The 144,179-nt window shown below is 40.8% G+C and overlaps 1 protein-coding gene across 7 annotated transcripts; it reads right to left on the bottom strand.

The window, feature by feature from the left end:
* Positions 1-38,444: 38,444 nt before the first annotated feature.
* Positions 38,445-133,070, bottom strand: Satb1 (SATB homeobox 1). 7 transcript variants are annotated; one of them, XM_028890190.2, is made up of 12 exons: positions 132,967-133,070; positions 109,477-109,721; positions 105,674-105,850; positions 104,792-104,918; positions 103,908-104,031; positions 86,549-86,660; positions 83,706-84,160; positions 76,269-76,481; positions 68,546-68,701; positions 43,478-43,681; positions 42,860-42,955; positions 40,700-41,206 (listed from the first exon to the last, which is right to left on the bottom strand). In XM_028890190.2, exons 2-12 carry the CDS (start codon positions 109,685-109,687, stop codon positions 40,700-40,702), a joined length of 2,382 nt encoding a protein of 793 aa, XP_028746023.1. In that variant the 5' UTR covers positions 109,688-109,721; positions 132,967-133,070. The 7 variants fall into 7 exon arrangements, with proteins under 7 accessions (XP_028746024.1, XP_028746025.1, XP_028746023.1 ...); XM_028890189.2 differs by lacking the exon at positions 132,967-133,070 and adding an exon at positions 132,273-132,441; XM_028890187.2 differs by lacking the exon at positions 132,967-133,070 and adding an exon at positions 126,342-126,670.
* Positions 133,071-144,179: the final 11,109 nt, after the last annotated feature.

Here is a 144,179-nt window from a genome sequence, read left to right as displayed (position 1 = left end):
GGAGAGGTAAAGGCCATGAGCCACGTGGCAGCACGTAGATTAATGGAAATGGGTTAATTTAAGTTGTGAGAACTAGTTAGAAACAAGCCTAAGCTAAGGCTGAGCTTTCACAATTAATAAGAAATCTCCTTGTCATTTTTTTGTGAGCTGGTGGCCCAAAGAAAAATCTGTCTATGTTTTTTATATCTGTTTCTAAACTTATTCCCTTATGTCTGTGCCTAACACAAGAGAAAAAAGCCCCATGCATCTCGGAGGCTGTCCTGAAATTACCTTGCAACTTTTATTGGGAAAAGTTATTGAATATTCCTAGGTACTCTATGTTTTATCACATACGGTCTCTTAGTATTGCTATGTAGTTTATATGCACTTACATAATTAATTCTCACAATAACTTCCCTGCATTCTCAAGAAAGAAAATGAAAACCGACATCAAGTAGACAGCCACCAGAGAGCTGAGATCCACAGTGGGAGCATCTCACTCTAGACATGCCACCTCAGTGCCTGGCTTCCTCCCTCCACTGTTTACCAAAACTGGTTTTCTAGAGCTCCACCTACACCTTGAACTGTTTGGATGGAAGGCCTGGGATCAAGTACATGGAAGAACTGAGGAAAGCTTTCTCAGGCTATGTTATAGACTTCAGCAGAAGGCTAGTATAGTGGTGGTGTGACAGGAAATATTTCTGGTCAGCGCAGCTATTGCTTGGGCAGGTTTAGAGGAGGAAACAGGGTGTTGGTTTCCATGAGTGTATGAAGTCTGAGACTTCTACTTCTTACTGTGCTTTTATACATGTCCAATCTGTAGAAAATGCACACCATTTCATTTTGCCACAGGGCTGTGAATGGTTCCCTGGAACTATTCATTTACCCAGGTAGGGCTGGTGAGTTTCTACTGTGCTCAAGGCAGGGTGATGTCCACACCCTCAAAACCAAGCATAAAGGAGATTGGAAGTGCACACACATAACCTCATGCAACAGGTGAAGTCACGTGTCACCAAACCTAGTGACTTGAGTTCTATCCCTGGGACCACATGGTGAAGGGAAAGAAATGACTCCTGAAAGTTGTTCTTTGACTTTCATGAACTCCCCCCCCCACACACACACCTCTCAAAGGAAAGAAAGAGATTTATAACAGAATTCAACCAATTTCAAAGATAATTTTATATATCTAAATAATAATAATCTAGAGTTTCACATTTAAGCCACAATTAGCTTGCAAAACATCTTGACTGTTGTGCCCAGAGGAGAGGAAAATGAAAGCTCTGGAAAGGAGGGCAGGATCGGCAGCACAGGGGGACGCTGGTGTACACTCGGAGCCACAGACGCCACACTCTGTGGTAGCTCTGCATAAATATCTCAAAACCTCATTTTGACTTTTGTTTCCAATAACAAGCTTTAAGCCAGATCCATTATAGTCAGATGGCACACCATCCAAGCCGTGGCCCAGAACAGTAACTATATAAATACACAATATTTTCTCCTCTCACATGAATCCAACTACAACTGACAGAGCGTTGAGGTCATCATTGTCTCGCCAATCGGGGAGACTTTTCTATTCCTGGTCCTCAGTGTCATTTCTGCAGGCAATTTAACAGCACTCCATCAAAATGCATTCTTAATTCATAAGCAGATAGCACTCTGAGCCGGCAAGTCTCACCACTATGTACAGTGCTGGCATCCATTCCTTACCCTGCACACCAGTAACTGCCGCAGAGCCAAATGCCCATCAAATGCCCACCACACTGCTCCTGTCTCCTGGGGTGTCTATAGGACATATTTTGTGTATCTAGTTTTTTCCAGTTAGGAACTAGAACACAACAATAACAGTCACCATGAGTTGGTCAGTGAGTTATTTATTCTATACATACAACCAGAAGTGTACAATATTTGGTGAGTTAATCTTCTATTGTCATTTCTGTAGCTACAGTTAGAGATCACTAGCTAGAATTTATACCTCTGTTCTCTTTAAAAGGGAATTTAGAGGTAGAAAATTGTATCATGAAGGTTATCTCTTGGTTGAAATCTTGGGTTTATATTAAAGAGAGCCATGTGATGGTAGGTCCATGGAGCTAGAAGCTTGTCGTGCTTCATGGCGTCTTATGTATCACAGCTTCCACAGTAAGTGCTCAGCACTCTGCAACTAAATAAAACACTGTGGGCCATGGGGACTGGAGAGATGGCTCAGTGATGGAAGTTCTTCTGCTCTTGTAGGAACTGGGTTTCAGTCCCTAGCAGCCACAACGGGCAGATCAAACTCCCTGTAACTCTAGCTCCAGAGGGTCTAATGCCCTCTTTATAGACACCAACACTCTCATGCACATAGCACACACATATACATATACATATACTCATAGTTAAGAATAAAATTATTTTTAATTAGGTATCATTTTGTATGCATTACAAAGTCTAATGATGCCACTGGCCTTTAGGGAACATCTCTGGCTTTTTACACAACTCAGTTAGCGAGACAAGACCAACAGTCTAAGTAGTCAACTGGAAAGAATTTTGCCTTGAATTCCCAAATCTATGGGAAAACACTTAGTCAACATATTAATCATTTGTGCTCCTCTTTGGGCCTAAAGAGTCTCTCCTAAAGCAACACATATCAAGATGGATAAAGGTTAAGTAGAAGTCGTGGGATGTAGAAGAGAACTATAAGAACTTCTTGCCGGGCGTTGGTGGCGCACGCCTTTAATCCCAGCACTCCGGAGGCAGAGCCAGGCGGATCTCTGTGAGTTCGAGGCTACCAAGTGAGCTCCAGGAAAGGTGCAAAGCTACACAGAGAAATCCTGTCTTGAAAAACCAAAAAAAAAAAAAAAAAAAAAAAAAAAAAAAAAAAAAAAAAGAACTTCTTTATAGAGAAGCCTTTGGCCTCTGTGTATGCCTGATTCTCATAGGCTGTGATCTAAGTGTGTACATTATCTGTGTACACTGATTCCCATAGGCTGTGCTCTAAGTGTGTACATTAAAGTTGACCTGGTTTATCGTGCATGCATTTGATAACCTCAAGAGGCTATGTTTGTGTGGAACAGAGACGGGCAAGGTCCTGCTGTTCCTTCCTAAAAATTTGTTTATCAGGCAGAGGAACAAGTTTTCCCCTATGGCTTCCTTCATATTGGTTATCATTTTTTAGCAGTGAAAACCTCATCAACAGCTAGCAGTCTCTCCAACAAACAAAAGAAGAACTGCCACTTTAAATTTTCAGTAGGCAACTGGCATTTTATTATTTACGTATTTCATGTCATTATGCTGGATAATATAACAAATGATGCAATCAGATCCACAGGAAATTTAAAGTGGTGTACACCTGTTCTCACCTGGGAGTGGAGCGATAGCTCATCCACAGCCGCCCCAGCTGAACGCCTGCGCCACACAAAGCCTCTGCGCAGAGCTTCGCTTCCAGACTGACAAGCAGGCTGGGAACGTAAAACCAATTCCATTAGCCTGCTTTGATGACCTTTGGGCTTGCTATTTTGTAAAATGGCAGTTTTCTTTCTTTGAAAATCCTCTTTTTCTTTTGCTTTGTTTGGGTAGAGAAGGTGGCTTCCTAAACTATCACTGAGACAGGAGCATGAAAATTGGTTATAAATTACAACTGCTTTTCTAAGGTTCTGCCTGTGTGGGGCCTGCAGATAGACCCTTTAGTCAATGAGGCAGTTACTTCACTGTAGAAAATGGGTAGTGGAAGCATTGTTGCATTTTCTGTACCCAGTGAACCAAGACAATGGATTTATCTAAATAAATTAATCATAACCCATGCCCAATATCAAGTCCCACCCTTGCCCACACCTCTTTTGAGAAATTAGCAAGTTATTCCAAGACAAGAATAACTTAAACATATAGCTGGTCAGTTCTATTTCTGCTGTCTGGGATTCATTCTCAGATACTGTTGGAGGAATGGCAGGCAGGCCAGATGCTCTTGTCTTCAATTATTCACTGATTACCAGGCCAGACTCTCAAAGGAGGAAGACATACAAGTGAAATTTTTATTTTCTTTTGTAAGACTTTTGACATTGAACTTTGAGAAATCTCCCAGTTAACTGAGTTTACCTAATAGAGTGACCAGATAAAATATAAGACACTCTTTGATTTGAGTTTCAGATAAGCAATAAGTATATGGTATAGGAATGCCCCAAACATCACATGATACAGTGTAACCTACAAACCATACCTCTCAAAACAGCGAATCTGGTGAAGCAAGATGTGTAGACTCAGCATTAAATTTTAATAGTGCAAACTAAATTATATTAAATATCTACATATGAAATATTATATATTATATATATCTTATATTAAATAAATTATACTGCATGATAAATGCAAAATATTAAACAAGGCATGTGATGCTAAAGATTGTGTTGTTTATTTGCAATTCAATTTTAATTTTTTATTATTTTATGTATATGGATATTTTGCCTGAATGTGTCTGCACACCAGATCCACAGAGGCCAGAAGAGAGCGTCAGACTCACTCGAATTCGAGTTACAGATAGATGGTTGTGAGCTGACATGTAGGTGCCAGGAAGAGAACCTAGGTCCTCTGCAAGATTGCCCAGTGTTCCTGCTGAGCCATCCATCTCTCCAGCCCCTGTCATTCAAATTCAACTGGGTACTGGTTTGTTTGTTTTTTAAATACTGTTTTCTATCTAGCCAACCTGCTAAGAAGAAAAAGCTTTCCTGCCCCTGAGCTCTCTAGAAGCCTAAGGCAAGCACCCCTTAGACCCATCTTCTGGGCCCAGGTACACTTCCCACTCGTACACATCATCACAGGACCACTCATTAGCAGCAGAGTACATAATAAGTAAGGAAGTGGAGGAGAGAGGTCTGCTCCCGGAAGTCTACAGCCTATGTGTGTAGGCTTCCCATTGAAGATGTTTCCTCCCAAATGCACGTGGCCGAAGGGTACTCTACCATATCCACCAGACGCAAGGTGAAAAGGCCAGGTGGCTTCAGGGTTTCTGAGCTTTGTACCTTCCATCTTTCCACACAAACCTCCACCACTAGGAACTGAACTGCTGTCCATAAAATGCCCTTGGACGTGACTTCTCAACCTTAGCTTTCTGCTTCCATGGGGGAAATTCACTTCCACTAACAGACAGACTGATGGAATTCTGTAGCAATTATTATCACTTTATGATGATAGGATCTCTTGAATTTCATCATACACAGTGACACACTGTATTTTTTTTCTTTCCACAACAAAGATGTGCAACATATCAGAACCTCAAAGGAAATAAGAACATATCTTCACCTTCCTGTTGTTCATCCGGCACCTGCAGATTGTATCTTCTGAACACAGCTGAGCAGCAGAGAGGCTTTAACCGCCCTCTCCCAGAGCCTTTGTTTCTTTGTGATCACACTCTGCTCTTCTGGCAGTGTCCACAGCAACATGGCCACGCTCTCACGAACACGCACACAAAATAAGTCAGTAAATAAATAAATTTCATTTTATTTTAACTAAATTGAAATTTTCATAATTGAGTCAGACTTGGTGGTGCACAGGTATAATGCAGCACTCAAAAGGGGAAGGGGGGGATAAGTTCAAGGTCATCTTCAGCTACCTAACAAGTTGAAGTCCTACATATGCCACATTATCTCCTGCCTCAAAAAAACATGAAGTCAGCAAGGTCAAGAAGAAATACGTGGGATACTTACAACTATCCATGTTTATTATAATGAAATCATCATTAAAAAAATAATAATGACAACAATCAACAGTAGCACATACTATCTAGGGAGCATGCTAATATGCTAATTACTTCACATATTTACATGCTCTAATCAACTTATCAACTGATGGTGCAAACAGGACTATAACTTTAGATGAAGAAACAGCAAGACGTGGGCAGACCTGGAAAAGGGCTGGAGAGACAGCTCAGTGACTGAGAGCACTTGCTGCCCTGTAGAGGGTGAGGGTCTGATTCCCAGCACCCACAATTCACAACTGCCTATAATTCCAGCTCCAGAGGATCCAACCCCCTCTTCTGGCCTCCATGGGTACTCAGACACATACACATATACACACAGACACAAATAAACAAAAATAAAATAAACCTTAAAAAAAACTAAAGAAAAATTTTCTCCAAACAATATGCCATCAAATCACTGAAGCAGGATTTTCACCAGTCCCCAGACTAGTGATTTTAGGGTGATGACCATCTACAATGTGTACATCCCATGGCTTTACTGTGTGTGTGTGTGTGTGTGTGTGTGTGTGTGTACTCTCTTGCAATTAATTGAAGTTGTATATAAGTCTCTAGAATAGAAATATTAAGCATTATAATTCATCTTTATGTAAAGTGAGTGTTTCATAAGAATTACAAACTTTTGTGAATTAGGGTAAATGATCTCCTAAACATAAAACTTAAACATTCTTGCCTGAATTCTTCATTCACCACCTGGTAGAACAGCTAGATTCTGAGTGAAAAATCCTCATTTTCATGTGTGCAGGAATCCACTCAAATGTTTGTGCACCATCCTTGACCTTCATCCCCTACACACACTTTTCTTCCAAAAACAAATCTGAATAAAAGAGATACTTATTTTTCCTTTATTTTCTGGTAAGCTGGTTTAGTACTAAGGTCTCTGTTGAGCACATTGCCTAAAATAGATTTTCTTCCAGCTTCCTCATCCACTAAATTGTCACATTATGTGTGTGTGTCTCCATCAACTTGGCCGTGCAAACAGGATACAGTACATGACATGCTTCTTGGACTTTGAGCTCAAATTTCAGTGTGAGTCATTTCTACTCAACATTTCAAGTGGAAAGAATCCAAGGAGAAAGGGAAACAAAGTTGGGACAGATGTGTTGGACATAACTGCTTTAGCCTTTGTAACACAAACATCCAAATTCACAGTGGCTTAAAGGTACAGGGTTGGAGTGGTAGCCATTTAGCATGTCCTGCTCCAAGCCACTAGGGCAGCTCTGCTTCATAAGGCTGTGCATCAGCCTTGATCTGCTTTCACTCTTAGACATTCTGACTTCAATTATGTAGTCCGTAGCTCACTTTCAAGTGCACAGTCAGCCTGGAGGTGGGAGAAGTTGTGTCTTCTCATCTGTTCTGCATGGACTTAGCTACAAGGAAAGCCAAAGAGCAGAATCATCCTGTGTGGCCTTTGCTGCAATAGTAATTATAGAAGTTGAAAGGATCTTTTTACCATAAAGAAAGAGGGAGCCTAAACATCGGGTGATGTAATGAAAACCTTCTCAGCCCTCTGACTGCATGCACAGCAGAGCCAATGAAATTAACACTGAAAAACAACCCTGTACACAGCCCAGAAGCTAAAAGACAGAAGTTCTATTCCCATCTATTCAAAAACTGTGTGACCCTCAGTGATGTGCTGCTGAATAGTGATTGTCTACTTGGATTGAATTAAGGTACACCTGGAAGTTTAGTAAAGCTCCCCTCTGAGTGTGTCAGTGAGGGGTGCTAACTTATTGTAGACTATTAAAAAATATAAGTTAATAGTCATCTTATAAGTGATCAAGTTCTTTAACTGTAGTCATACTAAGCATTAATATAATTAATTACAGGGAAAAACCTTATTTAGTCCCCTGTATATGTTTTCAAAGTTAAGCTTAAGACAAGTAATTAAAAACAAAGTTTGTCTATTCAGATATACTTAGTAGATAGATGGTCCTCAAATGCTTCATAGATCTGTAGAATATGGCATCTGAATGTTTAATAAAAAAGCTTTTCATCATAGAGAAACAATGTCAGCTCCTGGCAGCACCCCTATCTCCTTCAAAGAAGATGGATGGGCACAGAAGAGACTCTACCTGGAAGTTTCTTTTAAATGAGGCAACGCTAGTCACTGAGCAAAGAAAAACCTGACTTTCACCTCAACTGCTGCCAAGACCTATGGTGATATTTTATTTGTACTGAAATGTGATTTTATTTGTATGTTAATAAATAAAGTTGCTTGGGGTCAGAGCTAAAGCAAGCCATAGCAGAAGCTGGGTGGTGGTGGTGGCGGCGGCGGCGGCGGCGGCGGCGGCGGCGGCGGCGGCGGCAGCAGCAGCGCACGCCTTTAATCCTAGCACTTGGGAGACAGAGCTAGGCAGATCTCTGTGTGCTCAAGGATACAGCCAGCATGGAGACACACACCTTTAATCTCAATACCAACCATAGAAGACCTGGAGGTCTGTATAGATGGGCAGTGACGAGGAGATCATGTGGTTGGGTTTACAACCAATGAGAAGGCAGAATAGAAAGTCTTTATAAAGACAAACACACAGGAAGTAGGTCTCTTGGCTGAAGAGCATAGCTGCAGAGTGAAGGGTAAGGTTTTTAGCTCTTAGCTCTGACCTCTTGGGCTTTCATTTCTGCATTGGCTCTGTGTTTCTTATTTAATAAGACGGTTACATCTACAAAGACCCTGTTCAGACTGTGGACAACAGGCCACTGGGAAATCGATGGCCTCATTTTTCTTAGAAAAGGTAGGCTGGTCTCCCAACAAGTTCCTACTCCACAGGGAAGTCAGTCAGCTCTTCTGGTCCTGGCAGCCAAAAATTGATGCTGCCTGAAGACCTCTGCCCCACAGGACCACGGGGGACCCTGGGGTGACTAGTAAGTGAGTCTCTGTCATTTTAAATCACTAATTCAGGTAAAATTTCCTTCTCAGAACTCGGATGCTGTTTGACCACTAGGCTAGTAATGGCCTTGTCAGTTTAACAGCAGCAAGTAAGGCTTCAGCTGCCTCCTCAGTTCTCTTTATATGTAAAACTCAGGCCACAGTCCTCTCTCTCCTAGGTCTACTACTAGGTCTAGACACAATTTACCTTGTTACCAGATTAGAAAAGAGACAAACTCACAGAACACATTTCAATGTAACTTTTTACTATTGACTGTCGTCAGTAATCTTTTTACTTTTTACTATTGATTGTCCTCAGTAATCAACCACCTGTGTCTCCTGGTACATGGGATAGAAAGAGGGTCAAGGCGAAGCTGTGCTGATAGGAAAGGAAGAGGTGTTTCAAGGTTTGTTTATGTGATGATAGGAAAGCGTAAGTGCTGATAAGGAGAAAGTGATTTGAGATGTATAAAAGAATGAAACATGTTCCAGATTTCTCTCGCTATATTACTGTTTTCAACCTTGACATTAATTGATGGAATTCTGATAAGCAATTAGTCTAGCTCTGGCAGAGTACTATACACTATATTCTAAAACTATGGTATCATAGCCACAAGCTCAAGACTTTAAATTCCCTTTGGTTGCTTTCTAAAGAGTCTAAAACTTATCTCTTTTTGTAAACTCAAAGTTCTTGTGAATTTCCAGAGACAAGGAAGTTATTATTAGCATTCAGGCATCTGTACTGGCCTGTCCTTAGGGTCCTAAGAGCACCCCATGTGGGCATTCGCTGCCTTCCCTTACAAAAGGTGGGCATTGCCCACCTCCCATCTCTTTTTCTTCTGCTGCTCTTGTCCCCAGGGACCGGTCTCTGCCCCTTTTCTTTCCTTTTCCAATCAACTTCCCATGTGAGCCCTGTTGTATGGCCTGACTCCTTCCTACCATTTATAATTATAACAGTCATGACCACTGTGACCTAATTGATGGATTAATCCCTTGATGAACTCTTAAGACAATAGCATTATTGGGAGGTGGTAAAAGGTAGGAGTTGTGGCCTCATTGGATGAACTCAGTCACTGGGGAAATATGCTTGGGTCTGCTTTTTCAAGGAGGGGTACTTTTAATCTCCTCTTTCTCTCTGTTTCATGTCTTCCAATAAATGAAGGCCAGCTCCCAACACATATCCCTACTGCCATGATGCTGTGCCCAAGCTCATAGGACCAAGTGGCCCCAGGCTGAACCCTCTGCAACCATGAACAGTATTTGACACAGTCATGGGTACAGGTGGAGTTAACTTTACTGAAGCCATGTTTTCTCATCTAGCTATATGTTTAAACTATGGTAATTATCTTTTCAGGTATAACTCCTATACTTAAACTATTGTAATTCTCTTTTTAGGTATAATTCCTCCAGTGATATTGTGGTGGATTGGTTGGGGAAATGGTTAGGAACTGGAAGAGCAGGAAGAGCGAGGCAGCTTAGGTGAGCTGTGGTGCCAGATCCAGCCTTGTCTACATCACCACTTAGGGGCCTTCACTGTGACCTCATTGCTGTTCTTTCAACACTGAACCTGGCTGAGAATATTCCTGCATCCATCTGCACTGCCTGGAGACGGAGAATTCCCCCACAGTGGGGACCAGCTTCTGTCATATCACCAGCCTCTTGTTTCTCTGCTGTTTCTAGAAAATTCTTTATCCTCCAGGCTTTCCTTTCATGTTCTGAAGTATCCCGGTTCTCTGAAGCTATTTTACTTGGAGTTGTTTCTCATAGTATTAATAATTTAACTCTAGGGGGCTCCTAAATCTCTATCTAGCATGACTTCTCTTGTAATCCACACACATGTATTTTTAACTGCCTACAAAATCTATGGAGGATGTCTTCAATGTGTTGGGAGAAGGGCAGAGGAAGAGCAGTAGGTTATTGAGCAAAGAATAATCCTCTATCTTGTTTATTTATTTTAAACTTTATTTTACACACACACTCTGAAAAATTTTAAAAACTACATACCAAAATTAACCAGGCCCAAAGACCATACAACTCAATAAACTTCTGTATAGTTAGACACTCAAAATGGAAGCTGTGGAGCTTCATACAGGATTTTATACTTTCACTATCAGGTCTATTTTATGCATTCATCTACTACTAAAATCTAAAAGTCCATGACAGAGTTAGAACTAGAAAAGCAATTAGCTTTATACCCTTTTTCATAACTCACGTCATTGCCTACAGTATCCCCTCATATTTAGCCCTCTCTATTCTCTTTCTTATATGCTGTCCTGCACACATACATATATTTGTTGACATATGTACAAATATTATCGGCTAGATTCCACATGTGAAGGAGAACATGTGGTGATTGTTGGTTTTCCTTCCTGAGATAGTCTGACCTCACTTAATATTATACTATCTTGTTTTTCGAGACAGAGTCTCTTCCTGGCTTAATGCTTATCAGCAATAGAATTATAAATACATTCCACTATGCCCAGCTTTTTTTTTTTTTTTTAATGTCTGTTGCTTTCCCAACTCCAGAAAAAAAAAAAAAAAAAAAAAAAAAAAAAAAAAAAAAGCAGGGGTTATCTTTAGCCTTGGTCACCAGTGTGGCTTTATCTATCTGGTAGCTGTCGTGCGGACTGGATCTCAGGTCCCGGCTGATCTCTCAGTGGCTCTTCATTCATAAGGATCGGGAAAGACAGTCCCTCTCCTTGGCTCTCCATTCTGAGCCTCCAGCCCCTCTCTAGACTGATGGACATCTAAACGGTGAGAACAGGAGGTAGAAATTGACTGCAGTTTGGGGTAAAAAGAAAACAAAACAAAACAAAAAACCCACCCCAAAGAAAAGTGACCAGTTTCTTTCTTGCCTAAAAGCTAGAAATGTCCTGAAGATAGAACTGCCTGAAGTTTTATTCTTTCTGGAGGCCAGAAATGCCAGAAGAGTTTAAGACACTTCTGTCTTAAATGTCTTTGCTTCCTCCATGGCCAGAGACACAGTTGCCAGGAAGGTTTTCTCCTTATCTCTTCCCAGGAAGGAGGACTCCTGTCCTGAGCTCACACTGAGGCCAAGGCACCTTGACAGCAGGGATCGGCTCACCAGGTCCTCCCAGTCACCGGAAGACTCACTCGGAGCCGCCCCACTCCTGGCTTTTTACTGTAGAGCAGTTCTCTTTCTTTCTTTCTTTCTCTTAAAATTTCTATAATTACTTCTTTCTAATATTCACCCTTTTCCATTCATTTCTTTCTTTGAATTAAAGAGACAAAACCCCCAAAGCCACTGGCTTGGGGTAGCCTTCATGGCCGTTGCGTTTCCTAGACCCTTGCCTCTAAAGCTGACTCACCCAAGAATGAAGAAAGGCTCCATGGCTCCCAAAGACATCCCAATATTCCCGCATCATACTCTCCAGACCCTTCCACCAGCTTCATAGTTGTTCGTGATAGCCTGACAAACCTCTCTCATGACCCAGACATTACCCCTCTTGGCAAGCGCTATGGCCTAAGCTCTCCCCCCCACCACCCCCACGCACACACTTTTGATCACCATGATTTTACTCCACACTAGTGAATTATCCACTCACCCCCTACCCATCCCACTTCGTGGGTCCCCTTTCCCCCTTTACTTTCAGGTGGGATTGGCTCCTCCCAAATCTACTCCTTTGTCAACTCAAACATCAGCTTCTCTGCAAAGCTTTTTCTGGTGCTTGGTCTGTCCAAATTGGAGACCCTAGCCTTTGCTTTTGCAGCTAGCACAACTATTATGTTATCTAATTGTGTTATAACTTTATTTCTAAGTGTTCGATGTCTACTAGACTATGGGATCTTCTCATTGGCTACGTTGTGTCTACAGAAAAAAAGGGGAGAATATGAAAAAGAAATAGCCAATTCTTAAAAAGCCCTGGCCAAGCACAGCTTGGATCACTTTACATTCCCTTCACCACTGGTTGGAACTTGCTCACATACTAAACTTTAGGCAAGCATGAGTAGTACAACATCACTGCATGCCCACAAAAAAAAGCATCTAGATTTTGACCAGTGAGTCATAGAGGCTACTCAGAAAGCAGAAGCAGGAGGATTTCAAGTTCAAGGCCTGCCTGAGCTACAAAGCAAGCACAAGGCCAGTCTAGGCAACTTAGTGAGACCCTGTCTCAAAAATGAAAATCTTTTAATGGGATCTATGAATATCTATCTCAGTGATAGAGCATTTGCCCAGTGTGTGAGGTCCAGTACCCAATTCCCCTTTCTGCAAAATAAATAAGAGTTTTTAGCAAAAGCCAAGGAGCTACCACTGATTCCTGAGCAGAAAGTGTGAGGGCTGATGTTATGTTTTAAGTTTAAATAACTGTGCTTAAGAGAGCTATAAAACAAAAAACTGTTCTAACCTGTGAGCCTCACTTACCCAAAGACAGGTAACTTTCTGGAATGCTGGGGGCTGTTGTTCATGTAATATAACAAACCTCCCGTTTTCATTTCTATAAATGAGCTTGGTTGCCCCAACTGCACAGGATGTGCTTGATCACATGTAGGCAGGAAGTATGTCAGGATATAAGCTTGCCCCTGATTGGACGAAGGCTGGACAAACTTAGCCTTGTGGGTTTTGCATTTATAAGCCCCAGGCTAATGTAATTTAGGGCTATACTCTGGGAATCCCAGGTATAGACCTGGCCAGTGTCCATTATCCTGGACAGTATTTAATAAAGCTTGTTTCAAATTTGGATCAAAAATTGTGGTAGTGGTCTTATTTTTGCCTGGTGGATTAACAAAAGCTATTTGTAACCTTCACAAACTTTATATTTAAAAGTTAAAACCATACCAAAGTTTTCTCTTGGGGCTTGTTCTTTAACCTTTTAATTACTGAAGTGACCACATTCAGCACTGTACCCAGGTCTGGTCTCCTCAAAAATGGAAAGTAAGAAAACATGACACAGAAATAGTTATTCTAAGCTTAATTCCATATCTATCTATCTATCTCTCTCTCTATCTCTCTCTCTCTATCTCTCTCTCTCTCTCTCTCTCTCTCTCTCTCTCTTTTTAAATTTATGTGTGTAGGTGTCAGTGGAGGCCAGAAGAGGGTGTTTGAATCCCCTGGAGCTGGAGTTATAGGTGGTTATGTGCCACCCTATATCCCTATGTAGTTCTATGTCTTTAAATCCTTGGTTATTTTCCAACTCTTTCTGTTCTAATATCATTTCTGTTGCTGTGATAAAATATCCTAATTCCCTCCCCAACAACAAAAAAAAAAAAATTAGGAAAGAAAGAATTTGTTTATCTTACAATTTCAGGTCACAGTCCTTCCTGGGGGGAAGTCAAGACAGTCACACCACAGCCACAGTCAAGGGCAGAGAGGAGTGAACTCATTCAGGCCTGCCTGCTCTCAGCTGGCTTTCTCCTCTGTTACACTATTTGGGAAGCCCTGCCTCGGGAATGGTGTTGCCCACAGGATAGGGATTTTCCTACATTTCCACAGACAAGCGCATAGCCAGCTTGATCTGGATAGTTTCTCAGAAAGACTCTTTCCAGGTGGTTCTGGGTTGTGTCAAATTGACAATTAAAACTGAGCAGCTTATTTGTCTGCATGTTGGAGGAGGGTTGGGAAAGGCACACGAACCAGGAAGCGTGTGCAGGTCAGATGATAGCTTCTGGGGGTTGGTTCCCTCCTTCCACCATGAGGGTCCTGGGGATGGAACTCAGGTTGCTGAGCTTGGCAGCAGGAGTCTTTACCCACTTCCTCACCAGCCCCTCTTTCCTTTTTAATCTGTAAAGTAATTACAGACACCCTACAAAACTGTGCAGAGTCTCAGTAAACAGTTGATAATGAGACTCAAGGGATCCATGCAACTGCCCATCTTAATCCAAAAAGAGTTAGAAGTTCTGAGGATGTAAGCCTTTAGTGCAGTTCAGTTTAACACACAACTAGTGGAATTAGTGTCTTTAAATCACACAAGAGACACTGACCATTATTGCTTCTTATTAAAAAAAAACATATTTGGGAGCTACGATCACAATATAAGTTTATATTAAAGGAAATTCCCAATAAAGGATAAAATTTCTATATTGCATGCCCTCATTTTTAACTTTTTGGGTATTGGAGCATGGCAACTTCAAAAAAAAAATGGAACAAAAGTCTTATTATACATGATAGTTACACTGATACATTGATTCAATATGTGACTAGCTTTGGACTATAACCATTGTTAATCTTGGAAATACCCCAGCTCTGCTGACCTGGACTTCGAACTTGTTTGAAGTCTGTGTCACGTTTGGTTGTTTCTAAGGACTGCTGGGGATAGAATTCCATGGCCATTGAGGTTTTCTGTGGGCCACACTTACTGAGGCTTCAGACTTCTCTTTCTTCATAGAATCTGTTTCTACATGGAGCCTCCACTCCACACATCCATAGTTGGGTGTTTAAATACAAAAGGGTAGATCTGTACTTAAATTTCTGTCATTTAAAATGATAATAAGTGATATCAATGCATTTTATTCAATGTGGAATTAAGAAGAAAGCCTTCACTCACTAGGGGTCCACTCCATGCTACTGGTAGGAAATACTTTCAATAACCACCCAAACAAATGCTCCAGATAAGCTCCTCCCCAGCTCCCCACTTTCTCCAAGTTTTACGAGAGGCTTTACATATTGACTGATATTATGCTCCTTAGGACTGGGCTTTAAAAAAAAAAAGTATAAAGGGACATCTTCTGTCTTGAGATCTAGTAGCATCTCGTGGAGAGAACGCTCACCCTTAAGCCCCTAGTGCCCTAATGCCCTCCCATTAGTATTCACTGCCGCTTTCATAACTAGCTGAGGAAGGAGGGAAGATTTTGCTGAGAGTGAAATCACAAGATGCAGAGAGGTGTGAACTCCCAGGAAGAGTGAGTGTACACCATGAACTTGCCCATCTCCGAGTGCCTGTCTGGTGATGTGCTAAGGGCTGTGTGGCTCCCGTGGAGCTCTGGGCAGACATCTCCAGGGGCCTAAGTGACAAGTGTGGCATGGGTAGACAGCAAGAGTCCTTCTCTCTTTCTACACAGTCCAGTACAAAGCCTGGGGCTTCCCAAATGTTAATAGCAAACTTCTGAGGTGAGCAATAACACCTGCAGCAAAATTTTAGGTGCACTTTTTGAGACAGGATCTTATTCTGTAAACTGGTTGGCCTTGAACTTATTCTTCAGTCCAGGGTGGCAATTCTACTACCTCAGCCTTCCAAAAGCTGGGACTAAGGTCTGACATCACCACACCTAGCAAATGTGACTTCTAGACAGAGAGACAGCTCTGAGCAAAGCATGTGTGTAGAAGGAACCAAGGGTGATGGCTGCCCATCATGCCCCACCCAGCATGTACTAGAATATCCACACACGATGTATTTTTACGTTTTTAAAATTTGTTTTAACTTTGCTGTGTACTTGCCTACATGTACGTGTGTGTGCCACATGCATCCCTGGGGCCCACAGAAAACAGAAAAGGATGGCAGACCCCCTGGAACTGGAGTGAAAAACAATTGTGAGCTGTGCTGGGAACCAAGCCTGGGTTCTCTATAAGAGCAGCCAGTGCTTTTAAACACTCAGGCATCTCTCCAGCTGCTCTCATCTCCAGAATGCATATACTCATGTATAAGGTTTTATGGATCTGTAAAACAACTAGAATTCTGCCAGCTAGCCTGGTCTACAGAGTGAGTTCCAGGACAGCCAGGGCTACACAGAGAAACCCTGTCTCGAAAAACAAAACAAAACAAACAAACAAAACCAACCAACCAACCAAACAAACAAACAAACAAAAATTCTAGAAATGCAAATGAAAAGAAAAGGTAATATCTATTTTTCTAAGTCTGGTTTATTTTATGTAATATGATGGTCTCCATTTACACCCATTTCCTAGCAAATGATACCATAGTATTCTTCTTTATGTCTGAATAAAAACCCATTGCATACATATGCCATATTTTTCCCCATTTCCCTCTTGACAGACACCTAGGCTGACTCACAGCCTCACCATTGGGAACATTGCTGCAACAGACATAGATGCCTGATGTCTCTAGGCCAACAGGAAGGGAACACACGAGATAGAAAGTAATTCTGTTATTATGATGATGATAGACTTTACTTTTCAAAATAACTCTGTCAATGTACTGTGAATCCAGCAGATTAAATGCCATTCTCATCCTCTCAAATGCCATGTTAACTTGGGGGTTGTTCTTTGGCTGTGTGGGGAGGTGTAGCTAGTACAAGTCAAGCCATTTCAAGCTGGCAGTGAGTGCTGTTTCAAAATGTAACTGTCACTTGTTGGCAACAGGACACTCTAACCACTTGAACACACACACACTTGTGTGTGTGCTCTCATAAAAATTAATTTTTTTATTTAATCTTAAGTAAACAAATTAATTTTAAATTTATGTAAACAGAAATTAAAAGAGAAAAGTAAATACTGTCTTCCTTTGTCTTTTCTATCAGGATGGCTCAAGTGACACACGCAGCACCAGTGACCATCCCTAGCATCCCTGAAGAGCAAGAAGCACATTCTTAACTGCCGAGCCTTCCCTGGGGCCCGGTGTTGCTTTGTTTTCAGGTAGGGCTTCCTGTAGCCCAGTTTGGCCTTGAACTTCTAGTCTACCTTCCAAATGCCTGAATTACAAGCATATACCACCATATCTAGACTTACCTGGAAGGGTATTAAATTTTAAATAATAAGGAAGAGAAGGGAGGAAGGAAAGAAGGAAGGGAGAAGGAAGACAAAAAAGATAGCTCTGGGCTGGTAGAAGAGAGGAGAGAAACATGGTTGCCATTTTTCTTTTAAATCAACAGTAATGAGATATAATTTACATAAATTAAATGCACTCATTTTAAATGCAACAATTTTTATGAGTGCTGACAAGTTTTTCCATCATTGTGTCTATGGTCATGATTAGTAGAACACTTCCATCACCCAAAAGACTCCTGCATGTCCCATTGTAGCTAAGAGCCCATGCCTTGCCCTAGACAATCATTTTTCTACCATAGACTGATTTTTCCAGTTGTAGAATTGCATATAACTGGAATAATACAGCATGAATTCTTATGTTCTTGGCTTTTATTTAGGAACATATTGTGCAACTCATCTACATTTGTGAAACATATCAATAATTCATTCCTTTCTGTTGCTGAGTACTAGTTCACACTATGGATATACCACAAGATTTACTGATTTCCAAGTTGATAGCCACTTAGGTTAGCACTGCTACAAGAGAAGCTGTTTGATCATCTGTGTTCAAGGCTTTGTGAGGATGGTACTTCCATTTCTTACAGATGTGTTTCTAGGAGTGAAGTGGCTGGATCACATGGTCTTGGATTTTGAGAAGTTAGTTAGTAACCATATCTTTCTATTTTATGTTATCCCTAAGTTTCAAGTTCCCCTGAAAAGGCATCTTTCTTCAAAGATAATGAACAGAACTGTCTGAAACAGGAGAAAGGAAGCAGAATGGAAATTCATCTTCTGTGTCTTCTGATCAAATTATCCCTGCCCAGCCATACTAAACTTCCCTAAACTTCCCAGAGTGGCTCCTGGTCTCAGCGACTCTCTTATCAGTGCTGTCATCTACTTCCTTTCCATATTTTACATGACCTTACTTCCCAAACTTTGTCCTTGAACACTGGTAAGATTTTGTTGTTGTTGTTGTTGTTGTATAGTCATCTAACAGTCCTAAAAGTTATTTGTTGTTGTTTTGAGGCAGGATGAGCCCAGGCTAACTCAATTCACTCTGTAGCTGAGAATGAACTTGAACTTTTAACCTCTTGCCTCCACCTCCTGAAGGTCTGAGATTACAGACCCTTCTACGTTTAAAGGTTTCAGTGAGATAATTAGCTATTATTCTAATGGGCCTGATTTTATAAGGGAATTGACCCTCTAACAGTTTTAAATAACCTTCCTTTATTCTGTGTTTTTAATGTATTTCAAGTCCTAAGAGACCACAGCTGTCAATCTAGACTATTATATCCATCAAGGCTATCTACTAAAATTGAAGGAGATACAAAAAGTTTTCATGATTAAAAACACTAAAGGATTTTGTAACTACTAAGCCAGTTGTACAGAAAATACTAGAAGGAATATTTCAATCTGAAGAGAAAAATAAGCACCCCAAGAGGTCATAGGGAATAAATAATGCCAGGATAGGTAATCAAGAGAAATTTGAGAAACACCACAAAAGCAACAAAATGACAGGAAATAATATGTATGTTTCAATAATAACTCTGAACATTAATGGTCTCAACTCCCCAATAAAAAGACACAATCTAAAAGATTCGGTTAGGAAACATTTCTCCAAGAAATATACCTTACCACCAGCAACAATAGAGATCATCTTAGGGTAAAAGTGCTGTGGGATGTCTTTCTGTATGCTGTGAATATGTTTTGCTCCCATTGGTTAATAAACAAAGCTGAATTGGTCTATGGCAGGGCAGGATGGAGCCAGGTGGGAAATTCAAGAGAGAGAGAGAGAGAGAGAGAGAGAGAGAGAGAGAAGAAAGGCAGAGTCAGGGGGAGATGCTCCAAGTCTGCCAGGAGAAGCAAGATTTGAGAGAACAAGCAATGCGACAGGGCCATGTCGCAAAACATAGATTAGTAGGAACGGTTGAGTTAAGTTGTAAGAGCCAGCTAACAAGAAGCCTGAGCCATAGACCAAACAGTTGATAATTAATATTAAACCTCTGAGTGGTTATTTTACAAACTGCTGCAGGCTGGGCAGAACACAGGAAAACTTCTATCTATATAAAAGGGTTGCAAAGGCTGTTGTTCCAAGCAAATGAAACCAAGAAACAAGCAGGTATCACTATTCTAATATCTGACAAAATAGACTTCAAACTAAATTAGTCAGAAATCACACTAAGGGATACTTACTTTTCCTTAAAGCAAAAAATATCTGGCAACAGAATATCACAATCTTAAACTTACATGACCAAACACATGGGTACCCAATGTTATAAAAGAAACAATATTAGATCTAAAACTATTAATAAGTAATTTCAATACTCCATACTCACCAATATAAGGTTCATCAGCAAAAAAAAAAAAACTAAATAAACTCTAAAGTTAAATAACATCATAAATCAAATTAACCTAACAGATACTATCCCTTCCAAACATCAAGTAATACATGTTCTTTTTAGTGTCCATTAACTTTCTCCAAAATGGACTACATGCAGGACACAAAGAATGTCTCAATAAACACAGAAAATTGAATAACATCCTACATGGTATCTGACTACAATGGAATAAAGCTGGATATCAATGGCAATAGGTGTAGCATGAATCTTAAAAGTTCTTATTAATAAAAACAAACCGAAGGCCAGGTATTGGGGTGAACACTTAATGATCAGAGAAGCAGAACAAGCCACAGCTACCTCACCTTGCCAGTTCCTCAGCTGACCATGTTTCCTCAGAGTGGAAGCCTCTGTGTCCTCATCCCAATGGCTCTTAGCTGAACTGCTGCTCAAAAGCCTAAAAGATTAACTAACTCTAGTTCCTGGTCCTCATGCCTTATATACCTTTCTGCTTTCTGCCATCACTTCCTGGGATTAAAGGTATGAGTCACCATGCCTGGCTGTTTCTAGTGTAGCTTTAAACTCACAGAGATCCAGATGGATCTCTGCCTCCCAAGTGATAGGATTAAAGGCATGTGTGCCACCATTTTCTGGCCTCTGTATCTAGTGGCTGTTCTGTTCTCTGACCCCAGATAAGTTTATTAGGGTACACAATATTTTGGGAAACACAATATCACCACAAATAGAAACCATAGAAAGCACACAAACTCAGAGGAACTAAATCACACACTTCTGAAAGAAACTTTGTTAAGGAAGAAAAAGGAAAAATTTTAAATTCTTGGTATTGAATTAAAAATACAATGTATCAAAATCTATGGACTAAGTGAAGGCAGGCCCAAGAAAGAAGTTTACAGCATTAGGTGCCTACATAAAATCATTTGAGTTATCAAATTAATAACTTAATGAGGCACCTGAAGACCTTAGAAAAATAATAACAAACAACCGAACTCAGGTCCTTGAGAAAGAACAGCAAGCATTCTTAATCCTGAAAACTGCCCCCATCCACCCAACTGATTTTTTGAAAAATGGGCCAGCAATACACACTGAAGGAAAAAAAGAATCCTCATCAAATCATGTGGGTCAAACTGGATAGCTACATGTAAAAGAATGAAACTAAATCCTTGTGTCTAACCTTGCAAAAAACTCAGCTCCAATTGGATTAAGAACCTCAACATAAAATCTGGTCCCTTAATCTGACAGAGGAGGAAGTAGGGAACACATTTGAACTCATTGGTACAGAAAAGGGCTCTATAAACAGAAGTCAGGTAGCATAGACATTAAGACCACCAATTAACAAATGGGCCTCATGGAACAAAAGCTACTGTAAAACAAAGGACATCATCACTAAAGTGAAGATGCAGCCTGCTGAATGGAAAAAATCGTTACCAGCTATGCATCTGACAGAGGTTAGCGACTAGAATGTACAAAGAACTTAAAATGAACAAACCAATAAACAAAACCTAAACACCAAGAAAACAAACAACCCTATTGAAAAATGGGGCAAGGAACTAAAGAGAGAGTTCTCAAAAGACAAAGTATAAATGGCTGAGAAACATGTTTTTAATATTCAACATCTTTAGTTTTCAGGGAAATGAAATTAAAATTATTTTGAAATTTTATATTACTCTATATTAAAACAAACAAACAAATGAAAAGACAAATGCTGGCATGGATGAAAGGAAAGGGGAGCACCCATTCACTGTTGGTAGCAGTATGAATTGATTCAACATATTTAATTGAAAAGAAAATGTAAGGAGTTTCCTCAAAAGGTTAGAAATAGATCTGCCACATGATCCAGCTAAATCATTCTTAGCTATATACTCAACAGACTCTACATCTACTATAGAGATGCCTGCTCATCCATGTTCACTGCTGTTTTACTCATAATAGCCAGGAGATGAAAAAAAAAAAAATCAATATCCCTCAGCTGACAAATGGGTAATGTAGTAAATTTACACAATGGAGTATCATTCAGTGGTAAGAAAAATGAAGTTATAAAATTTCCAGGTAAATTGACGGAGTTGGAGACAATCACTCCGAGTGAGGTAACCCAGGCCCAGTGAGAGAAATGTCATGTTTTGATCACGTGGGATGTTAGCTTTGAATCTTCAGATATGTGTTTTATTTATTATGCCCACCAAAGTTACACTTACTAAAAGGCTATGGAGGGGCATGTCGAGGGACGGGAGACAGATTGCAGAAGTATAACAAGGCGAGGGGAATAATGGAAATGAAAGGTTAAACTGGCTTAGGAGATGGAAGGGCAGACTAGAGAAGGGAATGTGGTGAGGAATAAGTAACACTAGAGAGCATTCCAAGAAATCATAAGAAAACCTGCTACTGCAAACGCTTCCTAAAAGACACACATGCATGTGCATTAGAAGAACATAAATGGAGTCACACTGTACTATGGAAATGATCCCCTTAGTAGATGCCACAGACTGCCACAAATGCCAGGATGGGAACCCAAACATTATAAGACATTGCCTTTGCTCTTGATTACCCTACAGAACTTGATGGCAAGACTATTACTGAAGACACCACATACCAAAAACCATAGAGAAATCAGTCTGATTCGCTTCTGGAGCTTCATCCATCCTACCTAGTTTTTATGGTGTTGGGAGGTACTAGGTACACTGCTGGAAGAGAAAGGTAACTGTCTAGCTTACAAACCCTGCAAACTACAATAATGATAAACGTGGCAAGATACCCCTACTGTTGCAGTGATAGCATGAATGTCAAGGAGTAGACAACACTTTCTGATTGGATTTAAGGCCTGCTTTACAAGATGAAACCCATACCTGGCACCATTACTAGGGCAAAAAAAAGCCCTTGTTAGATATTTTGTAGGCCCCAGTGGCAAGCATACTGTTATTACCCTGCTAAATTGGCATAGTATAAACTGCACAAATCTATGAGTGTAGTAATAAGTCATTGGGAGTCTGTTTAATATACCATGACATTAATGTAGACCCCACAATCAGTACATCTTTCAACCTACAGAAGAGAAAGTTTTGTTTGTTTGTTTGTTTGTTTGTTTTGCAGTAGTTGGTGACTAACATAGACACCTACAATTGAAAAAGGTGCAGAGAATAAGAGTCTGCTGACTGCTCAGCCCTAGATGGATCTCTTCCCAAGTCTCAGGGATCATTGCAGAAAAAGGAGAAAGAAGTTGTGTAAGCCAAAGATGGCAGGTTTTATAGTCTTCCAGACACAGTAGGGTAGTTGGACATATGAACCCCTAGCAGTTGTGATAGATATATAAGACTCATGCACACTCAAACCAGAGAAGATCCTGGCAGGAAGAGGGAAAGGTGGGCACAAATCCCACCCTTAGCTGAGGAGCTACTGGCAATTCATAGCCGGTGGAAGAGGAAGAGGGAGGAGAGGGAGAGGGAGAGGGAGAGGGAGAGGGAGAGGGAGAGGGAGAGGGAGAGGGAGAGGGAGAGGGAGAGAGTAGGTTTTCTTTAAGGCTAGTAGATTGATCACATTCCAGTGGAAGGTCATATATTCAAGATTATAAGGGCAGCACAAATTGTGCTTGGTGCTCTTTTATTAAAGGAAGAGGGGACAAAGTCAGGTGAGTAGAGAAGGATGTTTTCTTGGGGAGAGTTGGGGGAGGGATCACTATGATTAAAATACATTATATGAAATTCTCAAAGAACACACACACACAGAGACAGAGAGATCAGTGGGGAAGATTGAGTTTGGTGGCATACACCTCTAATTATAATACTCAGGAGGCACAGGCAGGTGGATCTCTGTGAGTTCAAAGCCACACTGGTCTACATAGTGAGTGCCAGGCCAGCCAGGATTACACAGTGACACCATATTTTGAAAAGAAAAAAAAAAAAAGGAATATTTACACACACCTCTTTCTGGCTTCTTTATTGTGTTTCATTGAACTGTCTTTCTTTTTGTCAATATGGTACAGGTTTGATTGTCATAACTATTATAAATGAAAATGTGGCTTGAAATCATAATTTAAATATATAGAAATCCCCCTGGGGATATTGATTGCTATTTGGTTCAATGTACAGACCAATTGGGAGAATTTTTTAGTCCATTTATGAATTTATTTATGAATTTTGGAACTAGAAAGAGTGCATTACTTTTCCAGAAGATTCAAGTTCAGATCCCAGCACCTATGTCAAGGGGCTCACACTAATTTTAACTCTAGCTCCAGGAAGGTCTGACATCTCTGGCCTCTAGGGTACCTGCACTTATATTATGCGCGCACGCGCACACATACACACACACACAATTTAAAATGGTAAAAATTTAAAAATTATTTATGACTTTTTCTTCATTAGCACTTTGTAGTTTTCAGTATACAGGTCCTGTGTGTATTTTGATACATACCTAAATGTTTACCTTTTTTGAAGCTACTGTCAGCATAAGGTTTTTGAAAATTATGTTAACTTTCTTTAATAATTACAGGCATCCATTTTTACCTTAGTTGAGTTTTAGTGGCATACAGATTTTGAAGGACTTGCCTACTTCATCTTGCTTACTGAATTTATGTGTGTACAAATGATCATAGTAATCCTTTACCATCTGCATGGTCTGTAGTGATGTCTCCTTTTTTCTTTCTCATATGTGCAATGGTTCTTTCTTTCCTTTTTTGTTTCCTGTTTTTGTCATTCTTCTTAGAGGCTTGTTATTTTTACTGCTGTTTTTAAGAATCAACTTTCAGTTTTGTTTTGTTTTTATTTTCATTGCTTTTTAATTGATTTCTGCTCATTATTTTCTTCCTTCACTTCAGTACTGTTCAGTCTGCTCTTCTTTTTTATAGTTTTAAGGATGGAACATTCCCTTGAGATCTCCCTTCTTTTCAAACACAAGGACTCGTTTAATTGTAGTGTATTTCGTTTTTGTACACTTCAAAAATATTTTCTACAGTCCTTGAGATTTCCTTACTTATTCATGGATTATTACAAGTCCTAGTTTACCTTGCACTTGGAGATTTTCCTATTACCTTTTTTATAGTTAATCCTATTATGCCTCAAGATGCACTTTGTAAAATTTCAATTATCTTACTTAATTGGCATCTCCACTGCACAGAAACAAGTGTTCTAAATGTAGAAATATGAACTGAAGTAGATGAAAATCAGGCCTATATGGTGCCCATGTCCTAGTGATAAGAATGCATTCCAGCATGTTGGCAAAGAAAGTTATTTTATTTGTTATATTTATCTTGAATCAAAATGTTTCAAAGTAAAGTTTCAAATATGAGAGGCCTGGTGTTTAGAGTCATATATATGATAGATTGTTTTGTGAATAGAATTCTCAGGAAACCCTGCCTTTATTGTTCTTATTTCTGACAGTACTAGAAGGAACTTGATTAAAACAAACAAAACAACAACAACAACAACAAAATTCTTAACCTTGAAATGTTCTCACGAAGAAAGATTTGGAATGCCCTAAAAACAGAATTTCACTGGATACCCTCCTTGTAGGCCTTTAAGTGCATAAATTGACCTCAGTTTCAAATCCTGGTATATTTTTCTTATTATTCCCAAACCCTTGACATTGTGGGGGTAATAAATTAAGCTCCATTAATATATATGTGCAGGATGATAATCCACAAATTAATAAACTCTGGTTGGCATTCCTCTAGACCAGCGGCTCTTAACCTGTGTGTCATGACCCCTTTGGGGTCACACATCAGATATCCTGTGTGTCAGGTATTTAAATTATGATTCATAACAGTAGCAAAATTACAGTTATGATGTAGTTTTGTGGTTGGGGGGGTCACCACAACATGAGGAACTGTATTAAAGGATCACAGCATTAGGAAGGTTGAGAGCAACTTTCTAGTTTCTACCAATAGTTTCTCTAGTGTTCTGTACTTTTCCTATCAGCGGAATCTCAATAGAGGGATGGAAGCATCCATTCCAATCCATTACCCTTGAATTTTAGTATGAAGGAGGGTCCTGGCATTTTGTTGATATGAATATGAGTCACCCCCAGAGGTTTGGGACTCTTCTGTTTTAAAAGCACCAAGACCATTCCTCTCTGGATCATACTATGAAAGATGTATTTTTTTTATGAAAGATGTATCTTAATCATTGCATGAGTTATCAAGATGCCCCAGTACGGTGGTTATCTAAATGTGTTTGCAGCCTCTTCCAGCCAATCACATTTCTAGTATCACTTGCTATAGTAGACAACTCTTTGTCAGTAGAATTATCTTAAGAATTACTATAATAAGATAGGTACTTAACAATATAAGATAGAAATCAATGGGTACATAAAACACACAGTACCCTCTCCCATGCTACCACACACTACCCCTTAAAGGGCATTTTGAGTCCCATCCTCCAATGTTATTCAGTGAGATTCATCCATGGTTGTTTCCCATGCAAGGAGTGAGGGTTTCTTACATCCCGAGAAATCTTTACTTATACTGTGCTGTGGTTGTGTCTTGGCTTATTTTTTTTCTTTTATTCTGACCCCATTCAAGACAATATTTATGATTTCAAGTCTTTTAATAAAAGACTATCATATTGCCTATTAGTTTTCTATTCCTCCTGTCTGATTAACGCTGCTTCTTTGTAATTCCTTCTATTCAACTGATAGAGTGGTTCTAGTCGTTCATCCTCACAGTAAAACAAAGCAACCTAGAATGTAATGTCATCCAAGAACAAATTCTTTATATCCCTGTCCTGAGTGTTCTCAGATAGTCTCTGCACCATTCTGGGTGTCCAGCTCATCCAGGCTTCTCAGTGAGGTTTACTTGAGGCTGCTCCCTGTTTGTTTATTATGGAGCTCCAGTTGAAAGGAAGAGGATGTGTCAGCCTCTGCTGCCTCATAGTTACTTTACATGTTGCTGAGACAAAACATCTGAGGAAAGCAACTTAAGGGAGGAAGGGTTCATTTTGGCTCACAGTTTGAGGGGACTGTGGCAGGGATGACACCGTGGAAAGAGCTTGAGGCAGCTCATCACATTGCATTGATAGTCAAGAAGAAGAGAGGGATGAATACTGATACTCAGCTCATTTTCCATTTTATGCCATCTCAGACCCCTGCCTGTAAAATGGTGCTCCCTACGTTTAGGGGGGGTCCTCCTACCTCAATTAACCTAATCAAGGAAATCTCTCACACACATGCCCCAAGGTTTGTGTCCTAGATGGTTCTAGATTATCAAATTGACAATCAATATTAGCTATCATATGCCTCAAGTCTGCTAATGATCCATTAGCCCAACAAATCCGTGACAAAATCCCAGATGGGGAAGTGGGGGATGACCACAGCCCCAGCAATAGAAAGCTCACAGATGTAAAAATGATCACCTAGGAGTCAAGTGTTTTGACCAATAATCTGCTGCAAGCCTCTGAGGGTTGTTTTGGTTTTACTTTTAGGAGGACTGGGCATTGAACCCAGAACCTAGGACATGTTAGGTATATGTTTTATACTACTCTGCATCTCCAGCCCCATATTGGCATGATAAATGGTTTTACTTAATAGTTTTCTGAGTGTTATTTGAGGCCTGCAATAATCTTCAATATCTTTTGATGGGTCTGCAAAGTCAAAGCTATGTTCATAGAATCAAGATTTATTTGAGCCCTTCTGTCTGTCTATCTATGCATCTCCATCCATTCATCCTAGTTAGCTTTAACTTGACACAGTGTAAAGCAGTGGTTCTCAACGCTGCAACCCTTTAACACAGTTCGTAATGAGTCTTGCTCTGCCTTCCCTTTCACTTCCTGTGAGGTTAGTACTAATTGTCAGCTGGAAAGAGTTCAGCATCACACTTGGGGGATGGGCCTCTGGGCATGCTTGTGGGGAATTATCATGATTGCTAACTGAATTAGGAAGACCTGCCCACATCAGGTGGCACCATTCCCTAGATGGGATGCTTAATTGTGCAAGTGGAGTGAGGGAGCTGAGCAGCAGCAGGCATTTATCCCTCTCTATTTCCTGACTGAGAATGCTCTATGACCAGCTGCTTCAAGCTCCTGTTGCCTTAACTTTCTCACTAATGATGGACTACACTCTTAAACTTGACCCAGAATAAACTGATTCTCTCCGAAGTTGCTTTTGTGAGAATATTTTATCATATCAACTGGAAATGAAACTAAGATATACTTCCTTCAGTCTCTTCTAGTATAATTTTTTGAAGTCATTCTTTCAATTTTTTATTTCAGTTTTGTATTTTCAACTCTAAAGTTTCTCTTTGCTTCTCATTTATATTGTCCATTCTTTGTTATGTTCAAAAATTTCTTCCAACCAAGATTGTAATTTATTTTATTTATTTTTTATTTATTTATTTATTTATTTATTTATTTATTTATTTATTTATTTATTTGAAACAGGATTTCTCCATTTTGTAGCTCTGGCTGTCCTGGAACTCACTATGTAGACCAAGCTAGCCTCGAATTCACAGAGATCCATTTGTCTCTGCCTCCTGAGTGCTGGGATTAAAGGTATGTGCCACCATGCCTGGTCAAGATTGAATTTCTTAATGAAGTATTATCCCACAGCTTTAAATCATTGTTGGGGCAACAAATGCAGTTTAGTGATGGACTAGCATCCACTTAGTAATGGATCCCAGCATGCCTTGAGTTGGGTAATCAGCACCATGAAAATAAGCATTTTATTAGAGAATTCTAATATCTCTGTAATTAAATTGTTTCTATATATCATTGTCTTTTTAGTGCTTAATTAATATATTTATTTTATTAAAAATGTTCTTTCAATAGTTACATTTAAATTCTTTCAATTTCAATCCTGTTTATAAAAATAGATAAAATGAATATATCCTGTACTTTACATTTTTTATTTGAAGACACAGTGATCACAACAGATCTATCTTTTTAAGTGAGAGATTGTTCATTGTTCATGAAAGTCATGGAAAACATTAAAATCTTGTCTATTGACAACTTTGATTTAATTCAAATTTCTTTTGATTTAAAAAGTTTAATACAATTTCATCTTAGAGCAGCTTTAGGCTCAGAGCAAAAGTTTGAGGCACAGATAAGTCCTCCTTCATCCTTCCCATTTCCTCCACAGAGTAGTCTACTGTCCAAATCAGAACCCGTGTTTATACATGGCATCAGTTACCTCTCTCCTCATCTTGATTCAAAGCATGATGGAGACAATTTAAGGCTAGAAAGGCTTATTTTGGCCAAGAGTGTAAGATGGGAAGTAATCTATCATGACAGGAAGTGTGAGGCAGCTGGCCACGTTGCTGCAGAGAGCAAGCAGAAAGAGACAAACAGTGGTATTCATCCTGCCTTCTCCTTTTCTTGTTCTTATTCAGTCTGTGCGATGGTACCACCCACTCATAATCTCTTTTTAAAAACTATTACGTTTCTGTATTATTTGTTGTGGATGTGAGGTCAGAGGAAAACCTGCTGCGCTCAGTTTTCTCCTTTTGTCATGGGGGTTGGGTGTCCCACTCAGGTTGTCAAGCTTGGTGGTAGATTACTTTTATTGGCTGAGCCATCTTTCTGGGCCTTGAACATTTATAAAAATATAAAGAAATCCTAAAATCAATAGATTAGAGAATTCAAGAATTCTTAGGTTTGGGATTTTATAAATAGAACAAAACAACACAAAAAGATGTTTAGATGTGATCTCAATAAAGTTGCTTTCACTAATAGAGCCACTTGAACACAACAGAAAAAATGGCCATCTCTTAATCTTTTCACCAAAGAGCATTCACACACACACACACACACACACACACACACACGCACGCGCGACAAAAATCTCAAAAGAAAGTGCAATCCGTTCAAATGTACAAATGTGGCATGATCACAAAACGATACTTTTCTCCCCTTGTGGTACCCAGTGGCAATCCAGATAATGATGAGGAAGCAGACAAGGGATGCAGCTCTCACAGCCTGCCTACGGTGGTGATGGAACCGTTCCTGGAGCTGGTCCCCACTCACCCTGTGCGACTTGATCTCCCAAGCACAGGTTATTTGTCTGCAGGATTCTAACCTACACACACCCAGGTTCTAGAATAATTGTCCAATAGGGTGAATGTTGTTTCAAAAAAATGTAGCTAGCAGTGCTGTTACTGGGCAAAAGGTCATGAGAAACAACAAAACCCAGTATCAGAGCTTTATTAGGACAGGGTTGGGGGTTGGGAGGTGGGGGGATGACAAAAGGACCAGGTCTGGGGAAGAAGCACGTGTGGGGTGGGGGTGGGGCAGAAAGGAGGAGTCTGTGTCCGGCTTTTTAAGGATTCCTGCGCACATGCGCAGGTGGGCTTACAGAGCGCGTTTGAGTAATCATGAAGCACATGGTTGACGTAAGACGTAAGACACAAGACCCCTTGCTAAGCTCATGAACTGTGCATGTGTGGTCAAGGCAGAATCCTAAGAGTGGACCTCAGGTTACAGTGATGAGGAAGACTGTAATAGCAGAACTGTTTTTAATTTTTATTTTTATGTCTAATTTTAATTGTTTTTAATTTTTATTTAATTTTAATTGTATTTAATTTTTATGTCTGAGTGTCAGATTCCCTGGAATAGTCTATGCTCTTAACTGCTGAGTCATTTCTCTCCAGTCCGTTTGTTGCTATTTTTGTGTAGATTTTATTTTGTCTTTCTTTCTTGTGCTGGCATCATCCCACCCCATCCCACTCATCCCACCTCATCCACCCACCCCACCCCACCCCATCCCACTCATCCCACCTCATCCACCCACCCCACCCCACCCCATCCCACTCATCCCACCTCATCCACCCACCCCACCCCTTTTTAAACCTAGGGTTTATTGTGCTAATTGTATTTTTAAGCAAATAATATACAAGTATTAAATAAAATAAATAAAACATTAAATAAATATTGAGTGCAATCTCAATGAAATTAGGCTCTGAACTGCTTTCTGTCAGACATACTGACAACATGAGTCACTCTGTCTCTTCAGGTTTCTGAAGCCAGAGCTGAGATAGACAGAGAGGCCTTAGCTTTGCCTCCTGACTCCTGCAGTCTGGAGCACATTCTCCAGCACGTGGCACCCCACCACTGGGGCATGGCCTTTGTGATAGAGAAGAGTTCTCTGTACAGGGAAGAAATCCAAATCCGCCCGGTCTCTGCTTACGTCAGTGGAACTCCCTAGACTGGCTTGTTCCCCAGAGGGCCACCACACAAGGTGTCATCTCATCTGAGATCCTCCAAGGAAAAGCTCGTGGTTGTCCATGGTGCTGGCGGCTGGGGATGGGAAGGAACTGACTCCAGCTTCCGTGGGGCCAGGAAGCATGACTGCAGGAGTGAGCGAATGCTCTCACAGCCTCATCAATCTCACAGAGCAGATGGATACCGCAATTAGTGCAAAAATAATTTTGCCAAGAATATTAACACTTCTAGACTTTTATCAAGAAGGGGTGAAATTTCAACTCAATAATTTTCTAAATTTGTAGAATATTTATTTACTGATGAGCAACAGGGTATGGGGCTCTGGTCTTATCCTCACGTGGACACCAAGGTAATTAATAGAAATAAACAAATTGTTTTTATGCACATCAAGTGAAATGTAGAATTGAGAGCAGAAGGATTTTCTGGTTAATATGTGCTCCAGCTCTTCAGAAAAAAAAAGAGGGAGACCGAAGTGATTGTTTTATTCTTTTTTTTCCACGTTATCCAGAACAGCTTAGCTTAATGACTCACATAAAGGCTAACAAGCATTGTCTATAAAGGACCAGAGAGAAAGTGTCACTGGCTTGGAGGGCCACACAGTCTCTTCTGCAATCGGCTGGACTCCTCTGTAGGACAAGAGCAGTTACAGAGAAGGGGATGGTATAGAGGCGTGATAACAAGACTGTTGGTAACACAGGCGGCAGGGAGATGGCAAACCCGAGCTACAGCCTTGACCTGACCTTCAGCTCCCCTGTTACATACAGAAACATTCTGTCTTCCCTTAAGTTAAGGTGTTTATTGGATGCACCAAACTTCTAAATAGTCTGCATCTCTAAGGGCATTAAAAGAAGTCATCTTGGCATGTAGTTTCCAGAAGTTTCTTGCACAATAATGGACTTTGTAGAAGGTATACCTCTCCTTTGAGTGATGTTACTTACCGCCCATGCCTCCCTGTCTTCTGATGCATCCTCATGATTTTCTGCTCATGCTTCTAGCTTTCTCTTCTCCTTTCATTGATTATATATTAACTGATTAATTCATCACAAACCTCTTCCTTCTCTTTCCATTGGTCAGGTAGGATTTTATAGGCTAGCGCGCCATCCTAGTCAGGAGCAGAGGGTAAAGTGATTTCCCTTACCATAAGGAAGAAATGATCAGACAGAAACCTCAGTTTACCATCAAGAACTCAGTGCTTGCCAGGCGTGGTGGCACTTGGGAGGCTGAAGCAGGGAGATCTCTGAATTCGAGGCCACCATGATCAATACAGCAAATTCCAGGACAGCCAGGACTACACAGAGAAACCCTATCTTGAAAAACCAAAAATAGATTAATTAATTAATTAATTATTAAATTGTCTTTATTTGTAAGCTGGTGTGAATGTGTAGAAAATTTAATGGAATCTACAAAAATAAAACTATTAAATGATCTCATAGTGGATCCTAGAATAAATATAAGTTCAACACACACACGCATGCTGTGTTTTCCTATATTTAGATCAAACCACTGAAAATAATTTTTTTAAAGTACCACTTGTATTGAAATAAAAAATATAGAACAAATTAAGAATGAACCTGAGCAAGAGAAGTAGGACTTCTCACTGGAAAATATAAAACATTCTGGAAGAAATCAAAGATCTGAATAAGTAAGATTGATTTTATAGTTTCTGAGATTCGTTAACAATGTTTCTCTAAAATGATCTCTGAAGTTTATTAAAATCTGGCAGACCCTACCCGCCTTGAGTAGAAACTGACAAGCGAAACCTAAAGTGACCCAAACTAAAAATCCCAACCCTAGAAATGATGCTGAAGAAACTGTGAAGGAGCAGACATGCTAGCTTCAGTACTGATTCTGGAATGCGGCAGCCTAGGCAGGTCCAGGTACAGAAACAAAGGGTGAGGAACCAAGATAGAGAGGGCAGAAGACACACGTGTATACAGTTGACCAACTGTCAGAGAAAAGGCTACTTAATTCTACAAAGAAGACTCTGTAGCGTGAATTCTAATTGGTCTTAATAATAACAACTCAGACTCAGATATTGGGATAAATGCTCAAAGATCAGAGAAGGAAAGGAGCAGCCAAAGTCACCTCTTACCTCCATGACTCCTCAGCCTGAAAAGGACCGAACTCTGTTTCTACACACTTTATATTCCTCTCTCCGCCCAGCCATGTCACCTCCTGTTTCCTGTCTGTACCGACCTCCAGGCCTCTATGGATAATTAGTGGCGAGCTCCACCCCCTGATCTTTAGGCAAGCTTTATTTGTTAAAGCACAAACAAAATATCACCACAAGAATCTTTTAAACAAAACATACAGGAACCATTGGAGTGAGTGTGCATGTGTGTGTGTGTGTGTGTGAGAGAGAGAGAGAGTGTGTGTGTGTGGTGCATGTATGTGTGTGTAAATGGTATGTGAGTGTGTGGTGTGTGTGTGCATGTGCATGCATGTGTGTGTGTATGTGTGTGTAGAAGGAAAATTGGAAAGAGACTCCAGAGAGATGTGATATAGATGTTAAGCATGTATAGCAACTAGCTCAGAATAGATCAGAGACCTAGATGTAAATCTTAAAACTATAAAACTTTTAAAAGAGAAGGTAGGGAAGAAATCTCTGTGGCCCTAATCTAGGCAACTCTCATGACATCAAAAGCAAAACCTTTTAAAAATATTCAGTTGGGCTGGGCAGTGGTGGTTCACACCTTTAATCCCAGCACTTGGAAGGCAAAGGCAGGTGGATCTCTGTAAGTTTGAGGCCAGCCTGGTCTACAGAGTCAGTTCCAAGACAGCTAGGGCTACACTGAGAAACCCTCTCTCTACACACACACACACACACACACATACACACACACACACACACACACACACACACACACACACACATAACCCTCTCTCGCTATATATACATATATATGTATATATACATACATACATATATATGTATATGTGTATATGTGTGTATGTATGTATGTGTGTGTATATATATATTATATATATATATATATATATATATATATATATAATTGGTTTTTACCACAATGAAGGATACACATCCTTCAAAGGATAGTTAGGAGAATGAAATGATATGCCATAGTCTGACAGGAAATACTAGCAAACCACATAAAATATAAAAGGATCATCAAATTTCAATAATAAAAAAACAAATGACCTAATAATGGGATGGGGCACAGGTCAATTTTATGAGGATGGTGGCACTTGAGAATAGAAAGGGTAGGCAGACAGGATTATTGCAAAGGACACCAGGGAGCTGCTTGATGGTGGACATGTCACTCACACCACTAGTTGTATTTTATGTATGTTGAGTTTTAACACAGACAACATACAATGTACCAAACTGTACATCAAATTGGTACATTTATTGTATGTCAATCATACCTTTGTAAATTTGAGAGTTCCCATTAATAAATTGTATAGGACCTCATGTATTTCTCTGTATCAAGGCATCTTTCTGACTTTATCCTTTTTATGTGCGTTTTTATTTGTCTTTTACCTTTTGGTGTTTTCTATCCAAATTCTGTATTAATTTTAAAATACCCTACTTTATGCTGATATACTTGACAGTCTTAGCAAATTCTTTTTATAGTAAGAGGCAGTACGTTACTATTTTCTCAAGAGAATCATGAGATATATCGTTTAAAGACTTTAGGAAGCCTCTTTATATTTGTCTGTTTAAAATACATGTGAGAAGCTGGTGAGGTGGCTTGGCCAAAAAAGGTACTTGCTTCCAACCCACAACCTGAGAACCCAAAGGACAGAGGGAGAGAATGGACTACTTCAAGTCATTCCTTGACCTCGACACATGTGCTGTGGGGTGTGTGTGTGTGTGTGTGTGTGTGTGTGTGTGTGTGTGTGTGTGTGTGTGTGCATGCATAGACACAAAAATAAGTAAGTAAATAATTTTTACTTACTTATTTTTGTAATTTCAAAAGAAAACAAAATGCATCATGAAGGGGGTTGTCCATAGAACGTGACTCTTATCTATTTTGTGTGATCAAAATTTTTGCTACGTTGTCTAATCTCCTACATTCACTAATTCATTCATTTATTCCTCCACCAAATGTATTTCTGTGGCAGGATTTGAAAATACAAGACTTTAATAGTAAATTTACTCGAATGAACAACTGTGTATAGCTGCAGTTTATGTACTACATGAACCCCTACTAATGTTAAATGCAGAATTCTGACATCTGAGTGGTTTGATTTCATTTGACATATTATTCTTTAAAAGTAAGAAAAATGCCAAATGCCTCCACGAACCTCTGTATCTGGAGCACAGAATTATTAATGAAATCGAGTTCTTGTTTCAAAACTAAGTTTTCTGAATTGTACCATTTGGTGTGTGAATTCATGAGTGCAGTGGGGATGGAGGGGCTGCCCAGCCGATTTCTACTTCTCAATACACAACCCCTGCTTGAAGATTTATTTATTTTTTCTCCTCAGGCAAGGAAGATTCCTGTCCTCTTTAATTTCCTTTTCTTGGGCATGTTACAAATATCCTCCCTGTGTTTCTTCAGGTCTATTGTAGTGGAGCCAATTCTTCATTTTCTCTGCCTCTCACCTGCTTCTGTCTACTTATTTGTGTGTAAGATGTCAAAGGGAAGCCAAAGGCAACACCTCAAAATGCCACCTTGAAAAACAAAAATGCCAACACATTCTTTTCTGCACCTGAAGCTTTTAATTCTTTAATCCACCGTGGAATGTTGCTTAATTACATATTTTATTATGCAGAACTGAAAATTATGTACTTTAGTTTCCAAAATGATAGGAAAGCATGGACTGTTTATAAATAAAAGAGAGGCTGGTTTGCCTCTGGTTTTTCTCTTACACATATTTGTGGGGTTCTCCTGGGTTTGCCTCTTAAAATTTGGCTTTTTGAAAATGCTCAGAAAGTTCTGGGGAAAAAACAAAATTTTAAGTTTCCTCTAGAAATAAGAAGACTCACTATTTGGCAAAAATGTAACATACTGTTGTAGTATTTTAATAGGCAAATCCACAGGACAGCTGGGTTCCTTTTGTTGATACTTTTTGTCTTAATTCACTGAATTTCATAAAGTATTAATAGAAAAATGTTAGAATTGTTAGCTGAAGGATGTTGTTACAGCTCATTTATTTTTCATTTCCATGTTTTCTTTTTTGTTTTTTTTCCTCACAATTTTCCTAATAGTTTATGAAAAAAATGGATGTGTATAGCTTTTATTCATATGAAGACAGCAGAATTTTGGGTTATTATTCCAGGGTGAAACATCTCATAGACTTGATTTAAATCAGTGTTCAGCTTTTTCTTTTAACAAAATACATGTTGCTTTGTGTCTGTGGAAGAATTGAATTGCACTGTATTTGAGAAATTATTGAGAAAATGAGAGAGCTGGATTTGAGGCTAATGTGGCCACTTTGCAGCTAAGCAAGTCAGTTAACCTATTTGAGCTTTCACTGTCCGCTGGTCTTTGAAGTGAGGGTGTTAGTGTCTGCTCTAAGTGCCTCCTAGTGGGATGGAGAGCTTTAAATAAGACACGGTGAGTCTGATAAAATGAAGCACTCTTCAGATGTTGCTGTTGGTTTAAACATATTGGAGGGCAATGGCAGCAGAGAGGCCTCAGCAGGAAGGCTGCCTTTGTATCAGACAGAGTTAAAACTGCAAACAAGTGGGGTGACACCTGTCCCCACATGGAGATGCTGTTCAGCAGGTCTGTGTCCTGAACAAAATGCTCCTTTGCATTGTGTTGCTACAGAGGAAATACATTAATGCACACCTTTAAATATGTGTGCCTGAACATTCTGATCTAGCGGGCACTGTCAGATGTTTCAGGAGAGGAAAACCAGATAGAGACAGACATCACTTCTTTCTTGGAAGATGTTAAGGCATGAATTGCAGACTGTCACTAGAATGAAGATTTATTTGAATGTATTTCTGACTGAGCTCACAGTGAAGAAATAATGTTCAGCATTTAACTTGGCGTAAAAGAGATCATTTTTCAGTTTCTCTGCTCTTACCTTGCTCACACTCCACTGCATCCACTCACAAACCACAATTAAAGACAAGTCCAAGTCAAGTGCTTTGGCTACAGTTAGGTGTATTAGCAGCTGGAAGTAGCCAATAGGAAAAGATGACTTCATATCCATCTTTGGCACAAGGGAAATAACCGTGATTGAATTTTAGTAGTGTTCTTTTCATAAAATTAAATGTGTGTGTGTATGTGTATATAAATATACATCTGTATAGAAGAATATAAGAAAGGCTTAAAAATGTTGCTCATATTTTAAACATTAATTCCAAACTATTTTTATTTAACATATGGTATTGTCAAACAGGTATAATATTCTTGACATACACCTTCCACCACATTTTGTTAGAGGGCACTTTATATTTATCAAAAATTGTGCGTATTAATAGGTTGTAGCTCGATTTTTGTCTAAAGACATGCAAGTATCCACTGTTTACATGTAAAGGATTGCTTCAGAGGAAAGACTGAATCCAAGAATAGGCTCCTTTGAGAATTCCTTCTATGAACATTTTCGATGGCTCCTGCTCTGGAGCTGAGGGTTCCCATGCTGCCATCCACATTTCTGGCTGCCATCAGCACAATAGACTCATCCCCATTGCTCTAACACAGGCCATACACATTTTAATTGCTCTTGTTGAAAATATCACCAGGCAGTTCATAATATCTCATTTATTGAAAATATTGTGACAATCAAGGACCTTGTTATCAGCCAAATGTGAACAATTGGGACTAGGGAAGAATTTGATAGTAGCATGGGTGGGACACTCATTTTTAATCACTCCTGAACCATTTGAGTTTTTCTATCCAAGCTATGTAGTTTAAATAAGCATAGTTAACTATAGATACTACTAGGGGTGAACACTTAAGCTCAGAATTTCTTAGTACTAAATGCCAGTCAATAAACATTTTATACATATGTACAGACTTTGTTATCAAGTGCCACACAAGTAGGGCACACATATTAGTTACCTTCATTTTCAAAGGTTGTATGTCAACTCTGTGTGGCAGGAAGATACTATCAACATCATTTTTTGCATAATGTGCAAGTATTATATGGCCACACAGTGTAATACAAATTAGTGGCAAAGTGCTGAGTGAAGGAATCCATGACAGATTCAGGTGCACACGGTCGAATATTACCCGTGAACTACCTGACTCTGCTAAGGTCTGAATAGCACGAAGCACTATGTCATGCCCAGTGTTTAAACATTTTCAAAATATGGGGACACAATGAAGCTCGTTAAAGGAATTTCACCAATAGCCATAGGCAGCAGCAGGAGAGACATGGGTGACATGACATTGGGGAGTAATATGGATCACATGAGAAATCTTCCAAAATACGCTGTCCTCAACAGTTCTCCACCCCATCGTGATCATCGCCATTTGCTGGCATGTGCTTTATCCTAAAGTAACCAAACCATGCTGACCTTGAAGCTCAAACATCTGCATTCTGATGGCACAACGGTGCTGCTTTCCATCATACTCACTTCCTAGGAAAAAGCTTTCAAAAGAATTTAGACTGTTAGGAATGGGAAAAATTTTACATGCAACCTGATTTCTCCTTCCAAAATACTATCAAATTTTATACCTATTTGATGTTGTAAGTGTTGGGGTGTTTAAAATGAAAAAGGATATCAGTTTCTACTTGATTTTCTGTCGGATCTTAAGCCTGGGGAAAAGGAGAACGTGGGTGATGATCTTTAGTTGGTGACATGATAGTTTCTTTTTTTTTTTCTTTAACATTTGAAATTCAGCTTATATGAATTCAAATGCCTTTGGCTCAAATGATTACTTTTCTGAACTCCAGCAAACAAGATAGTTTGCATTGTTTTCTCATTTAATAAAAAGAATTGAAATTAGTTTGTAATAAGGCAGCAGCCTTCTAACTTGCTCAGCTGTGTTTCAGAGTAAAGCATTAGAGGAATTTTCAAGGAGCTCGTTTTGGCCTAACACAAAGGCCATGTAGTCCCCTCCATGAGCTCATCACACCTGAGGAAATGCTCCTCAGGAAAAGGGTAACTCAGAGCTCTGGCTCCATGAGCCCAAATACCCTCATTAACACTTAGGGGACCTAACAAAGGGATACAAAAAGACAAACAGAAAAAAAAATGAAAAAAAAAAATTCCCCTAGAAGCACAACATGCCCTGCTTACCCCGACTGCTCCTGGGGCAAGGTGCAGCAGTTTAGAAGGTGATGTTTGAATTCTAGGGGTGTTACTCTTCCTGCCTTCACGGAGTTCTCAGTTTTGACAAAGGAAGCCAAATAAACTCAGGGTTATTGTACCTTCCCTCCTTATCACTTGTAAAACAGATCAAAACCAAACCAAACAACCCCCTCCCCTAAAAAACTTAATATGAAGGGCTCTCGCACAGAAGGTCCATTTGTTCCCTTATTTATGTGATTAATGGCTTTGAAAAATACACCCTAGCTTAAAGAAAAGTATTGCCATAACTGGAGGATTGTGAGAAAAAAGCCAGATATAGCCATCCCAAGTACTTAACTGCTAGAGTAACTCATGTTTCTGTTGGAGTCTTTGACTGTCCTGTGTAGTAAGCAAAACCAGATTATCTTCTGCATTGTGAAATTTCATGCCTGCTTAAAAGTGAGCATGTGTGTGACTTTAGCATTTCAGGCAAGTGTTCAGGTGCTCTCTTCAGAGCTCTCTTCAGTGTTCAAGAGAGCACCATGCACCTACACGACCACCGTCCTTGCGCTTGGTCACATAAGCAGACAAACCCTGCCATGGCATACCATACAAACAATTTTAATCGTGTAGTTACAGTCAATAACCACTTCTAATCAGCACATCTCTGCATAAAGAAAATTGTGATACACTTATAAAAACAGCAGCTGTAACAAAATAGCTGGTGTTTTCATAGTCATAAACTCATAAAAAAAGAAATACACCTTTATACAGAAATTTCATACAGATGTCGCTTTAAAGTTGAGTGTAAACCAAAGGAAGACACATTGCAAACATCAATTATTTTCACATTAATTGCATAATTTTCTAAGGTGATCTATTAGTTTTATTTACCTAGGTTTATTTGCATGATAGTAAAAATTGCATACAACAACAGGAGTGAAGCTTCTAGAGTGAATTGCTTGGATAACATAGACTTTTATAGGCAACTGTGTAAAGCACATTTTCTCTATTTAAAACTTTTAAGACACTTTGTTTTACTGCCCATCAAAATACAGTTATAAATAGAAAGGAAATCAGTATGGTAACAAGAGAAGCAACATTACATTTAACAGAAACTTTCAAAAACTTAATTACAACATGATGCTGCAGGATCTACAAATAAATAAGGAGGACTAAATTGTGTTTCACATTTTCTTTTCCTTAAAAAAAAATCATGTAACAATGAGAATGAAAAAAAAATTACAGTGAACTTTTATTTCCAAAATAAAAAACAAATTTTAATTACGGCAGTGCCATATAATACAAGGCATTTGTTGGCATATGTCATCTTTAAACTGCATTCCACAGTCTATAGTTCTTTTTTTAACATACAATCGAGTAACAAACTCATTTTTTTTTCCTTTTTCTCTTTAAAATAAGGGGCCAGTTTCCAAAGACCAGTGTGAAGTGTCACAGAAATAATGAAAGGAAAGGCAATCATAATCACAGAAGTTATAATGCTTATTTGAGGCTCCAGAACAGTAATAATTAAAAGGAAACCAATCTCTGGTATCATGCTGACAGGGCGCACACCGTGGTGCAGCCCTCGAACACAAATTCTACCACCAGACAACACCACGCTTCACTGGGGCTGCCGAGCAGTCCGGGGAACAGTAAAACCTTTAGTGCTGTCTGTCATGTCCTTCCAACTTCCTGTTTGTGCAAGTTTCTGAAGATTTATTGGCCAAACAATAAACAATGAACGTTTTCTGCGCGAACACAAGATGGACTTTTCATTTTGTTAGTAAATACCAGTGGTATGGATGAAAATAACACTTTTCTCAGTCTTTCAAGTCGGCGTTAATGTCCGTGCTCCCTTCCACCGACAGCTCCTCCTCCAGTTTCACAGAAAACAGGGTGTTGGCGTTTTTATCCTGGACACTCTCTTCCAAATCCTTCAGCAACTCCTCCTCTTTGTATTCCGCCACATCCACTTCCAAGCCGGAGTTGTCCTTCAGTTTACCGTGGTGCTTGAGATAGTACCGCTGGTTCTGAAAGAACTTGATGATGGTGTACTTGGGGAGGTCGAGTTGTGCAGACAGAGTCTGGATGGCCTCTTCATCCGGGTACAGGCCCACATCTTGGATGAAGCTCTGAAGGATCCCCAGGGCTTCCACAGAAATTTTGGTTCGTGGCCTTGTCTTCTGCCGGTTTTCCTCATCGGACTCTGCAGAGGAGGCCACCGTGGGCTGCCGTGGGGGCAGCCTGGGACCTGCCTGGGGCTGGGGCTGCGGCTGCGGAGGAGGAGGTGGCGGCTGCTGCTGCTGCTGCTGTTGCGGCTGCTGCTGCTGCAAAAGACAAACAAACAAGAGTCAGATCCGCTGGGAGCCGCTGCAGTGAGAGGTAGGTGCTTGCCAAGCCCGCGTCTGAGGAAGAGGGCCGGTTAAACAGCCCACAGCCTTTATTAAATAAATAAACACACTTCTGAGCTCAGAGCTGGGCAGCTAGGGAGCAGTGCGGCTGGCAGGGCTACTGTGCTCACTTATCAGCGATCTGTGGAGGAGAAAGACAGCTGGGAAAAACGTGAGCCTCGCTTGCACTCTCCTAGAAGGGTTCTCACCCTCACCGAAGGCGGCCAGCAAAGCACATCATGATGTCATTAATTAACAAAGACTTAAAAGAAGAATCCTTCTTAGATTCCAGGGACAATGTCAGAAGGCTGAGTACCCAGCTCCGGGGAAAGCAGTGTGCCTGGCCACGCTGCATCTGTGGCTGCACCCTGGAGCACAGCACAGCAACCACGTCCTTTATTCTGCACACCTCTTGGAGGTGCAAGGATGTTGTCTCAGACAGTTCCAATTCTCTCTCTCTCTCTCTCTCTCTCTCTCTCTCTCTCTCTCTCTCTCTCTCTCTCTCTCTCTCTCTCACACACACACACACACACACACACACACACACACACACACGCACACACACACACACACACTTTCCTACCAAACTGCACTAAGCTAACACTACGTTTTTTTCCTTACCCCCACCAAATAAAGGTTCACTCCATTCTACACCAGCTGGCGAATTGTTTTGTCTATAGTAAACTACGATGTGATTAGGCTTTAAATTTAATGTATACAGACACTTTTTCATAATTAGTATCTGCATATGTGCTGTAATTCCTGTACACAATTATACGTAACAAACGTGTGGCATGTGTCTACTGCGCACTCGACATCCATAATTCTTATCAGCCAAGCCAATCAACCCTGGGTGCTCAAAGCCGCAATGTATTAGAACATTTGTCCTGTGCTTAAGCATTTCCTCTTATCCCCCTAAGAAGCAATTTTATTAAAAACAATTTACATTTTCAAACAAGTACTATTTTTATTACTTAACATATATCTTTCTTGTCTTTGTTTTAGCTGAAACAGTCGGTTTTTCAGGCTTTCACAATTATTTTAGTGCTTAATATCCTGAGGGATTCTCTTTTTCAATTTGTTTTATCTTTAATAAATACTCAAGGATTTTTTTTTCCTGGTGGATGAATAACTCTATTATTTTAGCTACAGATATCCGTATTTTTCACAGACAGCAATACCAGGAAGGAGTGTGGGTGATTCAACAAAGATGTCAGGCAGGTTTCTGGGGCCCTAGAGGTAATGGCATTTCCCTTCAAGGAAAAAGCTAAAAACAACCTTCAGATTTAGCAGAAATAAGTTACACAGCTTAAATTCAACTAGAGCATGCTGTTTACGTTCCTGACGCCACAGGAACTCCACTGTGGTCTGGTCCACAGCCCTTTAATCAAGTTCCTCATGGGCTTCCACAGAGGCTGTGCCCCACACAGGCGACATCAAGCACAGCTGAGTGCTGGCACTATGGGCGTTGGCCAGAGCCATGGCCATTCCATTACTGTCCTTTGTACATCTGAAAACCCTAGCTGAGGGAGCTGGCCTTCACGACACCTTTTCCCCTTTCTCCTGGCACAGGAACTGGTGCCCGCTCACCTGAGGAGCAGCATTGGGCCATGGTGCAGGGCTCGGCAGGCCTGGTAAGAAAGCGGCTCTAGACTCTCCTTTGCCAAGGGTGCTGGGAGAGGGGCTCTAAGGAAAGACAAACAGACATGACTCACCCTGTCCTGCCCTGGGGTGGGTGGGGAGGCTGTGTGAGGTGAAGGTGGGATGAGGAGCATTCAGCAAGATGGGTTTCCCTCCCCTTCACTATGGAATGAAATGTGTGACTGTCCTCTACGGCTCACTGGTGGTCCCTTTCCTCCAGGGCAGTATGGTTTTAATTAGGAAGCAGTTTTAAGTTCAATTTTAAAAAACACACTAAAAGGTATGTTCTAAGCTTTCATAATCAAAACCCAGTGCTAACCAAGGCACCCTTACTATTCTAGCAGTCCAAAATGGGGTTCCTGCCTCGTTAGGGTGAGGAGACTACAACCCAGCAGCCAGAAACAGCGTGTTTATCCTCCTTTTATCCTGAGCAAGATGGCAGTGTGCTGCTGTCTGCAGTAGAAGCCTGTATGTCAGACTGTGGGAAGAGAAGAACCACTGATTTCCCTGCTAAGTTGAAGGCTTTGTTTATTTAGTGCTGCGCGGAACTGGCCAAGGTAAACGAACCTGAATCTGTTCTGCTGGAACATGGATGATGTGGGGTGGCCTGTCGCCATGGTGATGCACAGCATTGCTCTCCTGCTCATAGATGGCATCACGCTCAGGCTGAGGAAGACTGAGGAACCTGCGGATCATGGACAGGTTCTCCCACAGGGTCCTGTTTTCTGGAGAAGGATCTTCTTTCCAGCGCAACAGCTCACACAGCCATCCCTTAGGAGGAAAGGGCGACAGGTCAGTTTGTGCTGGGGCTGGAATCTTCCACAGATGCTAAAAAGGAGGCTCCAATAGTTAACTTTTTCATCACACACCACTCCAATCTGCTTTAATATTTTTTCCTTTGAATCCATAAGAGAGGATAGTTGTACCTATGGGGAAGTAGGCTGTTTCTGATCAACGTTCAGATCGATATCTTCATGGGCAGACACATGGGCTGGGGAGATGGCTTAGGCAGTCAGTGCTCACTCCTCAACTACCAAGAGCTGAGTTTGGTCCCCAGAACCCATATAAAAACCTGTTACCTGTCACCCCAGTGACAGGTGCAGAGACAGACACCAGGGGCTTGCTTACCAGCCAGTGTAGCGAAAATGGAGAGTTTCAGGTTCAATAAGAGACCCTGACTCAAAAAATAAGGTGGAGAGCCATAAAGGAAGACAACCGGACACCAACCTTTTGCCTGGACACACACACACACACACACACACACACACAAAGAAAGTAAGGACAGACATTTTCACACTCATTCATCAGACTCTGCCGTAAGAGTGATAGAGTGATGGGTTAAAAACAAAGGCGAGGGAGGTGCAGCCCCGCCCAACCTTCTTGTTCACCAGTGGCCACGGAAGGCATGGAGGTGGCAAGTCAGAGCTCTAGAAATAAACTGTCCTCAAAGGCTTTCCTAAGCGCGCGCGCACACACACACACACACACACACAGAGACAGACAGACAGACAGACAGAGACACACACAGGCGAGAGGAGGGAGGGGGAAGGGAGGAGGGAGAGAGAGAGAGAGAGAACGCACCTGCCTGCATGCTTGGGCATGAATATATTGTCTTTATTACCATGGGCATTAGCAGAGTTCTTCAACAAGGCCCTTTCTTAAAGGGAACCTCAGAGTCCTGCTTTTTTGTCAGCTCTGGCACATGCGTATGACTTGTCAGGCAAGAACTTTAGTCAGTTTTTAGGGTAAAGAGTGAAGGGTAAACTCTGTCGAGGACCCAGTCTGACCCAGTGTGATTCTCAAGTCTTCACTGTCTGGATGGTTCAACAGATGACTCCTACCGCCATCTCCACCTTTTATCCCACCCGCCCCCCGGGACCGGAAACAATGGGGTAGGAGGGAGGGAGGGACAGTGTCCAATGGAGCCCACACTGCCACCTCTCACTGGACTGTCCGGAGACGCCTCACCCGGACACACTGGGGGCAACGCCACTCCCTCACCGCCGCCCCCCATGACCTGTGATTGGCGCACAGACTGGTACACTGTCCTGTGCCATGGACAGCACTCCCAACCTGTGCACTCTCCAGAGATGCTCTTCCTCGTTCTTCTCCCCCACAGACCTCTACCTGAGGTCACTCTATGTCCTTCCTTCCCGCCATTCTCCCTCATTCCCTGAGCAGGAAACCCGCTGGGGCTCTGCCTTTGGGAACTGCTCTAAAATGAAGGCACAGGACACTGTGTCTATTATGTGAATTTTAAATCTATGCACGGAGGGTTCTGCTTTTTATGTTACTGCGAGATGAAACCAGACGACTGTATGTCTTTCTTTCTGTCTTCAAACTGGATGAACCTTTCAAAAGGAGCTTCTATTTGTGATAATGGTGAAAGAGAACAAAGCATTCTTCTCCTACAGTTGGTCTGAAAGATTGTCTGAGAGACTGCAAAAGAAAAGACGGGGCTGACATATCAGCTTCCTACCAGCCGGCCAGAATACCCACGATTCTTGGTGAGGTGTACAGGCTTTACTGTTGCTCTGTTTTTTGGGGGGGTTCAGTATAGAACCCAGGGCTGTACACACACCAGCCAAGTGCCTCTAAGGAAGATTGGATCCTTTAACAGTTGTTTTTAATTAAGCAAATACACACACACACAAATAAATGTTCATGTGTGTATATGTGTGTATATATAGATATACATATATATATGTGAATGCTCACATATCTGTGTGTATACACATGCACACACACATATATGAATGGTCATGTGATAATGCTTTCATTCAATACTACTGAACATACAATTCAAGATGAGAAGGGGCAGTACCCTGAAGATTTAACCTGAAAGAATAGCCACTAAAAAGGAAAAACAAATCTGCCCTGATGACAGAGCCCTGGAGCTGCTTCTCACTTGACCACAGATCCCTGCGCTTATGTCCAGACTGCTGTGGGATGTCAGTCAGAGCTGGGCTCTACTTGAGAGAATAGAACATCAACTACAAAGCTGACCTTGAGTATTTACAGTGGAGACATGCCTACCCTGAAGATATTATTTAGTTCTTATGGGTAAACTCTTGCTATCTGGAGCACGTCATAAAAATATCACCTATTTCCCTAGATCCAAGCTATTTCCTTACACCACATCTCTAAATTTTGGGGCAGGACAGATCTTAGATCTGTCTCCATCTCCCTGGAGGCTTGTCTGCATCCTGTAGCTGTGACCTCTGACAACCTGGATGCCTCGAAGCATGGTCTATTTACTTCCAGAGAAGTGAGAAGGCTGGAGGAGAGGGGAAGAGGCGTTCTGACTTGGCTGGTCCCACTGGGTACTGAACACTGAGCTGTTATCATTTTTATCTTTTTTAGAAATAATTTTTTTAGATATAAATGCACGTAGCTGAAAATTGCCAAGAGTTAAATTAAGAATGATTCGTGTCAGAAAAGCTTCTTGGAGAGTGCTGAAAACATTGATGGCCTCACATCCTTCAGAAACTTCTGTAAGGAAGGCAGAGATCACTTGGCACTTGGATGTAAGTGAAAAACATGTGGATCACAGATGTTCTTTGGAAAAGAAAATCATTAGTTCTTTTAAACCAGCTAATAATGACAGCTAATTCCTAAATAATCACATTCATGTGGGTTTAACAAATATTTCAGAACGAGAACTCTGACTCATTCAACAAACATTTTGTCTATATTGTCACTTCAGTGTCTCTGCACTTCCCAGACAGACCCTTGTTTTTATTAATTGCCCATGACTAACATAACACTTCCAGTACTTTGCTATTAACCTCTGCCCTTAAATAATACTTCTAATTCCTTATCTAAAAATAATGAGATGAATCTGCAGTTGAAACGTGTTTCTGCCTTTTAGAGACAGGACCAGGCTGAAATGACTACAGCAGACGCGTCATGCAAAAATATCTGACGGTGCATCTGGGAACTGTTAGAACTCCACAAGGGGGTTCAAAAAATGAGGAAGAAAACAAAAAGGGGTGTGTTTGTGTGTGTGATCTCTTAAATAACGGGAAACGCACGCTTCTGACACCTTTTTGTTCTTTTGTCACGATAGAAACAGACTGATAAATTCTCAACCAGGATTGGCAAAAATATGATTAACCTGTTTCTATACTAAATACATTGGAGTACTGTGGCTACCTCAAATTCTATTGCTTTCCACTCCATTGGTCATGACGGTGATCTGTGATTTGAAGGAAGGAACTGAAGAGGACATAAATGCCTTCTCCTTCACCAATCCCGTGTCTGAGACGTCCCCTAAACATTAGAATGGATGCATTTGGAAAGGTGATGGAGAGGCCTGAGTGCTGCTGACATCAAAGTAAACCAAGAACCCCCTAGGAGTGCCACGCTGATTAGGAGGAGAGATAAGAGTGAGACATGGAGCTTTGTTGTGAAATGTGAGCCTTTTCCTTTTAGAAGAGGTCTCTGGGACCTGATGTGCTGTGTACAACCAGAGGCAGGAGGCTCAGGAGACTACTCTCAAATTCAATTAGATCACGACTCTTTGAATGGCAGAAAAGACGGGGCAAAAGAAGCCCTCAACAAATGACGGGACCAATTGGCTCTCAGAAAACTAAAGTGGTACAAGGAACAACCTCAACTGTAAATGTAGTAAATGTGCCAAGCAACATCACACTGCATCTAATGAGGGCAAAATATAAACAGTAGCCACATGTAAATCAATTAGTACAACTTTCAGGATGTTACTACTTTTCAAACTGACAAAGTTTAATTTGACACCTTCTGTTCCAAACCCTTTGTTTCTATTCAAAATCACGCCTTGAGCTGTTGCAATCAATCACAGCACTCCCTATTACTTAAAAAAAAAAAAAGAAAGAAAGAAAGGAAGGAAGAAAAAAAAACTGGCATGGACCCCAAATAAGCTGAAAATGCCATGCAGATAAATTCTGAGATAATATGTTCAAACCTGTTATATACAACACAAATCCTGTAAAGTTATGTATTGTAAACCTACATTTATTGAGAACTAAAAGTCTTAAATCCATCTGCCACAAAGGAAATACTGTTATGTACTTTATAGTAACCAACAGCCATCTGCAAATGTCTTGCTACTGTAAGCAAGAAAGCGGAGCAGAGGAGGTAAAGTGAAGGCGGGAATGAGGAGCATCCTTCTGACTGGTTTTGGTTCAGGATCTAATAAGGAAATGTAAGATTGGGGGAGAAACGGGAAAGAGAAAAAAGCAGAGTGACTGCCAAACCCGTGTTACAAAAATCAAAACAAACTCAGAGACAACACAATGGCAATTTATTATGGTCCATGAAACACACGACTGTATGCTCATTTTAAAGGAAAAATTAGCAGTTCCAAACTCAATATTCTAATGATGTGCTTGCTGACAGAATCTTGTTGTGCCACATTCAAATAAAAATCCTGGCACCTCCATCTCTCAGCTGCTAATTTCCAACCAAACTCAATCTCTGATTCCCATGCCATTCTTTAGAGCAGTGAGTTCGAGGCGATTCAGTGCTTCCATTTTAACACAGAAGGGGTACCCAGTGACTCTGAGGTAGGAAACCAACGTCCCCTGAGAAACACACGCGGGACCTGCAAATCCTCACATACACAGATGTGCTTACAGGCTGGGTCTGAGGCAAAGCTGGGAGTTCCTAACACAGCTAGTTATCAAAGGGAAAATAAACTTTGATACCACGGGGGGAGGGGGGCACTTAGTGCAATATGCATATGTATATAATGCCATTATGTATATATACATTTTAAAACTAAGAGCTATGAAGAGAGAAAGAAAAATGACATGATTTCCTGCTATACCTAAGAAGGAAAAATACATTAAAAAAATCAAATGGTAATTTGAGTTCTAAAAGGCAAAACATTTTAAAGTCTGTATCCATCCCCCTCATCCTCATCTTTTATGTGTTATTTGCGGGAGTATTTTCTTCCAATCTCTGGGGCATATCTTGTAATATATGATATTAAAAGAAATCAATCTAAATAGGAAAGTATTTGATACAAACATTTTAGTGCAAAGCGTGAATTACAGTTTTGCAAGTAGCGGGAACAAGAACGGAGTACATAATCCATTAAACAGCACTTCCAACAAAGAATTCAGCACCGGAGACTAAACTACACTAGGCATTTTGAATGAGTACATTTTCAACAACAACTAACTATAAAGCTTGCAATTTATCATTCAGGAAATAATTTCCTACTTTTAAAAGAATCTGTAAGTGTTACTTATGCAAATGAAGACAGTTTTTAATCTGCCCACAAACATGCTAATAGAGGGCAATTTTTTTTATTTACAAAGCTGCTGGCACTCAAGTGTAATTTCGCATCAGTGTTCTCCTATAAGCCGGGGAAGAAATGGGTTCTGATTGTCAGAACTACCGAATCTGTCACCTTTAGCATAAAGGCTTAAGATGTAACAAAAGATGTCACGTGACTGCTGTTTTAAAGCCCTCCTTTCACATTACAGAAAGGCCCACTTTAACATCTTTTATTTTTTATATGCACTGTACCCAAAATGCAGTATTTAAATATATTATTTTGGGGGGTCTCACTTCAAAGATACTCAACATCTAAGAGTGAGGCCTGGATGCCTCTCAAGCCAACTCCAACTCCAACTCCAACCCTCCCAACACTGGACACTGAGAATAAAACCCACGGCAGCCAACACTGAAAGCATTTTAAATTATTTACTAGGTTAAAAGGGTGAAATGATACTTTAAATACATCAGATTTCATCATCTAGGCCATTTTTTGGTGGCAAAGTGGTATTGATCTTTCCAAATGCTTAAAATTAGCTAGTTTGCAGAAGGTCATTATTTGATTAAAGGCATTAAAGTTGAGGGCACAAGGCGATGTGCTTTTTCTTCCTTCCCAATTCAAATCATGATATAATTTAATAAAAAGGATCCCATCATGTCCTGTAATAAAAACACTTGTCTTAGGATAGTGTTCTTTATTTAACATGTTAACCTTAAATGCCACGAAATTCTTTAGAAGGGAAACCTCCACTAAAGCCGATTATGTTATGGCCTAATGAGAGAATCTGCCACTAACACTAACGAAGGCCAGGTTCTCCTGCATAGATTAGTGGGAAGCACACCATCGTCCTCTTCCATTTAATGCCACTGACGGCAGCACAGGGGTCCAAGAAGAGACTGGAGCTTCTTCTCTGCCAAATTAACACGTGTCTTATTACAGAAAACATGAAGAATAAACTTCAACAGAGATGTAGCAGTAGAAGCATTTTTACACTGGAAGGTATATGTTATGTTCACATTCTTCCAAGCTGGGTTTTGAAAGGAAATACAGCTTAAATATTCATGTGTGCCCTCTTGATATATTAATTTTCAAGGTGTGGTTTCTGATGCATTCGTTTAAAAAAGAAAAAGTAATAATGAAAATATTTTAAACTACTGCTATTTTAAACCCTTGAGATGACTGTTTTTGGACTCCTGAGCTCGTTCCAGACTCTCCAGTTTATTTAAGGGATGTAATATCTTAGCCAAAAATCTGTGGGTTTCTATATTGGGGTAATAATAGGCCATAAACTGAGTGTCTAGAAGTTTCTCATTCTGCCCCTTTGTTATTAAGAGGTTAAGCAACTCTAGCATAGCTTCAGGAGATTTATAATTAGCATAAAAAATAACATTTGCACACGCCTAGAAGAACCTCTTGAAATTTAGTAAAGTTAGAAGGGCGCTCAGAGTCATTTAAAAAAAGTATCATTTGCATTCTACTGTTTTTATTTCCTCCTCTTCCCTATCTTCCCTAGGTCACTGATGTGGGGGCATAAATGTGGTGGTTTTTCTTTGGCTACACACAGATTATTCAGTTCATAGCAAAAGTATCAAATAACGACTTGGCCAGAGGAGATACAAATGACTCTTACTTTCAAAAATGCCAGGAGAGAGAATCTCCAAAATTAAAGGTATTTGCAGAAGAGAGAAGTTGAGAAGTGAGAAAGGGTGATGAAAACAAGTGTGGAATTCTAAGCAGTCTACTAAAATATCTAGAACAGTGGTTCTCAACCTATGAGTTGTGAGCCCTTAAGCCTAAGACCATTGGGAAACACAGGTATTTACATTATGATTCATAACAGTAGCAAAATAGCAGTCATGAAGTAGCAATGAAACAATTTTATGGTTGGGGGTCACCACATCATGAGGAACTGTATTAAAGGTCACAGCATTAGGAAGTTGAGAAGCACTGGTTTGAAAAAGACAATCTCACTTGACAGAAATATAAGATTTCAAAAGAAGGCCTGGATTTTATTTTTAAAACATTAGATTTGGAAAGTGCCTACCATAAAAGTTTGATTTCTATACATACTCCAAATCTAAGCCAAGACAAAAATCTGACTTATATGCATGATAGGTGAACATGAATTCTGAAAAACAATCTTACCTGCCTCCACACAGACCAGAGCCAATGACATTTTTGACATTTTGTAACTTTCAGCAGAATGGCTTAGCCTCTCCCTACTATTTTGACATCTGACCTTCAACTCTTTAAGTTTTCATTTTCATAAAAGGCACCTCAAAATGGAGAGCACCCCGAAGTGCATGCTGTAACTTCTCAATTTTAGCCTCTACTTCCAACATTAAGAACTATCTACCTACCACTGGCTTCTTCAAGTTGGGGCACCTCTTCCTTAACTTATTCTTGGAGGCACCAAATTCTTTCAATTACTTGCCGTGGAAAAAATTTCCCCTTTTGACTTTCAGGAGAAGCAGACCAGTGATGACCACAGCTGTTATGGACAAGGAACCACCATCTACAGCTGAAGAAGTCCAACACAGAGCTAATTAATGGGATTCTCAATTCAGTCTGCAGACCTGCAGGTGCACCCTCCCGTTAAGACACTGTGACACAATGATGTCATCTACAAAGTTCACACCTAAAAACCCCCAGCTGAACTGCAAAAAAGAAAGAGAGAGAGAGAGAGAGAGAGAGAGAGAGAGAGAGAGAGAGAGAGAGAGAGAGAGAGAGAGAAAGAAAAGCCAAAAAATCCTCTAAGTGTTCTAAGTGAATTTGTGATTTTTGTGCTGGGCTCCATCTACAGCTATCCTTGGTCATTTGGGGCCTGTGGGTTCCAGGATGAGCATGCCTCTGAGCTCTGAAAGCTTCCAGACAGGCAAACAGACCAGGCCTTTTGGCTTTCTTGAATCCCCTTGACCATCTTTGAGAGGCTGCTGGGAATGGGACTGGAGGGTGAAAACCTCCTGACTGTTCGTACAGTGTGACCTCTAGAGGTCCCCAACACAGCAGCAAAGCTTATGCCCTCATAGGTCGCATTTAGTCCTATGCCTGGTAACATTCCTCATATTCAATTGGACTAATTATTAGCGACTGCCTAACGCAGCCTCGTGTTCTGTTTTCTATTTCTCTACTCTAAGAGGAAGGCTTTTTTTTCCCCTTCCCTTCAAATGTTACTTCTCCCTCAGGCCATAATCAAGTGCCTCAGTAGACGGATGAAGAGAACACAATGGGTAGGAGAGTATCTATGCCAATATGAGCCAGTTACTTTTCTGAGCCTTTGGGAAGAAACCTCCTCTATAAAATATGGGTAATAATGGTATTAATCTCACAGTGGCTGCTACAAGTAAGACAGAGTACATTCAATCTGATGCCTAGTCTGAGATAACTTCAGAATGTTGCAAAATAAAAGTACTTAACTCACAGTCCACTTGGAATGACATGACATTCAAAACGATTAAATAAAGCGGCCGTGATAAAGGTCACAGAGGGACAGATACCAAGAGTGGCAAAACTAGAGAGGAAGAAGCAATGGTTGAGGGAGGCAGGGAAGGAGGGCGTCTCCCTGACATGGCAGTACTGGCTCGGCTTCCTTGGCTTTAGAGAATGGGCCATATTGATGGGGTTACGTGCCTGGGAGAAAGCAGCAATCTAGTTGCTTTTGAATGGATGATGCCTCCCACAGCCCTTACCACACTGGATTGAGAAAACGACTCAGTTTCTGTAACCTCTTACATTCTACACACTATGCTTCTAAGGTCTAAGAGGCCTGACAGAAACCTTAGGCAGGTTCCTCAGCTTCTTCAGACCTCAAATATCTCCTTTGTAAAAGGAAGTCTAATTTTATCACCTAATTCATAGTATATTGAGAATTAAAAGAGAACATCTATGGAAAAGGACTTAGTACTCAATAACAATCTCAATTATTGCTGCCATATATTATTGTTGACATTATCAAACTTTCTTAAACCCATAGAGACTGAAGACACTAAGGAGGCTAAAGAGAATAGCTGTTACCATATTCCTTCCACATGCTGCACCCTAAACAACAAAGTTCAGTGAGCAGCTCGACTACCAACTCCACACCGAGGCTGGGATATTGGAGTATATTTGATATCTGAAGTATAAACAGACACTTTCTGAAACATGAAAACGCAGATGGTAAAAATGTCTGACAATGACCCTTAAAAGACAAATTCCTTTCCTAAGCCAGTAACCTCACTTTTCAATGCTTATTCAAAAGAAAAGATAATAAAAACTACATATACATACTTTACAAAACTGTTTACATTTACATTATCCGTGACAGCAAAAGTTGGAAATAAGCTAAATGCACTGTAGGAAACTGATGGCTCCTGCAATATGCAAATGAACACAACACACACATACAGCTATATCCACGTATGTACACTGTAGGAAATTGATGGTTCCTACAATATGCAAATGAACACAACACACACATACAGCTATATCCACATATGTACACTGATAGGAAATTGATGGTTCCTACAATATGCAAATGAACACAACACACACATACAGCTATATCCACATATGTACACTGTAGGAAATTGATGGTTCCTACAATATGCAAATGAACACAACACACACATACAGCTATATCCATATATGTACACTGATAGGAAATTGATGGTTCCTACAATATGCAAATGAACACAACACACACACACATACACAGCTATACCTACATATGTACACAAGTACATGTCTGTGTATATAAAGAGCCTTAATCAGGATATTAAATTAGAATATCTCTAGGTGATTGAGATTATGGATATTTTTATGTTCTTCCTTATGCTTGTATTTCTGATTTTTCTGTAGTGACTATGTAATAAAAATATGCACAGCAAATGGCTTTAATTAAAAATCTAATTTTTCTTGTCTGTCTCCTCTATAACCAACGTTGAGTTCCTGTCAACGCTAGCCCTCAGGAAGGCCTCTTGGATTTCTTCCACTCTGTGGCCTCTATTCCAGTTCACCCTCAACCCTGCCAATAGATGTGAACACTCACTGCCCTGCAGTAGCAAACGCTCCCATGCACTCCTCCCAAGGGACCTAGAAATATCCCAAGGCTCACACTCAGGGGCTGTAAAAACCCAGCAGTGAGTTATGAGGTGGAGCTCTAAGTATGGCCTAGTGTGGGCCAGGCTGACAGACTGTGCACACCTCTGCAGTTCCTGGGGCCTCACAGGGGGCTGCAAAGTCCAGAGGTAAAGATTTACAAGGAAGAGGCTTCATTGAAAAGAAATAAGGTTTGAGCTGAACTTGGCTTCCGAGGCTCAAGGAGGCAGAGGACCAACAAAGGACCCTAAGGCACCCAAATGTGACACTCTTAGAAAAGGAAACTGAGGAAACTGGACTTTCCCGAAACCTCAACTCAAACACATGTACACACTTACAAAGTAAAATTTTTATTGTGTTGTTTACTAAACATTATTAAAATTTCAGTGTTTCTTTCCTATTAAAAATTCTGAAGAACATTAAACATGAAGCTAAGTGTTTGAGCCATGTGTGAGAAGAAAAAAAATTATAAAAATGAGAATTGATAAAGTAATCTTTTAGGCAATTTACCTGATAGGGTAGCTTCTTGGTTTACACAAATAATTTACCACTAGATTGTTTTAAACAAAATTTCTGTATTACGTTTTCCAACAGATTTATATAAAACTTTTCAATACTGCAGACAGCTCAGGAATGAGCTATACTCTCCATTACACTTAGTTAGAATCAGGGAATTAAAAATTTAAATCTTCCCTCTATGGTGTTCTAAGAGGAAGAAGAAAGAAGTTTTAAACCAAGAGAAGGCAGTTTGGGACTTATGAGTCATGGGAGTCAGACCTCAAGAGGGACAACTCACTATCAGGGTCATTATGAGCTCCCAACTTGCTTATGATTTTGATGATGCGCCCATCTCATGGCTCAAACCACATAATTTTCTCCATTATGCAAACCTGTTCATCAGAAGTTTGTCTAATTTGAGAAAATCAAATCTTGTGATTCACAAGTAGCCATTAAAGACAGAAAGCATGGATATTTCTGGAAGTATTATGTGGGTCAGGGTGATAGTGGCCACCCCAGGAAGGTTAACCTAGGCACAGGCTGTCTCCCTTATTCCTCATAACGCCAGTGCAGAAAGGCCTGAGGGAGAGGTGGGCAGGAGTGGAATGTGAGCCTGCTGTGCTCTGGGCATATTCATTAAGGATGCAAGGCTTGATAATATCTACTGCCCATCACTCCACCCTTCTGCATGTCATTACAAGGACCCTCTTCTGGCCAGCCATGGTTCAGAGGAAGCAGACACATTAGTGCACATACCGTGGAGATGCATTTTTCCTAACACTTCTCATCCAATAAGGTAAGAGCCATCCACAATTCAGGTTTGCATTGTTATTAAAAGTGTAGCTTGCAGGCAGCGGTGGCACACACCTTTAATCCCAGCAGAGGCAGGCAGATCTCTGAGTTCAAAGCCAGTCTGGACTACAGAGTGAGTTCCAGGACAGCTAGGGCTTCATAGAGAAATCGTGTCTTGGAAAAAAAAAAAAAAAAGGAAATCAAGCAAGCAAGCAAACAAAATAAAGAAGGAAAAAAGAAGTGTAGCACCCAACCGGTAACTACTTTTTTATCCGCAGTGAAGGCATTCTCTCATCAAGTACAGCAGTTGCTGTTAGGTATCTAGGCTAGAAACAAGGTTGTTGGGACAGTTTGGGGTTTGCTTTAGATGCTATAGCAATGATTGCAATCCCCTCTTGTTATGCTTTAGAGTGGCAGGCCCTTGAAAAATAAGCACACCAGAAAGCAATAAACAAATTGGAAGAAAATGTTTCCCAGGTAAATTCAAAAATTCCTAGGCTAATATGTTAAACATGTAATTGTTCCCTCTGCTCAATTTATCATTGATCTCATCTCTTTGGTGCCATAGACCCTTCTGGCAGTCTGGGCAAAGCTCATGAATGCCTTTTCAGAGGAAGGTTTTTACGTTTGAAATAAAATACATAAGATTACAAAGAAAACCAATTACACTGATATACATAATTGGTTTATGGATAACTTAGGGGGTGGGAATGGACTGGACTAAGCCAATCTATCAAAAATTTCTGATGTAGTAAAAAAGGTGCACGTGTGTGCACATGCGTGTGTTTAAACTAACACACTGAGTTCCAAGCTAGTGCAACACACTCCTAGTGATAAGCCAGAAGAACAATATTTCAAGAGTTCTGTCACAACATGATATGCTATGAAGATGGGGTTTCGCTGGTGGCAAATTTGTATGACAAATGTTGCCAGGATTACGACTAAATGAAACACCAACTTCCAGTCAGAGGTCACACAAAATAAATCGTTCACTGTCTTCTTAGCCGAAGTAGAACACATGCTAAGAACCCCTGAATGGGATGGGTTCCTGACCTTAAATGGACATCTGCATACACACATATACCAAGCATATACTCACATACTTCAAAATATTTTTATAACTAATCTAGATAGGATCCAGCTAATTAGAAAAACTTATTACCTGTGGATTTGTGAAATAAATTCCCTCCCTCCCACTCCAAAGGAACATGTTTCACTAAGAGGTGGGGCAGAGTTAAACAGTTCCTTTTAGCGGGGTAGCCATATCCAGAGATGCTCAGCTTTCCCATGAGAGGTGTTTCAGCACTGGACCTTTGAGTATGTAGAGAGAGAGAGAGTGTGTGTGTGCGTGCACACACGCTGTTGGAGGGGTATTGATAAGATGGTTCCCCACAACATTCAATTTTCAGGTCAGTCCAATGGGAGAGAATTGTTATTGGATTTATATATTCAGTTCCACTGAAGATCTCTACTAAAATAGGTCTGTGCCTTGAGTAATATCACTGGATAACTGCACTAGCATACATATAGCACACTAGTTTCCTGGGTGTGTCACGAAATTGAAGAATGAGTTTACAAACTCTGAATGCAACATCAGCATTTTAATCTGGTTAGCTTCATACCTTAATCTGAGTAACTCTAAAGGTAAGCGAGGCTTACCTTTGAAAACTGCCAACCTGCCTGGGGAAGCACTCCAGGTGTGGCTTTCCCATACTAGGGTTTCCCAAACAGAAGGGAAGAGAAAGGACAGAAACCGGAGGGGCTTCACAGGAATGGATCAAAGGCACTACTCCAGGGTGGGGTGGCGGTGGGTGGACAAAGTGGTTAGCAAGGAGAGGCGCTATGTAAATGACAGGAAGCTGCCTATCAGCTGGGACACCTGATCTGCTCAGTCAGTTCTAAAGGAGTAGATGGACATCCGACTTTGCGTTTAGGTTAGAGTACGGGGCAGATGACTAGTCCAACAGAAAGGGGAAAGAAGTGAAGAATATAGATGAAAATTGGGGCAGAGGGTATGAAATAACAGAGCACAAAACCATCTCTTAACTTTATATCACAATGATGACCAGTGTAAAATCTACCCAGCAACAGAAACACTAACTCTGGAAATTCAGTTTGATGGATAAGGTTTTAGTCTTTATGATTATTCAGGGTCCAAGTTACTTAGTTTCTTTAATCAAAATTACTAAAATAAAATTATTCTGCATTAGGCTATTACCCTTCCCCCAATCTCCAAACACAGAAACAGAAATTAATTGCCAGCCAGGAAGAAAGAACACAATTTAGGCAATAACAGCTTGGCATGGTCTAAGCTGGATTTCCTAAGAGCATTTGCTTGTGAATCTATATTTTACATACAGCCCTTAGTTCCCTGACCTTATTGAAAGTAATTTATTTTTACCTAATCTGCATTTCATTGAGAGCACCAAACTTCAGTGAAGTAGCCATGTAACACCCAAGACCAGGAGCAGTCACGCTGGTGCCGAGAGTCACTGGGACGGGGCACTCCTCAGCAGGTCCATGGGCTCCACGTTCCCAATCATGCACCTCAGATGGGGGTGCAAAGTCTCAAGGGAGCTGTCTCCCATGTTCATTTTTGATCTGTGTTTTCTCCTTTCCTAGCCTCTCCCAAACCTGGGGTTTTTCAAGGACCTGAAGTTGTTCACATTGCCCTGATTCTGGCAATCACTGTCCTGGCACCCATGAAGCCAAGTCCATTCTTCAACTGAGTTCAACTGCTCTCCTCTTCTTCTCTGCCTGGACCCTGACAAGTTGCTGCGTGATAAGGGGGGAGGGGCGGATTCCAGTCATCCCTAACAAGTCTCAGATGAAGACACCACGAAACAGCACCTCCCCCAAAAACAAAGCCTTCACATTATTCGACCCCTTACCTCTTCTTTGACTTATTCTCAAGCCAAACCCAGTACTGTCCACCAAAACAGCATCTCCATTTACACTGTACTGGTGTCTCAGTCTCAGATACACATTAACTCAGTTCTACACTGGACATTAGACACAAAGTAACTCAAGCTGTTTAACTTCCTGAAGCCTCAGAAGCAAAACAGCTTGCCTGGAAACACACAGCATTGGGCCACAGCTCTTCAAGACTCAAGGTTTCCCCTGAAAGATGAAGTTTGTGTTTCAGGTGTTTTGTCAATCATCTGTGCATCTGCCAGTAGCTGCTGGTACCCTCTTCCCATGAGGTGTGGTTAATTGGGAGCCAGGTCCTCTAATTCCTTCAGCTCAGAATGCAAGTGTAAGCTACACTGTCATGATATCAATTACATGACTTCAACAAGGATAAAAAAACCAAAACAAGGGTACAATGAGGGAGTTAAGTCCAAGAGAAAGTAGAAAGAATATTGGGGGAACCTATTTTCTTGGTGGGCATTCATGAGGGTCTGAGAGCCTAGAGCAGGACATGCCAGAATGGCTGAGGATGGTGTACTGAGTCAGAGTAGCATTTCATGGCCACCAAATTATCACCAGATTGTCATGGTCACCGAATCTTAATCTGTGACTTGGGTTTTGTTGTTGTTGGTTTTGTATTTTTGAGATAGGAGTTCCTCTGTGTAGTTCTAGCTGTCCTAGAACTATAGCCTGTAGACCAGGCTGGCTTCAAACTCAGAGATCTGCCTGCCTCTGCCTCCCGAGTGCTGGGATTAAAAGTGTATGCCACCATCTCCCAGCTGTCTGTGACTTGTTAACACACATATGGAAACTATTCTTACATTAAACAGAACCCAGTAAGGTCATAGAGAAAACTAATATATTTCCTTGAAAAGTGGGATCTGGTACCTAATACGATGGGAAAGGCTAGTCTTCCCTTTCAGCCAGAATGATAAATATTCCCAGACTCACACACTACTGGTTCCTGATGGCATCTGTCAGCTCTGAGTCTGTCCCTTTCTGTTCCATTTTGTACCAACAAGTGTCCTAAACACAAAGAAATTCCAACACAAAAGTCTGCAAACATGAGAAACCAGGGGATGAAATTCACAGTGGAATAAGATCTTTAATTTGCAAAGAAATACTTTAAGATTCTACTTAATGCAGACCCCTGCCAGGGACTGTGAAATATGCATCAGTTGTGTGAAAACTTCTGGGTTATTAAGGAGGGTATTGGTGGAGTTCTGAGTTTAATTCTCCCCCAACTCTGGAATCCTAAATTAAAGTGGACTACAGCAGGGATGGAGTTTATTCACTGATTGGATGAGGGCCTCCACTCTTGTGTCCAGAAGGATTCCGGGTGACATCTAGACTCAGGAGGAAAGTGTTGTAATAGATGGGTGGCATGAAAGACTGAGGCTAATCCAATCTTCAATAATAACAACACTTCAGAAACAGGGGAAGGGACCTAAATTAACTCTGTGAATGAACATGTTAACAGCTGAAATAGAAAGAGGCTGACTAATAGGCAAATCCTTTATGAGTGATTAATTTTCCCTTTAACATAACACTCAGGCCAAAAGAACATGTGGACAGGCAAAAAAGCGTGAGATTTCAGAGCTGGAGACATAACAGGGCAAACAGAAAACATCCACCAGCCAGGCTCGAAAGGAAGGCAGTTCCAGCGATCTAAGAGACCTTCCAAGCAAGAGGGAAGGAATGATACAGAGCTGAGAAAAGTGTTCTACAGAAAGAGGGCCTGCCGAGTCAGACCACCGAGACAGCTCTGTGGTCAAAGCAGTGATGGCCTCAACTGCCCTATATGTTCTGAATGGAGCGATGGTTGGTTTTGTGCTGCCCGAGTTCCTTTCTACTCTTCACTGAGCGGCCTTTCCCTCCAGCTCTGCCTTCTACAGAGCTTTTGTACTTATGGGGGGATTCTTCTGAACCTGGTGGTAATTCTGGCCAGGCCTGCACCTTCTTCCAACTCTCTCTGGTGTTCTAATGCAGAAGGCAATGGTCTCCAACTCTGTCTTTCAAAATGACTGCAAGCCAACCAACATCTAGGAAATACATTTCCTGGCTGAGATCATTGTGTTTGGAAATTGTCTGATATCCGACCACAAAGGCTAGAGTAACAACTTACTAAAAAATAACAATGAAAGCTATTTTTGGAAAACTACATATACTCAATCTTAGAAGCTCTTTCAATATTTTCATTTCAAAAGAGTTAACTCCTTTTAAAAAAAAGGCGTAAGGTCAAAGGGCTATTACATACCCACAGAGCAAAAGAAGAAATATTAAAAAACAAACAAACAAACAAACAAAAAACCCCAATGTCCAGAAAGTCCACTGGAGACTACAGTCTTCTTCTTAATTAAGTTTTGATCAAAGTATGAAATGGAAGCTGATGAGGTTTTGATAAATAATCTGGGGGAAAAAAACTAGGTAACTTCTCCATCTTCCTAAACACTTAACTTCTTTGTATTGAATTTTATTTTTATTTAAGGACATTTTACACATATATACATACCCCGACCCTTAAAAAAGAGAAGGCTGAAATTTTAGTTACACCACATGTGGTGTTCATTTGTGAAAAATGAACAAGCTGTTTGTGGTTAAACTGTCTAATCGCCTGTTATCAATCTAGCGCTGCATTCAAGATTTACAGGATACATCAGCTTCCGTGCCACATTAGCTGGGGGGGGGGGGAGTTTATCCTGCGGAATAATATTTCCAATGCAGCCACACTCGCACTACATCTGGTTGTGCTGGTAGCGGCAGTTAAATTGAAATATTTCACAGCGTGTGTCAGAAACATGCAGAATGGTAATTATGACAGATCTGATTAAGCCGGAGTACCACAAGCTCCCTGGCCAGCGCTGGTTCTGCAGGTGTGACCTTGTGCGTGCCTGCGTGTGTAAATAAAATTAATTACAAGCGAGAGGGTGAAGGCTTCGGTGACATCACAAAGCGGAGAAACTCCCGAGGGGGAGACCTAATGGAATATTTTCCCTCAGTCTAATAATACAGTTCATATTGACTTGAGGTAATTAGTGGGATCATTAAAGCAGTTTTCCCGGCGTATTTGGCTGCCTGATCAGATTAGTGAAAATGTTCTTCAGAACAAGCCCTGTGTGGTCTGCCAGAGAGGAGGAAATAAAGAGCAACAAAGCATATTTGGGAATGATAAGCAGTGCTGGACTTTCACGCCAGTAAAATGTCCTTCTCTCTGGAGTCTGCAGACCCAGCATCCTGTCCACTCGGATTCTACTTGTTTGTCTTGCCCACATTCTGAATTCTCTCCACTCCCCCTCTCCCTCTGTTACCTCAGAGCACTTCATCACTAAAACCCATCCTCAGCTCCCCAACAAATCTCTCCTAAACAAGGCAATTTCAAAATCAGGGGAAAGTATCCGAAGTGACTGTTTTATTATTAGCTGACAATATGGGGCAACAGGGAGAGGCTACCACACACACACACACACACACACACACACACACACACAGACATGCAAACACACGCAACATGGGAAAACACGCCACTTAAAAGTCACCTGCTAAACAAAAGATTCCTCTCTTATGTAACACTGAACACAGTCAATATTCCTATGTGGATGTCAAAACAGGCTTCATGTAGGACAAAGTTGGGTCGTCCATTCTCTTCCAGTTGAACAGATCGCAGAGCCTCGTCAAGAAAAGGGCCATTTGTTTGAAAATACTCTACTGAGCACGCTCTACCTTGCCACTGGAATATGCCAAGCGCTGTCACAGATGGCGGGCTCTGACAGTTCCCATCCGCAGTGTCGATACTCGACAGTTCAGCACAAGATCAGTGACATTCTGTCTCATTAGAACCACGCTAATTATCACAGCTAGTTCCAGGGAAACCATGTGTTGCGATGGTCAATTTGAAGGAGTCTGTGCATCAACAAACTGGTAATAAGGATCAGACACCTTATTATACGACAGCATGCTGCCTATGATCTGATTTACAGAATCAGAGGCACTGGGGCGGCCGAGGAGGCTGGCAGTTTATGAAACAGTGTGTTTAAACCCAATTCTTGAAGTATACCGCTCGAAAAGGGAATTGTTCGAAAATGACACAAAAGCAACTGGAATTGTGGAATCAAAAAAATCAAAGGAGAATAGATTTTTTTCTATTAACCTGTAACAGAAGGAGATTAAGACTTAGGAAGAAAAACAACTTCATCAATTTGACAATTAGAAATCAACTCTGCAAACGGTTTAGAGTTCGTATTTTACAAGTTATTTAGCAGCCAATTACAGAATGACTCTATTCCTACAAGTCTTTAAAACAGACATTTACTTTTTAGTAGGTAATCTATAATTTTGTGTCATTTTACCAAGCAAAAGAATTGAATAAAAAAAAATACTTAGAATAAATTATTTAAAAACTGCTAGGCCACTAAGGCTACTTTCGAGATGCTAATAGCAGGAAAGCGGGTGGGATTCACAGTCTCTGCCCTCCGATATCACCTTTGCTTGACAGGAAAGAAGGAGTACAGTTTCTTTCAGAGTTATTTTCCTATTGTCATTCTGCATAAACTCACATTCATTGCTCATCGATTTAATGAGGCCTTTATCTTCAGTCTTCCACTGAGGGGAAAAGCTAAAGCTAGAATAAAACCTACCTTCACTCTCCAAAACATAAAAGGCAACTGAGACTCCTGAGAAAAAGCTCACCTTCCAATCAGGTCGTTTGCCGGAAAGCGCCTACCTGTACTACGTTCTGTGTGGAGTTTAACTGGATGAGACCCACTGAGCTAACTTCCTTCAGTGTGCTCATTCCGTCCCTGTTGATGTCTGTCTGTCCTGAAGAGCTGACCTGACCAGTGCCTGAGTACCAAAGAGCTTCTGAGTCAGGGGCCTCCCTGAAGCCCTCCAACCACACTCTGTGGCTTATGCTACCATTTTAGGATAAAAGGTAGCCTGTGGTTAGAGAAGATTCTAAAAATACTCAAGCTTTGTAATGGATAAACTACTGCTGTATGGCCACACACAGTGGCCTTCCTCACTTCCTCTCGAAGACTCTCTTTACACAATATTCACAAATTTCTTTTTCTCTAAATTATACCTAACATTCACAAAATACCAATATTCACAAAATTCTTTTTCTCTAAATTATACCTAAAGTTCCTAAAAATGGGGAAAGTATGCTCAATGAATTCCAACCGTATTTGTAACCATTAAACCTAATAAGCTGATTGCAAAAGAAAATAATAATAATATATTTATGACTTTCAGTTAATCAACTTTAGAGGTTAAAAAGTGAGATTTTTAAATAATTTGAAAATAGTAACAAGAGAGCCAAAGGTTTTTTGTTTGACTTAGTACTTAAGGGGTAAAGTTTCTTTTTATAGTACTTTTTAGCCAAAAAATGGGCAAGTGTGCACTTAATAACGCTGGACCTGGGAGTGTTTGGTAAACCTTAGACTTACCAAAACATGTGCTTGTTTCAGAGCATAGAAATCTAATCCTACTCAGATCCACAAATTTAACTAGTCCTGAAAACCATCATCTGGCATGCAATGACGGGCTGCCCACCATATGACAAGAGTAGTTGGTATTAAAGCCAGTGGTTCCAACAGGCTGGTTTAGTATTCAACTAGAGATGGACAGAGAGATCAATGTTCTGGAAAAGTAGAACAATATGGATTCCCAGTGCTAACATTTCACCAATTGTTACCAACAACACCCTAGAATCTAGCACAGGGCTTTGTCACATGTGCTAAACTTGAGCTCGCAGGAGTGAGATGGGAGCTGCAGGGAGGGGCTGTGTATGCTCACGCTTCCTTCTCCTTTGTTTTCATCAAGGGTTTTTACCCTTCCTCCTTCAGGCAAGCAGACCCTGAGCTGCCAATGACCAGTCTGGCTCTAGCCAGCAGGAGAGGACGAGGTACAGCTTGCAAAGGAATAGCCCCCACCAAACAGCCTCCGCACATGGAGGAGATGGGCTCCGAGGACACAGCACAGGAATCTCACAGAAGAGAAACTGTGACTCACAGGCTGTGGGGCCTCCTGACTGCCTTAAATAAGAGTCTGCACAGGTGAATCGTGCCACAGCCAAGTCGGTGACGTGAACATTCTAAAAGAATGAATTAGCACCCAGTTTCTTTCTACCCAGCGCATCTTCTTGAATAAAACTGGCGGTGCCTTCCCTAACATGGCAGGATACAGCATCACAGACTCCCTGGTTTTACTTCCGCTGCTGTTACTATAAATTCTTTTATACACTACATGTTTTAGCCTAGTTCTATCCCAATGATGTGTGACAGTTTGATTGCATTTAACACATCTCAACCACCCAAACCTACAAGTCAGAGCGATGCTTGATTTCTTTTAAACCCAAGGAACACTGAAGACCTGAGTCCCTCTCGTGCATACTGCAGCCCTGCATTTCACAGACAAGAGTCTCTGAAACTGACAGAAGCAACAAAAATGTCTTTCAGTTGTCTGCTCTAGTCTACAAGTCATGCTATTTTTAAGTAAAAATCCTCTTTTATGTGTGTTTAAAAAATAAAAAAAAAATTAAAATAAACTCTACTTATTAATTCAGCCCAACCCACCGTGGCCAACGTTCTCTCCCTGCGGAGATTGAAAAAGATCACACGGCAAGCATGTCTGGTCAAATGTAACGGCACTGGCTCCCTGCTGTACCTAGAACTACCCTGACCTGTGAAGCAAGCAAGAGGAATCATTTCCTGATGAGGACAGAGACACTGCAGCAGCCCCCGAATCTGCCCATGCAGCTGGGTCTGTAGGCTGCACTCTACAAACACACAATCAATGTAAAAATTACATGTACAAGGCAAGGCCTATGGTGCCGTTAATGTCCCCTTGCTGGACACACACCTGAAGTCTCAGAGCTCTCCAGGGGGTTTCTGTGGAATAAAATTAGATTCTAACATCTGCCACTATTAAGAAAAAAACTCCACTTCCATCTCCCATATGAAAACACTGAAGCCAATGAACAGTAACCGAGCCTTGACATGGTAATGGTTATTACCCAAATCAACTTTTTTTTTTAAACAGTAAAATTAGCAAATCCTGCTCCCATAATAATTTGAATGTTATCAGACTAAATGTTTGATAAAATTCCAATTTGACTCACCTGGAAAAACTGCTGCTTATTTAAATGTCCCAAATAGAAGCTGTATTCTTGTAGCTATTCGAATTATATTCAAGGAACACCATCTTCTAGGTTTGGGGAGCTGGCTTTTCTAATCAAGCACAAGAGTAGCCTACCCCAGTCTTCACCTGCGTATTTCATTTAGACATTTCTTTCAGAGTTAAAACAATCTCATTTCTATTATTCATCAAAGAGATGAGATGATGTTGTACTGGCTAAAAGGCAGACTCAACATGGGTAGGCTCCTTGTAGACAAAATACTTCATGCATTAGTCACTATGGAGCATGCTTTCCTTTTAAAATGGAAGGTATTCCTAACACATAAATACATGATAAATAAATCATGTTTCTGCATGGAGAGGACTGAATCTCTTACTGAGCACATCATAAATGCTGTCCATTTGTGTCTAGCACTCTGTAACTTAAAGGCGTATATGCACATATTTTTTTATACACACCCCACTTGGAGGAATGTGATTTCCTTCTGATGAGCCCTAGATCACTTGTCTGAGATGTAAATGATTATCTGAGAAGTTATAAATTTTTACCATGTAAAGGTCAGTTTTTAAGACTTTCTGTTAGCTTTTCTGTTTCCTTCATGAAACATGAGAGCAGAAGAACAAAACCTAAATTCAGCAGCTACCTGTGTGGGTCAGATTTCCTCTGTCATGATATACACAGTCTCTGGACTCTCACTCCTGGGTAATCCCTATATCTCTGCATGTGTTTTCACAAAGAGGGCAGTAGAACACCTCAACTGAATAACCAAGAAAAATCTACAAAAATGCTGTAGGAAGTAGAATACATTAGTGATTGGGAATAGTTATTCAAGGGGATGAGAGCCAGATGACCACTTGGCCTACAGCCTCTACCTGGCTCCTTGGAGTTTCTTCAGTCACTAATAAGAAGAGTATACGTCTGGGGTAATCTTAGGACATGGAGATGGGAGACACTTAGAAGCTATTCACCAACATTATGGAAATGTAGACTTGAGGTTCAACACAAGACTGGGTAAAAATGACAAGGATGCTTAAAACGCCACAGAACATCAAACAGACCTCAATTAGCCAATGTGGTTCCTAAATCAGTAACTCAGCCCAAAGGTGGGGAGTCTCTGCTACCACTTAAGAAAGAGTCAAGCCATGGGTAGCTAGGCACTTATCAGAAAGGAAATGGGAAGAGGCAGGAGTAGTAGATGGAGTTAAAGGACAGGTGCCAGGCAACTAAGTGATATGCAATGAGAAGCTTCAATATTAATTTTTGTTTGTTTTGTTTCATGGCTGACGTGATTATAATAATGTGTACATAGCTCCTCCATTTTGGAGATTTGGAGAAAGAGCCTAGCCTTTGTAGGAAGGCAGTCTATTATGTAATTGGACAGGCCAGGGTGGGGTAGGGGGTGCAGGATCAGAAAGAAAGGCAAAATAATATATATTTAAATAAGAGATCCTCATCATAATTAGACTAAGTAGTCAAAACAAGAATGTGCCGGGTGGGTGGGTAGAGTGAGACAGGACATTTCTCCTTAACGCGTAGTCTTGGCATGTAAATGAAGACATCTGAAGAAGCACACAGGTTTGAAGCGGTTCTAACATTCTATCATAATTAGAAACATTTCAAGAGCCCTGTAATTTCCAATCAAAATTACAGTAATTTCCGATATGCAAGCCATGATTCATGACAGAATTTTACATTCCATGAGAGATTACGGTGGCCTGATGTATGACATGCTGAGTACAGCACTAACATAAACAATTCAGTTTAATGTTTAAACAGTACTTGATGTTTAGAATCTCACAATAAAAGAAACATATTATTGTAGAAATTATCACTTTGACAGTGATTGAAGGGTAAGGCAGGCATGCGGCCTATAAAGCTATAATTTTTTACAGTCCACAGCTTGAGTTTAATCATTTTTATATAACATTTCCAAGATATCCCTTAAGTATTCATCCGGCCTACAACTTAAACAGGAGCAACATGTTCCTAAAGTAAAACCCCAATTAAGTACCACTATTAATACAGACAGAGTAAAATTTTAGGAAAAGCCAAAAAGTATTATGCTATACATTTTCATGCTCTAAGTACTCCTGGAATTGTATATTTTATCATAAATCGACAACAATTAGGATGTTATATAAAAGAGCATTTAACGATTATGAAAATAGAATTATGTAACATTTCAAGTTATTCAAATCTCACCCAAGCCCTTGTGTGCCTCTAAGTCCCACCAGAGTGTTACTAAGTCCTTTTGTGAAAGAGTTTTGTATTCTAAACTTTTAAAAAGTATTCCTGGCTCTGGTAAAGGGCTAATAGACAACTGTGAGTTTGTTCAAGGAGATGATTCTAGTAAACAATTATCAACATATGAGAGTCTTATTTAAATAAGAGGTCTGATAATAGGCTCTATGATCTAGCCATTATGACTTCCTGTTTAACACTATGCAGTTATCAGAGTTGGACAAGTTTTCTGAGTATGGTATAGTTCAATTTATCTTGTGTGCAACTACAGAAAAATTAAAATCACTAGTGTGCAATGGTGTATGTGCTTTAATAACTACCCAATAGCTGTAGGTAGACTAGTTGCAAAAGAAGTTATATGATACTTTTAAAATAAAATTGAAGGTCATCTGAGGAATGACGAAACAACAATAATTTACATGTTCTATTATGAAACACCAGCCTAGTAAACTGTACACAGGATAGTCCACTTCATAAAGCAACTATTAACTGCCTCAGAGACTCCCCGAGAAATTCTCGGTCTAGGAGTGGCTGCTGGGGGTCCAGGAAACCCAGTGTCTACAACCTACATCCCAACACTACTGCCCAACAGAGTTCTCTACACAGTACTGGAGGCCAAGCCTCTCAGCAACGCCAACTCACTGAACACAGACATGTCTTTCGTTGACTGTCACAGACATCGCAGATAAACATTCTAATGCCCGATAGTGGTACTGACCTGGCTTTTTGTGGCAGCAACCTTTGCAAACAGTGCTTGGGACACTTTAGCACGCTTCATTTCCTGCTGAATCTCGTCATAAATGGAGGCATTAATGTTCATAGTATTGTTCTCTGGTTTCCCATTCCTCTCAGTGGCAAGAGTAGCTGTTTTCACCTACAAAACATTTTGAACATGGCTGTCATTTTTCATTAGCCAAATTGATTCAAAGCTTCTCAGGCTGGGTATCCGAGCTGGGCACCGTTACTCCTTTTATGATCAAGGTGATCAACAGTGCAGTCATTCAACATTCGTTATTGCCCTGAGATCAGATTGCTTAAGTTAAGGAAGTCACACTGTCACAGGTGATTGCATCTGTAATGTGACAGCAACTGCCAGATGACAACCAGGAAAAATAATGCCATAAAGTAAGTTTTCTGGAAAAGAGAGGAGCTTCAAGGACCTGAAAACACTAAACTAATTGTCTCCCAATTACCTCCCATTTCAGCCCTAACAAAGGAAATTCACAATTAAAGTCATAATGCACAGTGCTGTGTCTTCGCTGGGTGCCCAGTGCCTAATAGACAGTTACCTCACTGATAGCTGTTATATACTATGGCCTCTTTAATTTCAGACTTTTTTAAAATGCCGTTCCCTCTTATGTTTCATTTTTAAATCTTCCATAATAAAGCCATTTACAGAACTGCATATTTAAATCTTCTATCCATCCATGAACAGGTAGAAAGCCTTGCTCAATTATTGTAAATGCTGGTTGCCTTTCACACGTGATGTCCAAGCTGTTCTGTCTGATTATTTCATCTTTTCCTGGCATTCTGCTATGGAATGACTTATAGAACTAGACAAGAAAAAAATGTTTCTTAAAATGTAATTGAACATTTCTGTAAGTTACACAAAATGTATAATCACTCAAAAATTTGTACCAAGCCTTTGATAATGGAGATAAGCAGGGATGGCTAGAAAAATGTCCTCAACCAACAAAGACCGGGGGTTTGAAAACCAAATCTCAACCTTAAAAATTTGATACTATTATTTTTAATTCCAATTTTAATTTTTATTATATGCAGTTATATGAAACGGTCTTGAAAATCTTCTTCTGAAAAATAAGCTGAATCTTTCCTAGAAAACTGGTGAAAATGTAATTGAAATTTCAGTCTGGAGGCAGGATCATGCTTCTCAGCAAAGGAAAACAAAGAGCTCTCTTAGGGACCTCTATGGAGACCAAACAGAAAAATAAAGCATGTAAGGATAAACACTCAGATAATAAATGTCAACCTGTAGGTTCTATGTTAATTTCACTGTTCCCAAAACCACTTTGCATGAAAGTGAGCAGAGGTTGCCCCTGAAGATTATGTTCTTGAAAGTACACAGAGGTCCCATGAAATGTACCTTCTAAGTCCTTCGAACTTCTAGCCTGGAAGCAAAGTCATTTTTCCCTGACTTATTTCCGGGAGAAAGGTACACAATGAGACGCCCTCCACCAGACCCCAGGAGCAGAAGGAAAGCCTCAGGCTGTGCAATGGCGGGCAAGCACCGGAGGGTGGATAACACTGTCACCTGTTCTCAGTGGGAGTGGCAAGGATCTCTGGGCTCCTTTTCCAGCTCTGGGTCTAGACCAGCAAGGGGTACATTAAGACTGGAGGCCACTAGGAACGCACAGGGCTTTGAAGCCATAATCTGCTAAACAGCACTTTAGGAGCCAGAAGAGTTAACACATTACCATAAATTGCCTACAAAGTTGCTTTGGTGAGATTTGAAACTTAGCTCTGGGGTGGTCTTGCTCTGAGGCAGAGGGATAGATTTGATCACCCCATGGGGTCCCGTCTAATACCTATTTTTCTCACTGCTTAAATGAAAGAGAAAAGCCATTTCAATTGCTTTGAAAATTGAATGTTATGGAAATGGGGGCCCGAAGTCCATCACACTGGAAGAAACAGTTCCCCAGTAGCAATCTGTGTAGCAACAGGAACAGCTCTGGTTTTAGAAAACTTGGGATTTCACCTGGTCTTACAATTTTCACTCTTTTGTAAAAATTAAATTGGAGAGTTTAAATTTCTGTAATACTGTTTCTAAAATTTTCTTTAAGTTTTCTATAAAGCAATCACAATGTGAACCAAGAATCCTAAATCACAAAACCAACTAAACACTCGTTTCCTCGGGTAGGGGTGGGGGAGTTGAGCGGTGGGGAGAAGCACGAAGGAAAAGAACGTGGAGAAAACTTTAAAAATACACAGTTAGTACCTGGCTGCATTACTCAGTGAAAAAGTATTTAGCAAAGCTCTTCTTGCTGGCCCAGATATGCATCTTATCATATAGATAAGCCATTAGAATTCTAGAACCACATTTTTTCCTAAACACAAGCTATTGCTTAAGGGGAACTGACTTGGCCAGCTTTTCAAAATATGAAAGCTGATTTTTTCCCCAGGTAAAAAATGGAAACAAAAATCTTTTCTATTCCACTCTACTAAGTACTATTTTTGCTTAGTACAAAAAAAAATCTTCTTTAATCCTGGTTTAGCTTTTAATATTATATCATCCATTAAAATTCATAAAGTAGTTCATCCCGGGCAAAACAAACTACTCTTCACTCTTCTCCACAAATAGCACAGGAGGTGAAATAAATGCAGTTGCAATCGGAATAGCTTTTATCAAGGTAGAGCACACTACTCCATTATTACGGTGGCGCCAGGGAAGTAGTTAAGAATGGGGGCCTCTATTTACCCTCCCATGTAGGGACAGGCTGTAGCACTGGGGTCTGCTTTTGGTTTCACGGAATTGTGCGGCAGCGCACACATTTTACATGAAAATCCTGGTTTGCTTCTTCTCTGATTGCTAAATGCATCATACTTTCAGGCTTATGAGACTAACACACTTTGGTCTGGTTGGCTGAATGTGCTGTACCTGGTGTGGGAGAAGCTCCTACAAGCATATGGTTCTTACATACACAAAATTAAAGTTTTATGTTCTTCTAGTAATTATGAGAATAGAAACTGGTATTTATTGTCTGGTTTATGTGTGAATGTATATTAACCCTTTGAACTATGTATCGACCCACAGTAGGCTCCATGACTACTATACTTTAACTGAAAACATTGTTACACAGAGGTGAAGTTACTTGCCTCCTGATCCAGGCTGAGCTCTGAACTTGAGTTTGCTGAAATCTGTGCTCATCTCAAAGACCAGGGAGTTACGTGGTATATGTTCTTCTGAGGGTCTGCTTAGAAAACGTCTTAGAGACCAAGAAATGCTGGGCCTGCGTTTTGGAAGCCCTTTGCTGAGTCTAGTTCATTGCGCTCTAAGTTTTAGAAGCTAATGGCTTTATAATTAACATTAAAAATCTAATCTAAGTTTATTTTCCAAGGTATGCCTATTCCTCTTCTTAATAATTTTGTGGGCATAATTAGGAGTGATGGACAACAGTCCTATATAACACTGCCTTCAGTGTCATGCCTGAACTTTTTAGACCTGTCTTTCTTATGTAGGAACAATATTGCTTTCCAAATCTAGACCTTTACAAGATGACCATTAACGGGAAGCGTTAATGTTTCTCAGGAATCCACAAATAACACTCTCCTCACATAATGAGTTCATGCCCATAACTGGACCTGAAGCCAAGGTCCTCAAGGTACATATATTTCCTTATATGGACTTGGTACATTTTCTAATACATTTCTGTGAAGCATCACACTTACCTGGAAAGAAGCTAAAGAATCCCAGGAAGAGATGCAAAAGAAGTTTAAAGAACTGTATAATTCACTTAAAAACCACAACTTGTCAAACAGTTCTTATAGAAGTTAAATTTGTAAAATTAGTCTTTTTTTTTTTTTTTTTTTGGTTTTTCGAGACAGAGACAGGGTTTCTCTGCGTAGCTTTGCGCCTTCCCTGGAACTCACTTGGTAGCCCAGGCTGGCCTCGAACTCACAGAGATCCACCTGGCTCGGCCTCCCAAGTGCTGGGATTAAAGGCGTGCGCCGCCGCCGCCGCCGCCGCCGCCGCCGCCGCCGCCGCCGCCACCACCACCACCACCACCACCACTGCCCTTTGTGAATTCGAGGCCAGCCTGGTCTACAAAGTGAGTTCCAGTAAAGGCGCAAAACTACACAGAGAAACCTTGTCTCGGAAAAAAAAATTGTAAAATTAACTCCAGAAGTCAACATGTATAAAAGCACACAAATAACACAAGAAAATGCCTATGGTAGAGGGCATTAGTTTAAGCCTATCTTTTCTGTAGGACAAATCATCCCCCAGGAAATAATCACTAATTTTTATTTATAAAAATCTCTCTATTAAAATCATTAAGCAACTTTGTACAGCATAACCAGAAAACAAGTCTCTAAGACAGACCAAGATGTATTTTCTTATGATGAATGTTTTGAAGGTGAATGTTCTTTAAAATACCAGAAATATCATTGTGAAAAGCCATTCCAAATAGATCATTTGTCAAACATTTAATTTACTTCATCCAGACAATATTTTCGAACATTCCTCCTAATCTAACAACACAAATTCCCATTTTCTCTGACTTTCATCCTTTTCCTAAAAAATGTGTATTTTGATGAGATGTCTTGAGGTAAAGGAAAATGCAACAAATTTAATTAGGATTTGAAAACTTTAACTAAAACCTTTCATTCAGCCTTTTCATTTTTCTCCTAGCAAAAGGTTGGTATCAGGATTCAATGAATTAATGCATGTGAAGGTTCTTAAAAAACTGGGAGCCATCATCAACCACAAGGTATTTTTCCCTTTTCTAACTTCAGCATGGAACTTACAAAAGTATGCTGCTGACAATTAGGTTTGACCCAGTTCCAGACAGAGGACAATGGCCATCATGGTTGCCTCTACTGGATTACCCAAGAAAGGTCGCACAAGGGGCAGAGCACCATGGCGGGGTCAGCCATGAGCTCTGCTGTTTCCTGTAGGTAGGCTGTCTCCCAGAAGGGCATGTGTAGGACATCTTTCTGGAGACTATCCAAGGAAGTCTCATGTTAAAGATGGCTTCAAATCTAAGTCCCTCAATAGTTTAGCACCTTGGTCTAGGATGCCCCAGGAACACTAAAATCTTCCCAAAATGTGAGCTACATACTGTATGAGCGAAAGAGATTCCAGTCTCCCAGGCTTAAGTGTCTAGGGTGTCCCATGAGTCCCCAAGGACCTCTGCTTCTCACCTCTGGTGGGATTGCTGTTTTGTTTTTCAGGAAGAATCAGAGTTCAAGCCCAAATCAAGATTTGTCTCAAACAGGTTTCAAATCTCTTTATTTTACAGGAAATGAAACGCATAGTGATTTCACAAAGACTTTTCTCTGGTAATGCACAAAACTGAAGACAGTTTTGCAGGCTATCTCTGTGGAAGACACCACAGAGTTAGTTACCTGTAGTGAGCATATGAATCTCTCTTGGGGGTTCCATTTTAACTTCAACTGCTGATTCTAAACAGTTCTAACTCCCCAAGCCTGACAGCACGCTTTCTCCAACTCTACTCATTTTGCAGTGAGATAAACAGATCTTTTTTTTTTTTTTAATTTAAAGTGTTGCTTAAAGGGTAGAATGTAACCAATTGGCAGCAAGCACTGTTACAACATTAAGTAATGCAAATGGATTCACAGAAGAACAAATAAGACACACAGACTACATGTACCAGACACTCACCTCTGGATTTGGTTAGACAGCCAATAAAAAACCATGCTAGGAGAAATCTGGAAGCATTTCACTAAGGAGGTACAGTGCCTAGCCACTTCCTATGTTCACCTCTGGTTGAACACCCCAACTATGAGCCTGGGTAGTCTTAACGCCCTTTGAGAACAAATACAGTGATGGGTGTCTCAACCAGGAAGTCTGGAACTTAGGATAAAGTAAATTACATATGTTTTCTACCCCATATAGCATGACATATGGTGTCTTTATAAATACACACACAGAAAAGTTATTGAATAGTATCTTAAGAATATGAAAAGAAATATCACTTAAGAACTAATACAACTTTGGCTCAGATAACAGTCAATGAATAAGGATTAGCGTGATCATCAGAACCATATTTAGAAAATAAAATTTCCCAAATTCTACAAAATGAAAGCTGTTTAAGCACTAAATTAAATAACTGGGCATATTGAAAAGAGAAGACAGTCAGTGCTAAAAGTCATATTGTTATTAAAGAAGTATTTTAAACACCTCAGAACAAGACAGGGTAAGGGCAGGCTAATGCTCCCAAGTGTAAAATCCCCATTTGGATGGTTATTGTATAAAGAAAGGATGTGAGGAACACTGAAAGTCTTAAACTTCTTCATATAATAACCTACACAAGTCATATACATATTTACAGAGTTCCTAACTCCGAATTTTAGGAACTATTTTATAGATGAGATTACCAACCAAACACAGTAGCTATGAGTACCCAGGCAGCTTTATGTATGAACACTGTGACCTTACTCAAAGAACAGAATTATCTTCACAGCCTGCTCCTACAGACATTAAGACAGATTGATTTTCACTAAAAACGGATTTTAGAAATAATTTCTTTTCTTTCTTTTTTTTTTTTTTTTTGGTTTTTCAAGACAGGGTTTCTCTGTGTAGCTTTGCGCCTTTCCTGGGACTCACTTGGTAGCCCAGACTGGCCTCGAACTCACAGAGATCCGCCTGGCTCTGCCTCCCGAGTGCTGGGATTAAAGGCGTGCGCCACCACCGCCTGGCCAGAAATAATTTCTTTAGAGAATTCTGTCAGCAGTTCAAGAACCTCAACAAACAGCTGGAGTGTGTCTGGTCCTCATGTGTAGAATTCTGTAACAGTTTTATTTCTTACCACTGGATGGGCTTTTCCTATACTTCTGTACTCGGAAATACATGGACTTTTTGTTGGTTATTGATGAAAAGAAATCAACACATGATTATGACATTATATTCCATGAATACTCTGAATTTACGTTCCATACTCAACTTCTGAAACAACTTCGGAGGCTGATCCTAGCTGTACGGGTTGTACCTTCCACAGACTAAACATGGGAGAAAACACATTTGCTTGTGGATTCTAAGTCCAAGCTACGGAACTTCCATCTAATGGTTTGCACTGAGAGTTCCTTTCTTGACTTCTCACAGTAGTTATAAGTAGTTGTAAGTTTAAGACTTGATTTAAAACAGCAATGCACAATAAAGTTAACTGGAAGGTAGATGCGTTTTTTCCTTCCTAAAAAGTGGAACATTTTGAAGAAAATGAAAATGTGCCCATTTCTGGGAATTCAGACAGAATTCTTTATCAGTCTCATTTAAAGCTGCCTTCAAGGATTGTATTAAACTTAATTATGAAAGATTACAAACGAGATGATATGTAATTGGTACCAGCTGCAGTCCGTATTGGAAAGCATAAATATAAATGAAATTACTTATTTATTTTTATTTACTATTCAAATGGCAGTCCTCAAACTAATGACAGTAACCAGGCCTTATTATTTCTGTTCTGAGGTGAACAGAATGCATCTGTAATAACAACAGTCGAGGTAGCTACGTCACTTCTTCAACCATCAAGAACCCAAAAGCTTAGAGTGACACAAGGCAGTTTTCTTTTTCCTAATTAGAACTGGATTGTTTTCCATCAAAATTAGTGATTTGGGATGAAATTTTCAAGCAAATTTATGGAACTTTAAAAAATCTGTATCTATTTATCCAATTTCTTGTTGTGAGTAATCATGAAATGTTTTTAGGGCAAGCAGAAAGAACTACAGGGAAGAGGCGGGGTCACCTGGGGAGGACGGCTGGGCGGAGTGCTCAGTAGCGGGGCAGGACCCATGGCAGAGGCAGCGTTCAAGCTCCTTTCCCTCTCATCCTGGTATATCCGGTCTCTTTCGGCTTCCGGCAACTGTAAGAAATTCTGCATAGCCCGAAGGTTTACCAGCAGGGACTGGGATGCAGTCTTGGGGTCCTCTTCCTTTCGGAGGATTTCAGAAAGCAATCCCTGCAGGGGAAGAAAGACACAGGGTGAGCTTGCTCCTTGCTCTAGCCAGAGGGTGGGGAGTGTCTTATCCCATGCCCTTTCCACAGCCTTTAGAAAGTGAGCAGTCAGAGGCCTTGAGTCTGTCTCTACAGGAATATATTAGCTACAAATGAAATAGTGGAGAAGAGAGCCTCAATTGTATCCTTGATTTTATTAAGCATCTGCTTTACATATAGCAGAAACTGAACCGGCCTAATTGGTCTCCTTCCTTTGAGTAGCTTAACTTGCCGTGAAATCTTTCACAGAAAGATGGTGGAGGGAAGTTAAGAGTCAGTGAAATCCCCATAGCACAACAGCATTGAACTGTACAGTTCTCAAGCTGGGAGACAAAGGCACAGGGCGACCAACAGCAGACACAAAGCCATTTCTAGAAGAATGAGCTGAGCATTTGAGGAAGATACCAGAAAAGGAGCTGCAACACATCACTCAAGACCATTAAGACTTTTGTTTATGTAGAGAATATTTTGTTATTCCTTAATCTTCAAATAACAAAGTGTCACAGTTAGCCACTTGAATTTGCTGTTTAAGGGAAACAGATTACAAGTGATTGCAAAAGGTTCTATACCATGCCAGTAGGTAACAGGTTGAAAAATCTGAACTTCAGAAACCACAGATCAAACCTGAAATACATAACCACTCTTCCACACTGTAAAATTCTATCCCAGAATTTGACATATTGTAAAGAATATCATCAAATTTCTTGAAAACAAATGATCACTATTAGTAACAGTAGAAACTTACACACTACTAGAACTTCTCTTAAGATGTTTTTCTTCCCTTAACAATGTGGTACTAAAACAGTTTTCTTTTAAATGGTTGATTTCCTCCTGATGCATTTGGAGGGTAGTATGAAGTAAAAGTGCAGCCAAGCCTGCTCTGGTCACATGGTAAGATGAAGGAGCTCTGTGTTCAATCTCAAGCATGTGGTGGTGTGTGGGACACCAAGAAGCTTGCGTCCTTCACTCAGACATATTAGCAACTCACAGTAATCACAACCAAGACTTCTGCAGAACCTGACAAGCCACCCCATCCAAACCCTGCAGAAATGGTCAAACATGTTCATTTAAGTGAGAGAAGGCAAAATGGACTCCCCAAAGTTTTAACATTTGGGGATTGTTTTGGTTTCTTGGTTTTCTTCCAAATTTCTCAAGTGAGTGCATCACGTTGCCTGATACAGCACATGGGTACAGACAGGATAAAAGCAATGTCCCTTTAAAAGAAATCATTTGATTTATAAGCTGATGTTTAAGGGGGAAAGAAACCTCCGACAAGCTATGGGGAATTGAGTCAATCATAAAAAATCTCTCAACTGGTCTACTGCAATCAAAACCTGGCTGTTATGTCTGAACTTTCATAAGAAACGTTACTTAAGAACTGAGGCACTTGTCCTTTTGGCCATGATACTAACTAGTAACTGCAGCTGGGTCTACTGAGAACAAAATATCCTATCAACTGAACTCAGATTCAAACAGGCAGACAACCATCCAGCTGTTTAACTTGTACTGAGCCAACTAATTAGACTGTTCCTGATGTGTCTTATAGAAATGAACATACAAATCACACACAAAGTCTGTGCTATTGTTCCTGCAAAATATTACATACTTAGAAAACAAACAACAGCAGCAAAACCTTGGAAACCAGGCATGGTGACATCCTATAACCCCATCCCTAGGAAGGTTCAAACAGGGCATGCTTTTGGGGCCAGCCAAGACACTACACAGTGAGACTTTGTCTCAATAAAAATTAATAAATAAAGGAAACCAGTAAAAAAAAAAAGTGGCTGGTAATGCAGTATATAGCAACTGTATAAGAATGCATAAATAGATGGAAGCGTTGAGTGTATGCAAACCACCATGAAATCCTCAACAGTTAGTTTTTTCACCTTAGCCCAATGCCTTATCTTAAGTTGTTGATAAACATTAAAACAATTACATGGATATACACTACAGAAATGAAAAAAAAAAGGACATTAGAGTACATTCTAGTGATCATGATGGGCTATAATGAACATTACTACATAATCAAGGCCATGGGTCCTTTCAGCCAAGGCACTGAGGGGCCTTCGCTAAAAGTCGCCATTGCATGGTGCTTTGTGAAATGTCAATCTGCATGAGGCTACTAACTATTCAGTAAATTAAAAAAAATTAAGAGCAAAAGACACCCTGTAAGTATTTAGGCTTTTCCTATACGAAAGTACTTGAAATTAATAGACATCCAAAAATCTCAAAAAGACAAAGTAATATTCCCATATCTCATAGCAGGGAACTATAATGAGAAAGTCAAACCCATGAAAAAAACCCACGGAAACACTTTCTCTCAAGTCCTGTGAACAGAACACTAAGCCAGGGTGTGGCTCAGCTAAAAGACAGGTCATCACTTGGGAGAAAACTGGGTGGGAAGTCAGCACGCCTTTCCATTCGAGCGCTGCTTCTGCAGAACCCTTCCCCCAAACTTAATCACCCCTTGGAGTGGATGCAAGTTTCCTGCCTGGAGTAAGCTGACTCTCCAACAGTGTTCCAAACCCAGACATTCAAAGAGCTTTAAAGCAGCCAGTGTAGACGGTCTACCGGTTCAGATTTTTTTTTTTTTTTTTTTTTTTTTTTTTTGGCCCAGAGCTTTCAATGAGGGGAGTGCCCCCTGGTGGAAATGCCTGAAAATATTGTCAGAAACCACATGATTAGTGTTAATTTTAAAAATTACTTAAGAGTAATGTAGAATAATCTGGATGCAAATGACTACCTTTAGAACTCAGACACTAGAGTGCATGTCCTGGACCTGTTCAGGTTGTTAAATGGCTGATGAATTCAATATAGATATAGACCCTTTCCTGTTTTATATAGTTCAAATAAAGTGCAGACATAGCAGGTAAGGTCAAGGTCATTTGTATTAATTCTTCATGACTGACTGATACAGATATAATTACCAACAATCCATCATACTAAAGAAATAGTATGTGAAGGCCATGCACTCTTTTACATCACAGAATTGGGTGAAGTACCAAATTATAGTCATTCTGTGTACCATAGGTGCTCAAAAATTCACTGAACTAAATTAGGTAAAATCATTAGTAACCTTGTTTCTAAAAAGAATCCAAAAACTTGTATGTTATGAAGGGAGTTCCCAACATGTCATGAATATTAATTTCACTGGAAATAAGCTGTTGTTCCTTGGGACTTCACATCTTACAAATAATTAGATGTGTGTTGTATATATGAAAACATAAAATTTTTCTGCATTGTCACTACTCAGTGGTTAAGTGAGAACTGTGATTTTTTTTCAATTAAAGAATTCATTTACTGATAAATTCCTAAACCTCTCTTTTTCACATTCCAACAAGAGTTATATAAGTTATTACAAGTAAAATTCATTAGTAATTATAAAAGAAAGAAAAAACCTCCAATAAATATTATCAGTACTTCCAAAAGCTCATTATGAATTCTTTAAAACAGCAGATAAGTGGAAGAGACGGCCAATCTGAACAAAAAGCCTGCCTGGCCTCCAGCTTGTCTCCTCTTTGAACATAATCACTGATTAAAATAGATTTTATCAGCTCCATGGAACTTCAAAGCCCTCAGAAAGAAAAAAAAAAATGATTTGAGGCAACCTCTCTCCTAAAGAGAAAGACAGAATATTCTCCAGGCTACCTGCCTGTTTGGTGAGTTCTTGATCACATGTCCAGGTGAAAGACTATTTTCAAACTCCACCTGCCCGTGGAATCATGCCAAACAAGTTATAAGCAGACACATTCATCTCTGTCCCTCGGTAGGCTCATCGAGAGCTGTCACGCCAGTTAATGGTACCTTTTTACCTTTTAGTCGATAGTGATATGGACAGTGGACTTTTCTTAAATTACACTGAAGAATTATAGGAACACAGTAGCGATTTCTGTTATACTTAAGCAGGCGAATTTCTCTCCACCACATAATTCACAGAACTCAAATTCAATAACACATTATATGACGGTCCATTACTGTTATCAGTTTTGAATAATCCATCTTCATTCTTTATTTTACTGGAAAATAAAGTGTGCCAAAGATGGGAGGGAGGAGGACGAGGGAGAAGAGCCACGGAGCAGGATTAGAGTTAAACTCTGGGTTTATGTAAGTTTTTAAAGAAATGCACTTTCTGGTGTCACAGCCTTTAAATGACAGTGCTACAGAGAGGTGAACTGAACAGTTTAAGTACGGAAGCATTGGCATTCACTCCTGGCCATAGGTTTCCATTAAAAAGACATCAAGTAGACATAACTGAATGAGTGGCATATGCTAAAAGCTACGATCTTCTGTAGTAATTAAATAACATATGCCCATCATTCAGAAAGGGGAAATTCCTTAAAACAAGTAATTATATCCATTTCACCATAATTTTTCAGAAATGGTAGACTTTTTTAATGTCATATGTGACAGTCTCGAGAGGATTATGGTTAAATCTGGGAAGCCCTGTTTAGATGATGAGGGGGTTCTCATGAGTTAAAACAGGAAATCCAGGGTTTTAAAGTTACTCAGAGCTGTCAATGATTAAAATAATTCTCAGTTCCTAACCATGCCACCTATTACACCCATGTCTTACCGTACTCTGCCTAGGGTGCAGTGTCTTTCTCTACCACAGCGGAACCTGACTTCCTATGCACATATTTCATGGTAATGTCTGAACCCGGGCTGGAACTGAAGTAAGAGCACACCAACTTGAGCTGTGGCATGCCACTGCACAGCTCTTGTCGCTACATATGCATCAGCATGTGTATTTTCGTGCTCCACACTCACACCCTACTCTCACTCTGCACCTGCTTTTATTGAAATGCATACACTCTGAAATAAACACACTACATGCATTCATATGAATGTATAATCACTGAACTAAATGCAGCTGCGTGTGGGCGCGTGCATGTGATTTTTAAGTATGACCACTGAAAAATACACACATGCTTGCGTGTGCAAAGGCTGGCTCTCAATGAGCATCTGAATAGCCACACGAGACAACTTCTACTTAAATAAATAATAAATAAAAAGACGGTTCCAAACAAGGCCCAACATCTTCTACTGAGAAAAACCAATTACTAATACATAAAGGTTTTAAACCTGTTTATCGCCAAATAATTTCTAATAATTCTGGATAGTGGTTTTTCTTTTTCTGAATTGTCCATTTAAAAAGTGGTATCTGGGTGAAGCTATACCATGTTGTCGATGCCCGGGAAAATGAACTCACTGCTCCTCATATGAACCACAGAGAACCTGCCTTTCTAAAGACACTAACATCACTTACTGTAATAAATGGTACAGATAACCACAAATGTTCTGTGTAAGGACCAAAGAGAGACAAACAGCATCTCACAGGCATGGTGAGGAAGTGTGCTGAGTCCTCCCTTTTCTTTCTCACACACACAGCAAACATCTTTGTGCTTCAGTATACAACTATTTGCTCAATTTTTTAGGGCTTATCAGTAAATCTATCATCTGTGTCTACATCACTGCTCTCTTTGTCTGAAGGCTTTTAACTGAATTCAACAAACATCGTCCGACTTTTATGTAGAGTCCCAGTTTTTGGCCCAGGACTAAGCATTACTAGTAATTACTGTATTTACAAAATAAAGAATGCTACCACAAATCACAATTTCTAGAGGGTGGCTTTTGATTCACTGATTTTTTTTAATTATTGTCCCCAACTGAATCAAAGGATCATATTTAATTTACTAGCTAATAATGAACACCGTTTTAAAGCTGTAAAAACAGGGATTTTGTTAAAAAAAAAAAAAAAAGCAAACTTTTAACCTAAGACAACCCAGTGTAAAAACCATCCTTCTAAAAACAGAACAATAGCAAAGAGAAAAGCGCCGTGAGACCCCACCACATCTTCTGACCCTCAGTCTAGCCAGGGCCGGCCAAACACAAGTCACGGCTGGCACTCTCCCAGGCTCAGCAACTCTGCCAACAAGGAATTAATACTAAATTATTTTTGTACCAGAATTTTATTCTTATAATCCTGTAATAAACAAAATAACTTAAAGATGAAAGGAAAATGAGTCAGGTTTAGAAAGAGAGAGAGAAAGAAAGAAAACAAACAAACAAACACGGTAAAAACATAAATACTGAAAAGACATTATGGTCTCAAAGTTAAATGTTGTTCTTATTTTAGTGTGCTTTGGAAAAAAATAAACACCATATACATTACATTGGTATCTTAACAGAGAAAAAATAACTATAAATACTGAAGATACTATCCTTGCAGAGAAGATTGTGTCTCACAGGAATTCGCCCACGAGGGAAAAGGTGTAAACACTAGGGGCATTTGTAGGCCTCAATGGGAAGTCTAAACTGAGTATTCAACTAATGCCTACAGGCCAACCCAGCACAACCCGTCCTATAGACAGGAGTGAAATGCCACCAAGCCACACCCATCCCTCCACTGTCCTGCTTAGTGATCTACAGTGTGATAAGAGATTTTATGGTGCTCAAATATTTACTATCTGGGACCTATTTTTAAAAAAAAAAAAAAAAAGAAAGAAAGAAAAAAATCATGCCTTCTCTGGTGTGAGGTGAAGTCTGTTAAAGCAAAACCACGGCCAGGCGGTGCTGGTGGGGGGGGTTGGGGGTAGGGGAGTGGGGGTAGAGCAGAGGTGAGGGGGGGTGCACCTTTAATCCCAGCAGTCAGGAGGCAGAGCCAGGCAGATCTCTGTGAGTTCAAGGCAGGCTATACAAAGAAATCGTGTCTCAAAAAACAAAAAACAAAAAAGGAAGAAAAGAGAAAGAAACCACATTCTGTACAGTACATAACTTACTACAGAGATGGGGAGAAACAAAAGAGTGAGGTATGGAGAACATGGACAAACTGTGGAGGAAGGCGAGCTAAGAAACGGCTACAGAGAATTAAATGAAACCCCTAATAAGCTGCATAGTATCAAAAAAAGTGGCAGAACTTCAACAAAGCACACAAATGCACTGAAGTCTGATGTGAAGGGCAACATGGAAGAAAACGGTAGGCCAGACACTTCCTCACCTTCTCTTACTAACAGCGTACCATCTTATGCAGCAAATGCCGACAGCGCCAGGAGTCAGCCCTTGAAAGGGGAGCACAGCCTAAAGAAAGAGGTGACAGACAGGCCCCCCAACAGCAGAATATCAGCACAGACAGGGCTCAGGAATGAAGCGAGGGAAGGAGGAGAGAGGCAGAGAACAGAACCAAACTGACCTGAGTTCTGTTAAAAGCCACACGTGCAAACACTGCCTGGGAGATTCCCGCTCTTTTCAGTTCATCCCGTACCCACTGGTAGATTTCTGAAGAGACCTCCGTGTTTGTCGAAACCTGCTGCTCCAAAGGCTTATTCATAGACCTACTGACAGGGGGAGGGTGGTTCAAGTATTGTTGGTTTAAGGACTGCTGGGCTAAGAGTCTGTTGACTGCGTACTGCTGGTTCAGCAGCTGCGCCATCACCAGCTGCTGGTTGACCAGCTGAGGACTGATAGGTGTTGACACAAGCCCAGGGTGCAGGTTCGGAAGAGGGGTCCGGACAGAGGGCTGGCTGCCGTGGGAGAGCTGTGCAGGGGACGGAGGCTGCTCAGCTGTGTTCCCTGGGACCGGCTGCTGGCCAAAATTGACGTGGTTGGTGCCTTGCTGGGATAGTTCAGACAGACTATCCATTTCAACTAAAGTAGACAAAAAGGAAAATCAAGCTCAGACAGCAATTAAGAAAATTTCTGACCATTTCCTAACATAAGAAATATAAAGAAAACAGCAAGCAAAGAGCACACGGAGGAGTAATGATGCCCAGACAATTCCAGGACACAATACACCGGGCAACGGCTGTGTTCTTCTCTAGAGACAATTCCACACACTGAGTACATGACACACTCCTGCTCTTGTTTTGAAAAGTAGCTTAGATTTAACACAATGGTTTTCAACCTGTAGGTCAAGACCTCTTTGGCAAACCTCCATCACCAAAATTATTTATATTATGATTCATAACAGTAGCAAAATTACAGTTATGAAGTAGCAACAAAAATAGTTTTATGGTTGGGGGTCACCACCAATATGAGGAGCTGTATTAAAGGGTCGTAGCATTAGAAGGTTGAAAATCACCAATTTAAGGCATAAAATCAACTACATACATATTTCATATGTTTGCTTTGGGGTCAAACTGCTTCTCAGTTACAAGCTCGAGAAGGCTTTATGAGCAATAGCCGTTTCTTTTAAGATGGCTTCAAGAATATCGTTGGCCTAATGGCAGTGAGAAACCGTGAGCTAAAGCAGAAGCAAATAATAAATAAACTATGATTTAAAAAACGACCGGAGAAAAAATTACAAATAGTTCCGTATTATATTAACTCTAGCAATCCCAGCAAAGGTAGGAAGTAGTTTACATAATAGGATGTACTGAGGTGGGTATAACAGCTGGCTGTCACTCTTGGCGTCACATGTGGTTTGCTTCATGTAAGGCCAATCACGGACACATAAGGACATCAGCAAATACTTCTCAGGATAAAGCAAAGGCGAAGGGTAGAGCAAGTCAGCACAGCCAGTGTGGCTGCAGCTCCAATGTCTGCAATAGAAGTGTGGTTCTCACCAGATGCTAAGGACAGGGCAGAAAGCGGTCCTAGCACAAGGGGGACGCTGTCACGACTCTGCAGTCCATTTCCACCTACCCAGAATGAACACTTGTGTGGACGGGCTGAGAGTCAGCTCTAAGTGTGTCGAATGCTGTGCTGCTACACAGAAGAGTCTCGAGGGAGACTGAACCCAGCGTGTGATATGGACAGGGAAGCCTTTTCAAATGTCCACACTTCTCATGTACAGGATCTATCTGGATCTTAATCATCGTTTCTCTTTTCATTAAATATGCAGATTTTTATAATCAGAGGAACTGCTATACTCCATGATATATGCAGAATGTAACTAAGAATGGGAAGTTTCTACCAGTTTCTACCAGTGATATCAGCCCAGTGGGCCATTCACATGGAACAGTAATTCAAGCAATTATTCCAAAAATTGATGCATTGCCTTCATTACAGCCCTAAGCTATAAAAGGCAAAGAATCCGTTTTGGTAGATGGATGGCCTTTCTTCAAATATTAAAAGCTAAAACATGCTCAAAATTCGGGTCTCTTGTCTCTAAGTCTTTAGGAAAAATTATTATTGTTGTTACTATTAAATGAACTGAAGGGTGATAAACAAAGATTTACAATAAGGCATACCGCCTTGTATATGAAACACCCCACTGCTGTTTAATTTTAGGATGCATCATTTGGTAGGTACAGTATGTCAAAGAAGAAGGTACATTAACCTTAACCATAGTGTTTGCTCCCATGAGCACTAACTGATTCACAAAGAGAAAATGCCAGACTCCAAACGCTCAGCCACAGCATGCAGCCGTGACCTGTCCTTTTACACCTCAGCTCATCTTGATGCATGTCTTATGTAACAAATGTTGACCTAATGCAGCAAGTTCAGAGATGGCGCTGGGCTGGAACTGAAAGTTCAGTAATGACAGTGTTGGTTCTGTTCCAGATAGGAAGGCATTGGGCTCACTAAGGCGCCTATCTATGGAGCCTGGAGAATAAAAACCACTCCATCTCAATGGTAAAAAACCAAATGTTCAGTAAGTCAAACACAGTTAAATATGGTTTAAAAGCTGGTGTGAAGAGAAGCCCTTTCTCTTTTTTACAAACAAAAGCAAAAATCCTTAAAGCATGATTATCTCTGTGAGAAATCACAGCTGATATTAGTTATTCAAGGCCTGGTTAGGTCTTCACTGAGATGTTACAAAATGACAGCTCTCCTCCTCACGCCTCGATTTCCTGCATGTCTGACAACCGAGTCAGTGTGGCTGATTTAAACACAAACATTTATTGAATTTAATTATCTCATTATACTCATACCCACTCCCCCACCCCCAAAGAAACATTCTAAATTGATCTCTAATTGGGCAATCAAAGATCTGGCTTTCGATGTGACTTTGATAAACCCCCAAATGACATGCAATGGTATGTCGCCACAGCAGAGGGATGGGCTTTTCTTTTTTTTTTTCTTTTTGCTTACCCATCATATCCTTTGTCTTCTTGAAATGTTTGTACCACCTTCCAAATTCTTGACATTTTGCTGCTGAGACATTTGCATAGTACGTGCTGTTCACAATGGAGGAGATCATACTCTGTGTGGAGAGGAGAGAACATGTATGATACACCATGGCACGAGGTGGGGGGCCCACAACTTCAGCTGTGGGAAGCTGTACCTGCTCTCAGTTTTTCTAAAACAACTGGGACCAAAACTTCAGCTTCTTAGACTCCAATAAGTAGATCACCAGATGCTTATTTAAGTAGCAAGTGGCAGCCTCCACAGTGGCATCTGCTCTAGCACACTTTATCCAATCTTCATCCACACCATCTATTCCTCACAAATGTGCACTAACCCCAATTAATCCAAACCCACAAAGATGATGTTAGGGTTGAACTATATAAAGGTAGGGTATTTTGCAGCATGGTGATTGAATCCGACATGTTTGCTACTTGAAACATAGTCCGGGCACCAGAGCCATAGACACTACCTGGAAGCTTGTCTGAAATGTAGTTTGGAGCCCTAGCCCTGACCTCCCTCATCGACACCTGCATCTCACCAACACCCCCAGCACAACCAGGCACTATCAAGTAGGAGAAATCATTTTTACATTTTCATGTTCACTGTATGGATTTCAGTTGCTGGTGAGGTAACAGTGCTCAGAGGTCACGCTTAAGAGCCTCTCTCAGAAGACGAGCATCTTCAGATTTGATTGCTGGCTTTATCTAGTAAAGCTTGAGTTGTGAATTTCAAATGACCAGAAAATGTTTAAATATATACATTTTGTGCTAATTAACATTTTAAAAGTCCCATCCACAAAAAAAAAAAAAGAAAAGAAAAAGAAAAAGAAATAAATGTCTACTTGTCATTTTTCTCTTGCTTAAAAAAAAAAAAAGCCTTGAAGAGCTGGTCATAGTGGTGTTCACCTTTAATTCCAGCACTTGGGATGCACAGGCAGGCAGATCTCTGTGACTCCTAGGGCAACCTGAACTTGTAAGTTCCAGTCCAGCTCAGACTACATAGTGAGACCCTGACTCAAATAAACAAAAAAACATTGACAATAGCCAGCCATCTAATAGGTAAAAATGGAGACAATGATGTTAATGTGCCACTAAAGTTTAAAATAAAAAACACAGCCACATTTTCAATAAACAAAAGCATATTTTCCCAGATACTTTTGGTTACAGTAATTGCTGTGACTTCATTCCTGGTTCACCCATAGTGTCTAGTAGCTAAATTAATCCCCTATTGAATCTTCGGAGTGAGACTGAAGCACCAAGCCTCCTGGTCCTGAGAGTAGAAACCACGAGCTTAAATTTCAGACCTGGTTGGTCTCCAGAGAAACAGCTTACAGAAGACTCCATTGTTGGGAGGCAGCGAACAACCAGAAAAGCCAGTTTGGGGACAAGAATATTTTTATATCATTATCTTCTTTAAGCTACTTCAAATGTAAAGCTCTTTGGGCTATTATTAACTCTGACATCCATCATCATGTTAATTTAGGAGCACACACATTCCTATAATGTATAAGTTTGGGGGTCCGCTAAAGAACTGGGAGTCAGAGGTGCATTATTTATGTAAAACACAGCTCTCTCTCCAATGAGGCACTATGATAGCTTCCCCCCCCCCACACACACTTTCTACTTTATAGTCATTTTTACATTTTACTTCTCTAAAAAGACATTCTTAATGTGTTCGTGAAGCCCTGCCATTAATCCAATAGCTTGCAATTTCACTAAGAGCCTCCCCAGTCCACAGTGCAAAAAGACACTTAGCAAGTTGCCAAAACCAGAGCCAGAGGACAACTATCTGACACAGTTAGCAACCCACCGGCTTCCTTACTCCACCGTACTAATGGATCAATAATGCCAGACTCTAATAAAACTACAGAGATCACTGATAGATAATGGTGATTCTGCAGATGGATGACAGCTGATGTTCTCCCACTCTGGCCCAATTTCTAAAAAAATGATTAGTTTTTACCTAGACATTCTGCCACTTTCGTGTGTTAATACAACACAGCACGGAAGGTCCTACTTTTAGAAACAAACAGGCTCCCTAAATTCTGCAGAGGTTTTCAATAAATACCCAGTCTACTTCATCCCCTTCATTCGATATATGATTTGCTTATTACTGCACTGGCTGGTGTGAAGGACACAAAGATGGGTAAGACACAGCCTTGGCCCAAAGTGTTTGTCATCTATCAGGAAGCAGGTGAAATGACCCAGATCACTTCCATATAATGTGCCTCTTTGACCCACGGTGAGAGCAAAGGGGGAACCCAAATGTAAGCCATTCTGAAATACTTCAATAAAATGAGAGCTCATGTGTCAAAGTGCTGCACAGTTCATTATCATCCGTATGTGGAAAACAACATCCATATGTGCCCTGTCATCAAAGTTTCCACCGCCCCTGCTTAACCCTAATCTGTGGGCTATGTCCTAAAGTGATTTTACTGTTCCTCCTTCACTTCCTTATTTATTATATGATAATGCAGATCTGTCAACGATGTTTTCAATGGGGCCACTGAGATGGCAGAGTGGCAAAAGGGCCTGCTAAGCCTGATTCCATGAGTTCAATCCTCAGGATTTACGGAGTAGAGAACTGACTCCCATACATTGTCCTCTGACCTCCTCACACACCCTCTGACACACAAACATGTGCAAACACCAGAAAATTAGGATGCTTTAAATAACAGAAGAGTAACTGATATAATTTTCAAAATGAGGTCTTTTTGTGTCTATGTGGGTGTGTGGAAAACAGAGGTTAATGTCAGACGTCTTTCCTAGTCACTCTCCTCCGTACTGTCAGAGACAGCCTCTCCCTAAATCTGGAGCTTATGGATTCAGCGACTAGCTGGCCAGTTACAGGGCTCCTCTTGTTCCCTCTCTTCAGTACTGGAATTACAAGCTGCTACTCAAGGCTCTTTATGTATGTGCCAGGGTTCCATCTCCAATCTTCACGCTTGTGCAACAAGCACACTACCAATGGAGACATCCCCCTGTCGCCGCAGAGATTTGCACTAATTAAATGTAGCAGTAAGTCAAGGACAACAAGGGCAAACAGCAAAGGAACACCTTCCCATTTCTTTCAGCATCTCAGCTCAGTGAAGCTGGGCTGCATCTCAGGCCAACATCAGAAGACACACCCACTCCTCACACCTGGAGGTAGTCCCATGGCGCCTCCACCTCTGCCTACGAGCTGCTCATCCTTCGGCTCCACAGCTCTGATTCTGCCAGGCTTTCCTGAGTTAAAGCACGCTGGGCCACTGCACCAGCACTTCCTACACTGAGCATTTCTTCTAGACTTAATCTCAAAACAGCCTGGATGCTCAGCACAAGGCTGAACACACCTAGTCATGCCAGAAGGCCACTGAAAGAAGCCACTCCTTTGGGTCACTGGGACATTCTCCTCTTCTTTACCCTTCAAGGTCAAAGGCAACAACATTATTGTCAAGTGAATCTTTAAATCCCAACTTCTTAGCTACAAGAGCCTTTGTTCAATAATTTGCAACCCCACAGATGTCTCCAAAGAGGCTGCTGGTGGTTGCTCTCTGCTCCCTTGGTATCTATTTATATGAGCGCTCTGAAAGACACAATTCCTGTGGCAAGTTTTCTAGTCAGTCTGTGGCCACTAGTGTAAAAACCATCAACGCTCTGGGAGTCAATTAATCCCACTGACTAATCTCTGCTGCTAGAAATTGTGAGTTCAAATGCTGCCACAGGGCACACCAACCAAAACACAGTGTTGGGAGACACAATTTAAGAGCCGGCAGAAACTGGCCATGGGTCTCCTAACCCGTGTGACATAATATTCTCATCCTAGGAGCCAAGTTGTAAGCTTTTCTAAGATCCATAAAGCACATGTCTACTCCCTATGAGGAGCTTGGCTCTTTCCGAGTCTGCTAAAGTTCCGATCTGTTTCCATCTTCCCAGAAACCCCAGCCCTCTAGAAGGATACCATCTGCCACAGGCTGAGCCTCCTTTTCAGCCAAATACATTATTTATAACCTTTCTAATTGTGAAAAGGTAAGGGTGGAATTTTTCTAAAGCCTGACTTACATATTGTTGGAACATTCTGAACCTTTGCTCGAAAATCTGCAGGTCTCTCAATGTGAAAAACAGAAAAACCCAAGGAATTGGTTGAGGTTACATAATTTTCCCAAATGCTACCTTCCAAGCCCTGCTAGGGTTCGCACACGCTGTGGTTAGTGTATGTGTGTAACACACTGGAAAATCAAGGAAGGTGGCTTGACTGTTCAGCTTGGTCATCTTATTGGCCAACAGGACTGGCTGGGGAGAAGTGCAGCCTTCTCAAGAACAAGATTGTCAACCAAGAAGCAGCCCAGCAGTGATCTGATTACCCTTAAAATTGCTTTGTTGTGCCTTTAACAACCCCCCTCAAAAAAATACCCCCAAACAATGCTAATCAGGTTATTCAATCATTTAAACCAAAACTGTTCATGCTTTTCTGCCAAATCAACCAACCACAGCAAAATCTGTTATCTCTGATTGCTCAGCTTCCAGTCAAAAAAACCAGTTAACCCCCACTATTCCAAAAGTTTTCCAAAACACCCAGAAGCAGGGCAAGCTAGGGAGGAGGAGGAGGAGGCCAGGCCCTTTTTAAAGGGGTAGGCGGCTGCTTGGCATTTGCATGTGACAATACACTCCTAGACCTGGGGCACCTAGTGTCCCTGGTGTCTCTGAAGTCTGGTCTTCTGGAGCATGGCTGGCTTGGGACTTGGGTCTGGGCTACCTGAGGTGGGAGGACAGAGAGGCAGCGTCTACAAAATGGTGGCTCACCCCTGTTGAAAGCTTGCAGGCTCCTCCAGCAGAGAGGGCAAGGGCTACCACATCTTATTTACACAATTATCTAAATACGATTAAACAGCTGATGGACAAATATTAAACTGGAAAATGTATAGTCATTTCAGCTTAATGTAATCCTCTTTCTGTAAACACCCAAGATGATTTTTTTCCAACCAGAACAGTCCTGACATCTCATAAGCCTAAGGGTGAATAGCAAGAGATTGTTTTTGATAGTTATAAATATTCAAAAGACATGCAGACCATCTGCTTTCATAATACAGGTAAAGCAAGACTGAAATGGTGGCTGCTGTATAAAAATGATTCTTTTAACAAAGTCTTCCTCTCCTCGAAACTATAAAGACAGATGTCAAAAACTGTTTACACAGAGCAATCAGGAGCGTGTAAAATGTAATATTCCTTTTACACACAGTGCTTGCTAAAGAGGTTTTTTTTTTCTTTTTCTTCCCATCTGTGTGTTGCAACACATTTCTACAAGTTAAAAACATTTTTTTTTTCAAACAGAGATCTCATGAATACCCAAAAACATGCGATCTGGTTTCTGAATGCTAATTAATTTCAACTAAGGAATCAGAGTATCTTTTTCCTGTACAAAGGAATGTATGTTTTGAATTGGAGATCTCCAGAGAGATAGCAAGGGGAATAATCTCACACAGGTTTGATTCTGTGAGGTCAATCTCATGGTTTTATCTCACCTAGAATGCATTTGTTCTACCCATGTTTGAAATGAAAGCACATCATGGCTAAGGTCTTTGGCATTAAGTCGAAAATAATTATCGTCTGAAAGAAATACTTATACATGGAAAATATACAAAAACAAAAATTGACCTTTAACTCCTGTCTAGTCTGAATGCTGTGAGAAACTCAAGCATTATTTCCAGCAGAACACTAATCTTGACATAGCCTTTTCATTTATTTATATCAATGGTAAAACACAACCTTTTTTATTTATTGTATTAATGGCAAGGAGGAATTAAACACCTTTTTGTAATTTTCAATAAAATGAACATTCTTCTGAACAATATGCTGAACTACCAACTCATTACTTTTTTCTGTTTTCTTTCTCTTTTTGAAAAGCACAGTGTCCCAAGTCTGTGTCCTTCCTCCTTAGGCAAGCCTTGGCTACCTATGGCTGAATTTTCTTAACAGTTCTTTTTATGTCTGTGGAAAATTCAAAAGTCAGACTTGAACTTGCCATCAAACACCTAAATCAGCTCCATATAAAAATACTATTGTGACAGAGACTCTTTGTCAATGGGGTCTTGTTTGGACCCCAAAGGATATAAAATATCAGATACAGCATCTTTCTTTTAAAAAGGCACATCCTATGGGATGATAAAAATGGCTTGAGTGTGTTGGAAATTAGTCCTCATCTGGTATTTGAGGGTGAGAAGGACAGAAATGGGCTTCTATTTATGACAGCAATTGACAGGATCACTAAGAGTGTGTCATACTCTCTAACATACTTGTTAGCTGATGTCCCCCAAACTCTTCCCTCTGGTGCCTATAATAACTTCTAAGCTATTCTCTTGGGAGATACAACCAGAGCACATTTGAAATCTCAATTTGTTAGGAAAAGACGGATCACTTGTAAATTTCTCTTAAAGTCTAGTTGTCAAAGTTCAGGAGCTCTTGCCATTCTTGATCAACCCTGGTGCCTGGAAATGGTGTTTTCATCCAAAGAAGCCAGTACATACCATCACAAATGAAAAGCATTATAATGTTCTGAAGGAACACCAGAGGAAGTGAAAGAAAACACACCATCTCTGTCATTTCCCCCAAATACATTTTCAAAAGGTGAAAACAGCATTATTTTGCAAAGCACAGATCTTAATTATCTAATAATACAAGTTGCTTTTAAAGAAAATGCTGGTGCAGTTATTATATTCCTTCCATATAATAAAGTAATTTTATACAAACTCCAAATGATATATCATTTGACCAAATTCTCCACCCTGTCCTCATATCTTCTACAACAAAACCTTCAAACCACTTACATAAATATGCAAAGAGTTTAAATTGTAAAGTATTTGCCAAAAGGTATATTATTAGTATTAGTAGTAAGAGTATATACTATTTCAAAATAAGTGTACATAACATAGAGACAACTGAAAGACAGCAACACTGCCTGTTCCAGCAGTGTGAAGAGCCTGTGAGGGGACTGTCTTCCAGAGACACTAGAGAGAACCAAGTATGCTGAACACACATCACTCTCCAACTAGAGCTGTGTCTGCAGGAAGCTCAAACTCTCTTAGCATCTTGCTTGTGATATAACTATTAAAAATATAAATGTTATTGTGTTAAATATCATAGTAATCTAAGCAGACGTCACAAGAGCACTTTCTTTAGATATGCCTGAGTCTGGAGAAATCTGATTAGATCTTATTTAGATAAATCTGAAACTCTGCACTCATTTACCTGCTGGAGTGATGTTTGATTCTTCCTTCTCTCATGCCCTTGTGTGGATGTATGAATAGCTCATCTTTATAGAAGAAACAATTGCTAATTCCTAGTATCTGAACTTAGAAGTGAAAAAATATCGGACTCGTTATTAGTTCTTGGGTCTTACATGGAGCACTTTCAAAATGTTTTAAAGCACCAAGTAAAAACAAGAACTCCAATATTTTGAATAATTCACTTTTCCAAGCAGAAATACTTGTGTGCTAGACTCAAACTGCCCACAAGAATCTCAACTCTCTCTTTGCAGTCTTTCTTCATATGAACAGTTAGATTTGAAACCACACTGCTTAAACACTGGGTTTGTGTATATGGGGGCGGAGAGGTATTCTCAGTATATACCAAGTGTGGGGCCAAGGACCTCAGCAAATCTTTGAGCAAACCCTACTTGTTCCCCGACAAAAGTGGGTTATGACTTCCAGTCTGTTCTAGCTTTCAAAGTCTACTGTGGGATCTACACACTGTATTCTCATATGATTGGTATCTCACAGGAAACTAAAAGAGGAAGCTCACCCTTGATGTCCATGCTTTGCTTAACACTGTTACTCTCAGACAAGATATCCATGTCTACTACGTAAATGTAAACCAATGCCACTTCTGGATTAAACATAAAGAAAAAATAATAGCACTGATCTGGCTTCATCCCTATAATGTTAGAAAAATCTTTCAGTTTAGGGAAAATGCCGCTGGTCATCACCTCACAGTGAAATGACACAATACGTTGGGATGAACTGCACGCCACAAAATAAAGGGCTCTGTCCACACTGGAGGAATCTACTGTGGAGGGTGCTCGCACAGGTGGGTGGGCAGTACACCTATGTCCCTGAGGCTCTTTACAGAGTGACTGAACAGTTATATACATTTGCAGTTCTCTCTAAATGCAGGTGACTCTAGACCTTTACACAGCCAAATGCAGATCATACGTTTAGAGATCTAAATGACGTCTCCGTGCCAGACACTAGCTTTAGAGCAGCGATGGAGGAGTCATGAGCCAACATGGGGTGAGGCCTCCAAGCTGGCAGCATCAGCACCTGTCTGTAAATCATTGGGTTGTTATTGAACCCAACCCCAATCTTTCCCTTAGATTTGAGAAGAAAATGGACAAATGGAAGTAACAGTTAAAAGAAAAAAAAATGTGAGTCTTGAATATGGCTCAATTGAAACTACCCTGAAAAAGCTAAACGTGCATGTAATAATGCCAGAAATATGTCAATGAAGTTAGTGCTTCACTGTGATATACGACGAGCTCATTGTTAGCATTTTTCATACCTCTGAGCCCTTGTACTCCCAAGACTACTGTTCTGTTTAAAAACAGGTAAGTTTTGCAATCTATCAAGAACAAAAATCTGAGATAACCTGCAAGGCAATAAGTTTTCCTAAGCGAAGCTCAGGAGTCATTTGCTCTTGGTTGGGTAAACTTCACAGGCATAGCTAAGTACAATCGGGACACAGTTTGCAAAGTAGGGTATTGCAGATAAGAATGTCTACAAAGCTCTACCAATAAAATTGCTAATATCACCCATAAAATAAATGTACAGCAATCATAGGATGATGTCTTAGTGTAACAAAAATTCCTGAAATCTTGCTATGTGCCGGGAGCTATGATTGCTGGTATGAGTAAAACTTAACTCCAGGGCTTGCATGGTACTCAGCAGGTAAAGGCACTTGCTGACGACCTGAGTACAACCCTCAGCCCATGTGGTGGAAAATGAGAACCAATTTCAGAAAGTTGTTTTCTGACCTTCACGTAAGTATCATGGCATCATTGCTCCCCCCCCCAAAAAAAACAAAAAACAAAACAACAACTTAGGTCTGTTGACACAGCAATCACAGTACAGCCATTACTTCACAAGCCTTCTCGGGGCAGTTTGGAGTGCCAGATGTGTGAGGGGCAGAGGCGAGCTGGGGCACTGGAGAAGGGGGTGAAATAGTTAACGAGTTAACATCCTCTCTGACATTGTGGTATCTAAGTTACTAAATCTGCTTAATTTGCAAATGGACATAAATCAATAATAGATTTATAGATTGATGAACATGGTTTCCATCTTCCCTCATTTTCATTAAGAATGTCATAATTTTATAATGATTTTAAAGGTGATGCTAAAAGTATCTGTTAAAGTTTTGAATGAATTTTATATATATATAAATACATATATATAAATATATAAAATAAATTATATATATATAGTCCTTTACTTTTCCACAAGTGAAAAGTTTTTGGTTGTTTGCATTAATTAAAAAAAGGAAAAAGCCTGAATCAAAATATATCTAATAGATCCAACAACAATCTTTTCTTTCCTTTTGTTTTTGTTTTTTGAGACAGGGTTTCTCTGTGTAGCCTTGGCTGTCCTGGAACTAGCTCTATAGACCAGGCTCTGCCCACCTCTGCCTCCTGAGTGCTGGGATTAAAGGTGTGAGCCACCACCACCTGGCTACAACCTATTCTTATCACAGAAATGTGATTTCAAGTCACTCATGCCATTTAGACAAACAACTCAAAGTACTGTCCACTTTTGAAATGAGAATTAACTATTCTCAGTGGTTTGGGGGTGTTGACTAATTCTCACAGCAACAGTGCCATTTACAGATGAGGAAATCAGAGCATGGAAAGTCAGCTGCTCACATTTCTGACAGCCATGATGCTTGAGCTAGCTCACTACAGTGATGCAGGAAGCCTGTGGCACAGAAACACATGCGTAAGAAGACAGAAGAGTGTGGCTGAGGAAAGCATTATTAAAAAAAAAGATCAGCACAATTAAACAGCAAAGAGAAAATGCAATCAAGCTGCCAGTAACGTGGGCATCCATACAGGCAGCTCCCATTGGGGTGTGCCACAAAGCTCACACCTGTTACACCTGTTTCAGGCCATGCCCAAATCTCTGATATTTTTAGAACAAACACTAGGTATTGGGGCAAGTGTGGGACAGTCAGAGGTGCCTAATAAAGACCATGTCTTATTTCACAGATAAGAATGAGATCTCAACCAGTAGTGGCAATTAGGACTGCAATTATTTACCATCTAAGGTATCATCTGGTTTGCATCTTTAACGCCTGAGAGTAAGCTAATAAATTAGATCAGCATTTCTATGAGAAATTATTACAATATGGAAGAATATTTTCTAATGAAAATGATGATTAAAGAGAACAAAGTTTTAGCGTGAGAATGAGAAGAGAGAAAAAGACAGCTAAAAGCAATCCTCCTCTACAAGGAGTAATTCTGTGACCTTCCAGACTGTCCATGACGGTGCTCAGGCAACCCTAAACAACACTGCAACACTGCACAGCAGACCACAGTCCTTTGCTTTCTTTCCCTTTTTTTTTTTCTTTTTTGAGACAGGGTTTCCTGGAACCTGCTCTGTAGATCAAGCTGGCCTTGAACTCAAGAGACCCACCTGCCTCTCCCTCCCAGTGCTGACTAAAGGCGTGCACCACCACCAGCCAGCCCACAGTCCTCATATTTCTGTAGCGCCCTTCATGCACACATCCCAGGGTGTTTTAAAATCATTATGAGTTAAAATTAAAACTGAAGCACATACAATTCCTAATAGAACTGTTTTAAAAATGCTAAACAGAACAAATAACTTTTAAGTCTAGATTTAAAAGTCCCAGCAGCCAGTGTGCCCCTTGCCTCTCCTGGCATGCATGTGCTGCAGAGGCAGGCTGCTGATCTCCTGTCATGGATAAGGGTTGCTTGTGTTTCTTGATACTCAGAGCATGCCATCATCAAGCAGTTTCCCAGGAAAGAGGGAGAAACTGCTATGTGTATCTGTTCGATTATTCTGAACCGGAGAGTAGAGGCTGTTTATCAGTTTTTTAGTGGTCCAAATCTGGCACTGAACTAAAGTGCATTTAACAAGCAAATCTGGATAAAGACCAACATGAAATTTCAGTCCTGAGAAGGAAAATGCTCAAAAGCAATCTCAAACTAGTTCTGTTTAACAAGAAAATTAATTTGATTAGCACGATTTGGTTGGTCGTTTTTTTTTTTTTTTTTTTTTAAAAAAAAAAAAAAACAATTAGAAAGTAGTGTTTAATAGCCATTCTCTCAGACTAGGTCTTCTCTTAAGCCTTGGAAATATTAGTTCACACACCAGAGACAAGAGGGGCATCTTTCAGGATATGGTTGTTTTCCTGTGTTAGTGATTCTAAGGTCAAAGGCAATCTATTCATAGATTGAAAAAAAAAAAATCTGTTATGTGAAAATGAAGCACTTAAACATTATTAAACACATGAAATTGGCATGGCTTGAACTCTTCATATTTGTTATGAAGATGGAGCCAATAAGATATTTGAGATCAATTCCTGTAAGTTAGACAGTTGCTTTGCTAAGGTTCGCTTTTAGGATTAATAGATTTGAAGGTTGAAGAAAGGTAACCAAACTACTATAAAACCCTACATATCTAAATTGGCTAAGAATGAGCCTGATACTAGTGATAAGAAAAGTTGCAATTTGGAGGATGTTTTCTTGTAGTTTAGACATACTGTAATATTGCTAAATGGAAAAAGCGATGTCTTGACTGTTTTAAGGGTACAAAAATTTAAATATGGAAGTTGTCCAATTCACACAACTACCCATGTAGAGCTGGCTTGCCAATTACGTAATGCAGCCCACCACTGACAATGGTGGTTACCAGTTAACAATCAAATAACAGCTAATTAGTTTATCAAGTGATTTAGCATCTGACAAGCCAAAAACCTAAAAGCAAATATTAATAAGATGAATCCTCTGTGAGTCCGAGGCCAGCCTGGTCTCACAGTGAGCACCAGAAGAGTCGGGACGACACAGGGAAACCCTGTCTCCAAAAAATAGAAACAAGGGAGATTCCAAGGTTCCTAGGATTGAAGGAAGCTTTGCAACTGTAAGACAGGGAGAGCTGTCCAGGGAGCTCCCCTCAAAGGTAACAGATGCCCAACCACAGATGTATGGCTCCCGACTAGGGGGGTAAGATCATCAAGTGCAAACTGTCCATCAGGGTATACCCATCTGATGACACGAGGCTTGCACTTCGAAACAAATCTGAGAAATTTAACTGCCTACTAGATCCAATCAAATGTTAAACTTTAACTCTGGCCTTCAAATCAAAAGGCCTTCACGGGCTCAACCACACATATTGACCCTGAAGATTTGAAGGGCTGAAGGGATGTGGCCAGAGCTGAGGACTGTACACTCAGAACTCTGTACCCTCCCAAATACAGTCTCATCCAGCAGATGTCCCCAACCCCCAACCCCCACCCCTATGACCTAAAACCACTTCCAATACCCTCAAACAAGTCAATGCACAAAAACCAAAGACACAAAACACGTGGGAGAAAATTCTCCCCAGTTAGAATAAACGCAGTGGATACCTTTAAGAACATATCAGAACTCCAAGACAGAAAGTGCTGTGAACACCTGAACTGTCTTTATCTGTGTACGTGACGAAAAAGACCCCGGGTATAGCTCCTGGGCTCTGAGTAGGAAGTCACCACACAGTTTATTGTTGCCATGGGCACCCATCCAAACATTCTGTGCCCGAGGGTCCCCATCTGAACACAGGGCTGCAAATCTGTCTGCTACTGAGAGTGAGAGAGACACTAGGTACATCCAACGCACCACAGAGTTAACAGCACACTACTTCAGCTCCTTAGAGGGGTGCCTGACACACCGGCAGCCTGTCAATATGTTTGAAAAGTTTAATATATATTTTGGAATGAACAAATGTATTAATATGTGAATACATTTCATAGTGTTATGTGAAATGTGATATATGAATACTGATGATATTCTCAGGAAAGAATATGACTATTAATATTTTAAAAGTTAAGAAACGTGTCATTTCAGTCTATATAACTACAAAAAACAAAGTGCAGCGTTTTCTGCTTTTTGGTTTTTTTTTTTTTAGAAAAACACTCTGTATTCATACACTAGATTTTAACACTAGATTCAGTGTTATCTACTGACGGAAAACCAAGTGAGCTAAGTTTATCAAATGCCTGCAGAGATGATCCTCAAAGCTCACGGAAGCAGCCTACTTACAGGCTAACGGTCAGGAAGAGAAGACAGGATTTTACTATGTTTTGCAAGCAATTGATAATAATAATAATAATAATTTAAAAACCCAAGATTTCTTGACAGATGCTGTCAGGAGAAGGAGAGCTGGAGATGGTTTCCTTCGTGTGATTTTTCTGGACGGAGTGCTCAAGCCTATTTCTGTGTCTTTGGGAACTGAAAATAAAAATGGCAGTTCTCACTCGCTTTACGTAGGACTTAGCTTGGAGCTATCTTTTCTCCAGGTAAAAAATGAAACAGAAAACAGTTCCAATGCCTTAAAAATATGGAAACTGCAATGTGTGCATGCACACCAGCAAATGTGATGGGGGGAGAGGGGGGAGGTAAAAAAAATTTGCACAAAGCAGACTGAGATAAAATCTGGAATATCTGACCTCCACATTTCTAGAAAGAAACATTATTAGACAGAAATAACAACTGACCTTTTACTTATGGTATCTTCAACAAAATAATTTGTCCTTGTAGCAACATATATATTTATCTAATGTTTGGCTGAATTCAGTATCTAAAACTCTAGGGAAAACAAGCAACCAATTTAATGTTTTATTGTAAATCAAAATATTTACTTTTATAACTCCCAATTTACATCCTACATCCATAACCCTCAAAAGTTTCATAAAACAAGAGGCTTTTTTGTTCCAAAATCAGACTATTTTCTTCTATGTAGTTGCCATTCAGAATGCAACAAGCGACCTATCTAACCACAGCCACTGAAAAAACGCAGAAACAACAACAAAGCATCCAATCTCAGATCTATAATGAGCGAAGCATTTTTAACATCCTAGAACATTTTACAAAAATAAATAAGCACATGATACGGAGAACTTAATAAACACATGCCACTCTGCTTCGGCAGATTTATGGTAGGAAAGTACTAACAGAAATAAAGGCATGAGCTGTAAATCAATCCACATACCACTCACGGAATCTCTCTGCTGCTGGAGAAACCCTTAGAAATATTAGCAGAGTAAACATTGTTGCATCAAAACCTAAGCACCCATTGAAAAAAATCATCACCTATTTTTAAACATACCATTGGGCAAGGACACAGATAGAGCAAATTGGGACTCAAATCAGTCATTAACCAGCACCTTGACTTTAAATCTATAGGGACACCAGCTCCCACACTGTCAAAGGAGGAGCCAAAGAAAAGATAATCCCTTCTAATTCTAAGAAGCCAGGTTCAACTGGACATTTGCTTAGCAAGCATCAGCCAATCCTCCTACCAGTGCTCCCCAGGCAAGTTCCTAGGAAGACCTAATCCTGATCCCTCCTACCCTCTCTCTACCAGCAACAAATTTTCAACCTAACATAATATTTAGGGATCCTATAACCATTCTTGTTAACTGGAATATTTTAACATATTAATGCAAAACCCTTTAGTTTTTTAACTGTTTAACAAAACTACTTAAGATATTTAACAAAACCCTTAAAGTCCATACAGTGACATATACCTATTAAATAATGTGCTAAATGTTCTCACATAAATGAATCAAAAACTACACGGGAGAAGTAGACTTAAAGCACCACTGGATATCAGGCTGCATTTTACATATGAACAATATTTTTTTTGGCTATGCATTTTTCAGCGTAAGATTTATATCACCAAATCTCAAACATAAGAGAACGAGGAGTCTCATCAAACTCAGTATCTACTTTGGGTGTAGGTGTTAGGAAGCCTCTATCACTCATCTTTCCTAACTTCACCACGAAACCGAAAGGGGAGGAGCTAAGGATGAAAACATCCTGACCATCAGATTCATGGGCTCATTCTAGAGAAGCAGAAGACGATGCTGCAGATGAACTTCATCTGGAGTTCAGTTTTCCAAATACCAATTTCCGGTATCTGTTGCTTCTGCTGACATACGCATGCTGATCTCCAATGGCATTTTTAGAAAAGGGAAGAGTGCCATTGCAGCTCGGGCTGCAATTTCATCCTAGGTCAGACACCTCGCTATGACGGTGGGGTCCTCCAGCTACACAAGGCCACGTTCGCTTCTGAAGACCTCTCTTTAGAAATTCACCAGGATGGTGTACACCATTAATTCCAGCACTTGGAAAGCAGAGGCAAGCAGATCACTGTTAGTTTGAGGCCAGCCTGGTCTACAGAGAGAGATCCAGGACAGCCAGGGTTACACAGAGAAACCCTGTCTCAAAAACTCAGAAGAGAGAGAGAGAGAGAGAGAGAGAGAGAGAGAAAGAAATTCACCAGCTCCAAGACTAAGCCTTCGATTCCTTTTGTCACTCTGCTTACTGTGATAACCATCTATGCCCAGTTCACTTCTCCTGGTGGCATTAAGCAAATCCATAATTAATGTATACAGTACAAGAGGTGGAGTTCACTGGCTACATGTGACTGTTTGGTAAAGACTTGCACCAGATCCTCATCCCCAGCTCACAGAACAGACCTCTAGTCTTTGCCTGAGCTGACTTTCAAAATCAGTGGGACACTGGGTCACATGAAGGTACAGGTTTTGCTACATGGGGTATTTAGAATTCTGAGTAAAAACAACAACAACAACAACAACAAAATTGTTCATTCTAGGTCACTCTTCCAATTTCCAAATGTTAATGACCAAGCAATACGTTCTCTGGAGTTGTCTTCACAACATAGTCTCAGAAGTAAGTCACTCGGCTTCATTATGCCATCAGACTGACTTAACTGTTGAAAATTCATTTAAATTACTTTTATTTTCTGGTTATAAATTCGAATCTTCTCTATTTCAAGGGTGAGAACAACAAGATAGATAGCTGATGGGATAAATGAATGAGTTTTTAAAGTTTGTTCTCAAACACAAGAAAAATGATCATTTAATCACAAAGAACAGGTAATCTGTGGCTACAGCTTAAACTAGAATTGCTCCTTTCCTAAATTGCTAACTAACATCAAAGCAGAGCTGGAGGCCTGTAATGGAGCAAGGCTGAATGCATGGACTGCTGCGAAGCAGTGGCTGGGGCCATGGGCCCTTCAGGTATCCAGAAATCCTTATGAGCCTTGGACTGAAAATACACAGAACAAATACCTATGACTCAGTGTCATAAAAACAAGCTCTGAGACCCTCTTCACTCCAGAAATGCTTATGCAGAGTAATACAAGTTCAAATGATTGGCAGACTAATATTCATAATTACATTTCACACTAGAATTAGACGAAAACCTTAAACAAGCACGCCAGTTAATACTGCATCACAGGATGACTTAGCACCCAGTGGGTGCTGGGCAGTGATGCTGCTCCATACACTGTGGTGACCATTAGCCAGCCGAGGGTTAGCAGAGAGGATGTCTGGTTTCAAACTTGGCAACAACCTAGAGTTTTACTTGCCCTCTACCAAAATTCATTCCAGAAAATGAAATGCAACAATAATAAATCTGTCTCATTTCAAAAATCCCAATGGTAAAACAGGCATCTCAAGAAAAAAAATGTCCATTTTTAAAAAGTGAACTAATTCTTCAAAATTGGTTATAAACTCCTAATGGGCAATAATTATGGACCTTTTGTTCCAGGCAAGAGATTTCTTATATTTATAATTAACATACATACATAATTTACAATTATTTTCAGCAAACACTTTCTCATTTTTTTAAAATAGAGCAAACACCATACAATGGTACCGTGATTTTATGTAGCCAGCATGCTGAAGTTGTGCACAGTAACACTGACACTATCATCCCTAAACCAAAGCTGTGTAGGTCCTGCCACTGTGAGTCTGCCTTAGAGAGGGCGCGGGTACTCAGAAGTGGATCTAAGAACGAGCTGGCAGTGTAGTGTCTTCTGCAGGACTGTTTTCCTGGGCACAGCCCCCTACCCCCTGCCCCAAGGGAGAAAGGGCATAAAAACTCGGCTCAGAATGAATAAGGCAGATTTTTCAAAGGTTACCAGTGGTCAAATCACTTAGCATTTTTAGCAAATTCTTGCTTCAGATACCAGTTGCTTGGAACCAGGGATCCCCACCAGACCTCAAGTGGTAGCTGCCCATGATGTCTTATTATTATGACACACTATGCTGAGTACCTGTGAAAGGGGGCACTCCTTGGCCAACGAACTCTGATTCATATCTTTCAGTAAGTCCTTCAGAGCATTCCTTACTGTGGTGTGCGACCATTGTTCGGGAGGCAAGTCTTCTAGTTTGGGGCAACTATTTGAGACATAGATTAGAAAGGGGATTATTACAGGATTGCATCCTGCTGCAGAACATTCCTTTAAGACAGACAGATTTCATTTTGCGAATCAAACAGATGCATCTGGAGATTGCTCTCGGTCTCCTGATTGTTCCGATTAGTTAATTACTTTATACAACACATCTGCTGTATCGATGCATGAATTATACATCAGCTGCCTGTGGTGGCTATTTTTTCATGTTACTTCTACCTTCCTGCTCTGATGCGCTTGGGAAGACAATTTAAGGTGTACTGCTTTCTCACGAGCCACCGTGAAAAGCATTAACGTATTAACTGATTTCCTCCCACTACTCTGTTCATACGAATTAAAATGGCAAAAACACAGATATAAGTAAATAAGATCATGGCAAAGCGAATAAAGCATTCTTTCACAAAATGTACACAGATGGCACTGTTCATGATATGCAAAAATATTTTTTTCTTAAGTAAACTTTATGTAAAATGCCTTCTTGTAATGCATCATTTAATTGACTAAAAGTAAAAAGTCTTATTTTTTGATAGCATGCAAAAAATGCAGAAATTTCAAGGGAGGGAGTTGATTTTTAGAGTCCTACATCTCGAAGTTGGAGAAAATAACTGAAGGGCTAAAGTTACCAAATTAATTTGGATTAGCAGATCTCAAATGCTGAGTAAACAAAAACTGCAAGCTGGCTCGAGAAGCTTTATGTCCACCCAGGTAGGGAGAGAATTCCCCTTAGAACTGCTGCCTGCACCCACCTGTGTAACTGGATTTTGAGCGTGACCACATGATACACATCTTGAAGCATATCTGCTACCGTAGCATCAGGGGCATCTGTCACATAGGACAGTGGAACTGGATTCCACTTCCCCACCTGGATGAGCCCTAGTCCAGATAAAGAGAAGACATGCTCAGTGCTGACTCTCAGACCCAGCAAAAGGTTGCTCTGCTCTTCCTCATTGCCCCCACCACAAGCAATATTGTTATTTCTGTTTGAATGATTCCCTTTCCCTCAAAAAGGCAGGTCAATCAAGATATTTGCAGCTTAGCTTTCCAAATTGTGAAATTATGTAAATGACTATAGGAGCTGTTTATTATTTTGGAAATAAATACCCATCAATAAAACCTATGCATCAGACCACATTGTCCTAACTTACAGGAAGTTCTAATAAGACATAGCTGAACCGGTTCTAAATGGCTTTATGATTTAGATAAGATTCCCTATTGCAGTGGGAATCAACATTGAAAAATACTTTACAGCCCATAAAACCATCAGAAACAGAATAAAAGAAACAGAACTAGATATTCAGTCATAAATGCAAATTGACTCTCAACAGTCCATCTGCTCAAATACGCTCCTCACTTCCTTGTGGGTCCTCAGTGGAGCAGATTATTAAGGTCAATAAGCATACTAATGATTCAGCTGAAGTAATTTTAAAAAAAAATTTACCTCGACATTCCACATGAGCAAAATGTGTGTTAACTAAACCAAACTGAATTAAGCCAATTTTTAAAGCCACAGTCTATAAGGGACCAACATAAGGCACAGGCTGCAGCTCTTTGAATAAAATGTTCTCTGCTTTGTGTGAGAGGCAAACAGGAGGACCAGCAACTTCCCAGCCCCACAAGCACATCATTACCTTTGGCCTGGGCAGCCGAGCTGTGCGAGTAGCCTAGAGACAGCAGCGCCATCTCGATCAGCTGGTTGAAAAGCATATCCTTCCTCACCAACACAAATTCTGCATGCTCCTCCTTGCAATCATACTCAATGGCGTTCTCATAATGTTCCACCACGCAGAAAACTGGTAGCATGGTTCCTATCAAAAAGACAGAGAGAAAGACAGAACACCAACAATCTTCAGAAACAGTCTGGAGGAGGAACACCTAAGCTATGAAAATAAATCTTCACCACAGTGAGAGGAGTCAGAGCTTCCCAGGCAGACTGGAGAGACAGGCACACACACAAGCATGCAGTCACTCTCTGTTTGAAAGTTGCAAAGGAAATGCTTTAATTTCCTTCAATTGAACTTGGTCCTACGGTAACACAGGCTCGCCTCTCATTTTAACAGTTCATCTTCCAAAGCAGTGAATGCAGAATTACTTCTCTGACCAAACAATAATGCTGATGAGAGACAAATAAGTGTCTGGTCTAATTTGCTGTCAGGACCTTACGGTATGCGACAGAACTGCACTCGTCTTCATGGGACCCACCTTTGTACTGCATACATGCTTCTGCTAATAACAGATTCCACTCGCTTGTGTCCAAATTATCTGACTATACAATTATTTTCCTGTCCTTTTCATTATTTCCTCTACCTGGTTCCATAGAAGGAACACAAAACTTAGCCAAACCGATGCTCACAGGCACTGTTCCAATGCACATAATGCAGAAAACTTACACTTTTATGACTACTCACTCCATCTACCTGAGGAGAAAGACCTGACAGCAGCCGTAAGTCTTTAACATTAATTTCTGCGACAGGAAAAATGGTAAGACTGGCAGGGAGGGAAAGGAAAACTGGCGTTACTGAGGTTACTGAGATGCACGAGAAGCAGACTCTGCATGGGTCTGGGCTTCTCTGTTGCCTTCCTTCCATCCAGTGCGGTAACTCAGTGGCACAGCCCACACCACTGTGGGGAAAGAGGCTTGGTCTAGAAGCCTGGAAGCCATCTGCGGTGGCACTCAAGGTAATAATGCAGTGCACTGTCAGATTCCCAACAGTTACAGGAAAGGGTTAAAAACAGATGCATCTGAACAGTACTGTGGCACACTGCCAGGAGGGTATCATCTTTAGCATAAATGATGACAAGGGTTACTTTAACAGGGCACCCAGGATCCCCAATTAGTTCTACAGTATCCCTGCCTGTGTCGGCTCCATACACTGGACTCACACTGGACTTGCAGATCCCTACTAACTTCTGAAGGTTTAAGTGCACGTCGATCGCTGCTGAGGATCAGCATTCCCTATTGCCAGAGAGACCCTTTACAAATTCTCTATTTGCTTGTTTCTGCTGAACAAAAGCCGGCCATAAAACAGCTACATCTTTCCACATGTGTGTCTTCACCAAAGCTTTGTGAACTGTTCACAAGAGATTCCAGCTCTGACAATTAAACCCCTTTAGGTTTACTTAGAAAAGCTCACAAACTCATTCGGAAGTACCAGCAGGCTAGGCATGAAAAACAAGCCGCAGAGCTTGCCAATATTCTTGTCATTCATTCAGCTGTTTTATACCAGAGAGAGAACCCGTCAGGGATCAGAAGAGAACTTGGGGAGACCGCAGCAAAAATAGCAATATGCAAACTGGTGATTTCTTCCTTGGCTTGAAGGTATTTTGGCAAAATCTCTTAAACAAATAAAAACACCCAAGCCCTTTTTTTCAGTGCTTTCTCAGCTTAGCCACAATTTTTATCTAGCACCTGTCAAACAGAAACCATGCACATGAAAAATAAGATTTAAAGAAAGGGGGAAAAAAAACTACTGAAAGGCTTATAATTTTTTGCTGTTTGTATCAAGCACAGAACCTTCTATAATTAAGCTGCATTTTTAAGATATGGGATTTTGAATATAATATATTTTTTAAAGTGTTTGAGCAGGAATGAGATGACCATGTTCTGGCTCCTTCTTCCTGTCTACTGGTGTCTGTGGAGTTGGGGTAGCAAGCCAAAAACATGTATATTGGTTTCTCTTCTCATGGACTCAAACAGAGGTGTCAAACAGGGAGCAGCTTTTCAGACCTCAGCTCTATGAAATAACTGAAACCTTTCAAACCACTGAAACAGTCTGGATTGACTCTGTGTTTTATTGATCAAATTTAAAGGTGCCTTATAGATAATAAAGGTGGCTACGGATACGGTAGCAACAGGATCATCTAATTACAAACCCAGTGCTAGATTGTCTCAAGAACTGTCACGGCTGCCCTCCTGTTAGGGGGTAATGTTAAACAGGAGCCTTTGCTGGACTGCCTGATTATTCGAGCTGGTGTTTGGCCAGACTTCCAACTACAGCAACTCCATAGCCTTCCTGCATTAGAAGGGGAGAGTACTGGTCACTGCTGAAAGCTAAAAATACCACATGATTTAAACCTGAAGGCAGTCTTAGAGGCTTTTGCTGGAGGTTTATGAGCCTGTGTAAACAGCACGGCTGCCATAAGGAGCAGTGGAGTCTGTAGAATCCTTGTCTAAAACTGTCCTGGCATTAAAGTTTGCTGTGCAAATATCACATAATACCAGAGACAGCTGAAATCTCCTATTTAGGAATTTATGGAACTTGTGTGTTTGCAGGCGTCAGGAAGCCTTTTTTATAGAGCCTCAGCGCTACACAGTACAATATTAATGCACTCTGTTTGAAAAGCCATAATAAATTATATTTTTAATGCTCTTACCCTGGCTTAAAGATGCATACATTCTTGGCAAACAATCAATAAATAGGGTAATCATGAGTAGAGGCCAAAGAATTTGCTGAAGTGCTGTTTTTCCATTTTTAATAGATAAAGATCTAACAATACGGACTGCTGTGTCTGTTTATTTCAGGATCAATATATTCTTTGTTTTCGCCAAACCAAGGAAAAAAATAAATGATTGTATGATAAATGTTATGCATCAAACACAATGAAATTCCTCAGCCCCTAACTTTCTCTACTTAATATTCGTGGTTGGTAAAAGATGGTATTTTATTCTTTGCTTAGCAAAAGCACAAAAAGTCTGACTACCCTTATGTGTTATTCAATGACAAATAAAGACCCCTGTGAGGCACAAAGGACACCCACATAGGAGTCACCCTGTTGGGACAACAATGTCCAACACAGGCAAAGTTGCTAAAATTCCATCAATTTAATTTTGGTAGAAAACCACTTGTTTATATTTTTTCCCTCTATAAACTTGCCTAAATTTTCCTTTCCTTTACCAAAAATACTCAAGTATAGCAAAAATTAACAACTAGAATCAGCAAGTTTTCCCACTGTTAAATAATTACTTTGCTCTTCAGAAAATAAACCACAATAAATTACATCACAAATCTTTGATCTCATGTCAGATCCATGTCCTGAAATCCCCTTACAGTTAGTAATCTCGGGGGGGAAAAAAAACAACCTATGGTAATTCTCAAGCAACCTCAGTGTCTTACTCTTCATCAGGGTAAGTTCAAGCAGCAGCCACCTGCACATCTGTAACTGTAGTAGTATCTACAAATGGATCTTGTGTAAACGAAGACTATCCAAATATTCTAATGCTTCCGGTCTTGGGTAGAGAGAGGCACCACTCAAAAACAGCACTCACGCTTTCAAAACACGATTGACACTACAGCCCAGAACGCCACTTCATTTCACATCAGAAAGAGATCTAGAAAAAGAATATACACAGCATGTTCCAGCCCTCCACCTCCACACAGGGTGGCCTTGGGCAGACACCAAGCAGCTTTCCAGGGTTTGGCTGGCAAGTCTTTACCTTTCCTAAGGTTGGTCTTCATCAGATGGCCCGAGTGTTTTAAAGGCACGCCCTGCATCTTTGCCCCTGTACTCCCCAGCCTTCCTCTTCCTAGTGGGCTCCCGTTCTGCTCCAGGCGGGCAATCTTGGCTGGTGGACCCTTCGGATCACTCACATTGTTAGACATTTCTGAATGCTCTTTCCCCTGAGTTGCCTCGTTCAAATGATCCATACTCAGTCACTGTCTTACAGATCACCTGCCAGAACTGGAAAAGAAGACGTTATCAGTGGGTGGAGGGCTGTAGTTATGCCTGCCCCATACACGTCTCATCCCTAGACATTTCCCTCCACAAAACACATTTGTGCAACGACGTAATGATCTATAGACTGTGTGCTTCTATAGGAATTAATAGAATATTGTGGAACCTATACCAACATACATGAATAAAAAAGTAATTTCTCAGCTAAAACTCTGAGGAAAATGGGCTTACTTTCAGAACAAGAATACCACAAGGTAAAAAGAAAATAACAAATTATACTCATGCATTCTCAATTTTTAAAAATTAAAAATTAATGACAGACTACGACTGCAATACTTCTAATGAAGGATGGAAAGATTATCAGTGTAAAGCATCAAGTTTACTAGGAGCTCACACTCTAACATACACTGCAATCTATGTTACAAATGAAAACCTCAGCAGAAGACCACAAACACCCAACGCTTTTTAACTTGCCACTTGCTTTATGAGCTAAGGCAGCAAGAAGTTTTCTATTAGCTAAGTTTCAAGAGTTCCGTGCTGTTAAAGATCTCAAGCTCTGGACAAACATGTGACTAGATCATTTCACCTCTAAGCACACAGGAAGGAGTGAAGGGTTCCTTTAAATGTCTCATATCTTTTAGCAGGACAACATGTCTTTTGGAGTTAATATTTTGGTGTCCATTGCTAACAGGGGGCTGTTAATTTAAATAGAAAAAAAAAAACCTGAAAATATTTTGTGATTTGTGATCCAAAAAGTGGATGTGTGAAGCTCAATTTAAAAAATAATCCTAATAGTATTGACAAAACACAACCTCCAGTATTAAAAAAATAATCAGGATGCAAGGAAGTTAGCATCAATAATTTCAGAAAAATATGAATTTTCAGTTTTATTAAATATTAGACTTCAATTTTGAATGCTGTTTATAATAAAGCAACTGGTACAATATACCAAAGTTACTTCTAAATTATATTTTTAAATAGGGCTAGTTAAACAGAGCAGGTAAGCAAAATTACGTTATGCTCTTTCATTTGCCCGGAAGTATTGGGGATGTTTAGGAAAGCCAGAGGTGATACGACAGCACTCTTTCCAGCTGTCTAGTATTTTGAAATATCTTATATACTTTAAAAAATAATCATTATACTCAAACTCTATGGACTTGGATCAGCTGAGAGACAGTTTGTATTAGCATGGCTTTTCTATAAACAGTTTTCTCTCATTAAGTCCGTCCTACTTCATCCTATAGAATCAAGAAACGGGGACAGGCATGCGATCTGGGGGCTTAAAGCAGCATTAAGAATGACAAACCAAGAACTACAAAGTTTGAGAAATAATAATAATAGTTATTAATCTTTGTACTCGAGGGCGGCACGCTGAGAACTCAAGGTTTACCCTTGATCCAGGTCCATCTGTTTTTGTTATGAGGTTCATTAACAATAAATGCATCTTTTTAAATCACTTTTTATCAAGATCACTCCTTTCCATTCTCTTAAGCAGCAGTCTAAAGCCAAAATTAGAGTGATGGTTATTAAGTTATTCAAAACATTCTTTACATTTCATGTGGATCATAATGCAAGGCTGATTTCTCTAAAATTGGTTGCCTTACCCTAGAGCAGAAGATGAATTTCAAAACGTATGAATTGAACAGAAAAAATTTAACCCTTGGGGCAACTTATGAGAAAAAAGGGGGAGGGGAATTCACAACAGCATCAAAGTTAATACTACAGAACATATGAGGTGGTCACGAGGTCAGCAGCACTGAGCTGTATGGACAGCAAAAGAAAGGGGCAGAGTTCGATTTAGTTAATGTATTGACAGTCAAAATGTCACATAGGTCATGAAAACTGTTTTCTGAATAGCCATCTACTAGACACTAAGTCATTCTCTAAAAGGTTTGCATTATAAAGCAAAATTACATGCACATAAAACACCCAATTTAATACTCCTTTAAAGTCTACTATGCCAAGGCGAAAGTTCATCAAACCTCAAGTTGGAGCTGAATCCAGCCACTGCCAACAGGCCTGCCTGGACTCACAACAGCGACTAATGTGATCGCAACCAATGCCCATCTCAAGAGTTTGAGTAACATATTTTAAAAGCCATTTTAGAGCAATGTATGGATGGCACACAGAAAGCAGGCTACTCTCCGCAAGTCCCATTTCCCTGTCCATGAACTAAGACCACAGAGGATCCTTTCTGGAACGTGCTGGTGAACTCCATCTCAATAATTATTTCCCTTAAAAAGCAGGAAATAAAATCAAGAAATTCTGGTTTAAAGAAAGTATGTATTCCCCCCCCCCTTTTTTTTTGCATTGTGGGATCCCTTTTCAAAGAGTTCCTCTTAGGGTCGTTTTCTTCCCGACAGAACCCCAGAAGCACATTTTAAGAACCCGTGCCCTTATCCATTCCATATGGCCGGCCCGATCCAGGCCAAGCTTTCGCTGTGACCTTTTAAAGAGACAAAGAAACAAACTACTATCTAGCAACAGCAAAGCTGCAGTTTTACTGAGTGAAATTAGCAAAACCAACCTGAAACTCACCACTTCAAAACTTGACAGCATATAAATAACAAAACAAAGGAGATTTCCTTTGCAGCCCGGGTTCTTGAAGTGAAGTTCAAGACTGGTGTTTTCTATGTCCTTTTTATTATTATTATTATTTAAAAAAAAAAAAAAAAAGCAGCAGACCTGAAGGCGACTTCCCCTGAAATTGTATTATTTTCTCTTTCCTTACCCCCGCCCCGCTAAGCGGGGAAGGGCAAAAATAAACAGCCAGAAGAGTAGATATGGGGGGGGGGGCTTTAAAAAGTCACAATTCGAAAAACAGCATAGCGAGCTTGTAAAATGTCTAACCTCAGAGAACAGGGTTTGGAAGGGGAGGAGGGGAGAGTGGGAAGTAGGGAGGAGGGAGAAGGTAAAATTGATCTGACAAGTGATTCGGTGGGGGTGGGGGGGAGTCGTAAAAACAAAGCGGAACCCGTTAGGAGCTGTACACTGGTGGTACTGGGGAGGAAAAAAAAATCACTGCGGACAAGGACCCCAGGAATGGTTGGGAGAGGGGGTAAAAAAGGTACCCTCGCCCCCTCCTCCTGCTGAGCTCCTGGGAGAGCGCTTAAAGTCCGCTTGGTGTCACCCTGCCAGGCTCGTCCGAGACCCCGGAGCGCCAGGGAAAGGCCACCTCGCTTTCTTCCCAGCCGCCCCCTCCCCCTCCTCAACAATCGCGACTGCGATTAACAAACCTTAAACTTTTTCCCCACCGCCTCGCACCCCCACCGAAGGTATCTAGCAGGGGCCTGAGAGGGTGAGGGGCAGAGGGTCGCGCCAAGAGCCCCGGGAAGGCACTAGGAGGCCACTTGGGAGGCCGGCGTCGCCGACAACAGCCCCGGGGACCCTCTCCCTGCCCATGGACGCTGGGACCCGGAGCGCCCGGGAGCACCGACGGGGGAGGGAAGAGCAGGGGGGAGGGGGAGATCCGAGGGCAACCCCGCCGCCGCCGCCTCGGCGGCCACTCGCTCCCCGCCCCCTCCCCCCAAAAGTCGCCAAGCTCTCACTCAGCCCGAGTCGGAGGTAAACAAGGAGCTCGACAATGGCAGTGGGACTTGGGGACGCAGCCACCGCCCGGAGGCCCCCCAAAACTGATGCGGAGTTGCGCGGAGGGCGGTGGGTGCCCGGCTGCAGGCGGGGGTCCCCACGCGGGCGGCGAGGCCGGTGTCGCCGGCGGCCCGGGAGAGGCGCGCGGGGGTCTGCGCGCGCTTGTGAGCGCAGCTCCCCGGACGGCTGCCGGTCGCTCGCTCGCTCGCTCGTGTCCCCTCGCGGCCGCTCTGCCCCCATTAAACCAGGAGTTGACTCATCCCGGCCGCGGTGGCCGCTGCCGCGTCGCGCTGGGCTCCGCGCGTCCTCCCGGGCTGCAGCCCTCGCCGCCGCCGCTGCTGCCGCCGCCGCCGCTGTGGCTGCCGCTTCTTCCTCCTCCTCATTTTAATGCGAGGCACCGGCTGGCAGCGCAGCCTCCTCCCGGCCGCCCGCAGCCTGCTACCCCGGCGGGGCCGCCGCGTCCCGGGCGCGGGAGGGGGAGGGCGGGCGGCGGGGCAGGGTGCGGGAGGGCCGGGAGGGACCGGGCTCAAAACCCGGGCTGGAGGGCCGGGATCGGGGGAGGGGCGGGGGCGGCGGCGGCGCCGGGAAGAGCTGAGTGGGGCGCGCGCTGGCGGCCGGGCGCGCGAGCATCCGTAATGAGCCGCGAGCGAGAGAGGCGGGCGGCCGGCCGAGTGTACACAATGCCCGGCGGCCGGGGGCGCGGGGAGGACGCGGGGGCGCCCTGGGCAGGTGCGTGCGGGCAGTGCGGAGGAGGGGCGGCCCGGGGACCCTAGGCGGCCCGGAGGGACGGGGGGCGGGGGCGTGCAGGTGGCACCTGAGGTGGGCACGCAGCCGGATGTAGCTGGAGTGAAGAGCCCCAAGGAGTGCCTGGGTGATGGGGCAATAAAGGCGAGAAAGCCTGGAGACGCTCTCCCCAATACTTATTCTCAAAGGAATGTGATCTCTAAACTGCCAAGAGTGACATCCACTAACAACTGAGTCAGGGCTTTCGGAACAAGTCAGAGCCACAGATAGTCAGATACTTCGGACTTCTGAAACACGCGGCCCGTAGTGCTGGAGTTAAACTAAATTTGGGTCACTGGAAACACACCTGACTTGCCATTACAAAGGAAAAGATGTCATCATTCTTAAAATACTTCCCATCGGGCGAATATTGGAAAGTTTGGGTTGGTGAATGCATCTGTTGTAGCAATACTTTTGTGATCAGGAGAAACTAAATACAGTCCACATAAAAATGAACACCGTAACATCTCACCCAAAATACAAAATGCATTATTTAATCACTAAGGTCTTTAGTTCACCAAAAAAGCAGTTCGTCAAGCAAGAGCCAAATGTTATATTTTGAAGAACTATTTTTGAAGAATGCAGTAGTAGGGGAAAGATGTAGGTCTGAAAAACACTGTGTGATACAGTTTTTAAAAAGCAACAAGTTAAGACAACCACAGAGATAAGAACGAGATATGCAAATGAAGCTCTTTAAAGCGACCAATACACTCTAAGGCACACTGTTTACACTAGAAATCTAAAAAAGCAGAAGGTAAAGAAAATGATGGCCTCCTGGGGAAGGGTGAGTTTAGGAGAAGCACAAAGAAAATAGATTGCTCCAAGAGCGCCCAGGTTTCACCCACAAACCGGGAAGGTTAGTCAAAATCAAGGAAGGCAGCTGTGAATGGTGGTACCAAAGCCTTGAGCAAAAAAACATGTGATAGTGAGACAGAAACATGCCATCCAAAACAAGGGAAGAAGTTTAAACAGCTTTCACCACAAAGGCTAAGAGGACATTTTTAAAAAGTTGAAATGTGTGGGAAATGTGGAGGCTATTTACAGTATAATAATCAATAAGGAAAATACAAATTCAGCCAAATATAGCACTTGTGTGGGAGTCTATATTGTGACTGGAGGCTAAACTTATTTTGAAAGATATTTGATATTTAAAAGAACAAACATGATTAACTTGATAAGAACAATGATGTTTTTCAATAGGATGCATTAAAATTTCAGTCTCCAATGTGGATATCTGAATAGCCCTTCAAATTGGTAATGCCTGACATGTTTCCCTGAAACCTGACCTTTCTTAGTTGGTACAGTGTGTTCTAGTGTCATGCTGGATGAATTAACAAACAATACTAAAGAGAGAGAGAAAAATCATACTGGCCTACAAAGGCAGCAACATGTCACTGGCTCCAGCAACTCTACTTCAGGTGAATTCTTAGAAAAAGAAGGAAGGAGCAGACTAGCCAGCCACTGGTCAGGACAGACTCGGAGCTAAGAGACAAGAATGCTAAAAACAAGAGTTGTCTAAGACTACAACACGGGAATGAAAATAATGCAAATGTTCCTCCAATAATTTTACACAAATAAATAGGACAAAATGCCTGACTGCCTCAGTCTCATGATGACCTGATCAATGCTAATGTAACCTGGAAAATTTTAATCTGAACAGCACCTTTCATTCAGGAATCACTATCTATTCATAAACAAGAAACATAAAAGTATATAATAAGGACTGATATGGCCTTGAGAAAACGATTGAATAAATGAGCATAATGGCATCTGATAATGACTTTATTATAAAGAGTAACAATATAGTAAAATCATCAATCAGTTAGTCACACACATTTCCCTAAAGCACATTTTTTTTATCCCCAAACGGTATGTTTTTAAAAATAGAATGGGTAAAATGGCACACAGCTGATACCTAGTGATATGCCATAGTGATGGGCTTTATTACTATATATGCTCATGAGAGTGTGTATATGTGTGTGACCTTCCTCTTCAGTACACTCACTATAGCCACTAAGTATTGGCCAGTAAGACTCAATCAAAATAATAAGAAAGAATAAAGCTAATTATATCACCTTTGAAGATCTATTTGAGCATGCGTTACCATGTTGAGGGTGAAGGGGACATTACCTGAATCTACAGGGACAGCTTATTTTTAGCTCTTAAGATGCAAGCAAGTATGGAAAAAAGCTAAAACAAAATAAAATTTATAGATCTTGCTATCAAACTGGAGAATTTCAGCAGCCTCAGTCCTGTAGCACCAGTGCATGGATGCAGTCAAAACAGAGTGCATCAGTCTTCCCTCATGTGAAAAGGGCATCGAAACTGGCTACCCAAAGGAAATGACCATGAGATATTATATCAAATACACAAGACTGTTAAAAACTTAACGAAAGCACTGCTGCATGTTTCAGATGTTAGCCAGAGGCATTAAAAAACATTTAGAGTTCTGAATAGTGTACATAAACCGAGAAAGCATTTAGAACCTGAATGCTTTCAGATACTGCAGCTCCTCTGGTGACGGTGGTGACGCAGCAGTCACCATCAGAACGCTTTCTACAGGCACGGTTTGGATTTGATCGTTTTTAATTCAAATACAGTTGGCTATCTCCACTCAAACCAGCTCCATCTATGTAGCACATGGCTTTTTGTCAACTCTTTGTTTTTGGTTTTAGCTGCAGGTGTTGTTTTCTATATATGAGTTTCTGGGACTATGGTCTGTGTTGGCCATATAAGGATGTCTATTCAAGCCATATGTTTTGCTGTCATGTGTCTCATTTTGTCTGTCTGGGATGTCAGTACTGATTTCCACATCATTTCTTGAATGGACAAACACCAATTTGCTAGAACAGAGAGGAAACACGGGGGTTGCAGCCCAAACAACTTCAACAGAACATATTTTGGTGAGGAAATGCAATATCCTGTAAACATTTGCAGCCTCTTGTCTCATATCATCTATGACCAACATCATGACAACTGCTTACAGTTTGAGAAAAAAGTTTGCATTCTGTGTCTGCATGTAGCTTTATAAGCTACAGCCCACATTTTGGAGGTCATGGAAGGGCATATGCTAACTGACTTACTCTGATATCTGTGGGTTCTGTAGCCAACTTGACCCAGCCTTGAACTTGGGGAAGTTCAAGTGCACCACCTCATGATTTTCTCTTACCAAAGTCCCCAACTAATCCTACTGGAAGTTATGGGCCCTTGTATGTATTCTTGTAGCAATCTGTGTTTCTCCTTTGTAACAATCATCGAATTCTTAATCAGTTAGCCATTTGAGTGATTATTAGTCAAGCAAACATCTCCCTATCAGCTGCAAGCCCCACGAGTGCAGAAGTATCACTAATTGCCATGGATCAAGAACTGAATGCAGTATTCCTGCAATGTTTGCATTTTGACTGCATATAGAGGAGCAAAGAGCCCTCGGTACCATTTGTAACCAATCTTCACCATTAACTGCACAACAGTACATATGTATTGCAGAAGTGAGAAAGCGGAATACTGCAGAAGGTTGTTACATCACTCAATTTTCAATTAATTAAAATTACATAAAATTTACAAGTTAGTTCTTCCCACCCACTTCAAGTGTTACATAGCACATGGCTAGTGGCTCTCACAACTGCACAGTGTAGACTGTAGAACACTTACTTGCCCACTGCAGAAAGGCCAACTGGGCAGTACTTACCTGAAGAACTGTAAAAGATGACTAAGTGAGCCCAGGATCTGCTCCGAAGGAGTCTTACAGGTGCTGACTGGCTTTCAGACATTCTAATGATGTCTGAATGGAGATCATTTTCCATTTTAAAATTAGCCCAAAGATCTGTAATGTTACATGGAATGAAACTAGTGTACCACTGAATACAAATTTAAAGTAACTTTCCAGACATGTCTGCACTTGAGAGGGTCCTGCAATACATCTGCAACAATATGCAGTCATTATAAATGCTACTTGCTATGAGTGCTTCAATACCATATAAGAAAAGGTATAAACCACAGTCACTGCACCCTTCTCTCAGCTTCCTCATGATGCTAACACAAACCCCTTAGCTGTGGATCTTTGTGCAGCTCTAACTGTAGATACCTACTCAAACTGGGAGAGTATCCAGCTACCAAAACCTGGTACACTGTAGAAAAAATATCAGAGGCTGGAAAAGGTTGCAGGAGAGAGCAAAATATAATGATGATGAACTTCAAACCCAGATTTCAAGGGTTTGGGGTTTTACCCCCACCTCAAGTAGGTTGGGTTCAGTTATAGCCAGACTGATAGTTATCAAAATTATGTCCCCTAATTCCTCTGAGGTTGGCTGTAAATACTCAAAGATAACTTGTGATGTTCTCGACAGACAGGTCATTATCACTGCAGTGTTAGCTGTCATGGCTGGCAAAGAGGCTGGGCCTTTACATTGCCAAAATGGATTTTTATTAGCAAGGATTTATTGAACAAAAGTTTTCAAAACTACCTTTCCTTCCACAGATGTTAATATGAATATTTCTTTTACAAGGTATAGTGGAAATAATTTCATCAAAATTTGTGGGTATTTCTGTCTAGACCCATATATAAGATTGAGTAGAGATCAGGAAAGATTCCTGCAGTCACCACCGAGTCTGCTTAGTATAGGACCACCAATGTACCCGTGTTTCCAGACGCCTGGCTTTACATTATGGCTCCTGAAATGAATGAACTTCATGCTCCTTTCTCTTGGGATCCTTTAACATACAGCTTAGTTTAGCCTTGTTGTCCAAAACCTGGTATACTGCAGGAAAAGGGCGGCAGAGGCTATAAAGCTGTGGCTTATTCTCCCCTTCCTCTGATGTCCCATCGTACTGCCCATCCTTCCAGCTGGGTAGCCTTCAGTATGCTATACTAGTCCTCTGAACTGCAAGGCTCCGAGCATCTTAACATTTCTTACATATGTGCATATCCCTGGATTCTTCCACTGTGCCTACCACCATGGGAAGAAATCCCTGAACTGTTTGCAGAAGAGAGTGCTTAAGGATCTTAGGAAGGAAAGGCAGGTATGGGCCTCACAGCCCACTGCAACTGAATGGAATGGTTGAAAGTGTGTGAGTCAGGCAGTGTTTTAAGATTCCCAGGATGTCTCTGCTAAATGATCAAGTCCGGCATCCACTAACTTAGGTAATATTTTGGAGACGGACTCAAACGGGCCCACTAGGACACTCCTGAACTGCGGTTTTTAACCTAATCCTGGGGACACTTAGAAAGACAGGGTTGTTGCAGGTACCAGCAGTGAGTGCTTCAAAACTCAAGTAGATGTGCAGGCATTTGTTTCAAACAGACAGATAAGGGGGGTGGGAACAGGATATTAGATCACCGAGTTGGTAAAAAGGGGTCTGCTGTCCGAGGAACCGTGATAAATTAGCATTTGGGCACTTGCTTGAGATTTACTGGGGTGCCAGAAATCCTATGCAGGTATGTGATTTATCATCACAGACATAAGCGACTAACCACAAAATTACATATGGAAGCTCAGGTCTACAGCAAGTCTATTATTTACTGGAGCCAGAACTATCCAAGTTTCCTCTAAATCTTTTTTTTTTTTTTTTTCAACACAGTTGAATGTGATTTTTTTTCCCTCCCCTCAAAACCACTATTTAACCTTGAGTGGGCTTTTCAAACAATTGAAAACTTTTCTTCTTTTCTTTTTCAGACTGTCCCTGAATTTTAGCAAAACTGAAGTTTTCATACTGTACATGCCCTGGATGCTCTGAAGCTAACTGAGGAACACTTCAACATTGGGAACAAGGATCCTTGGGCATCCGGGAGACTCGAATTCCAATGAATTCCAACAGTAACTCTTCCCTTCCTTTAGTCAGGACAGACAACCAGAGTTCCTTAGAGATGCAGATATTATCGTTAATGTTTTCTGGTTTAGTTGCAGGGATGAAGAGCTTGATACCCAGTAATGTCCTTGGGGACATCAGCCAAAAGCAGTATCTAGTGCTGCACTGCCACGAGCCGACAAATGCCACAGGACACTAGCAGGGGATGGTCCACTGCGAAGGAAAGCCACAACCTGAGACAAATCCTTCTCACTGGGAAAATGATTAGACTCCATTTTAATGCTTAAAATTTGATCAAGCAAAAGGGGAGGTTAATTCAAAAGTAAAATGATATGTGGCTGATGGAAGGATTCAGAAGAGGTGGTGATGATGGCTGTTCACAATGTGAATATAATCAATGTCACTGAACTGTATCCTTAATGTCATCAAAATGGCATATTTTAGGTTATATATTTACCACAGGGAACAAATTAAAAAAACAAAACAAAACAAAAAACAGTCAGCTATTCCTGAGAGCAGCAGAAATATATTGTCATTAACACATCATGCAAGCTTCAGAGAAACAATGAACTCCATGACACTGAACAGTCACCCCTGCACTAACATCCCAGGGCTGTGTTAACAGCCACAGTCCAGTCTGCTAGAGAAGTCATTCACAGGATGAGCGTCTGACCCCAGGATAATTAACCTGGTCTAGTGATCACCAACCAATATCTCACCCATTTTGAAGATCCTCCAATGCCAGAGGATACTTCTCTCTTAACATTTTACTCAACACGATATCTGAGCAAAGGAGGAAGAGATAAAGACTGAATGAAACAAAGGAGCACAGTCAGTCCAAAGAGTGTGTCTTTTTCAAAAGCCTAACAATTACGCTCACAAAGCAGTACATCTTCCCTCTTGTCCAAGTAGGAAAGTATCATTGTGAGGATAGTATAATGTACTCTACATAATAATCTATAAATTGTTTGTATTTGGAGACTTTAGACTCTATTTTTTTAAAACAAAGTTCTTAAATATAAATTTAATTAGTTTCAAATTTAGTCAGTTCTGACAGGGATCAGGATCAAAGTAGTTAACTTCTTATCCAACAATTATAATCATTCTTTCCTATGTTATGCTGTCCTGGATAGAGTATTATATCATCTATTCTGATGATTTTATATTAGTGACTTTTACATTAATGGTGAAATTTTTAATGAACTGGAAATTAATTTATAAATTATATTTTATTCAAGTTCATATTTATATAGATGTATTTTTCTGATATGCATGACTAAGGAATATTATGTAGTGAATCTAAATTAAAGATATATTTATTATGTGTAAAAGCATTAATTATTATAAATAGCTTTAAATATATCTATAGAAGATCTAGTTACCTGTCTTAAAGGTGCCTCGTTATTAACATGTTTATTGTGAAACTTAATTTATTAGATAACTAGCATGGACTATAAATATACATGTATGTATATTATAGCTGATAAGCAAAACGTTTATAAATAATACTATACTATAACTTTAAACAAAGAACTAGAGGGGCTGAAGAGATGGCTCAGTGGTTAAGAACACTGGCTGCTCTTCCAGACCTGGGTTCAATTCCCAGCACCCATATAGCAGCTCACACCTGTTTGTAGCTCCAGTTCCAGGTGGGGCTGACACACTCACACAGAAAAACATGCAGACAAAACACCAATGTACATAAAATTTAAAAAAAAAATTATTAAAATTTTAAAAAAAGAACTAGAGAGCCTTGAGGCTATTTTTTAATCATTTATTTTATTTACTTTTTAAATGATTTTTTCATTTGTATTATACACACACATATACATATATATATAGTATACACACACACATATATATAGTATACACACACACACATATATATATAGTATACACACACACACACACATATATATATATAGTGTACACACACACTCATAACTGTCTGGAAACTACGCTGCTGGAAGATTGGTCAGTGCCAGCTGGTTTCCTATTCCTTCTACAGTGAAGCTATGCTCCATATTCATGGTACATTTTATGAAAATGAAACTTCTTACCTCTCCTTGGAGGTAATTAAGGCCCTTGAGACCAAGTCTTGAGTTCACTTTGTACAAAGGGAATTTATCACTAAAAATATACAAAGCTTCAAAATAAGTGTAAATGTGTCTTTGAGGCTGGCAAGAGCCACAGTTTAGGATATAAAACCAACTCTTGTGGTATTCTTAATAGATTGAAAAAACTTAATGGTCTGGCCAATATCCAAGTATGTGTAAACATCTATGTGTATATGTATACACACACATATATAATGTACACATGGCATAACATGATAAATAGACAGTTAACACTTTCGTAACATGCAAGAGTTGGTTACTCAATTAAAAAGCGGGAGACCATTGTTTTCATCAGACACCCTTTAAGACCCACAGTTGGGTAATGTAACATCCTATTATTAAGCAACTCTCACAGAAAGGGGATATGACACAGTAGAAAACAAGAAGGAAGAAAAGGTAGGGAAAACAGGTATGGGCCTTCCTTCCCATTTCGCTGTCCAGCTGAGTGACCACTAGCTAAGCATGATTCCACAGCTGTAAAATGAAGGGACAGAAGTAGATGTTCAGGGCCACATCAAGGTGTCTCTGCCTTTACTTTTAATGTAAAAACTAAGTTCACTTTAAAAGGGAAATAAAGACACAGGAAATTTCTCACATGCTATATTAGATGTTTATCTATATATAAGAGACAGGTGTCAAACAAACAAATTAAAAAAAAAAAAAAAAACCACTAAGGCAAAGAGAAACTTTAACTCACCAGATTCCATCTGTTACATTTGAATTCATGCATAATTGATTATCCATGACTGGTAAGTTCTTTTCTCAGTAGCCGGCCACAGTTTTCTAAACATTATGTATTAAATCACTACTAAAGTAGAAGGCATTTCAGAAACAGAAAGGCAGAATAAGAATATTTTAAATGAAAAATTACATGCTGGTTAATAATAATACAGCTGACCTATGTTTAAGGGAGAGAAATTTTAATCATGTGCATATTAAATATTAATAACCTATTCTGTTATTGTTATAATAAGGTTAAGTAGGCTTCACCATGCTTAAGGAAAGCAAGAGAAAGAGAAACACATAATCGTACAAAAGCTGCAGAGACGGGACAGACCTAAGGAAAATGTGTCAATAATAAACAAGAGGAAATGAGAAAGAAGGAGAGGATGAAGGTGGAAGCTAATCTCTATGTGTCATTATGATTGCCAGAGTACTGGCAAAGAAGCAGCATCCTTTTATTTCAATTTTAATCATTTCTGAATTTTAATACCCAGCTCCTTTTGTAATTCTCCTGGCATTCCCCATATGCCTCCATCCCAGCCAAAACACCAGTGTAAATTAAATGGCAGGCAACCACATCACTGATGTAGCCTTCCCAAAGACCCTACACCAGGTGACCAAACGCAAAAGAAGGTAAGCCTACCTTACATCCCTCAGGACCTCCAGCCAATTAACTGTCTCAGTGTCTGCTACTTTCTTTAATTTTGAAAAGGACAGTGGTTAGGGATGCTACAGAGAGAATCGTTAAAAAAAAAATCAAGCAAGCCAGTGGTAATACAATAATCAGTGACCATCAGGGCCTGGAAAAATGAGTTTGCTCTCACTGGCACTAAGGAGCATCACATGATTATTTAATTACAGCTCTAATTTTTGTCTCGTGGATGGCAACATATCAACAATTAATAGGGCAGATAGAGGAGAGTGTGTTTTAAAGAGACAGAATGTGTGTGATAACACTATAGGTCACACTGCAGTGCACCACTTAAAAGAATTTTGTGTGTGTGTGTAACTAAGTAGGAATGCCTTGCAAATAGTCCCACACATGCTTTCAAAAGATAATAAAATTTTTGAAAGAAGTGTCCTTTTTAGATAATATTCAAAGCATGCCCGTAACCTTTCCAAAAGTTAACGTCCAGCTAACAAGCCTTCTAGTTGACTCTGGGTTAAGTTTTGAGGAATAGAAGGAAATTCTCTCATATAAATACCCGAATCCTATTGTTGGTAAGTGAGGTACATAACTACAGCTCTTTGTCTTGGTGCAATCATCATGGCTGACATCTACTTAATGGGGTCCTGAGAAAATATCACTGTAGTTGGAAAGAGGCGGGCGGTGGAGACGAGTCAGCCTCGTGCCACTCACCCACACTGTGCTGGGCTCTGGAATATCAGCTAGACCCAATATGGTGGCCCAGCAGCAAATTCAGGGCAGTACTTTGGGTTGATTCTGGTGAAATTTGTTATCACAGCCTAACATCAAGGGACCATGAACCTAAACAGAGACTTAACATAATCCTAAAGGAAAGCTAGGAAGGATAAAACAGAAACTCTAGTACTTCTGTCCAAAACACAACAGAATACATACTTAAAGAAGAAAAACATTCCATAATCTACAAAACTGGGATCATGGGAGGACTAGATGCTCATATAACCTCAACAGTAGCACAACGATAGAAAGAAATGTCTCTTTTTACTCCATGAATCTTTATCAACATGAATTATATTTACTATTTACCCAATTATTAATTTTGCCTTCCTTAAATGGTGCTTATTATATGTAAGACAGAGAACACTAACTGTTCAGTATCTCCTATTTTATCTGTTACAGAAAGGTAGCTTAACTTAATTCCTTTTTGTAGTTTAATACCTTGTATGATAACAAATATCTACAGTATCTACAAACTTGTCAAAGCAGGAATGCTCCTGTGTTTTTAAATGCTATATTAGGAAGTTACAAAATCTACAAATTCATCAAGGGAATTGTTAACCAATCCATGGGAAATGTTTAGATATTAAAACTCTGTGGTTTCTGTCACTTAAATGCTGTGACAGAAGCCATAGCTTAAACCTAGATTTGAGATTTAGACAATAAAATCATCACTGTGGTCAGCTGTTCAAATGTATTTTAAGTATTATTGGGTTATATGGAATTGAGAATAATGTAAATTGACTAAAGGACACTGACTACAATGATTCCACAGAAATATTTACCAGGCTAAATCAACTCAATAAGCAAGCTTCCACTTGTATATGTTGGCCAAAGTCATCGGGAAACAAGGGAATGTGGGCATCTCAAAATACAGGATGGGAAAGCTGAAACTGTAGTGTGTGTAGTAACTGTATCCAGTGGCAGGAGCGGAAGCCAAGGAGCCAATGCTAACAGAAAAAAGGAAAAGCAAAGGCACTCCACTGCTTGCAGAAGTTTTAAAATTAGAGTATTTTAGTGAAAACCTTTGATGATTCTTGACCAAAAATGTGACTCCACACATTTAAAAAGATATTTTTCAAGAATCTAGCAAGCAGCAGCTTGTATCCAAGAGTATACATCATTCTTTCTTAACATGGTTGTTAATATACAGTTAACGTGTCTCAGAAAAAGGCTGTAATTAACTGTCTACTGCTCTAATAACACTAATAAGCATACAGTATGATTAAAATACAATGACTCCATACACACTAAGGCTGTCATTTTTAAACTTTTAAGATAATGTTCTAAATTGTTTCTTAGGCCTCTTAAACCATCAAAAAAGTAGCTCGCCTCTCAGAGTTTTGGAAGCATAGTTATTAAAATAGGGTTCCTGCCTCCCACAGACTAGGGAACTCTTCTACCATTAAGCAAGGCATCTATTGTTTCACTTAGGTTATTTAGTGGATTCTACAGAATCTTTTAAAATGTAAAGCGGTAAGCATTTGTATTTTGTCCTTCATTCATTGGTAAAATGTTTTCTTGGAGAAGGATTGGCTTTGCTAAATATCAAAAATCACATAGAATTAATTGTTGTTGATCTCCAATGATTCCCATTGTCTGGTTCACTGGAACAGGAAAAGCCGATTGCATTCAACATCAAACAGCTAATTATTGCAACAATATACTCAAGGATATCTTCATTTCAAAAAATATCTGCATACAATGACTGTTATTTTATTTATAAAAGTATTACAATGAAATATTTATAACATAAAGCTTGTTTTTACCTTAAAGTCCTTACTATACTAAACATTAAAAGGCCAAACTGTCATTTATACCCTTTTAACAGCACATCATAAACCACTGAGTAAGATTACAGAGGAATCTCTAGCCATCAGCTCTGGCTTCCAGGAAAACTGCATCTGAAGAATTCCCCACTACACAGATGACACACTGTCTTTTCTTTAAATACCTCAAGGAACGAAGGTCTAAGAATTTCCCTTGTGGAGACTACTAGCATATTTTACCCCTCAACAATGAATACCCACTGAAAAACTGTCCTTGGCTCTTGGTCCCAAATCATCATGAGAAAAAAGCAATATCCCACAGAGACATCTCATCAAAGCCTGTCGGTCACTGTGGCTGCAACCCTGATTCTCCCTCCACATGGAGCTGAGTGCCTGGAGTAACTTTTCTGACACTTACCCTCTCCAATGCCAGAGGTTGATCTCCAAAGGTAGCCCTAGAAGAAGGGTCTTCGATGGGGTGACAGTGCCGAAGTTCTCTCTGGCACACTAGCAAGGCAGGCACATCTCAAATGAGGTGGTTACCAGTTGCCTGGGAAGCAGCTGGACCATGTCTGCAGATCTGAGGGTGCGCCACAAATCAGGTCACAGCTCTGAGTAGAGTCCACCCCTTTCATCTGGGTACAACGCCCTCTACTTCCGGCACACCTGGGTGGGGGAGAGCAGCGGAGGGAGGCTGGCTTAGATCCACAGGCATTCTAGTAAAGTCACAACCAGGTGGAGCCAGACCTCTACCTCTTGTGCATGGGTTGCACCCTCATTACTGGGTGATGCACCCCTAGATACTCAAAAATAAGTGGCTCTAAAATGAGTGATGGCTAAAATAAAATAATATACACTTAAATGTTCTATCCATCATGATCTTCCCTCCCCTAGAAACAGAACAGACTCTGAATGTTTGATTACAAGCTACTTCTCCACTAATTGTCAAATAACTGCACCAAATAAATTCCAGCAGAAAGTAGTGGTATAAATCCTGGGATATCCGTTAACTGCTTTTCATCCCTCAGAACTGAACTAGATCCCTGACTAACTGAATCATATCCTTGAAAGTCCACTGAAGGAGGTGGTTAGAATTACTATTACAAGCCTTCAGACAGCAACAACTGTGCAAGTGATACAGAATGACTTGAAGGAATAAAAATAGGCCAATATGCTAGAGAAACGCTCTACTACTAAATCTCACCCGGAATACATATACACACAATCTGTATCTATTTACTCTAAAATGGAATATCTGATCTTTAAAAAGACTTTAAAAAAATAAACAGCAAAAGGTACCGTTGGCATAAGATCAAAAGTACAAAATAATGTGTGTTAATGTGTTGATCACACTATGAAGACATCAAGTTTAAATAGACTCACCATTGAGAACAGCAGTTAGCAATGATATATAAATTACCATAGGAGATTCTTTTTTCTTTGGGAGAGTGGAGGGAAGGAGCCTTGTGTAACAGATTTGATTTACACGCTTGCTGTATTAAGACCATATTCTGTACTGATGTCAGTAGAGAATGTGGTTACAGATTGACAACTGTACAGGCAATAAGCTTGAGAGATCCTTAGACAGTTTAAACAAAAATAAGCCATTTCTCGAGCTGGTCATGGGTTTGGGCATTCAACTTTAGCAGGATGTTGAGGCTTCAGAGGGACCCTGTAAGACAGGGACCTTGAATTGACGAAGTTAAACAAATATATTCAGTATTATAAAATAAAAGTGGCAACAACCCTTATTTTGAGGATGGCAGATTAACAACAAGAAAAATAAGAAGACAAGAGTATGTCTAGAGGGGAGCTAAGAAGCGACCACTCAGCCAGGAAGCCCTACTTTATAGGCCTGTTTGCAGAACTCCATTAAAAACTGAAACATTCTGTCCAAGAACTGGAGAGGAAGAGCCCGCATCACAGGCGTGATCTAAGAATCAGATAGTTTGATCTATTTGGAACTTTGTAGAAAGTTAATTTAGTAAACACATACTTGACTGTGCTTGAACACATCTGTCCAGGGGATGCCTCAGGATGACTGTGCTCAGTGGCATGCCAGCGTGCTGGGAGTTTGATGCCGCCAGCAGTGGGAGTGCAAAGGAAAAGTGCCCCACATTCCTCCCAACTAGTGTTCACATGGCAGACATGAGAAGATGGAATGATTCTTCTTTAAAGTTTTGCTACCAGGGAATGGGAAGAAAAACTGCTCTCGACCCTTTTCTCTCAACCAGGAAGAGTGAATCCCTGGGTTACAACCCAGGTAGATATTAAAATAGAGACAGAGCCGTTATTTAGTGGTGACAGGAATATAAATACGTGCACTAACCTATAAACTGGTATTTACTTCAGGAAGGTAAGTAATATTTTTCCTCTGATTGCTGAGCTGTCAGTTTAATGCAGCGTAAATAAACAGTAGGTGCCTGCTAGCTCAAAGTAGGAAGTGCTCATTGCACACGAGGAGCAGATTACTGAAGCCTGGTGCTCATCATGCTGAAACATAACTTTCATTTTACCAGAAAATATACCCTACTGTGGGTTATTTTTCGTGCCTGATCTATTAATTAACTTAACTCTATTCTGCCAAAATGTAAATTAATTTGTAAAAAAAAAAATCACCACAGAGTTTTGGAATATGAAAACCAAATCAATTTCAAAAGCAAATACTAAAAATGAATGCTTCATATAATAAGCATAAGCTATTTAAAGGCAAAAAGGATAAAGAACATATTTAAATAACAGAACTGAATAACCTGAGTTATTTACTTTACTCAAAATCTTCCCTTGCTAATTAAAAGCAACTGGCACCTCTAATATTCTGTCACCTTATGCTAGTGTGGTCTTTTCCATATACATGCATAGTTTGCTCTCTGAAATGTCTGAAGGGAAACCATTTATAGGAACTAAGCTGTAGTTCTTATTTCAATAGGAAGAGCTCCGATTACACCGGGGAGAAGCCAGGACGGAAGACCCTTCCTAGCAGCCTTTGTGTACACTGTGGTTTTCTTTCTATTCTATGTATGGCACAGAGCTACAGCAATACATACCAACTGATTTTCCCTTCTACAGATAGTTGCTGAGAAAAATATTTTGTGGCATCATTTTAAATGAGAATTCATCTAAAAAGTATAAAAGGGCACTTGGCAAGGTCTTCCATGTAAAACATGAACACAATTCTGATATCCAATCAATAATTTGCAAAGGAAAAAAAGAGGGTTTTTTTTAAAAGAATATTTTTGCATTCAACTATAATGTCTAGACATAATTAGAAGATTGATTTAGTCATATGCATTTATGTACTTCATCAATTCCAAGTACTAATATAATATTAATTGCAATCATCCAAGATAACATGTATGGAAGGAATGATGTGTTTATAAGCAGGGCCTATCTATGTATGTCCTGTTTGGAAATTTACAGAGCAGGTGAAAACCACTGGAGTGCTTTAGAGAGTCCCTGTTATACACCCATGTTATGTTTAGCTTAACACTGTTTGTAACCAAAAGATTTCTACAATAATGAGGAACAGGTGCCTGTCACCTGACCTTTTAGGCCTAATTTACAACCCACAACCTGTCACATGAAAAAATAAGTGAAATTCCCTTCTAGATTTTCAGACCTCGCTAGTTTAATGTGTTTCTCAGCCATCACTCTGCAGCAGCATCTTGTTCAGTCACAGGTTCATATAGCTGGCAACAGACTTCTTTGCAGAATAAACTAATATTCATTTTGTTGTTGCTCTTGTTTAAGATGCTGGGAGACAAAGGAACTACTTTTGTAGATCATCGACCAAAGAAGAATATATTAATTTATTACAAGTGAACAAAAGACATTCCTGTTGAATACTTTTACATACAAAGAACTATTATTTATTACATATTTCAGCTTGTGGGAAAGTAAGGAATGCATTGATTCTGGAAATAGCTATGTGGATTTGGGAAGTTCTCTAGGTCTTTATCATTGTTCTCCTCCCCTACCTCGCATACATTTAAAGAAGCAGTTACTTCAGGGAGGAAATCCCTATTTGTTCTTTTTTCATCCATCATCTGTATTCATTATTCAAAAAGGAAAACAAAATTGAGCAGTGATTTTATTTCTCTTGCATAACCTTGTTACATGTAGCCATATTCAAATTTAACAATGCTTTGTATTTTATTGCTACTGTTTACATATTATGTATTACATATGACTGAACAACTCTACATTTAAAATATTGTTGCCATTAGAAAAAAAATGAACTAATAAGTGTCAAATGGAGATGAAGAATAAACATACTTGGTATATTTATAAGATGGGGTCATTTAAAATGCACACAAATAGGATGAATATTTTGCTACTGTTACATGTTATATAGTATGCACACTGCTTAAAGTGTATTTATTTAACAATGCCCTTAACCAAGTTAATTAAAGTATTTCTGCCTGGTGACTGTGTTAAAGCTTAGGAGGTAGTGAATGATGCCGCCAGTTACTTCTGCTAAGTTAAGTTGAAATTAAGCACTTATTATAACCTTTCCTAACAATGTGAGAAAGACTGAGTAAATATATTAAATTTGTTTCACAACAGATGCTTGGGTTGTTAATATTTAAGATGCCTATTCATGCTATTCCTGTCTGCACATTTGTCAAAAATGTAAGCTTGAATGCTAATGTTTGCCAGCAGACTGGAGCAGCCAGTCTATGCACTTACTACTGCTCTACTAAAATAACATGCCATAGAAATAAAGAACCGCTGCTAAGTCATACCACAAGTTCTACATGGGAGATTCATAAAGGTTTTGAGAACCAACACCTCAACCTGGCTTTCCTCGGACTTAAAGTATGGTCATGATTTATTTATTTATTTATTTATTTATTTATTCACTTATTGCATGGGAATCTGACTACACAATAAATCTCACTCTTTCAGAAAATCCACTTTGGATAAGGTGTAAATTTAAGTAAAGTTTGGAAGGCTGAGCTACTGTCAGCCGCCCAAACACTGTAAATGCCAGGTACTACTTAAGGGCAAAACCTGACTCCTAGCAGAGACCCTGACTCTTGCTCAATCATCCCCTCCTCTGTCTTCTTGGGAAAGTCCGGTGCTGTGGCCTCTAAGGATACAAACATGGAACTCCAGGCAATCAATCGCGAGCAGATAGGTTCTCTCCAGGGAACTAGATGTCTTTCCTGTCCCTATGACCAAGTGAAATCCAAGTCGTAACCCTGGGAATATGGTATGCCTCAGAGAAAGTTCTCCCAGGAAGGGCATAGAGAACAAAGTTGTCAACCGGGCATTTTGAGAGATGACCCGGTGGTTGACATCTTGTTAAGTACAATCTAGCCCTGATGGAGGCCAGGGACAAAACCTGCCCTGAGCTCTACGCTGCTCCCCCTCTCTAGGTGTTCTGGGGTCATCCCAGAAGGGACTTTTTTTAGCGCCTTTTGCCTGGTACACGCACGTGTCACTCTCCGGACCTGTCACCTGCCTCCTCGGTTTCTTGCACCCGGCTCTCCAACCCCAGTTCGGCCTCCCTGAGAGCTCTGCAATGGAGGAGCACTGAAAAAGGCCGCTTCTCTCTAGTGTGGACCTTAACAGGAAACCGAGACGTTGACCCCAGTGCTGCACCTGTGCGGCCAAAACCCCAACTAAGACAGCAAGCATGTCTTCCCAGCCTCCCGCCCAAGCCCAAGCCCGAACCACCCTCCAGGGCCGACCCGCGATCGCCCGCGAGGGCTCTACAAGCGCTGTACTTCGGCTCTCAAACTCTGGGCTCCAACTTAAGCGCCCAGCGCCCGAGTGGCTCCCGGGATAGAGAAGTTGCCACAAACTTCCCGGGCCCCTCTCCATCTCCTCCCACCACCAGCCAAGCAGTGCTGGTCGGCATAGGACAGGGGGAGATGGACCAGGATAGGATGCTAAGTGAACTCCAGATTCAGAGCACGACCTTCCCACTCCACCCGGCACCTCGCCGCCTTCCCGGCACCAGGGCTCACGGAGCGGCTTCCTTTCCCCGCTCGCCCGTTTAGGGCTTCCCCACTCCGCCTTTCTCCTCTAAAGAGGGTCGTCCCCACGACCTGGACGAAAGTGTCCAACTAGAGTCTGCCAGGCAGGTGTGCGAGAGAAGCAGGACACCAGGAAAGTACGCATCCCGGCCATGTCCCTCTCTTCACCAGCCCAGTCCTCCCGAGTGCCTGCGCGCGCGCGAGAAGGGCCAGCAAGACCCCGGCTCGCAGGGGGCGCAAAGCCGCCCCAGCCGGGGCCGCGGAGAAGTTTGGATCAGTTCCGCATCCGCAGAAAACGGAGGCGAGCCGAACAAGAGACCCAGAGCGTGAGCAGCACCGGCAGGGAGCAAAGGAGCGGGACTCACTCAGGCGTGGAACCGGGGCAGCGCGGGCCAGCGGTGCGGGCCGAGGCCGGGTCGGCTCCCCGCGCGGGCGCGCCGGGCGGCGGACTTCCCGGGCGGCGGCTGCAGCTGCTGCCACCTCCCCGCCGCCGAGCTGCGGCCGCCGCGGAAGTTAATGGCAACTTGACTTCAAGTTGTCTTCTCTTCCCATCCGAAGTGGGCGTTTAAAGGGGGCAGAGCGCGGCGAGCAGCGAGCGGGGAGCGCGCGGGGCCGAGGGGGAAGGGAAGGGGCGGGGGCGGGGCGGGGCGCGGGAGGGGGCGCGGGAGCCGCTCGGAGCCCGCAGTGTACAAGGCTGAGCGGGCGATCGGGGCGCCCCCCCCAGAGTCCCCCACCGCTGCCTGGGGGGGCGCGCGTGCGAGGCGGGCCGCGCACTCGTCGCTCGCCCGCGTGGGGGGCTCGCGGACCCCGCAGCGGGAGCGACCGGGCCGGGCCTGCCTCCCCCGTGGCGGCGGCCGCTTCTCCCCCTGGCGGCGGGATCCTGGGCGGCCGGTGGCTCCGAGAGCGCGCAGTGGAGCCCGAGCCGAGCCGAGCCCGAGCCACCGCGGCCGCCACATCCCCGCACGCCGCCCGGGTGCGGGGTCGCTGCGGGAGAGCGGCCCTGAGCGCCGCCAGGGTAAGTGTGGGCGCACCCCGGAGCCCCGCCGCCCGGGCCCTCACCTGCACTGCCCTGACCGCGCACCCTGTCGCCCGCTGCTTCCTCTTGTCGTTGTTTGCCTGGGCTTTGGGGGTGCGGAGCGGGGCACTGGTGTGTGTGCCAGCGGAGGAGGAAGTCAGGTGAGAGGCCCTGAGCACCCACCCCCCAAGCCAGCCTGTGTGGGGTGTGTCGCTCCCCAGTAGGGGCACGCGGGCCAAGTTTTCCCCCCTCTTCAGTGTTTGATGGAGATCTCTCCTAGAGGGGGCCTCCCTTCAAACTGATGAGCTCTCCCTTCTTCCCATCCTCTTCTCTCTGGGTATCCCAGCCCTGGAGCTCTGCACCCCAAGTGAGGAGCACGTAGCGGACGGAGGATGAGGGAGCCTTTTGCAGACCCTCTTCTCCGACCCAGCCGTTTGTATTAGTGCCATTTTTTCTGTCGGCAGCTGTAGGTCGATGCAACCCACCAACGAGATGTTTAAGCTGATGTCTGAATCACCTCTGCCACCACCCACCCAAAACATGGGGCAAAGGGGTCAAGAAATGCGGATTTCATAGGAAGAGAGGCAGGGCCCAGGGACCGTTCCAAGCGGAGAAAATCCAAAGAGCTCTGAAAGATCAAACTAGCTGGAGGCTCGGGACCCCGAGCTAAGGAGAAACTGGACTCTGTTAACTTTAGCTCACTCCCCTGCCACTCCTCCCACCCCCCAGTTCTAAAGCAGCTATCAACTAACAGGTCTTTTGTTTCCTGTTGTGTCGCCTTTGAGAAATTTGCATTGAATATGACGACAGAAAATTACTACTGTTTACTCAAAGTTAAGGGGGTTGCAGAACGAAAACAGTTTTTACTTTTCTCTTTGTGTGTTTGGCAAGGAGTGGAGCTGTTAGGTTCGTGTCAGGAATTGCAGAAGCTCAGTTGTAAAAATAAGGACTGTAGAACTGCCTAGGTCTGTTTTTAGCAGCTGCACTTTCTTGAGTTCTTTCACATAAGGCTTGCTCTCTCATTAAGTCCCCATAAATAATTGTATGTGGAGCGAAGGCAGTTAGGGCGGCGGGATTGAGATTGCTAGGAGTTCCAACCCTCCAGCGCAGAGCTGTTTGCAGGGAAGTTCCTGGAAAGTGACTGTGGGCTGAGAATTCAGTTTTTCCTAAAAGCTCTGTCAGGTCCTCTTCTGTCGGTTGCCTGTGAATCAAGTACGACACGGTGGGTGACTAGCGATTTGAACCTTGGTAGCAAACACTTCAATGGTGCTGTGTTTTTTGTGAGGTCATTCTAAATGAAGCTAAATGACATGGTTCCGGCTGCTTCCTGAGAGCCCCTCCCCTGTCTATCCGTGAATTCCCTGGAATTCTCCAGTCTTTTTCCAGCTGATCATCATTTTATGCAAGAGACCATCCCAAAGACACAGGATATAAACAAATATGAACTGGTTTGTTCATCTGAGAAACTACACCCCCGCCCCCGACGAAGAGCCCCCTGGAAACCAAAGCCAACAGCTACCAGTGATTGCAGTGGGCAAAACAATGTAAAACCTGAGTTTCCCTTCTTGGCTCACTTTCTTTCCCCTACACGTCCTGGGTGACATCGGATTTTCTTGCCTTTATTTGCCAAGATGCTGAATTGCCTGACTACTGCAGTGTCTTCACTGAGGAAGCCGGAGAGGAGTGGAGACCCAAACACGCTCAGCCTCTGCTGGTTATTATTTCAGAAGCCTGAAGTGAAGCTTAACAGAAATTTGAGATTCAAAAATATATTAACCTTTTTTCTCTTTTATACATTCATATCTTTACCTAGTAGTTCAGATTATCTGCTAAGCCCCATAATTTAGGGTAAGATCTCTCCTGACTTAAAGCCAGAGGGCATGTTGCCCCCAGCATTCCAAATTTGCTTTTCTTCCATCCCTAAATCTGTACAGACAGAGTCTAGGTTCTCACAGTATAAAGACACCCTCACCAAGGTGCCATATACTCACACAGAACCATACACACATGCACAAACGCAGGAATGCACACACAAATCTTTTTTTTAAAAAAATGACCAGATCTAAGGTATTTTTTATAGCAGCCAGCCCGAAGTGGTATAATTGTTTAAAGATATTTTAATCATCTTATTCTACGTCTTTTGCCTATTCACCATCTATGCTGGTGGAGGCCAGAAAAGGGTATCTGTATTGGATCCCCTGGGACTGAAGTTACAGATGGTTGTTGTGAGCTGTCATGTGGGTACTGGAAATGAACCAGAGTCTTTTAGAAGAAAGACAATGCTTTAAAGCACTGACTAGCCCCCATCAAATTTTTCTAACAAATCCAAATGTAATGTAAGTAGTTGAACAACAAGTAAATCTGAAACATGACAAAAGATAAATAATAGTAGTTAGTATCAGTAGCCACACTGATGATTTCAGAGAAGAGATGGTACACTATGGCCTTCTATTCAACATATAAGGAGGGGGCTAAAGTGACATTGGCTTTCGTTAGTGGGAAAATAACAGGAGACTGAGAAGATGACTACCTGGGTCGGTCAGAGAAAGCTCTGAAGCAAGGGGAGAGACTTCTTCCCCTCCCCGACCCTGTGCAACCCTGAGCATGCCCCGTCTCTGAAACGGAGGAAACTGGGCCCCTGAGCTGACATGGTGGGTAGAGGTGTTTGCCACCAAACCTGCTCACTGACTGTCGTCCCCAGGTCCAAGATGGTGGAAGGGGAGAACCAACTCCTGAAAGTTGCCCTCTGACCTCTCTCTACACAGGAACCACACCCACCCACACAATAAACAAATGTAACTTTAAAATTTGTTTTAAAGGTAAAGAAAATAAAGGCTGAGAATCAGGATTAGAAGTTATTTTTATTGCTAATTCATCCCATCAAACCTTCAGAGATCATTTATTCAGAAGACTTAAGTGGATACCCTCATAATGAATTTGGGGTTCAGAGCTTACCACAGAATAGAGTTCAGTTCAATTCCCACAGTGTTTACTATGGGAATGAGTAAATGATTTTCAAAGTCATTCATTCTCTCTTTGTATACTTTACTTTTTCTTTCTCAAGCTGTACAGAATTGGTGCTCTTGACACTCACAATCATTATTTATAGTCTGGTGTTTGTAACAGAACAGAGCAAATTCACCAGGATGGGCTTTTGGCTCGAGTAACAATTCAGATTTCTGGTAGCCTGTGATCAGCCACAAGTGCTTCTCGGTCTTCTCACTCCAGGGCTTGGGCTGATGGAACAGTCACCAGCTTACAAGTCTCATGTTCTCCCCATTGTGCCCCAAAAGAAATCCTCAAGTTGCTTTTGTGAGATTTTTTGCTACAGCAATCTGGAGGGTGGCATGCTGGCATTTGTGAGGTGACATACATCATTTGGGCTCAACAGTATTCTACCAGGACTCTTGTGGCTCTACACAGTCATCACAAGGTAACTATGGTGTTTAAGACAGAAATCTAGGGACTCCTATTCTGCTTGTGACCCTTGCTCTGGTGGACTGCCTGCTGAACTGTCCTGTCCTGCCACTCTGTGGCCCAAGTCTTCCATGTCCTGGGTGAGAATTGCCAGAATGGAACCAACTTATAGGGAGACACAATGTGACCCTTTCAGTGAGGAACAATCCCCACCAGAGTAAGTCAACCCCGTCAATTTTACGTTAGTATTTTACACTGACTAATGTTACACATTTTCTTTTTTCTCAAGACTTGTTTTCCTGGCAAAGGTATGATAAAATAGTACTGTAATTAATATTTATCTAAAGATACCATTATAGTTCAAAACCTGAACGTTGACCTTGAACAATCACATCTCACATTGTTATTATCAAATGGTTTATATACCCTTGTAATACAAAAATATTTGTTCATTCACCATTTGTTCCACATTTTCTTCATTCAATAAATACTCTTAAGTACCGAGTCGAAGTCAGGAGCTCTGTTAGGAGCTGAGGATAAGGACATTAAGAGTTCTCTTCAAGAAGGTATTTTCCTATCGGGCAGGGAAAAGCCCTTGCAATGCTAATAGAGGACCTGGGGCCATGGGAACACCTGGGGTGAGCAAACATTCTAGCTGGAGGCATTGAGAAAAGTTCAGTGGGGGAATTGACAAGAGCTAAGTCTTGAGACTAAGTGGGATTCCTTTAAGAACAAAAAGACAGGAAGGAAGGGTATCTGAAGCCTAGCCCAGTGTGGATGCTAGCCCTTGTTGGGAACTGTGAGGAATTCAGTAAAGCTTGAAGCTCACTGAATATATGTAAAGACTGAACCCAAACTGGTCCACGTTGTGAAGGGCTGTGCATATGTTCTTTGGAGTTGGATCATTCCATATTCCTAGGACTGAAACTTTTTAATTTTCACCTGGTGAAGCATAAATGTAAGTGAACCAAACTGACCAAATTAAGATCATTAACAGTGATGCATATTAATTACTTCTTCTCATTGCTGTAGTAAAACATCTCACAAAAGCAACTTAAGGATTTCTTTTGGGTCACAATGGGGAAGACAGGAGCCTGAGGCATCTGCTCACAAGACATTTGCAGTCAGGAAGCAGAGAGACAGAGACAGACAGACAGACAGACACGCTGGATTCAGTTCACGTTCTCTTTTTATTCAGTCCAGGACTCTAGACCATAGGATACTGCTGCCCATATTCAATATGGGTCTTCACTTTTCAGTTAAACCTCTCTGGAAAGTCTCATAGACACACTGAGAAGTAAGTTTCCACGGTGATTATAAATCCAGTCAAGTTGACAGATAAGATTAACCATCAAAGGAAGAATTGCAAAGGTCTGAAGAATGTATTTTGTCCAAACAAAACATCAGACCTTCCACTTTCTAAAGATAAGCTAAATCCCATGTTTATATGAAAAATTGAAATAGTAAATATTGTCGCTTAACTACATGTTAAAGTACACTTAAGCTGATTTTGGCCTGTAGACATGTTTTGTGAAATTTATGCATGTGCATTTCTAGTGAGGCTGGACTCTCCAGTAATAGTGTCAAATTATGTTTTAGTTCAGACTGTCTTACAGTCATATTCCCTAGACTTTTGAGGATTTTTTTTATTTTAAAAATTGATTCAGGGACTGGCAAGATGGCTTAGCAGATAAAGTTATTTGCTGCCAAGCCTTACCATCAGAGTTGGATGCCTGTGACCTTTACCTTAGTAGGAGACCTCCACACATGTACCATGGTTCATGCACACACTCATACACACATATTACATATATAAATAAATGTAATAAAGATTCTATTGTAAAAATAAATGAATAAATAAAAATTGATTCCTCAATAGTTAGCCATGGATGGAGGAGGGAACTGAGGGATCTCTACCCCTCACCGCTGGGCTGTTTTCTACTGATAGATTCAGGGGTAGCCATCACCTTCAGTGTTCCCACTGATGGTCCCACCAGGCTTCAGTGGACAGATCCAATCCAATGCTCACACAGATGGCCTTAACTAAACTAAATGGGTCACAAAGTAAAACAAAAAAATCATAAAACTGGGAAAGGACTGATAGGTATGGGATTGGGGGCTTGGCGGGCCTGGAAGAGAGGTAAGAGAAGGAGAAAGAGTAGTCAAAATATACTATATACATGTATGAAATTGTCAAATAACAAAATCAGTCAGGAAAAATAATCTCACTGATTGCTTAGTCTTCCTGCCTCTTGCTTTGAGGCCATATTTATCAGCTCCTCAAACATCAGAAATGTATGACAATACCCCCATACTTTCCTATGAACTCTAAAAATATTAGAAATGCTGCCTCTCATAAAGCATGCTGTGCAGTTTCTTGTGAGTTTAGTGTATCCATGTTATTTTTTCTTTTAAAGTGTGTGTGTGTGTGTGTGTGTGTGTGTGTGTGTGTGTGTGTGTGTGTGTACATATGTACTTGTGTCCTGGAAGGTCAGAAGAGCCCGTCAGATGCCCTAGAACTAGAATTGCTGGTGGTTGTGAGCCACAGCTGGGAAACGAACGTGGGCCTTCTTGAAGATCAACACAAGCGCTCTTAAACACTGAGCAATCTCTCCAGTTCTGTATCTTTAAATTCTTAACAACTTGGCTCCAACAGTCATAATTTTCTTCAGATTTCTTGACTTTAAAAAGTCACCAAAGTTGACTTTTTTGTTTTTTGTTTTGGTTTTTTGAGACAGGATGTCTCTGTGTAGCTCTGGTTGTCCTGAAACTCCTGAATGCTGAGTAAAGGTGTGTACCACCATAACCTGGTGACTTTTATTGTGTGAATTATACACAGTAAGAAACTATCCTCTTCGTGTGTTTCATGAATTTTGAAGGTGAAGGGCCACATAACCAAATTCTATTTTAAGCAAAATAAGCACCCATGGGCAAAATGCCTATGGTGTCCAACTGCCTGGATTGAAAGCCTGGTTACTTCCTGTGTGGCCTTGAGCAAGTGGCTTACTGCCTCAGTTTCCTCATAGTGTGATAGGGACAGTGGTTTATTCGTCTGTAGGAACTGCTGGGTAGACAATCTTCAGCCACAGAGTCCAGGCTCAAGACAACAGCTGTTCCTTTGTCATTGGTTATTTGCCATGATTATTCTAATGAAAATGAAAGTCAAGGACAGGACAAGGAAAACAGAGTGAACTAAATATGGTACAAGGTGGGGGTGGGGGAAGGGCTACCAGTATTCATCCATGGTGAGCTTGGCACAGTGTGATGGTAACTACAGCCTCCATTTCTGAGAGAAAAAAAATTTTTTTGAGACAGGGTTTCTCTATGTAGCCCTGGCTGTCCTGGAACTCACTCTGTAGACCAAGGTGGCTTCGAACTCACAGAGATCCTTCTGCCTCTGCCTCCTGAGTATTGGGATCAAACGTGTGTGCCGCCACCACCCGGCTCATTGTTAGATATTTTTTATGTAAAGATTTTAGAAGAGATGTTTTATTATTAAAACAAGAGTTTCATGTATAATGGATCAGAATGCAACATTTTACATGATTTTTTTTATTTAAAAAAATCTGCTAACTTTTGTCATTGTTGGTTGCTGTTGCAGTTCCTGCCCCCTTCCTGTGTGTCTAGTTAACAGCTGTGGTCCTTACCTGCTCTCATCACTGTGCTAACCTGCTGCCCTTTTCCTACCCAGCCATGGCTCAAATGACTGAAACCACACCACCTAAAATCAATAAGGATAGCTTTCCAAAAGAAATTAAAGCAAACTCTTCTAAAAATGGCCAGGTGGATGCTTGTTAGTCAGAACTATAGTCTACCATCCACTGCTGCACATTTTTGAGAAATACTTAGATGAAAAGGGCCCAAAATGCTACATTGCAGTGGTAAACGTAGGCTAGGAAAATCTCAAGGCAGGGTCTGGGAAGTACCTGGGATACTCACAGTCTGCAATGTGACCTCATCCGTTTGAGGGTAAACATTACACATCTTCTATGTGTGTTTCTTAGTCAATGTTCAATTGCTGAGAAGAGACACCATGACCACAGCAACTCTTATAAAGGAAAGCATTTAATTGGGGCTTACTTACAGTTTCAGAGGTTTAGTCCATTATTAGCTTGGCAGAAAGCATGGAGGCATGCAGGCAGACATGGTTCTGGAGGAGCTGAGAGTTCTACATTTGGATCCTCGGCAGCAGGAAGAGAGAGACACTTGGCCTGGCTTGAGCATTTGAAACCCCAGTGCCCACCTGTGATAACACTTCCTCCAGCATGGTTACACCTCCTAATCCCTGTCAAGTAGTGCCATTCCCTGACGACCAAGCATTCAAATATATGAGCCTATGGGGGCCATTCCTGTTCAATTACCACAGTGTGCCATAAAGATGGCAAAGCCCCAGGTGGTCTGTGCTCTGTGCTTTGCTGGTCACTGGGCTTTGAGATTCATTCTAACTTTGAGATCCTCTCACACAGAGCTAGGAAGGATAGCACTCACATATAACCCCAGACCTAGGAAGCAGAGGAATAAAGTTCTGGAATAAGACCCACAGTAAAACACTGTCTAAAAGACATAAAAGTACACAAAAATAAAAAACTAGATAAATAACCTGGAAGTAGGTTTAGGCAATTGAAAACTCAACCAAAGATCTAGTTGTGATTGATACAGGCAGGTCTAGAGTTCACTATGGAGACTAGGGTGGCCATGAACTGACAGAGATCCTCCTGCCCAGCCTTCCCAAGTGCTGAGATTAAAAGCATTTACCACTAAACCCTGCTTAGTTTATTTAATAATTGTTGGTTGACATAGTCTATTACATGTAATGTCTACCCCAGCATGGACCTCTTCATGCCTGGTTCTTTTAAGGGTTTGGAGCTTAAGGGAGACCCTTTAGCAGACAATGAACGGGTAAGCAGGCAGCAGTTTGGAACAAAACAGTACTAGTTCCCTGTTGTAAGACACATCTAAGGTGTGTGTTTCCTGTGTGTGATGAATTTTAAACCCTATTTTTTGTGAATGATTTTCTTAAACTCATTCTAAAATTAATGTGTATAGTCTTCTTAGAATTGATTGGTTTCAAATGACTTAGCCACACCAAGCTCCCCACTCCTTTACCTTCACCAAAGCAGCACAAAGAACAAAGAAAAGGTCCTCAACAATGGAGACAGAATAACTAGGTATCTGGGAGGAGCCAGGCATGGTTTGATCCCCACCTTGCGCCGTACTCCAAATCCGTTTGTCATAGAATCAGGAATTAAGTGTAGACGCTTGGCGGCAGGTGAAATGGCTCATTGGGAAGAGTGCTTGGTAGACATGCTGCACATTAGAGTTGAGCTACGGAGAGAAAACACCACTTTCCTGACTTTCACATTATCTCGGGGAAGAACCTGATTGGCACACTTAGGTCCATCATCCACCCTTGGTCTAATACAATGACCAGAGGCAGGATGATATTTAGGGAAGCATGTAGCATCTTTCATCCATGTGAAAGTAGAATTAAAAATGGCATTTCCAGCTGATGCTCCCTCTGCATTTCTTCTGCAGCAGATTGGAGGCAATGTGGGGAAATTGTGTGCTTGGTAGTGGTAGTTTCTCAAGGCTGTACTATTACTGCTTCTTTGATGATCTCATATCAGCATCTCACATATTGACTGATATGTCTTAAGAGCCATAAACATAAGTGGTTCATTTTACAAATGGGCACATTTATTTGCAAATTATTAGCCAAGATCTATCCATGTGCAGACATGCTTTGTTTCAGTCTGAATATACAATAAAATTATTTTAAATAACTTTAATCAACTTCAAAAACAGCAAATTCCAAGACAATTAGGTTAACTTTAAGAACTCGTATTTATTGAGTTAACAGATGGTAAATTAAAAAACAATGAAGCTAATTTTTAAAATCATTCATTGAATAAAAAAAAACCAGACTTATTTGACAAACTGTTTTTAAGCTGGTTTTTCATCCTAGTAAGCATATTTTAAGATTCCAATTTGGGGAACTTCTGGAAAGATACCAAATGAGTTGCAGTCTATGAACACTCTTCCATTGAATTACTTTTTTAAAAGCTTTAGAATCATCTGAAAAATAATTTTATGTATCAGCAATAAAAATACAAGAAATAAGCATTTCTAGATATTGGGCAGATGAGGCATGTGCTTCTTCAACTCTAGTTTGGCCTCCAGTGCGTTCCTGTGGTCCTTCACCTGCCCTGGGATTTCCTGTGCCTGCAGAATGAAGCCCCTGCTGCCCGGAACTGTATTTCTGTACCTTTCAGGTCAGACAGAAAACTTGTATCTGTGAGTTCTTCTAGCTGAGATGTGCCAGTAGATTGAAATAACGTTAGCTCTGCTAACATCTTCCCCTCTGGTCTGTTCTCCTCAGCCCTCCAGTTGTAAAAGGCTAAGCATATTCTGAATTAACTGAGAAGGGATGGTTTTTGTTGATGCACACGGCAGCATGGGATTGAGGTCCTTCACCATTCACACTAGCTTGGGATTCCTTGACAGTTCTTAGACTGGAGCAATAAACACACCACAGCACAAGAAACTACACCTGCTTCCTGTGTGAGAGTTCAGTCATGTGACTTCCCCAGATTTTATACATAGAAATAGAGATAACACCACTGCTTCAGTAAGAGAAATAATTGCACTGTACTTGACACTAGTTTAATATGAGAACTTTACTGCTGAGGTAGAAATGGAGGTGTTCCATTAAAAATTTTGGAACAGATTGGTTTATTTTTAAATTGTTTTTGCATTTGCTTATTTATTGGTCAGGGACGTGCCAAGGTGCACAGAGGACAGTTTGTGAGAGTTGGTTCTCTCCTTCCACCATGTGGATACCAGGGATTGAATTTAGGTCATCAAGCCTGGCAGCAAGCACTTTTCCTGGCTGAACATCTCCATGGCCAGGAATAGATCAGTGTACATGGCTAATTGTTCAGCAGTGGCCTGGGCTTTCCTTTATGGTGACCAATTGGAAACTGTGACATAATTTATTTTATGGCCTTAGAAACTCTGCCTAAGATCTACTGTGATATATATATATATATATATACTAATTATATAATGGTTAAGTATATAAATATATATATACTAATTAATAATGGTTAAGACTGAAATTTACTGATTTATAAATGTCTTAGTTATATTTTGAGTTGGCATATGAAAACATCACTGAAAAGACTATAGTCAAAGACAGATTTTATCACTGAAATTTTAACCTTGGGCTGTTTCCCCCTATGAAATAATTGCTTTTGCAATAACCCTTTGATAATCTGAGGCTTCTTAGGAATGTGATTAGAACAACATATCAAGAGAGACAGTTGTTTTTTAACCAAACAAGAACAGGTAAAAATAAGAATCGATCCTGATAAGTAAAACAAATACAGTAAGTACATTTCTGTAGATATCAGAGTTACAGAGGGGAAAATGTCTGAGTCATTTCTAAGAGAATAAAAATTAAAAAAAAAAAAAAAAGAAGAGACCCTAGGTTGACAGATTGTGTGTTTCAGTGTAGAATGTGTGCTCCCAAAGGGCAGCAAATGTCACTTTCCTACAACCCTGCCACTAACAAGGTCAGCACGATTAGTGTTTTATTTAAATGTGTCTTGGATTTATGTGTAAAACAAAGGGTTCTCCCCCTAAAATGAAGCAGACAAACTGGAAGAAAATAATGAAAACAGAAGACATCAGTTTGTGCATAAAGCTGGTGGCACTGGAGACATGGCTCAGTGGTGAAGATCGCTGGCTGCTTTTCTAGAGGACCCGAGTTCAGTTCCCAGCACCCACATGGCTGCTTACAACTGCCTGTAACTTCAACTCTGGGACATCCAACACCCGG

This window comes from Peromyscus leucopus, chromosome 16_21, assembly GCF_004664715.2.
Source record: "Peromyscus leucopus breed LL Stock chromosome 16_21, UCI_PerLeu_2.1, whole genome shotgun sequence".
Classification (NCBI taxonomy): Eukaryota; Metazoa; Chordata; class Mammalia; order Rodentia; family Cricetidae; genus Peromyscus; species Peromyscus leucopus.
Note: the sequence above shows the minus strand (reverse complement) of the source record. Positions and strands in the feature narration are given on the sequence as shown.

Coding starts and splice junctions, on each gene's coding strand:
- Satb1 (XM_028890190.2), bottom strand. CDS start 109,687: ATGGATCATTTGAACGAGGCAACTCAGGGGAAAGAGCATTCAGAAATG. Junction 43,682..68,545: donor TTGCTGCCACAAAAAGCCAG/GTCAGTACCACT, acceptor TTTCCTCCTAAG/GGATGGCTGTGTGAGCTGTT. Junction 41,207..42,859: donor GGCCCAATGCTGCTCCTCAG/GTGAGCGGGCAC, acceptor TGTCTTTTGCAG/CAGCAGCAGCCGCAACAGCA.